The 110,054-nt window shown below is 40.0% G+C and overlaps 8 protein-coding genes and 4 non-coding genes across 20 annotated transcripts; 2 read left to right on the top strand and 10 right to left on the bottom strand.

Moving 5' to 3' along the window:
• Nucleotides 1–1,173: 1,173 nt before the first annotated feature.
• baz2a (bromodomain adjacent to zinc finger domain, 2A) lies at nucleotides 1,174–19,120 on the bottom strand. The gene is given in 31 exon segments (XM_034126415.1): nucleotides 1,174–3,000; nucleotides 5,305–5,448; nucleotides 5,603–5,838; nucleotides 6,202–6,366; nucleotides 6,494–6,629; nucleotides 6,891–7,174; nucleotides 7,288–7,353; nucleotides 7,767–7,927; nucleotides 8,055–8,210; nucleotides 8,732–9,065; nucleotides 9,479–10,083; nucleotides 10,170–10,314; nucleotides 10,400–10,462; nucleotides 10,541–10,715; nucleotides 10,791–10,865; nucleotides 10,971–11,185; nucleotides 11,287–11,541; nucleotides 11,629–12,012; nucleotides 12,113–12,178; nucleotides 13,050–13,111; nucleotides 13,265–13,487; nucleotides 13,627–13,728; nucleotides 13,821–13,929; nucleotides 14,044–14,104; nucleotides 14,217–14,567; nucleotides 14,661–14,936; nucleotides 15,349–17,328; nucleotides 18,049–18,439; nucleotides 18,442–18,734; nucleotides 18,737–18,907; nucleotides 18,997–19,120. Coding segments are annotated over 31 exon segments (7,968 nt in total). The 3' UTR covers nucleotides 1,174–2,840.
• Nucleotides 19,121–24,183: 5,063 nt separating this feature from the next.
• Nucleotides 24,184–29,177, bottom strand: ptges3b (prostaglandin E synthase 3b (cytosolic)). Its single transcript, XM_034126592.1, has 8 exons — nucleotides 28,877–29,177; nucleotides 27,470–27,583; nucleotides 26,729–26,798; nucleotides 26,508–26,606; nucleotides 26,309–26,398; nucleotides 25,803–25,862; nucleotides 25,327–25,354; nucleotides 24,184–25,227 (listed from the first exon to the last, which is right to left on the bottom strand). Coding segments are annotated over exons 1-8 (483 nt in total). The 5' UTR covers nucleotides 28,879–29,177; the 3' UTR covers nucleotides 24,184–25,207.
• On the bottom strand, nucleotides 25,577–25,651 carry LOC117479618. Its single transcript, XR_004555584.1, has one exon. It is a non-coding gene; the product is annotated as a small nucleolar RNA SNORD59 (small nucleolar RNA).
• LOC117479619 lies at nucleotides 27,012–27,086 on the bottom strand. Its single transcript, XR_004555585.1, has one exon. It is a non-coding gene; the product is annotated as a small nucleolar RNA SNORD59 (small nucleolar RNA).
• A 2,038-nt stretch (nucleotides 29,178–31,215) lies between the features above and the next one.
• On the bottom strand, nucleotides 31,216–39,649 carry LOC117479543 (nascent polypeptide-associated complex subunit alpha). 2 transcript variants are annotated; one of them, XM_034126590.1, is made up of 9 exons: nucleotides 39,554–39,649; nucleotides 38,436–38,510; nucleotides 35,773–36,591; nucleotides 32,629–32,714; nucleotides 32,284–32,361; nucleotides 32,036–32,182; nucleotides 31,797–31,925; nucleotides 31,585–31,707; nucleotides 31,216–31,333 (listed from the first exon to the last, which is right to left on the bottom strand). In XM_034126590.1, the coding sequence occupies exons 2-9, from the start codon at nucleotides 38,503–38,505 to the stop codon at nucleotides 31,319–31,321; spliced, it is 1,467 nt and encodes a 488-aa protein (XP_033982481.1). In that variant the 5' UTR covers nucleotides 38,506–38,510; nucleotides 39,554–39,649; the 3' UTR covers nucleotides 31,216–31,318. The 2 variants fall into 2 exon arrangements, with proteins under 2 accessions (XP_033982481.1, XP_033982482.1); XM_034126591.1 differs by lacking the exon at nucleotides 35,773–36,591 and having other exon boundaries at nucleotides 39,554–39,635.
• Nucleotides 31,407–31,480, bottom strand: LOC117479616. The gene has a single exon (XR_004555582.1). It is a non-coding gene; the product is annotated as a small nucleolar RNA SNORD59 (small nucleolar RNA).
• On the bottom strand, nucleotides 32,471–32,545 carry LOC117479617. Its single transcript, XR_004555583.1, has one exon. It is a non-coding gene; the product is annotated as a small nucleolar RNA SNORD59 (small nucleolar RNA).
• LOC117479542 (skin secretory protein xP2-like) lies at nucleotides 32,721–35,766 on the bottom strand. Of its 7 annotated transcripts, none has more exons than XM_034126589.1 (2): nucleotides 34,218–35,766; nucleotides 32,721–33,863 (listed from the first exon to the last, which is right to left on the bottom strand). In XM_034126589.1, the coding sequence occupies exons 1-2, from the start codon at nucleotides 35,110–35,112 to the stop codon at nucleotides 33,214–33,216; spliced, it is 1,545 nt and encodes a 514-aa protein (XP_033982480.1). In that variant the 5' UTR covers nucleotides 35,113–35,766; the 3' UTR covers nucleotides 32,721–33,213. The 7 variants fall into 7 exon arrangements, with proteins under 7 accessions (XP_033982480.1, XP_033982475.1, XP_033982477.1 ...); XM_034126584.1 differs by having other exon boundaries at nucleotides 32,721–34,071; nucleotides 34,135–35,766; XM_034126586.1 differs by having other exon boundaries at nucleotides 32,721–33,879; nucleotides 34,033–35,766.
• A 1,177-nt stretch (nucleotides 39,650–40,826) lies between the features above and the next one.
• On the bottom strand, nucleotides 40,827–45,910 carry prim1 (DNA primase subunit 1). Its single transcript, XM_034126539.1, is given in 14 exon segments — nucleotides 40,827–41,114; nucleotides 41,202–41,300; nucleotides 41,932–42,044; nucleotides 42,130–42,199; nucleotides 42,291–42,366; nucleotides 42,368–42,424; nucleotides 42,789–42,880; nucleotides 43,038–43,147; nucleotides 43,309–43,367; nucleotides 43,547–43,683; nucleotides 43,770–43,843; nucleotides 44,397–44,503; nucleotides 44,594–44,751; nucleotides 45,663–45,910. Coding segments are annotated over 14 exon segments (1,281 nt in total). The 5' UTR covers nucleotides 45,772–45,910; the 3' UTR covers nucleotides 40,827–41,094.
• A 5,418-nt stretch (nucleotides 45,911–51,328) lies between these two features.
• Nucleotides 51,329–60,259, top strand: LOC117479596 (rho-related GTP-binding protein Rho6-like). The gene is made up of 5 exons (XM_034126693.1): nucleotides 51,329–51,572; nucleotides 52,583–52,670; nucleotides 57,233–57,342; nucleotides 57,614–57,748; nucleotides 57,892–60,259. The coding sequence occupies exons 1-5, from the start codon at nucleotides 51,453–51,455 to the stop codon at nucleotides 58,135–58,137; spliced, it is 699 nt and encodes a 232-aa protein (XP_033982584.1). The 5' UTR covers nucleotides 51,329–51,452; the 3' UTR covers nucleotides 58,138–60,259.
• An 11,822-nt stretch (nucleotides 60,260–72,081) lies between these two features.
• ddx23 (DEAD (Asp-Glu-Ala-Asp) box polypeptide 23) lies at nucleotides 72,082–84,075 on the top strand. The gene is made up of 17 exons (XM_034126540.1): nucleotides 72,082–72,174; nucleotides 73,208–73,422; nucleotides 73,595–73,756; nucleotides 73,896–73,989; nucleotides 75,284–75,349; nucleotides 75,444–75,582; nucleotides 75,671–75,804; nucleotides 77,118–77,230; nucleotides 77,350–77,493; nucleotides 78,704–78,929; nucleotides 79,279–79,424; nucleotides 79,521–79,698; nucleotides 80,950–81,192; nucleotides 81,632–81,783; nucleotides 81,877–81,985; nucleotides 82,669–82,843; nucleotides 83,364–84,075. The coding sequence occupies exons 2-17, from the start codon at nucleotides 73,208–73,210 to the stop codon at nucleotides 83,585–83,587; spliced, it is 2,520 nt and encodes an 839-aa protein (XP_033982431.1). The 5' UTR covers nucleotides 72,082–72,174; the 3' UTR covers nucleotides 83,588–84,075.
• Nucleotides 84,076–85,097: 1,022 nt separating this feature from the next.
• On the bottom strand, nucleotides 85,098–104,791 carry cacnb3a (calcium channel, voltage-dependent, beta 3a). Of its 2 annotated transcripts, XM_034126647.1 has the most exons (15): nucleotides 104,487–104,567; nucleotides 103,637–103,729; nucleotides 95,696–95,815; nucleotides 94,535–94,657; nucleotides 94,322–94,437; nucleotides 94,174–94,244; nucleotides 94,041–94,060; nucleotides 93,556–93,633; nucleotides 92,239–92,297; nucleotides 92,023–92,123; nucleotides 91,790–91,941; nucleotides 91,610–91,705; nucleotides 89,806–89,976; nucleotides 89,565–89,610; nucleotides 88,040–88,247 (listed from the first exon to the last, which is right to left on the bottom strand). In XM_034126647.1, the coding sequence occupies exons 1-14, from the start codon at nucleotides 104,565–104,567 to the stop codon at nucleotides 89,581–89,583; spliced, it is 1,311 nt and encodes a 436-aa protein (XP_033982538.1). In that variant the 3' UTR covers nucleotides 88,040–88,247; nucleotides 89,565–89,580. The 2 variants fall into 2 exon arrangements, with proteins under 2 accessions (XP_033982537.1, XP_033982538.1); XM_034126646.1 differs by lacking the exon at nucleotides 89,565–89,610 and having other exon boundaries at nucleotides 85,098–88,247; nucleotides 104,487–104,791.
• Nucleotides 104,792–110,054: the final 5,263 nt, after the last annotated feature.

Consider the following 110,054-nt stretch of genomic DNA (forward strand, 5'->3'; position numbering starts at 1 on the left):
CTATGACTTTTTAGTCATGTACGATACCATGCCTTTGTTTCAGACATACTATACTATTCCTTTATTTGAACTATAGTATGAATTGTTTACCTGCTGTATTTAAATGTTTCCATTTGACCTTTTTCAACATATTATACAAGGACTTTTTACGACGTACATTCAACATACTATAATATTACTTTTTTTGACAGACTAATGTAAATCTCTTTTTAGACATGCTTGTCACAGCCTGACCCTGTATTGCCTCTCTTCCACCTGGTGTTTCCCTCGCTGATGATTACCTGCTTTGCCCTGGCTGGTTTCTCCTGTCCCTAATCATCCCTCCGCCCCTGGGTATAGTCTGTGCTGTTCCCTTGTTATTGCCAGTTCGTATTGTCTGTTGAATAATAAGCATCCCAGGTAGTATGTCGTAAAAAGTCTTAGTATAGAATGTTGAAGAAAATCGTAGTATGTCAAAAAGAAAAGTAATGGTATATTAAAAAAAAGTCATATGGAAACATTTTAAAAGAATATAACAGCAAGTCAAAAATTCATACTATAGTAGAGAATATTTCAAAGAATAGTATGTTGTAAAAATAAAAAAGTATAAATGTCGAAAAAAAGGTCATGGTATAGTAAGTTGAAAATAGTATTATATGTTTAAAATGTCTAAGTATAACATGTCAAAAATCATATGGAAACTTTATTTTAATTTGTATATCAGTGAGTAAAAAATTCATATGAAGTATGCAAGTCAAATAAGGACAGCAAACCAGCACCCCAAAAATGACTACATTTAAATAGAAACCCTCAAGATGTAATGAGAATCAAGACTCAAATTCTGCAAAATATAGATAAAATAGAGAAATCAAACATTGAAGAACTTTTTTACTTTAAGATAGTGTAAAAAAGCTTTATTTGTTAAGTCACATTTTTATTATTGAAGCGACGTATAACTGAATAGTATCCTAATCACTCAGAATATAAAGTGAATCAAAATGGCAGTCATATTTTCTGTTTTGGTAACCAAAGACCAACTCTAAATTGCTCATTATTGCCTGAATGCACTAATGAGCCATTTAGAGTTGCAATACTTCCTAACCTGCATGTTTTACTGACGGAAGAAACGCAAAAGCAAAGAGACACATGGAGAATGCAGAGAAAAAGATTCAGATATAAGGCACAAGAGAAAAATACTCTCTACTAGATGTGGTTTTTATTCAACTCACAGTACATTCTACAGATGCACACGTGTTACATCACCTTAATACAACAGAGTCTTGTAATACCTCCTCTTAAAAATGATGAATTGGTCCTAAAAATATAAAGGAACAAATTTAAAGTCACCAAAACTGTACATTATTAAAAATTCACTTGACACCACGTTTGGTTTTCGAGTCTTTTTTTTTTCTTTTTTGAAAAAACGTCTGTCCCTTTAAAGTGTAATAAGGAACGTTAAAAGTTGAATTTTCCTATCAATGGATTTAAACTCAGTGTATGAAACAAATTTAAATAAAACCCAGACTGTGGAGTCGTCCTGTCGCCTTCATAGCACACCATCCATGCCGCACAACATCGTACATTGGCCCTTGTACAGCAAGAAATAAAAACCAATAAAAATGAATGCAAGATTTTTTTTAAACAAGCAGGAATGTGCCCAGTCATTTGCATTTTAAGATCTAAAGGATTTTATCCTCGCACAGATCAAAACCGATCAGATTAAATACAGACAAACAGAAGAAAATGTTGAACATGGATCAGATGCTCAAATATGGGTTTGAAGTTGCAAACACCAACCTGTCTTGGTTCAGTTTTATACTCTAAAAGAACAAAATTGCATCCTTTAGATGTATAGTCTTTCAAACACATCTTGTGATAAATTACTTTTAAGAAGAGGGACAGTGAAATATAAGCATAGCATGACTAACCAACACTAATAAAAATCCCCGTTTTAGAAACCAGTGTCTTTCACACAGCAGCAGAAAGTGGGTATGTGTATGAAATTGTGTGCATGATATAGTGTGTTGTGAAACGTGTGAATGTGGGGCGTGCAAGACTTTAAGTGGAGGTTATACAACGTCTACTTGTGACAGTCCATTAACAGATTCCTTTTAGTTTAACTGGCCTTTTTCAGAAATCATCTAGACATTTCTATAAGGTAATCTGTACACATTCACTACACGCTATTGCTATTAAATAATCCCAGCTATTGTAATCTGTATATATATTTATATATAGAATATATAATAAAAATATATTGAGCAAAAACTTCTAGGCATAAAACCACGTTACATTACATTTCCATTGAACAGGTAATAAATGGCCCGAGCTCAGTGAAGTTTTGATCCATTTTGTCGTCGAGCGGTGCTTAGCAGGTCGGCTGCAATAGTGTGAGCAGTCCCTGACCCTGAGAAGAGCCTGAGGGCCAAAACACCTGGGGCCTGAGACCGTCACCACTGCACAAGCTGGGCCTGACCGAAGGCCTCGCTACGACATGGGGCTTGTGAATGGACGTGACAGGAGAACGCAAACAGGTGATGATGTGCTGAAGTGAAGATGGAGACAAGCGAGAGACATATTCTCACTCAGTGCGGGGGGGGGGGGGGGGGGGGGGGGGGGGGGGGAATGGATACAAGTTTAAGAGAGTTCAGCTGTGGGCCTGGGAAATGTTAGGCCGGTAGAGAAACCGATAACAGACAAATAGCCAAAATCTATACATATATACCTATACATGAGTACACATAGCTGGAAGAACCTCCAGACAGTCTTAATGGAGAGAGTGTGCCTGGAACGGTGACAGCACCAACAGTTTAACAGCCCATCATCGGGGGGGGGGGGGGGGGGGGGGGGGGGGGGGGTTTCTATTTGTCCTTATTTGAGTAGAACTCCGCCCAGCGGCTCTCAAAGAATCGCCTCGTGGCATGTCCAGCCGTCCCCACCTCCGACGAGTCCTCGTTGAACAACTCACAGTTGTTGAAGACAAGATGAGCGTCCGCCGCAAACTCCTCACAACTGCAGTACCTGAGGCAGAGACAGAGGGGGGGAGGAAGGATGAGCATGTTTCAGTAGAGCGGACACCTTTTAGTTCACACGTTTGTTTTTATTCTTGCCGACGGACTTTTCCCCCCACCCCCCCTTATGTGCCCATCCCCCCCCATGTGAATCACACCTGGCACACACAAACACACGCAGAACAATTTGACACACTTCCCGCTCTTATGTGCCCATCCCCCCCACATGGATCACACCTGGCACACGCAATACATGTTCAGTGTCTATTCTTTGTATATTTACTGCAGTTGTTCATGTATACCAGTAGTCTGATACAATACTTACAGTTTGAAAAGGTGTTAAATGAAATTTGGTGATGATTAATGGTTTTTGTGTTAATGTAATAGCAGTTAAAACGGGACCGGTCAAATTTGACCCGCGAACACCAAAGTAAGGGGGGGGGAACGAAGACAATAGGAGGGTTAACTTACCCAATAAAACTTAAAGACAATTATAAGTGGACAGTAGGAAACATAGGACAAAACAGTAAATATACTTGCCAATTCAGATAACGCTGGTTACCCTTTTTGCTTTTTTTTTTGCTTTTTTAAATTGTTCTAAGATTAAAATCCTTTGTTCAATCCATAGCCTTTTTTTAGAATAAAAGACTTCAAGTATAATATATTACAGTTTTTTGTATTTATGATTTTTCTTCTATTTAACTTGCAGTTGTATAGCCATTATTAAACTATTTTCTGTGGACGTATTATTGTTATGAGCAAGTGAACTTATTTAAAAGTTTAGCAAAAGCTAAGCAGAATGCGCCATGATGAGTCAACCTTTAAACATTGAGCTTGAGAGCCAATAGAGAGGCGAAGTCGCTCCCTTTCCGGTGGACCTCCATGGGACCTTATTTCGGAAATATTATGTATTGAAGTCAATGGGGAGAGAAAGATTATCTTTCGATCCCGTTTGAATTGTGCCACGAATTACACATATGATGTTTATCAATTTAAAAGATAATTTTGCAAGTCAAGAAAGTGTGTCTTAAAACTGTGAAGTAACACTTTTCTTGGTGTGAAACCGCTCAATTACCTACATCTCCCGTCTCGCACCACACACCAAGACGGCCGTCACGTTGGTACATTTCACTTCTTTCTTTCAGAATGAGGCGGAAAGTATTAAAAGAGGTGAAAATCACTACAAGTCTGGGCATGTTGAGAGCTGTACATACACACAAGGGGAGTAATGCCGCAGTTCCACTACACGGTCGGCCACGCTCTGTACGGCTCGGTACGGCTTGGCCGCGTTGGGCCGACTCACTTCATGCTGCGCTTCCATTACAGTTTAGGAACTGGGGTAGTTACTATAGTAACGCAGTGTAGGCGGAGCCGTGACGTCATCTTCAATGAGAACTCCAGAAACACAACACAGCCGTTAGCTGTTAGCACTCAGAGCTCACAGCTCCTTATATATGTTCAGAAACTCGACAAAAGTTAAACAAGTACACACCACAGACTGCCTGTGTCATGGCGAATACAGTCGCTGCTTTATTTATGTCTGTATAGGCCGTTGTTGTGAGTGTGGACGGTCGGAGCATATACTGCGTTAGCTTAGCCAATCTCCATCTAGGAAAACACGAATTTTAAAAGGTTTTTCCCCTGCCGTCTGTCTGCAAACTTGACAAAGCATTAATTCATGGTTTTTACTAACCGGTATCAGTATGTTGTTACTTCGGCATCATTTTGAAACGTGTATTACAATTAAATCACGGTCAAATATGTTCATCTTGTTGTAGTTGTAGCCTCCTTGCCAGCGCTCCTCTCTAGTTTAGCATACTCAGCCCGACTCAGCCCTGTTTGTTGGCCCCGATAGAACCACAATTTTGTCGGGCCAGAAAAGAGGTGAAAAAGTGGCCCCGGGCCGGGCCGGGCCGGGCCGTAACTAGGCCTAACCAAAAACGGGTACGGCACGACACGGCACGCTTAAAGCGAGCTCCGCGCTGTAGTGGAACTGCGCCATTAGTCGGTTCCGTAAGAGCCAGCATGCGGGACCGGGATTCTGGGATTTGTAGTCTTTCTAGTTGCGTATTTTTCATAGTCTTATATTTCAACAGTTTTACGACAAACTGTGACTTTTTTTACATGGAAATTATTTTTTAAGATTGACAAACATCATATGTGTAATTCATGGCACAATTCAAACGGGATCGAAAGATACGTTTTCTCTCCCCATTGACTTCAATACATCATTTTTCCGAAATAAGGTCCCATGGGTCGGAAGTAGATGGGCGGGACTTCGCCTCTCTATAAACAACGTAGTGGGGAAACTTACATTCCCTGTAGCAGTTTCTCTCTCATGGTGAAGAAGTCCATGGGGGTCTTGACGATGCGGCGGTATCCTGGCACCAGACGAGGGTTGACGGGTTCAAGGAACGGCCAGGCATCAGCGTGAGCCTCCATCTCCATTAGAATGATCCTGGCAGGAAATACAGATAATTAACACAAATCCATCACAATATAACTGTCAGAACGAATGTCATCCTGCAGACTTAAAAATAATGACTTTAAAAACCCGGATGTGTAAGATGAATAAAGATCATTGTGCATGCAGGAAGCTCCACAGCACTCACTCGCAGAAGGTGAGGTCGGGCTGGTTTCGGGTCGTCATGCGGCGACGTTTAGCGGCGCTTCCTTCCCCGGACGGGCGGGAAGACGAGGAGGGGGGGGTCACGGTCTCCTTGAATCGTGTCGCCATGCCGTCCCTGGAACGCCGTGTTGTTCTCTCATCTTCAGAGCTATCGTCTTCATATCTCCTCTTCTTCAGCCTCAATCTCTTTTTGGACGAGCGCGGTGACTCACTCTCCTCCTGAGAGACAGAGCGGATAATGGATCAGATTGAGCTGGCAACGAATTGAGCAGCACTTTTAGTTTTAAAAACTGATATATCTCACAATGTTCTGGCCTGTTTTCATATATTTTGATCTTATATTTCAGCTTTGTGACTCTGTAGCACCAGACAAACACTAAGATACCAAGGGAAATGTCTTATAAGTCAAAACCTTATATAATAAACTAATTTCTGGTTAGTAACCCTAACCCTATGCAGCACAAAACAAATTACCTGGAAGGACACAATTGCTACAAAATACTTTTAGATTTTTCATAAAGCCTAATTAGTGCTGCAAGTTATTTTATTATTTTCATATAAGTATCACAGGATGGTTCTGACCTGGGCAACGCAGTGAGGACAAAACCAGTCTCCCTCGGGCACCTGGGTGATTTTGGGCTTCAGGCAGTACATGTGGCAGCCTCGATCACAGCCGTCACACAGCAACAGGCAATCATCGTTGTCTCCCTTCCTGCAGACCTGGCAATTCTGGATAACAAGCATGTGCTTATTAGGATGACAACAAATGTCAGTTTGGTTATTTCTGGTGTCATTTTGTGCCGTGTGCTCCCTAAAAAAAAGCAAGCCACCAAAAGTCCAAGTACTAAATATCTTGGGAGGAAATGTTTCTTACCACTTTAGTCACAGATCTCTCCCAAGCAATGGCCTTCTCCAGCTGAAGTATACACAGACAGACCTGGGGGGCGCTGCGGCAGCGATCCAGAGCCTGTCGCCATGTTCGTAGTCGAGACGTGATCTCACTTTCCAAACTGAAGCAGAAGAGAATCAGAAACAGGTTTATTACCAGGTAGGTTGACACGTACGAGGAATTTGGCTTGGTGTTGTGGTGCATACATAAAAGTAAAACTAAAAAGTCAAATAAAGTTAGAAAACTATTTTAAGAAAACTATGACAACATTAAAAAATATTAAAAAATATAGCAGTATTTACATTGAATCAAAATCAGAACATATGTTAAAAACCAACCAAACTTCTCCCCTGAACCGTAAATATAAGCCTGTTCTTCTCACCTGAAGACGTCCATGGGATGCTCTTCTCCCGGGGTCGGGGTGAGAGGAGCGAGGCGCATCACCTCGGCGATGTTCCACAGCGGCTCCTTCAGGTAGCGCCGCTCAATGTTTCGCTCCAGGTTGGCCAACCGCAGCACGGCCAAGTCCACGGGATGTGTGCCGAAACGAGGAAGGCCGGACCACTCCTTCTTAGTTCGAATAATCCAGTCATCACGTGGGTCGGCTTCGTGTTCAAAGTACTGGAGATCATCACGTGTGGAGTCTGGATCTGGGATTGTGTAAGGCTTAAAAAGAAACCAGCGAGAGTTTGAGTAGTAGTCAAAGTTAAATAAACATCATTTCTGTTTAATGTAGAGAGTTTGTAGGATTTATTTTTATCAAGTATTTTAATATTTACCTCAAATTCTGCCAATTTTGTCTCTGTGTTGGGTTCAGCTTCGGTCACTGCACCTTCAGGTAGAGCCTTGAAGAACAACAAAAGCAGATATGAGCTTTCACTGCCACTCAGATGTAGTACTGTTGTAAATGAGACCCTCTATCCTCTTAGCACATATCGGTTTATACAAATTGTCACTTCATGGGTGGAAAATGGGTCAACACGCCATCTAGTGTTTAAAATCAGCCATGAAGCTTCCAAGGCAAATGCTGACAAGAGCAGTTGGTACCTATCCATGTCAGGATATGTATATAAAAAAAATTATGCAAACGCCTCTGCCTCTTTTTCGTATTTTTCAGAGGTGCCATAAACTTTTGCAACCATTCCCTGCTAGTTTCAATTAATTAAAAAGTGTGCTATATGCCAGTCCCAGTAGTGTCTCAGCTGTTGCATCACTAGCTGATCCCAGTAGACACACAAAAAAAAGAGGTGGTTCTCACCTTCAGTAGGAGGTCAGCTGCAATGACCCGCTGCTCCAGGTCCTCCACCCACTGTAGGGCATTGATGTCGGTGTCCATTGCTTTCTCCTGAACTTGCCAGGGCTGCTGCAGAGTCTCCAATAGAACATCCTTCTCATCTACCTTCGACTCAAATATAGGGTCTGGACGAAAGGAACACAGCAACAGTTTTAAGGAGATCCCAGGGACACATGGGAAACATGGGGAGGGGAAAAGGATAAAGCCTAGATGAAGTCATGTATTAAATTATAACCCATTTACCACACTCACCGTTGATTGGTTTGGTGCATAGCTCGGCTAAGTGCTCCATTTGTTTGGCCAAATGCTTGTGGAGCACCTTCTCCCTGACGCCTCTCGGATGGAGAGCCTGTAAGATGCTCTGCAGTTCCTCTGGATCCTTAATCCACCACCAGCCACGCACCATCGCTAAACAAAAACAAATATATATCCACACATTACAAACAAGACAGACAGACAATAACTATCATTTGTTTGTTTCCTGTACATATTTGTACACTAAAAGTCATCTCTGAACAGCTGTATTGTTTAGGAAATGTTAAATGTAGCAGTCGGTAGTATTTTAATTACTGATATACAGCTATATTATAAATTAATCATTTGACGTATATTATGTTAGAAAACATTGCAATATGTCAACCAAGCTGCTCAAAGTTCAAGCTAATGTCTTTAAATGTCTTGTCATTCTAAAACCCAAGATAATCAGTTTAATATGAAATAAAACAGAAAAGCAGGAAAACTCCATTATGAGAGGCTGAAAGAGCATTTAGTGCAAATTTCGTATCAAAAATATAAATAAAGATCATGTTATCGATTAATAAATTACCAAAATAGACAATTATTTTAGCATGCTCATCATTTAAACTCACGTTAAAAGAGTTTAATGGAAAAATAACATCGGTAAGACTTTATATTCAGATGCTACTTACATGCTGGTATGGGCTTGGCCACCAGTTGTGTGAAGTACTGCTGCTCGATCTCCTGGAACACGGAGTTAGAGGGACGGCCGCGGCGTTTGGCTGCAGCCCCCCTCGGCCCCCTGCGGGCAGGACTGCTGCCTCTGCTCCCTCTCCTCCGCCTGCGACCGGGCCTGGGGGGGGTCGTTGGACCGGGCTTGGCAGGAGGGATGGGAGCTGAAAGAGGCTGAGAGAGGGGGGGTGCTGCAGCAGGAACATCAGAAGCAGGTAGTGTGGGGGCAGCGTCCTGTGGTGTTGCCGGGGTGACGGGGTCAGCAGGGGTCAGGCCAGGCAGGAGAGGGTCCGGCTGAGGAGTTTTTATATATATATATTTATTTAAAGACCACATAAAAAGAAACAAATCCCTCTACCTCATTGTATTTAAATATTTAAAAACAGGACCGCTACTACTATGCATACTTGTCCTATGTATATAGTATCAGACGTTTATATATTTGTTGTTAGTCTATTATAGTGTATTCTAACTTATGACTTTATATAATCTATAGATACTGTAATAATATACATCTTGCTATTGTTTCTATGTATATAATTACTGTTTATTTATTACTTTTTACTCGTGTGCAATGCCTGCTGCTGCTGTCATAAAATAATTTCCCAAGTTGAATTTAATAAAGTACATCGAACCATCTATCTATTCATCTATGCATTCTTAAAGCATAATTAAATGCATTTATAGTTATGAATGTGAAAGCAAACCTTCAGGAGTGGAGCAGTGAGTTGTGGCAGAGCACTCAGGATCTGAGGGAGGGGTTTAGGCGGTGAGCTGGGGGTCTGCGGCTCGGTCAGAGAGTTTTCGTCGCACGGTTGTTTGGGAAGCAGGTTGAACCACTGTCCCTGTTTCTCCGCCATCTCCTTCACCGTCTCCTCCGGTCGATTACCCTCCGGAGCGTCTCCTGATGCGGAGCATGCGCCGTTGGTCACTCCGTCCTGAGATAGGTTGAGCCAGCTCTTGAAAGCCACCTGTGTGAGGTCGTGTGTGCCACTGTTTGGTGATCCCGGTCCTTCTTCCCCCCCCGACCTGGCGCTGCTTCGACGCCGCCGGCGGATCTTCGCTGTGCGGAGGTGAAGCTCCACTTCTGGTTTGATTTTGCGTGGGCGTCCTCGTCCTCTTGGCATGCTCATGAGGGACGCCGTGCCAGGGAGCGCGTCCTCCTCTGGAGACGAGGTCTGGGCGTGGGCAGCGGAGGAAGGAGAAGAAGGAAGAGTAGGAGGGGGAGATGTAGGCATGGAGGTCTCCTCAACTTTGAGCTCCTTTTTGAGGAAGTTGACAGGAACCTCGGCCACAAGGACATCTCCAGAAGCTAAATGATAGAAATATAAGTTCAGTTTAGAAGAAGTTTTCAAATGCAAGTCATAAGATCTCTTTTAGATTTATTCTGAGACTCACTCAACAGCTCCTCTGGCCCCTCGACCAGAACTCCTCCGAGGTGAGGTAGCGCCAAGTATCTACGCTGGTAACGGTCCTGGCCCAGCAGTACGGCCCGCATGGAATGAGATGACTGCAGCAGCTTCTTACGGAAAAATGCTTGGCGCTGTGGAGATCCAAAAGCAGAGGAATGTTTAATATAAAGCGGCACGAATGTTTAAAGAACTGCGTCTCTGTTGCGTCAGGCTTACCTTGGCTAGCTTATCGATCTGCCTTTCAAGCTCTGGAATGCTGGCAGTGGTAGGGCTCTCACTCTGTAATAGAATAGATAAACATTTAATATAGGAAAGACTAAACTCTCATACTGAGCAATCACAACAGCAGATACTTACATCACTGATTTTGGGCTCTTCTTTGCGTGCGCGGCGGTTGATTCTCTCCGAGGCTGGGCCACCCTCCTCCAGACTGAGGGTCTCTTCCTCGGCCACTCTGGCACTGCGCCTCCTCTCCTCAAAACACAGCTCTTCCTCCGAGCGTCCTGTCCGACGAGCTAGTGCTGCCTTCAGTCTGCAAGGGAGAAAACAATCAGGATCAACATGTCCTTCAACTACAGAAAATATCTGAGTAATCTGATGAACTTACTTCCGCAACTTCCCCTCAATGATCCACTTGTTCTTCCTGTATGTTGCCATGTTTTCTAATGTGTTGTCAATGTCACTGAAATATAAAATGCAGACATTAATGAAGCAACAGAAATGTGGCATTAACAGATTTGTATCTACAGTAAATCCTACAGCACTTGTAATAAGTGTTTGTTCTGACCTTATCACAATGTTGCTGCTGTTGAGCTCGTCCACCAGGAACCCCAGGATGGACGCCTTGGTGTCAGGGGACAGGGCGTGAAAGGTTTTGGTCCTCAGTGTGTCGCACACTTCTGTCTCATAACCATGAGCTTCCAAAAAGACGCGAAGCACTTCTGAGACTGTGCTGCGGGTCAGCTTCAAATCAACCAGCTTTTCCCCGAGGATCTTTACCGACTAAAAGTTGGGATTAAAAAATAAACTGTTGATTAAAAAAGGTCCACCACTCTTCATGTGATGTAATGAATAAAAAAAAGGAGAAAATACTCATCACTCACCTGATAAAATGACGGCAGGCCTGGATCATGGAGCGCAGCCTCCATCAGCTTTATGACTAGGTCCTGGAACTCTCCGTGGCTGTCGCCCAGGCCTAAGAGGCCCTCCTGCAGGGTAGCAAGGCTGGGGATGTCCTTGGGTATATTGAGACCGATCAACTTCCCATAGCCATGTAGGAACTCAACCACAGCCAGGCAGTGTGCAAAAGCTTTTCCAGAAAGAACCAAACCCGGGATACGGGACAGCTCTGGCATCAGCTGATGGAGACAAAGTTCAAAGTTCATAAGTACAATCTTTTCAATCACATTGCTAATAAAGTAGAATAAGGTAAACACAAAACTTACTTTGTGGTCAGTGAGACACATGTCTTCTGTGGGCTTCTTCAGTTCGTCTGCGATTATCTGCTGCCTCTTCCTCTCCTCCAGACGTCTCTGGACCTGCACCCTCCTCTCGGCTGCCCTCTTCACTGCCTGCACCTTCTGAGCCGTCGCCTCAGCCTCTGCCTGGGCTTTAGCCAGAGCCTTGGCTTTACTCCGAGCGCCCAGCACTCTCTTACCCTGCGCTATCCGCTCCTCGTCGGTCTGCTGCACTCGTGGAGGAGCCTCCACTTTGGCTGACCTCCTGCGGCCGGGCTTCTTGGGCGCTGCAGCAGACCCTGGGGCTGGCAGAGGGGCTGTGGGGTCTGATGAGTCAGCCTTCAGCTCCAAGTCCTTGGCTGCTTGCTCAAGCTGAACCCACAAATTAAAAGGGAGAACAGGTTGAGGTGAGGAAGAGATGGTGCAGAGGAAAATGCTGATAGTTCATTTTGTGTTGAACCTTTGTCTGTACCTTGGCTTTCCTTTTTTCCACTTTCATCTTCTTAATCTTTGTATCCTCCCTCTTCCTCAATCGTGCCTAATAAAATAAACAGCAACACATTTAGGGTAAAATGTCAACAACATAATAGTTAACCCTTAGATGCATAAGTGGGTCTTTTTTGACCCGGTGAGGTGGTTTTCTTGAAGTATCTTTGTAATTAAAAAATGTTATCATTTCATATTCCAGCTATTCCTCAAAAAACATGTTTTGGATATCATGCCATTCAAATGTTTAATTTACATTTTAAGAAATTAGTAATGTCGTTTTTGTATTATTACCCCAAGCTTCCATAAGTGAGTCAAAAATGTGGGTTCTCTGGGAACCTTTGATTCTCATCACCTGTTGCTGTCAGGAATACATTCACTGTAGACCACACAGACTACATCACAAGTGACACCTCTCAGGAAGATTATTTTACACAGCAAGCTCTGATACCTGTCAGTATAATAATAATAATACATTATATGTTTATAGGGCTTTTCAAGGACTTAAAATCGCTTTACAATATAAGGGAAGGTTAGGATGGGGGGTATAGGACTATCAAACTTGATCAACCGGCATGGATTGATGGGGGGTGGGCTATGAGTAGACAAGAGGAGAAGAGATGAGTTTTGAAAAGGGACTGGAATACTGTGAGGGTCTCAGAATAGCGGAGATCTTTGCATAATATGTTCAAAGCGTTTTTTTTTTCAAAATGTAAAACAAATGTCTAAAATTATAAATAGTGAAAAATTAAATATGGTGTGAACCAAAAAGTGATTTTTCTTAACCAAGATGACAAAAATGGCATAAAAACACATATTATTCTAATACGGGTCCTTTTTGACCCACTTATGGAAGAGTGTAGGGTCCAGTCACTCGTGCATCTAAGGGTTAAACAAACAACTTCATATACTAAATGAAATACCTTTTTCTTCATTTTCTTTTTGATTTTTGCAATTTTCTCCTTTTCCTCCTCCGTGAGAGCTTCTAGAAAACACAAACACAAACAGTCAGCTACAGTACAAACAAATTACAGAGGTAAATGTGATAGGTATTAATAAATAAATGATAAATATTTAACTAACCAGCTATAACCATATCCCTGTACACTAATGCTTCTTCCCGTTTACATTCACTCACCCTTGGCCTCAAGTCGATTCAAAAGCTTGGCGTCAACTTTGCTGAGGAGGTCGATCATCTTGGGTTTGGGGGGTCGACCCGGGCGACGGGCCAGCCCCCCCTTTATGACCCGGACCCTGCGAGGCGTCTCCTTGTCAGGGTTTGGAGGTCGACCCCGGCGGCCAGTGATGGCCATGATCATCGAGGGAACCTCCTCATTCGCCAAGACGACCCACTTTTTACCCTGTAACATATTAGAGAGCATGATGAGTCCCCCTCTACCCATTTTATAATTTATGATACAAGGTATTTTTGAAGTGTGAATGATTTGACTTTTGTCTTTAAAAAAAAAGAGTATTTTTAGGGAAAAAAAATATACAGACCTCAGAAGTTTCTCTTTCTTCATAAAAATCTCCAACAGGCATGCGCGGGCTGAAGCTGAAATGTTCTCTAGTGACGATGCTGTCTGTGTGTTTATTCAAGTACTGGAAGAAACAATTAGGAAACAGGTATGAGAGAAATGTCAGTGTTTTGACATTATCAATACATCATGTTTTATATTGAATTGAAGCTTCACCTTGATTATTTCGGGGAACTGCTTCATCCTCCTTCCACAAGGTGTGTAGTACCAGGTTTCACCTTTCATGCGGTCCTCCATTTTCTTCACTCGAATCTCTCTCTTCCAACTACAGTTGACAGGGTTCATGATTACAACAGAACAATATGTTAACACTGTACACACTGAGACCAAAATGTGTTGTATCAATAGGATGAAGACAAATCCACGAAGGGAACGTTACCCATGCTGCATTGGGAACTGCACTTGCTCTTCAGTTGCAACCCTTCTCTGTCGAGATTCACCTGTTGAATAAAATGGACACAATCAGGTTTAGAATAACCTTATTATTGTATATCATCTCTTTACAATTGCCATTACATAATGTGGATCCCCATTTACAAAACAAGTAATGACCTGCAGTGGAGCTGTCATCATCATTTTCCTCAACATCATCAGCAGTCGTTTCGGCATCTTTCCGTATTTTTGCCACATTTCCTTCTTGGTCTTGTTTCTTGACCCTTTTTGCCTTCTTGGGTTTCTCGAACATTGTAGTAATAGCTGAAGCGTTTGCTAGAACAGCTTCAATAGTGGCTGTGACGGTATCGACCTCTCTAGTAACATCTGATGTTTCCTGAACATCCAACTTGAGAGACTTCTTCCTCTTCCTCCCCTTGGCTACCTCCTGTTTATTGCCTTCCTCTTCAGTCTTCATCTTCTCTGCCTTCGGGGTTCGACCCCGAGGCTTCCGCTGGGCCCCCTCTGGCGCTTAAAATAATAAGGAAAAGAAACGTTTTAAATAAAATGTAATATTTAAACGTTTAAGTTTACAATTTTGTTCAAAAACATAATCTCTAATACCTGGGGTTTTAATCCATAATGCCTTTGGAGTTCGAGGTTTCCGTTGTTTCCCTGGGGTTTTCACATGTCCTCCAGCGGGGGACACATTTGGATCAGGTACTGGTTGGAGTGGGTGTACAGCAGGGCTCTCTGCTGGGGTACTGAAGGCGATAAAGTTCTCGTCTCTCATCTTGAAACTCGGGAGAGTCATTGTCTCATCAACACTGGTCTTAATGCTAATGCGTCCAGCTGAGTCTGGTGTATCATGTCCTCTGGGCCCCCCTTCTGCTTCAGGTCCTGAGATGAAAAAACAAGAAGATTTAATATGTGCTAGCATAATTAAGAAGATTTTTCTTCTTTTCTTTTTTACTGAAAAAAGAATACACACAATGACATAGAAAACTAAAACAAGATTCTTCTGAATTAATAAATACATTTGTATTTGTTGACAATGGAAGAAATGTCTAAGGACAGAGGGTGTCGTTTTTTCTCATACTGATATTTTGAACAAACTGTGCTGTTGTATTAGCTGTAAAGTGTCTTTACTGTAGGGTATTTTTATTATATGTACAGCACTTTGGCTCGACCAAAAATCGTTTAAAAAAATGTGCTATATAAATAAAACTTGATTTGATTTGATTTGAAAAATAAAAAAGTTTTATTCAGGGTGAGATTCTTATTTCCATGATCATGAACTTTATAAATGTACCTTGGCGATCTGGCTGAGATGCCACAAATGAGCGCGAGTAGGAAACGTCACTGGAGTCGACAGAGGTATCTTCCATCTGAGAGGTGTTGTTCAGAGAAGACTCCAGCATGGATCCTCCTGTGATTTGGCAGCTGTCCTGAGTCTCTTCGGCCTCAGACGTTTCCCCTCCCCTGGTGGAGTCCAGCGTGTCATCTCTGGAGTCTTCAGCAGAACAGCTGCTATCTCTAGTGGTGTCAAACGCAGTGGATGGTTCCTCATCTGCATGGAAAGAGCTGTCAAACTGAGAGGTATCCTTTCTCAGATGGAAGCTACTGTCAAACTGGAAGGAGTCGTCCACACCTGAGCTATCCTCATCCACATCAGAAGTCTTTTCAAAGGCAGAGCTGACATCAATTCTAGAGGGGCTGTCAAAGGTGGAATCGCCTTCAAATTTCGAAGCCGTTCGTGAAGAGTCATCAAAACTTTCTTCATCAGTCAAGTGTTTTATCCGTGTGCTGTGCAGATGAGAAGACTTCCTGAGTGGAGTCTGCTCCAGCATGGAGTCCTCTGTGTCACAGAAACTGCTTTGCATGGGCTGACTTTCAGAAGCTGTCTGTTTCTTTATGGGCCTTTGATCAGAAGCGACTGTGGTCTGCGAGGGTTTCCCAGGAAGATCAGTGAGATATTTGGGTGAGCGGATATCAGATTTATCAGTTTCAGTAGCTTCCCCCTGCTGTGATGCTCTTATGTTGCCCAAATCACGTCGAGGGGGGAGTTCCTCTGGTCTTCCATTTTTTTTGTAAGGCATCAATTTCCTATCCTCACTATGAGCGTGGTGCTCTGGCTTGAGAGACGAATGCTTCAGTGCATGAGGAGGACGCTGCTCAGAGTCGGGGCTTTGAACCACTCCAGAAGAAAGACCCTTTGCTGAGGGCACAGACACCAAGGCAGGAGGGGCGGACACAGGTGCAGTCCTGGAGGCTTGAGTGGTTAGAAGAGGTAGGGTAGACAGAGGTCGCACTGTAAGACTTTCGTGGGCTACTGGGGAGGATAAGTTCACCACTCCTGGTGGTGAAGATGCTGCAGAAGCAGTGGAAAGACCAGAGTCAGCAGCTGGAGGAGTGTAGGTCTGAAGCCGGGATGTGGGAGGTCTACTGATTACTGAAGGAGTTTTTGACACAGACATGGGGGGTACTGATAAACGAGAGCCAGGAGGTGTTGAGGTTGAAGATCCTGATGCTGACAGTAGAGGTGGAGCAACACCAGCCGATAAGGATTTTGCACCAACTGACGGAACTGAAGATATTAACTTTGGGGGTCCAGGCATCAGAGATGGCTTGGACCCTTGAACCATATGTTGAAGAGATGAGATGGGTGAAGCTGTGGGAGGCCCAGAAGATAAACGAGGCCAAGAAGACTTTGTTTGATGAGCAACAGAGTCTGATGAAGGAGGAGAGGCAGAGGAAACTACTGCTTGTTTAGACACGCCATCAGTCGAAGCAAGTTGTTTGGACCATTTTTGAGGTGATGCCGGCAGGGAGGAGGGGGAAGAACCCGCTGACAGTGGCTTGGAACCAGCAGGGGATGTCTCGCTCGCAGCAGAAGAGGAGGGCCTGGGGCATTGCTTCAAAGGAGGAGGTGAAGAAAGTCTGGGGGGAGCAGCTGAAGATGGAGCAGAGGACACCTTGGGGGATGACACTATAGGGGGTTCAGGGGATGATGCGGGAGACTCTGAGGCAGCAGGAGCTGCAGGGACCCGAGGGGGTGTCGAGGCCTTGGTAGATTCAGAGAGCTGAGATGACACAGAGTAAGGAGGCGTATCAGTGGCTGTCTCCCTGACAGGGGAGGCCATTTCTCGACGCCGAGCTGCTGGCTGTTGTTCAGAAGGTTGACGAACATCAGGTCCCACGTGAGCCGCACCTTTGGGCCTCTGAGCAACAGGTGACCTTTCCATGCCGTTATAGCTTGTGTCTACCTCCTTGGCAGGTTCTCTTGTATTGCCTGAAAGTGAAGAGAATAAATAAAATAATTAAAACATAAGCTTGTTAAGTGTTATTATATGATGACGGCTGTTGAGTGAATTATGTATTAAAGCATTGGATGGTCACGGTCAAGTATCCAACAGTGGCACCTGCTGGTTGATTTTTGGCACCATCCCCCACAGCTGAGCGCAGCATTCATGTGCAAGATACACCAGTAGTGACGAAACCTAACATTACTTGTATTTTCAATCATTTCCTTACACGTCTTTAGAATAATAGTTTTGTCTATAAGTCCACAAAAATGAGTGTGACGTTATAATATTAACAGAAGCTTGGATAGATAGGCCAAGTATGCAAAAAAGAGGAAGAAGACCATATGACTACAAGTAGCATTCAATTGGTAGCGTTAAATGAGGAAATGTAAAGTAAAGGACAGTTTAATTAATGAGGAAATAAAAGTCTGATAAATACCAGTTGTGTCAAAATTTAACTTTTTTTAGATTTTTAAGTGTGTTTGCTAGTTTATTCAGGTTAGTAGTACTAGGTGAGAGTTTATCAAAACTAGTTATGTTTGAGTTTGTTTTGGTTAGGGGCAGGTTTTTTGTTTATTTTACCCATTACATTTTTCCTTATTTTAGCTTTTCTTAATGGATAGTGTGTTAATTTTGTTCATGTTTACAAACAAAAGCAGATAAAATGTATAACATGTTGATATGAAAGATAAGTGTAAAATGGTCACCTTGCATGACAGTAGATTTTCCCACATTGCTAGCATGTGGGCTCCGTTCCCTGCTGTGGCTCTTGGGTGATTCACACTCCTGCACTGTAGACGGTGACGCTAGTGGTGAGGAGGACATCCCCATGTGGAGGGGGCTGCCGCTGCCACTGCCACTTCCTAAACTGTGGTGCTGTGGGCTATCACGTGGAGGAGTAAAATTCTGGGCCGCTGGGGGAATCATCTGATCTTGGCCTTGGGGCAGAGACTGCTGTGAAGACAGGTGCTGTGGTGGATGCTGGTAGAAGGGCATCCCATTAGGCAACAGGCCATAATGCTGTGGTTGCTGGTGCTGCTGGTGGTGGTGGTGTGGGTTTCGAATGGGACTGGAGATGCTGCTGTGACGTTTGGATGTGAGGGCGGCTGTTGCTGGTGGTGTTGTGACGGTGTAATTCCAGGATGTGCCGGACTCTGGTAGGTCCCATACATACTCTGGGAATTATAACTTATCTGCTGTGGGCCAGGGTTACTCCTGTTCCAGTACTGACTCCCAGGAAGAGGGATGTTTGGTGGTCCTGCTCCAGAGGGCTGGTGGGAGCTTTCAATACCCCCGTTGAGCTGGTACTGTCCATGACCCTGGAAGTGGTGCTGTGACTGAGGCTGCCCCATCCCAGGGGCAGGCTGCTTCTGGGGCATCCCGTGCCCAGGAGAGGCCCCATGGCTGGACCATACTGAGGGTGTCCTGCCCACAAGTAGTCATAGCCCATGCTGCTCTGGTGGTGGTTGCTCATGTGTGGGTAAGGAGCTGTTGGGGGGTGGGAACCAGGCGCACCGGACCCGTGTACAGTAGTGACGCCATTCACATTCATTTCGCCATTCATGTCTGTTTAGAATACAAACATTCGCATGGTTAGAGGGTGAAAGAGAAAGTGACTATTAAGTACATAAAGTGCAAAAGGCTTAAATACTCACTCTTCCCCTGCTGAGAAAAACTCATGGAGGACCCGTTAGAATAAAGAGAATCCCCTGAGGAGAGTTTCAGTCCTGAGTTTGCTGAGGAGTTGGTACTATAGTTTAAATGATTATTTGAGTCCATCTGAAAATCATAAAGAAAATAAAAAACTAAATACAAAAATACACTCCAACATCCATTCAGTAAAATGCATAGAAGAGGAAGCAGTTGATTCACGGGGCTAAGTGCACAATAAACATCACCATGTGAACTACAAATGTATCCTTTAAATTATTCCCATGAAGCCTGGCAGACGCTACGTAATGTGTACGATTTTTTTTGTAATCCTAAATGATTTTGGCAACCAAAGCTTGAGACAGCACAATTTCGTTCCAACAACAACAACCGTCAAAATGTCGCAGCCAGGCAGAAACAGCAGATGCCAGGCCCGAGCAGTGAGCCGTAATGGACAACCGGAATATTGCGAGAGAAGCTCATCAATGCCGCTGATGAGGCTCCGCTAATATGAGCACATCCTCCTCGATCTGCCATTATAAATGTACGGCCCAAACACAGAAAGGCATAACCACACACATACTGTATCCGAGACCCGGTGGCATCGGCCAAGTAACAATGGAGGGATTAGCGATCATATTTTACAGTCACGCAAAGGCCTCAAGCACTGTTACACCACCACTCACTGTTAAATAGCTACGTACACTCGTAGTACAAAAGTAACCCTCTGTACATATTTCCTAATTCATCGAGGCCCTTGCAGAAGCCGCGTTAGCTAAGTCGCGCTAGCTGCGATCTCAGATGAACATTTCACTTTAAAGCTATGCTAGTCAGCTAACAACTAACAGTTCAAACGTTATATATATTTCATTTATTAAAAAGGTTGGACAGTACTGATAACTTTACCGTAAAATGTTCCTTGCTCCTGCTCCAAGGTTATATAGCTAAATCATCACAAAAGAACCTAGCTAACAAACGATAGCGTGTAGCTAAACTGATAGCATCATCAACCGGAGTAAGTACGTTCCTTAAAACTGCGATGCTAGGTAGTAGCTAACTAATAGCACCATCAACCAGAGTAAGTACGTTACTTAAACTGCGATGCTAGCTAGCAGCCAGGTAGAAGGTACCGCAACCACGCTGGTGGGGAACCATGATGCCCATTGTCGATAGAGAGAACACCGCGGAGGAAAATAAATATCATCCGGTATTTTGATAGCCACCAACGTTATCCCTCTCACGCTCGCTTGATAACAGATGGGAGGCGTGCTTCCCTTTTGTTCACGGGCTAACGTTAGCTAGCAGCCAGATGAAGTTACATTGTTTACGCTGCACGCACACAGAGTACAATTTTACAGAGCATCATCCACCCACACCACCACCATCAAAAGTTTCTCTCATATTTACACTTAAAGCTATCCAACCTTTTTCAGTCCCGGGATACCGAAAGCGCAGACGCATCTAAACCTTCGTCTAAACTGATTTCGGGTGAAGATGGCACATCGGTCAATAATAAACAACTATTTGCCTAACCTTTGGGTTTTAAATTAGCAAACATGGCTGGTGTGGTCCAGTGCAGCCATGATCACAGAACAGCGCGAGCAGCAGCAGCAGTGAGAAATGTCCCAACAACAACCGCGTGCACTTCCGGTTACAGTTCCACACCAACTTCACAAGAAAGTACATAATCATATAACAAAACAATAAAAACAATATTTTGTAAAGTGAAGAGTATTTAGTGAGGTGAGCACATAATAATAATTAAACATTTCAAGAACAAAAAGTTAAGTAGCAGCATTATAAAAAGTGAACAAGTAGAAAGTAATAAAGTAGCCGGAGAATGACAGTAGTAAATACTATATTTCCTAGTATATAAGTATAAGTTGCACAGTTGTATGTGACAATATTGTTGTTACAGCAGTAACATTTAAATATAGTATTGAACAATATTGTTGTTATAGTCCGAGTTGTTGTGTGTGGTGGTCTACAAGGGGCAGTGGTGGCTGTTTAGTCTGACCGCTGGGAAGGAAAGACCTTAGTATGAGTAGTAGTAGAAGTATTAGTAATAATTGTAGTAGAAGTAGTAGTAGTACTAGTGATGGCGAGATGAAGCCTTATGAAGCTTTCCAGCCAATTGGTTCTCAAAAGGGTTCATCTCATGAGGCTTCATCTGAACCCCCCTGTAGGTCAAAGTGTGTTAAACAGGCAGAAATCCCCATTATTAATTAACCGATGCTTTCTACTGATCTGTGAAGGTTTTCTTTGTCATTACCATGGGCATCACTTTGTAAAAAACTGTGGCAGGGACAATTTCTCCATATCATCAGCATAGGAGGAGACAAGATGCCCCCTCCCCTTGGGTGTTGAACCTCAAGCACCTGCATGAAGAACCAATGCATAGACCTCTGGACCACCAGTGTGTTTTTAAAAACCACGAAAGCACAAATAAAGGTCTTGCTGTGATTGTGAGTGAATTATAATAATATGCCTTTATGCACTCAACGAGCAGCCAGGTATTGAGGACAGAACATTACATAAGTAACACATAAATACATGCATATTTAATACAGAATAAATACAGGAATAAATAAATGTGAAAAAAACTGAAATAAATACATTTAGAAATAAATACAGGAATAAATAAACACTAAATAAATAAATGTATAACTACAAAAATATAAGTTGAGAATAAAACAGAACACACATATATTTGATGTATTTCTACATTTATTTTTACGAACATTAATATGTTTATTCATTTCTGTGTCTGTGCGTGTTTCACACAGTGTTGTTCTGCTTGGTCGCCTATTCTGTGGATACGACCACATTTATAACTATTGTACTTTCAATTGCTCTGCAAGTTGTGCACGTGTCTTCAACAATATCTTTGATTTCGCACGGAGTAAATGGATACCTACCAATGTGGGGGTCAGCGGTTCAAATCCCCAATATGTGAGAGGCAAAATGGCAAACTCCATTGCATATCTTATGGAAATAAAGAGGCTGTGGTAATTGAAGTGAAATAAATAGAAAAGAAAAAACTGAAGTTAGGTAAAGTTTAGAGGCTTAAATCCACTTTTCACTAATGACATGTTCAGGAAACCCGGCTCCACACGTCCTGGTATCCTGGTTTTTCTGGAACAGATGTGAAAGATTGATGGTTACTTCTGGCGATAAGTTCAAACAAATGTTCTTTAACAATATCTTTGTGTCGCCTTGTAACCCTAATAAACGTAGAAGCCAATCGTGTGGAATTTGACTGGAATATGTGGGTGTCTTAGGCTGAAGGGGTAAATGGATGCCTAACAACCAAGGGTTGGTGGTTTGCCACCCAGCATGGCATGCGTGTGTGGGTCAAGGGCAGTCAAGGTTGCTCAAGGGTGAACAGAGTACAGTAGATGCCCCCCCCCCCCCCCCCCCCCCCACACTAAAAATAATAATATATGTTTTCAATAAAATAAAACAAATACAATTAAATAATTGTACAAATACACGGAAATAAAAAAGTGGTAAAAAATAAAATAAAATACAATAAAATATTAATAAGATTACAAATAATAATAATTCAGTGGGTTAGTGCGGTGACCTTCGGATCAGGGGAGGACTGGCTCAATCCCCACTGCAGTCAGCATATCGCTGTGTCCCCAAAATTGCTCCTGTGGGGACTTCCCACAGTATTGCGTAACATGTAATGTACTGTATATTAAAAACATACATAATATAATATACAAATAATAATAATAATAATAATAATAACATATTTTAATTAAAACAATACAATAAATAATTTAATTAAAAAAGTCAAACATAATAAAAAGAAAGAATAATAATTATGAAAAATAAAATAATAATAAAATTACATTTGAAAAAATCTATAAACTGAGTCATAGTCCTCCGGGGGACCGGAAAAAAACATAGGGGTAAACAAACTTAAATACAAATAATTATACCAAATAAAAGCAATAATAAAATACTAATAATAAATACAATAACAATTATAACAACAAATAATATTAAATTAAATAATAATAAATTAAATAATTATAATTTTTAAAAGGTTATATGAATTCATAAAAAATTATGACAATAAAGAAATGACAAGTAAAAATACAATGAATACATAAATCAAATTAAAAAATGATATCAATACATAAATGATATACAATTATTCTTCATGCAAGGGGAATTGCCAACGACAGTTTTTATTTTAAATAATTGCATCATTAGTACTTAAGCAGTAATATGCAACTTTAAGGTTGCACCGGTTTTATTTTATTATTTGAACATATGACAACATGATACATACAACTTATAATTATGTAGCTATGCAACGTTATATAATGCTAAATATATTTTAACAGTAACAACTGATAAATGTAGTGGAGTTTAAATCTGAAATGTAAAGGAGTAGAAGTATTTAATATAGTATACATTAACCATTAAATAAAAATGATCTTGTAAAGTAGACCATGATACCTCCGAACTGTAGCCTACTTAAGTGGAGAAGTTAGTACTTAGTTACAAAGTAATTATTATTGCCCAATGATTATACTGATGTGACGTGTGTATATGTAGTCAAACCAATTCAAGTCTGCTATCCTCTGAACAAAAAAGTAATTCCCTTGCAGGTAGATGACCGTGCTTTTATTTTAATGTGCTTCAGGGTGAAAACAGGAACCGGTATTGCACATTACAGTCCCCTTCTCGGAAAAGACAGTAAGGAAATCAGGCCCAAGGAGGAAGTATGTTAATATTCTGGGCCCCCAAATAGGAGTGACATTAACACAAAATCATACTGAAGATATAATGTATATGTAAGATTTATTCTATTAAATACAAGGTTAAAAGTGTTTTAGTTAATATTCTTGTTGAACATCATAATAATTTATTTCATTATCACCATGCCAAACCAAACTATCCCAACACAATCCAGTGATGCTCTCTGACGGTGATCACCAAAACAGGTCTCAATTATTACAAGGTTCAAATTTAAGAGATATTACGACATGACTGTCGGCTACTGTGGTTGCCTTTAATAGTTCAAATACCTTATCCATAATATATTTCAGCTAAAATAAATGTAATAACATTAGGATTTTCATAAGCTATTCTTTCTCCAAATAATTTTGTATGAAAATGAATGGTAAACCAAAACACAAGTCAAATGTCATATAAGAAAAAAGGCATTAAAATGATTCTTAAACAGTTTATTAGAAAGATGTAGACAATAAAAAAAGAATTTCCACTGTAATTCAACATTTGTCTCCCCTTACATTTTATTGACAGTGCAAATATAATTTGGTCATTACACGTTGGTATCGTTCGGACACGCCCCCACTGAGAAGGGAGGATCATACTTGATGAACAAACGGAAAGAACCTGGAGAACAGCAACACACCAAATGATGCTTAGGCCCGACAAAGCTTCAAAGCCTCGTTATCAGTTGCAAAACATTTAGCCTTGCTTCTGCAGTCCAACAAAGGTATGCATGTTAGGTGGGTATGGAGAGAGGAACAGTTAAGATACTAAATATGTGGAATCCATTCAGATAACCAAAGTAGGTGATAAACTGGGAAGATGCCGAGCATGATTTCAGAATATTCCAATTTTACAAACATTAAACGAGAAGTAAAGGGAAACATGTAAGCTGGAAGGTTAAGCCACAAAAATAAAATACTGGCTTCCTTGATATCTAATTCACGGCACATGGAAGGCTTTAGAGGAACCCAATCAGTAAATGCATCTAATTGTAATGATGTACATAGCTAGTGTCTTTTGAATCAAGAGATAAACTACACTGGTCGACTTACTTATAACCACAACATTGGGAATGGGTGGGCCTAATCATTTTTTTAAACCACAATTAAATTTGAAAACAAATTGTAACTCCGTTAAACACATATTGCTCAGTTTAGGACAACTACACAGCTTTTCGAACAAATAGTGTGTGCTTACTTATTTTAACAGTAAAACAAGATACCCAAAAGGTGCAGTACAGCAAATGGAAGTGGAGATAGCTGCTCTGTACAATACCATGCATATCAACCTTCAGTGTACTGATCGGTCAAGAGTTTGGAGCTGAGGCTATGGATTTAAATATGGCTACTGACTCATATGTACAGTTGTTTGTCACTGCCTTCGGTTTCAAGATATACATTTGTTATGATTCCTCTTGCCTTCTGTTCTTTCATTTGCTTTCTAGAGTCTTACAGTCTTCTATTCCAAGTCTGGCATTTCTAAAAGAAAAGTGGAGCAGAAATGAATGAAACATTTCATCACAACAAATGATCAACAATGTAAGCCACGATGTGCCAATGTAGTGCATAAATACTTACTCTCATCATCGCTATCTGCGGACTCATCCTGAAAAGACAGAAAAGATGCAGTTCAAACGTGCTGCATAATAAACCCGATTAAATGGTTCACAACCATAAGATGACAGCCAATATATTTCATATTTCATATGATATCAAACCGAATAAGTGAGGAAGTAAATTGCCTTATTTTGTATAAAACTAAATAGATTTCTATGTTGATAAATAAATATGAATTCTATTGAATCCTAGTTATTGTGCAAACACCATCTCTTCTCAGGACAGAAAGGTTGGCTTCAGGAGGCTCAGAAGAACGAAAGTCACTGTATTACATCATCACTGAAGAGTAAAGGACAAATAACATCCCTTGGAAGTGTTTGACATGGTTGTAGTATTACAAGTTGATTATTTGTTGCAGCTCTACTGATTAATATATCATTATATTTCTCAATATAAGCATAAAAATTAAGTAAAAAGGGTGGAAAACGGATACTTACATCCTCTGCACCACCGTCTAGATCAGGGATGTCCTCCTCACCTCCCATGGTGTTCATCATCTGTAATATAAACCAAAATATTAATCATTCAAATGTTTTTAAACAAGTGCTGCTTCCACAATCATCAGAAGACTCAAAGTAGGACAAGGGCGGAACATATTTTCTCACTTTAACTTTGGTTTACAAGTCAAACTAGCACAGAGTGATTAAATAGCAGAGCTGTAGAGTTGACTTTTCCTATAGCACTAATTGAGTATAAATGGCCAACACTTGGATTGTAAGGATGCAACAATCTCCTTTTTTGTTTCCTACTAAAGATTACGGTATCTAAATGATTGGACAATATCAAATACCATATCAACACTGATGCAATACCTTATTCAATTTTTGTTTCTCTGATATTAAAAGCTAATGTTACACATTTTGAAAGCTCTTTCGTGTGTCAAACATTGACTTCATTAAGGCATTTATAAATGACTTCACTCATTCTGATCGACAGTGCTTACATCTGAGAATTGATCAAAGTTGCCCATCTCCTCATCTGAGTCGTCCTCCCAGTCTTTCCAGTTGTTGAAGTCGACACTGAGCCAAGTCAGCTGTAAAAACACAAAATAGTGGTTTTTCATTCATCACTTTCAAATATTGTGCATATATTTAAGTACATTGTGTCGTTAACTATTAGCATTTCAAATGAATGATACACACCTTAGCCTTCTCTTTTGTTAGCCTCGGCCATGGCTTCCCTGGTTGTGCCTTTTTTAGATATAACAACACTGAGCGATCTGTGCGTTTATGTTTGGATTCCTGCATTGGGGTGGACAGAAAACATAGAAATATTTGGTCAGTTTCATTTTGTACATTTCAATCGGCACAAGCTACATTTTCCAAAGCCATATTTATCAAAGCATTGATTCAGAGTAACTTACATTTTCATCGATAGCTTCAAAAAGGTCCATTTCGTTCTCATGTCTGACATCGTCGGTTCCTGCAAGACAACTGAGGGGGAGAAGACAAGACGTCATTATGGGGGAAATAAAAACAGGTATGGCATCAAATATAGGCATTAAAAGCAGAACCAACAGCAAAACATCCAACAAGGAACTCATGGTTAAATACAAATTGCCTTATTTTGTATAAAACTAAATAGATTTCTATGTTGATAAATAAATATGAATTCTATTGAATCCTAGTTATTGTGCAAACACCATCTCTTCTCAGGACAGAAAGGTTGGCTTCAGGAGGCTCAGAAGAACGAAAGTCACTGTATTACATCATCACTGAAGAGTAAAGGACAAATAACATCCCTTGGAAGTGTTTGACATGGTTGTAGTTTTTTGTGTAGCAATATCTTTAAATTAAATTCCTATATTGATTTATAAAATATTAAAAGTTACGATAAGTACTAGGTGGACAACCTTACCCGTTTTCCTCTAACAAAACCACACAGCCAGATATTTGTGTGGACAGATATGAAATGCCAAAGTGTATGTTACCAAGAAGTTATTATACTTGGAACATAGTAATAATTGTCATCACATTGCATTCTTGATGTGGAAATTTTGTTTTTTATTCATTTATTTGAGTTTATTAGATTGTTGTGTACTGCAGTCATGTGTGTGAGCAGAAAATACAAATATATACTGAAAACACACATGGGACAAACTTACCTAAAACCACACTTTGTTTTATCAAAATCGATTTTAAGGTCTTTGCTGTCTGCAACGCAGAACTCTATAAAAACGCAGTCCCTCCTATCGTACCACTTGGCAGTTGCTGGATGCCTGTGGAGAAAAGAAGGATATCAAAACATGCAACAAGTATTGATAATCTACACAAATTAAGCAACCACTTGTAAATCAACAGAAACAGAGCGCCTTTAGAGGGAGCTTTAAACAAGTTGATGGGCTCCGGAAAAAAACTAAAAACCTCTTTTTTGTTATATATATATATAAAAAGGTACAGCTCATCCGACCCACAACTTGCATAAAATATACATTATACAGGTCACATGTGCTGCTGACAGGTGGGTCATTCTTCAGGCACCAAAAAGCCTTTGCATCAGGTTGCCATGCAGCATCCAGTTACAGTGTGCTCCTGTGTCAAGAAGCCTCAACATCTCTGCAAGCTCAAATGTGAAAAGTCAAAGAATTAAACGTTTGAAAGTGTTTAGCATAACCTTTCCTACACATTGTGAAGATTAATGCAAACATCTTCACCTTGTAGCTACAAAAACTATAATAATGCAAAATGCATTTAATGAAGTCCTAACTGTAATAATTAGTTAAACTCAAATGAATTACATTCCGAGATCTTTCTTACTTATAAACGCCTTTCTACACTGAGAGAACGCATTGCGAGATGTGTGATTGTTCCCCCACTATTAAATGAGATGTAATGCTACAGGGCAGTGGTTAGAACATTGATCAACGACGTAGTTTGTTTATTAGTGATTTATTTATTTATTTAACTACAGGAGTGATAGGGATTTCCTCTATTGCACGTTTGCCCATGCAATTGTACTATAGGAATTAAACGGAATGATAAGCTAAATCCTCCAACACATTAACGCGGACCAACCATTTCAGTGCGTGGAAGCTAGCCTTAAACACAAATGTTGATTAAACGTTGCTCAATCCTTTCAGAACTTTGCAATTAGGCCGATATCTCTCCACATGGTCAACTTTGATTTTCACATGCAGATCCCAGATATTATTTGTAATGCTTTAATCATGAAAAAAACCTGATGCTAATCTAATGATAGCAAGGCTAACAAGGCTGACGTTAGCCACTACGCTGGTTAAGCCATGCGGTGCACCTTGCCTAAGTAGCTGCATTTTTTTTCAGCTAATGCTGGGTCTGCAATAATAACTGCTACGGTACATTGTGTTAATTTACTTAGTCCACGAGGTTCAAGCTAGGTAGCGAGTTACCGTTAGCTTACAATTCATTGTGGCAAGGCCAACCTCCCGCCTTTGCACAAGCATGTTGTCAGGCGGCTAATATTAGCTACCTAGCTAGCTCAGCAGGTTGTACTATCGCACTTAGCATCCTCGTGTTAACTCTCCACAACTTACATGTCTCGACGTGAAGTGCGCTTCTTGTTCGTAGATAAAACAGTCACGGGAAAAGAAGGGCAATGCCTGCAAATGAAGGGGAATGTATGCTGCCCACTAACAAGTAATGCAAACGCCTCTCGTATGATGTGGACTCTACTCCGGATCTTGTTGCGTATCCCGGGATAAGAATGGCCGCACTGACGCAGTTAGAACGTACTAGACGTTTCTAGAGTGTTCAGCTGCGGCTGATGGGAGGCCGCGTGTGATCGGGTGTGGAGCAAATCTAATGTGATTTACTATGGGTTCAGTTAGTACCACCCAGTAGGATCGCCTCGAATAAACTGAATGAGAGAGGAACTCACAGATGATATAGAGGATTTCTGGTTAGAGGAAATATAGACGATATTGCTTTTACGACATTTGAGTAGTCGTGTGAACGTCATCTCTGATACTATACTCCTATTACTAGAGCTACTACTATTCGTACTAATACTACTACTTATAATAATAGTGACGAGCTTATTAAAATGATAGGGCTGTCTCTTTTCCTAAGGTTACTTATCGTAAAAAGTCAGATTTGCATTCCTTTTTTTATTAAAGTATGCACAAATACTATTTAACTACCGAGTGCATTTAAACATTTTTAATTAAATGAAACGTTTCTATTAATTTATTCTGCCGATTCTTTTATTAGGTCTAATCAATTCATGAACAATTGGGATCATTCTAATCAGCATATTCAAATATCTTGATTTGTGATTACATTAACATCAAATATTAATAAAATAGGTGCAAATGTACTACATTAATCGAAACAACTCTTGCCCCTGTGTAGCAGTTATTGTAAAAAATAAATAAATTAAACAATAGGAATATCAATGAAGAGGGACTTTAAACCTCGCCCTTTTTTGCCAGATGTATGCTGTTAACCCATCTCAGTTCACACCATGGCACCACACTTGCATATCTCTCTTTATCATGTTAGTGTTTTGGCTCTATGATCCATTGGTTTAAAAATGTGAGGAATGCCACCTCACTTAACTATCTTATAATGAGGGCAGAATGAAAGATAGCATACCTGTTTCACATCCTAAGAGGGCAAGTATTGTGAGGGTGTGGCAGGAGAAAGCTACCAGCTCCCTCCACACCCAGGCAGGTTTATAGGCTTTCTTTCAGATTGAGTAACAATTTTATAATGGCATGCTGGGAGTTTGGTATTAAACTCAATATACCTGCATTTATAACAAGCTATCATATCCTAACGAGTGCAACAAATTATACACAAAGAGAGCACGTTGTTTGCAGATAGTCCTGAGTAATCAGCTTGTCTTCTGTAGTTTAAGATAAATATTCTTGGTAATTTGGATGACACATTTATACTGAAAGAAACCCTGACATAAGGGTGAGTGGATGTTTAAAGATGCATGAGGCCCCTATAAACAAAAGGATCTATGAAGTCGGGGTATTTTTGGCCTTGGTGCACCAATGGTGGACATTGTCTCACCAAGTGTCTCTTCACCACAGAATGATACAAAATGGAGTCCTGAGCATCAGTTTTTATTTTAGAGTATGCTTACAATGCAGCCGACATTATGGCTGTCCAAGATTACGCCTTCAATAATAACCGAGGGAATTTATTCGTTATTCATGCCATGATTTGAGTTTTTAACAAGCCGTTTTATGGTGATGAGAAGTAAATATTGACATTTTGTTAAACACTTAGTAATACCATTCGTTTTCTTGTAAACACATTTTATTTGTTGGTAGTGTATGTTAAATCCAGCTGTTTACCAGCGTGCCGCATTCCTTTTGTCTTTTCTGGCTCATTGCTGAACATCATTGGACGTTACAGACCCCTGTTGATCAATTTAATAGCATGACAACTTTGCAAGTCATCTGCATACATGAGATAAAGAACACAGGGACTTATTCTGGGAAACATTGTAATTGTCACTCCACTTGAGTCTGAAGTTGACGCTGTAGTTCCCAATTGTCAGATTTAGATTTGAATGAGAAAAACCAAACAACATATGACACATTAAGAACCTGTGGTGTCCCTCTGTGAACTCTGAAAAAGTAATGTGAAGTTGCTGTTTGCTGAACACGCCTCACCTAGTACTATTTTAGAGGTCAAATAATATTTCACACAAAATATTAGAAAACAGTCCAAAGGATAACAATATAGAACCTTTTTTCTTTCATATCCCATGACTCAAGGAACTATACATTTAAATAATAAGTCTCTTGTTCATTCATGATTTCTGCCCTTCTCTGGCCTCAACTAAATTAAGAAGCATTCCTGCAACCCAGCTACAACAAAATGCCCCGATTCCCAATGAAGAACAAAAACATCAAAATTACATTTTATCAAGCCACAACTTTATTTCCATCTTGGGTATAAATTGTATAAACGAGCTCAAATCAGCAACCTTTCTTTAACCCTTTTGTGCCAGGGTCCCATTACATTGTCAACTCCTGCAAGAAAGGAACAAAGATGGTTCATTAACATGTGTTGATTTATGTTTTAACACAATTGTAAGAATATTTCTCTTCTCAGGACAGAAATGTGTCTTCAGTAAACTCAGAAGAACGAAAGTCACTGTATTAAATCATCACTGAAGAGTTTTCTATACACGTTTATCTACAGAAGTATGAGCAAACCATTTAGAATGGCCTGATGAATCAAATTGTTTTACAACTATTAGATACAATTTTATAAATCTTACCATAATAGCATTGACGATGTCATTGTTGTTGTTTTTCAGAGCGCGTACAGCCTTCGCTCGCGACACGTTGGCTTGTGACATAACGAGTTCGATGTCCTTGACCTCAACTCCGGTCTCATCCACCTTGAAAAATAAGGGCAATGTTTTGTTACATGATAACAAAAAAGGGTTTGTTTCCTCCGAGAGTTCCCTTGAATAAAACTGTATCTCACCTCTTCTTCTTCGCTCTCCTCCTGTACTGTTGGCGTCTGTGTGTTTTCCTGGATGTTTGAAACTGCTTCTCCCTGTACCTTGAACTTTTCTGCGGCAGCCAGCTGGGCCTGCTGGGAAAGATCTTCGATCTAGGGAACAAAGAGTAAAATGAAACATTATTTCAGAACATCTTCACTTGAGAACCTTTTTGTAACATTTTGACCCCACCCAGTGGTACGCATTCATCTTGGTTACATACCTTAGCTTCACCGAAGACGATGTATGTGTCTGATGCAGGGCTCTTGTAGACGTCTGGCTTGGTGATGACAAACAAGATGTTCTTTGACTTGCGAATAGTGACCCTGGTGACGCCCGTTACCTGCCTGAGACCAAGCTTTGACATTGCCTGCAAGAAATACAAGTCATATTACAAATTTGTCCAATTCTGAGCTTCAAGGTAAGTAGAACAGTGCAAATGATGTAAATGAAACCGTGTAAGATAATTACCTTTCGTGCTTTCTTTTCACTGCGGCTCTGTTTGGCTTTGCTGACAGGTTCCTCGTCTATTTCAGCTGCTGCTGCAAGCTGTAAGAGATGACATTCATCCACATTTTAGAATGGTTTAAAATAGGTTTATGTAGATCAGGAAATCTGGGGAATTTAATTGAATCCTAGTTATTGTGCAAACACCATCTCTTCTCAGGACAGAAAGGTTGGCTTCAGGAGGCTCAGAAGAACGAAAGTCACTGTATTAAATCATCACTGAAGAGTAAAGGACAAATAACATCCCTTGGAAGTGTTTGACATGGTTGTAGTATTCTTTCAGGATATTTAAGACCACACTGAACTCACCTGAGCCTGCTGTGTCTGTGTCTGTGCAGAGTCCTGTTCCTCCAGATCAGGGACTGAGTCATCGCTGTCAGACTCGGTACCGGATCCTACAGGAACCACCAACAACAAACAATTGTAAGTCACAACAAACAAACCATTACATATGTTTACTAGCAAGAAAATATGCTGCATCAATCCTGGAGAAGGGAAATGGGCATGTTAAAAATTGTTCAAAATACACTATAAATATGTTTATTGGTACCCCAGAGAAACTCACACCTACCTAGAATGTGGAACATTTTCAATAAAAATTAAACTCAAATAACCAATAAATATGCAAAAGGGTCACCATGATCACAGCAAATAAACAAATGTGTACTCCGTTTAAAACAATACCATCTTCATATCACATTCACCAGACATCTCCACAAACTAAATATAAACTATTAGACCACACCATTGAACTACACAACATCGTTGAAAGTATGCAAGAGAAATAACGGTTTTCCAATAAAATGATCCATGTAGGAAGCTTCTTAAATTAACTCATTAAAATCTAAAGCAAAGCTAACATTTACTTCACAACCTTGACTTTAGTAGAATTACCTATCTAAGCATCAGTAGAGTTCTCAAAACAGTGACAGGAAAAACAGCAGGCATAAAAAGAGAGAAGAAAATACCCTTGTTGTTCTTGATCACAGGTTCCACCTTGACTGGGGTTTTAGCAGTTTTGGGTGGCGAGATGGGCTCAGAAGGTGTGACTACCTCAACCACAGGTTTAACAGGGGCAGGTTTTGCAACTGCCTCAGCAAATGAAAGTTTATGGGGAGCTGGGGAAGGAACAGCTGGCTGAACTGGAGCAGGTTTTAAGGGAGCAGATGAGGCATCAGCTTGTGGTGTGGAAGGCATGGCAACCTCAGCAGGCACCGCCTTAACCTCAACCATTGCTGGCTTTTCACACATAACAGGGGCTGGCTTGGTAACCTCAACATGGGCAGGTTTAGGTTCTGCAGCTGGTTTAGCAACCTCAACATGGGCAGGTTTAGGTTCTGCAGCTGGTTTAGCAACCTCAACAGGAGCAGGTTTAAGCTCAACGGGAACAGGTTTGGGCACGTCAACATGAGCAGGTATGGGCACGTCAACCTCAACATGAGCAGGTTTGGGCACGTCAACCTCAACATGAGCAGGTTTGGACACGTCAACCTCAACATGAGCAGGTTTAAACTCAGCTGCTGGCTTAACCTCAACATGAGCAGGTTTGGGCATGTCAACCTCAACAGGTTTGGGCACGTCAACCTCAACATGAACAGGTTTGGGCACGTCAACCTCAACATGAACAAGTTTGGGCACGTCAACCTCAACATGAGCAGGTTTAAACTCAGCTGCTGGCTTAACCTCAACATGAGCAGGTTTGGGCATGTCAACCTCAACATGAGCAGGTTTAAGCTCAGCCGCTGGCTTAACCTCAACATGAGCAGGTCTGGGCACGTCAACATGAGCAGGTTTAAGCTCAGCTGCTGGCTTAACCTCAACATGAGCAGGTCTGGGCACGTCAACCTCAACATGAGCAGGTTTAAGCTCAGCTGCTGGCTTAACCTCAACATGTGCAGGTTTGGGCACGTCAACCTCAACATGAGCAGGTTTAAGCTCAGCTGCTGGCTTAACCTCAATGGGAGCAGGTTTAGGCATGTCAACCTCAACGGGAGCCTCTACTGGAGCAGGTGTGGGTTCAGCAGTTGGCTTAACCTCAACAGGAGCAGGTTTGCTTGGAGATACCTCTTTAGCAACCTCTTCAACAATTTTCACCGGGGCTGTTATAGGCACAGTCATTGGCTTCACAGGTGGGATAAGTGGAGGGAGATCATCAGTTAATGCAAAATCAGGGACAGGGCTTGGTAAAGCTTTCTTAACCTCAACAGCTGCAGGAGGGCTAGAGGCAAGAGCTTCTGAAAATGAAACTGGGGGTGCCACAGCAGGCTTTGAGGTAACTTTGAAAGCAGCTGGGCATACAACAGGCTTTGCAGCAGCTGCTGGGGCAGGTTCGGCTTCAACTATAATTTGCTTGGGGCTAGCCTCTACTGGTTTTTCAAGAACTGGGGTGACTTTGCACTCTACAGGGGCCGGAGCAGGCACAAATGCCTCTCCCTTCATAGCTCTTCCTTGTTTGCCAGCCTTGACAACTTTTGGGGTAAAGCGGTTAGCCTGATTAGCAGAGGGGCCCCCAGGAGAGCCAGCTAGGGGCGATGGCACGGGCGACAGGGGAGTAGTGGAGGAAGTAGATTTTGGTGAGGTGGGAGAGGAGGAAGAGGCAGACAGAGAGGAGCGTTTTCTTCTGCCAGGGACAGCCTTTGGGGCAGAGGAACCCTGCGGATTCTTGGCATCTTTGCCTTTGGGCTTTACATGGCCAGTAGCAGCCTGAGGTTTCAGGGTCGCAGCTTGGGCAGGAGGTGTAGCTGAATAGAAAAGTAATTCTTTAAAAAATATTGCTGGTAAAGACTTACTCATGCGGATTAACTCATCAAACCAAAACGCAATCTCCTTGCTTAGGGTTAGGAAAGGGACACACCTGCCTAACAGACTGATGCAAAACCACAACTCAAAATGCACAGTACTTAGCACCACACATGAGAGCACATTATATATTTAGTCAGGATGCAAAAAGGGAAAACCATACTTTCAATGCATATCACACTACCACATCACAATAGCACTTACTCATAGAAAATGCATAAACGCACCAAAGAATGGACCAATGAACAAGTTCTTTAAGGTAGGACTGACCGACACCTGGCCGAATTGTAAGATTTTAATTTTAAACTTAAGTAGATTTTATAATTTCCTCTCAACCTATTTAACAAACTGTATAAGGAAAAAAATACTTAAGTCCAACTAAGGAGTACCTAGTCATTTGTTATAAGAGTGAAATAAAAACTACCGCATTAGCAACAATTTCAGATGAGGCAAAAAAGATGCAACTTTAAATAAAGGACCCAGAGAAAATCCACTGTAAAAGAGGACGCAGGAGCATTATACCTTTGTACCTGCCACATTCATGTTACCATCTGTGAAAGAATAAGCCCACCCTGATCAGAAAGATTCATAAAAAAAAAAAAAAAAACTGACAAAAAGAGGGGAGGGCCTGTTTTTTTTTAAGGATAAACCAACCTGAATGGTGGCGAGTGGAAAGAGATGGGATGTGGTCACATTTGGAGGGCTGATTTGACTGAATGGCCTTGGTGAGAAGAGTAATAGCATCTTGCTTGTCCAGATCTTCATTTACGGTAGGCGGGTCGACAGTCACTTCAGCAGGCAACACTTCATCATCAGCTGCATCCAGGCAAAGATTCCTCAAGTTTTTAATCTCCGTCTGTGGAGAATCTTCACTGCTGGCACCGATATCTTCAGTAACAGATGGTTTCGGTACATCAGGAATTTCTTCTGCCATTGCACTGGGCTCCTCTTCAGTGGTCTTTGCTTCAGTAGTAGATGGTTTCGGTACATCAGGAATTTCTTCTGCCGCTGCACTGGGCTCCTCTTCAGTGGTCTTTGCTTCAACAGAAATCTTTTCAACCTCCTCGATGGCAGTTTCTTCAGTAGCAACAGCAGACTCTTGACTTTGTACCTCTTTAGCTGGAACTGCTTCTTCAAGAGCTGGTGGCTCTTCTGCGGAAACAATGGGCGCTTCGACAGCAGGCAAAGATTCTTCTGGAACTGGCATGTCAGCTGAAGCCCCTGCTGGTTCAGCAGTCACCTCTTCCTGTGTGACAGGTGTGGCCACCAACCCAGTCTCTTCAGTTTGCTCAGTGATGTCTTGAGTCGCAGCTACACCATTTGCTTTATCATCATTGGTCTGAATGCTAGCTTCTTCTGTGAAGGCTATCGCTTGAGCAGGATCAGAAGTTTCTGTAGGATTCTCCAGTGGGATTGTTTTGCTCACAGGAATGGTCATCTCAGGGGGAGCGGAGAAATCCAATGCTCCTTCAGCTGATTAAGGAGTATCAACAGGAGTAACAGGGGGGGGGCAATCACAGTCATTGTTTGGTGAGTAATTCAACGTCAACGCAAATTTTGAGAGCTTCAAGAATACACCGTGAAGTGAAAAAGAAATTGTGCTCCAAACTAGGGCTGAACGATTCGGGAAAATGAGCGGATTTTGTTTTAAAACCAATGTTTCGATCAATCACAGCAGGAAATTACTGTAAGCCATGGTAACAAGTAATCTTATCATGAAGTACTTTTAAAATCTGGCAGAATAATCAATAAGTCAAAATCTTATTAACATGTAAACTGTTTGATTCAGTTTCCACATCCAATTCTGAGGTGCAGCGTTTCTATAAAATAAAAATGGACGTTTTCAAATTTGCGTTTGATTACTTTGCGACGCCGGTTGAAATTCGGTTTATCGTTCAGCCCTATCCCAAACGTGAACAGAACGACGAGTTTGTAAGAAGTTAATCTACGTGTTATTGGCACTTGGTATGCCAAAGTATAACAAAGAAAGGGGTGTTAGGTGCAGTAAGTAAAAGACAAAAATAGGCCCAGGTCCCAAACTCCATGCAGTGTGCATTTGTGAGATAAACAGAGAATATTTAGACAAGTATGCATGAAAACAAGTGATTAATCCATTTACTAACATAAATGCTTGAATTAGACAGCTCACCATGTGTGATTTATTTTACTGATGAAAGGCTTTGTGGAAGTGTTACTTAAAGTCTAGAAATCACTTTGCAAGCCAATACACAGCCCTTTTATCCAAAAATGAGAGCATTTCGGTCAGCAGAAAAGGAGGGCTATGTGTTATAATGTACACACAATCCTTATAAAAGAATAACCCAAAACAAGTGCGGGCCTTTTAATTTTAAGTGTCTAGTGCTGACTCACTTGGGGGTGAAGTTACATCAGTATTAGCTGTTACCATTGAGGCAAACACAAGTATTGAAATATGGCGCCATTCCTTTTCAAACATCACCTGAACTGCTCTTTAGTGTTGTTGGTCATCTTTACAAAATAAAATGGGATGTTGCACCAAAAAAGTGCACAATTAACTACATTGGCACAAACATGTAATTAAAAAAAAAATGTGAAATGTGTATTTAAGAATTGTCAGTATTTTCTTGCTCCTACCTGATATAAAACTAACTCAAACACATCCACGATAAGAGTCTTCTCTAATATGGATACAGACAAATCTATACATTTTATTAACCAGTAATTGCCCCATTTTTGGTCAAAAGAAAAGCGTTGCCAACTGCTGACTTTCAAAAGATGTCCATATTACCATGAAAAAAACAATACAATTTGTTCAAAAATGAGCAGCTGGAAAACGTAAATAATTATCCTAGATTATTTCTTGGTCTGTCAAAAAAAATACAAATCCCAGATAAACACAAAATGTTTTTTAAGGCATTTATCGTGCAAAGGGAAAACCACACTAAACACCATGCATTGTGTGCTAAATCCAGTTGTAAGTGCAAGTCACCGCACACCATTGTGAGTCTGTAAATAAAAAGAGGGGTCCTGGATTACCATTTTCAAGCCAAGCTGAGCAATATCACCACTGCAGATTCCTCAATGGGCAATCCTCCCTTACAAATGTCCCAACAAATGGCTGGTGAAAATAACCATCACCTGTTACATCAACTCAGCGTCCAGCCAGCTGAGTAAACTCACTGAACCAAATTATCCTAAAAATGCAATATTGCTCTTTTACTCAACAAATTGCCTTCCGTAGAGGGCCATTTGTTGAGCAATTTGACCCTTTCAGGAGACCCAGGACCCCGTTGTTTAATATGCATTATGGCATGCCTGTTAAGTTAAAATATACGAACCGGTCTCCACTTGAGGCTGCTGCATCTCCTGCTCGGTGACTGGGACCGTTTCTGTTGCTTCACCAGGCATGGTTGCTGTATGGGGAAATAAAAATACATTTAGATTAACTCAAAAGGGAACTCTTAATACATGCCAGTATTGGATCATTACTATTAGCAAGGATAGTAGCCAGAATATTTTTCTTTTTCAATCAGCTATTCAGAGTCCTGCTGTACACCAGTATGGTCAGCCTCTGTTAAGCTTATAGTTAAATATGGAAAGCAATCATATCCAAAGGTGTATGAAGATAATGATGTTTATATTATTTTGGTAAACTCTTATAAAAGGTAGACTTGTTAACGGCATCTCTTCAGACTTGTATAATGTTGTTAACAGAGAATACCAGCTGCTGCCCTCCACTAGGTTTATTTACAGCCCCTCCAGTTAAACCCAGATATTCATTTAATACAACAGCTCTCTTTCTGAATAAAAAACACACCCCAAGTTGACTGCTAACTGAGAATTGTATTCAGAGCATAAGTGATATTTTAAATGGTCATGAGCTTTGTACGTCTATGAAAAGTGTCTAACTGTGATCAACCTGTGTACCCTTCTTGAACAAAACTATCTAAAGAAATACATTGAAGTAAAAACGGACAACAAAGTTGGAGCGTAGTTAGCCATTTAGAGAGTGACTTGCAGCTGAACAGGTGACCGAGCCCATGCTTTAGCTTCGTCTGTACTCTTGTTGAAGCAACATTAGCTGACGTTAGCTTCGGTTAGCTGACAGCTGGTGGCAGCCTCAACAGGAGAAAATCTTACGGCGAATAACAAAGACTACTATTTCCTTTTAAACCCACATCTGAAGGTGACACAAATAAACCTAACAGCACCAGACAATCTGCTCACTGCGGCCCTGACAGGCTGCTGGTAAACTGGAAGTCATAATGTCCCCCCATTTTGAGCCTCTGATCGGCGTCACAACGGCTCATTTATCGCTTTACAGAGGAACGAAAAAAGACAAATATCTACCTCAGCCTGATACTGCTACTTCACTTTAACGCACAATACCACTAATACACACGATAATAAGTGACAAACTGCTGGATGATGTTGGATTATGAACGGAGACACTCACCGATTCGGGATGCTATATCCAAGATGGCTGTGAGAGAGAACTTCTGACCTCAGCTCCGCGGTAATATCCGGTACAGAGCAGGGAGTTCTACTTCCGGGGCACTTTAAGGCACAGGAAGTCATTTTTTTGACTGTCGAAAAGATAATACCGTAATTTCGACATAATAGTAAATCATTAACATAATAATTGAGAACCTGAACTTCTACAAAAAATATATATTTATAAATCCTACCACATGTAAAATAAAAATGTGATTGAAAAATACTGTAAACCACTAGATACTCTCAAATATCCTCTGAGAAAGTTTCTCAATATTTTGAGAAATAACTCATATTTTGAGAACGTTTCTTATTATCTTGTGATAGTACCTCATATATTTTGAGGTTTGTCATTATTTTGAGATACTAACTTTCATTTTGAGGTTTCTCATAATTTAGAGAATGTACAATAGGCTACTTGTACTTTTGATTATTTGTAAAACAGTGTTATTAGGTTATCATTACTCCATTGCATATCAGATGGAAATCATTTTCACTCAACTACATTTATCTGTTACAGCAGTATTTTACTTTACAGATACAGACTTTACAAACAACGATTTGTTGGTTATTTGTCTATTATAAACTAAAAACCCATAAGTATACAAAGTTAAAACTGGCTCTACTATCCCAGTAAAATACTGCTTATAAACCAGTTGTAAAATAATCAAATGATATGAATGATTGCTTAATTATTTGTTATCTTTGCCAATAGTATCTCTGATATTTCAGTACTACATAGAAACGTTTCTGAGTGATTTATGTATTCTGTTATACTATGATCTGATAATCCAGGATGCTTTAGTTGATTTTCTAAAAATAATGGGTTTATTGTATTCTTGCTTGAATTTATGGTATCTGGTTAACTCATGCAGACTGGGCATAATTATCTTGATGATACTATGATTAAAAAAAACGTCATTCATGTGTGTATATAATTATTCTTAGTACATATTTTTGATTGTAATATTTCTGCGCTTTTGTAAACTTCTGAATGCAAGACCTTTATTTGTAATGGAGTATTTTTACTCTATCATATTGTTAATCATTTATTCATGCTGTACTTACAGATATCACTGATGTAAACAAAGATCTGACAACATCTAAAATCAACATAACCTTTACAGAACGGTTGGATAGTTGAATCTATAACAATAAATACAAATATGTATAGGTGAAAATTGTAAGCAACAATATTGCAAACCGTTCTCATTTAAAGTAAGTAAAATACAAGATTTTGAAAAAGTTGAAATACCAAATTTATTTTCACAAATGACTGTACAATAGAAGAACATAGAAAAAAGCAGACAAACAGCATAGCATTGGTAATGTAGTAGACAAAACCTGCAGTAAGGAGATGTTCTTATGTGGAGGAAATTATTGTACATCAAAAAATAGAAACTTCCCACCCCAACACAGGACCGTTTGTATCGTCTCCCATATTAGTGATCAGGAAATATTAACAATGTTTTGTCTGTATCACTTTCTGATCGTTGATCCAGTTCAGAAGTCTTTCTGAAGATCTAAAAGAACAGAAGAAGAAAATAATTACATGAAAGAACACACTTCATATAGAGACGCTTATTTAATCCAGGAAAAATAAAACTTACCACTCTTTTTAAGAAGTTCTCCTTTCCATGAGCGAGCCATCACATCCAGAAACTGGTCAAAGCATTTCACATATTTCGCCAGGCTTGTTCTCTTGTAATCTGTCAAGAAAAGAAATCAGTGAGCTGCTAGTGAGGTTTTCAAAAGGAGCTTTGAATGTCTCTTATTATACCTTATCACATTTCTGTTTTTTTTTTTTTTTTAAATCAACTTTCTTAAATCAAAAGTCCTCAGTCGCCTCCCTCTGTGTGCGAGTGCTGGGAGAGCAAACTGTTTCTGATTACAGGGCAAATGTGTTTCTTTCTGTTTTTATTTGAATTAGTTTTCACTTTTGGACTTTTCAATGATCTGTGGTTATTTCACACACGTTGAAAACAATGCTTTGCAGCCACCACTGGCTTCTAATTCTAGAAAAGTATTATACTAATAATATTTGTGTGGCCTAATATTTATCTGCATCTGTGCGGGAATAACACATTTGAACATAACTAATAGATATGCAAACATTTAAAAAAGCATTTAAATGTTGATTTTAAACATTATATATATTAAGCTGCGTTCTATTTGGTACAGTCCTAATGATAATCATTATAAAAAACAGGTCATGGTTGATTTGACCCTTAAGCCTTATTTTGAGCCAGGAAAAGCGAGCAAAATGACCTTGTGTTAGCCTGTAACTTAAAAAGGGATGGTCATTTGTGAAATTTACGATGAGTTATTTGAGAATCTCACCTCTGATCTTTCGACTCTCTGCTGCGTCCTTCTCGTTTTCCTTGTCATTTGTCTCCTCTGACTTCTCCTCCTCTTCGACTGTCCTGGGACGATCCAGCTCCTCACAGATCATACTAAAAAATAAAAAGTTATGATATAAGCTCTGACGATTTTCAATCACTGCAACAACAAAGCATGGGACAGTTCACTATCACTAACCTGATGGTGGGCACAGCAAAAGGATCAAAGGTGTCCAACTCTTTGAGGTCGATGGGAACAGAAATGCGGCCTGGCCAGAGTTCAAAAGGGAAAAATTACATTAAGACTGTGTCATTAATAAACACGCCATCTACATTAAATCACATTAGATCTAGGCTTACCTGTTTTGGGATGGACACTGAAGGGGCTCTTCAGCAAATGGTTCACTCCTTTACTGACGTTCACATCGAGCCGGGGGGTAACAATACTGCAGCATGATCTCTTTCTCAAAGTGTTGGCCCTTTTTGGAAGTGCCCTTTAGAAAGAAAGATTACATTGTTGTGACTTTTTATAACAACCTCTATGGTGGTCATATTTGAAAAAACTAATCAAAGTCACGTTGTAATATGAAGAGACTGTATGTAATAAAAACTTAGGATAAGAAATATAATGTGTACATTTATTTCCCCACCTTAATGACTTTAGGGTTTATCAAACATAAAATAAGCTACTCCATTTGCATAGTCTTCTCCTTGTAGAACACTGATCAAAACATTTTAAATCATTGTGCTTTCGTGTGTAATTAATTCTAAGAAATGTGTCGTCTTCAATATGGCCCCTGAGTCCCATTGATTTTAGATTGATAGATTATTAGTTTAGTGACTAGTGAGCAGTATTACCTGTTTCCGTTTGGCTTGGTCCTTCAACAGATTCCAACGGTTCTCCGGTTTCTTCTCGTTCTGAAAGTCCTGCTGTAACTGTTTTCTTACATGTAAATGCTTGAGTTAAGGTCAGGTAAAGTTATTTTCATAATGTGTTGAACAAGAAAAGATTATACTCTCATGTTTGAATCACATTCGATTTGAGAGAAATAAAATGCGGTGTTTTCCATCAGCTATTGGCTCTACTGCATGTTGTGAAAAGGATATCTTCAGGTGTGAGTGCCAGCACTTTGTCCACAGATTCCTTACGACCCAGTATGTCCTGGTCCTGTAGTGCGTACAGGGGGAAGTATCGCTCCACCACCACCAAAGACTCTCTGCGGAAATCACAGGTAGAGACTTTCAAACAGCTGAAGCAACAACATCAGTAAGAGGCAACAACCTCAATAACAGTCGGTGTAATTATACACAAAAAACGCAACAGAAAAACTGTTACAGCCTCAAATTCACTTTACTGACAAAAGGATTGGCTTCTTACTTGATAAAGGGATGAATTGGATCTGAGAGCACTACTTTCTTCATCGTCTCATCACCTCCCTATAAAGACAGCAGTGAATAGAGCACAAGATATTGTGTTATTGACCCCCATGCCGATGCGAATATTTCAGAGATATGATGGCCTGAAAGAGACAGACAGATACACTAAACCCAACACCCTGCTGCTCATAAATAAATCTGTCTTATTTATCTTATTAAAAGCCTAAAAATACTGTTACCTTAATCAGGCTGAGGTATTCTGCCACTGCGGAGCGTGCTGCTACCGAGAGCTTCCTGGCCGCTTCATCACACACCCAGCAATGCACTCCTCTTCTGCCAGAATAAACCCACAGCAGGTGCTGGAAACCAAAGTCATCTAGAAGATCACATAAATCAAAAAGTGTTAGACACCTGTTCTGCAGAAAATAGAAAATGACAAGACAAAATGATTGACAAACAAACCTCGAAGAGCTCTATCCAGGACGCGAATGGCGATGGTCATCAGGGTCCAACACTTGGGGCAAATCTCTGCAGCACTAAAAGGAGAGTTTGTGTTATCTCAGTTAGGGCTGTAATCATATTTTAATCACAATTACGATTTTGGCCTGCCACAATTACGAAAACAACATAATCGAAAAAAACGATTATTTTGCTTTGCTAGGTTGTGACAGTGCACTGCAACATATTTGATCTAATTTATTTGGATTTATCATATTAGTATATGTTTAGTAACTTGTGGAAGTGCGCTCCAAAATATTTGTTGATCTTGTTTATTGGTATTTATTATTTAATTAAATTTAAATATAAATGTATCATTTTATTTTATTTATTTTTGTATTGGTTTTTCAGTTGAATTATACGTTCAGGGTAATCAACAGTTAAAAAGATACTGTTCAAATTATTATTTGTATTTGTTTTAAAGTTCAAGAAATGGATGTTTTCAAAGTCAATGAATAATCGTATTTAATAATCGTTATTGACCAACATAATCGTGATTATGATTTTTGCCATAATCGAGCAGCCCTAATCTCAGTTATGTAACAGTCAAGATTTAATAATTTTAACAAATTAACCACAAAATCAATTTACCTGCAACAGCTTCTGACATCATCATAATCAGTCATATCGATATCAAACACCAGCTCCTTCTCCAGGGCCTGGAAGGTTCCCGACTTCACCGTGTTGTGCTGATTGGGCTGTGGGCAAAACATAATCAACTTTATCCATAACATATCTGCAGGGGCACAAAAAACTAAGAATGCAAAAGAAGATGCATGCATTCTCACCCTGTGACTGTATATGGCCCCAATGTCGATCTTGTAAGGGTTAATCTTCTGCATCTCCTTCTCCAGCTCGTTCTGCGTGGTGAAGGACTGGTAGCGGACGTAGATGTCATCTTTGAGCGTGAAGGAGAACTCTCGATTCTGAAAGTAGTTCTTCTGCACTGAAGTTGTAGAAGAAAAAATATATATTAGTCCTCTATAGTCGGTGGTTCCCAACCTTTTTTGTCAGACATACGTAGATCAGGTGAACTCATGTGTCAAACTACCTGGGAAATTCCAAATATGTTCATTTAAATCAACTTAAAACCAGATGTAATTTAACTATAAAAAGATAGAAAGTGGAAATACAGTAACAGTGTTTACCATGTAACAAAAACACTCTCATACAACTATAATTTATTTGTACTTTGGAAAAGCACATGCTGGTAGTGTAATACCTGTTTATCCATTACTTTTAGGTATTATTTTTGAACCATTTATCCATTTCCTTTAGCTAACTAATTCAATTGTTTGCACACTTGGAAACATTTTGTATTATGTGCCACTTTCAGTCACATATTGTTCAGTTGTTATAGTAGCTGATTTAAGTATTTTTGAAATAAAATGTATTTTTCCGATGAGATGAGCTTCTACACTGTGTTTGTGTATGTACCCATAGAAAACTGCAGAAGCACACATTTGAGCACGCCATGTTGGGAATCATTGCCTCTTTTTCATATTTCAATTGCATCTGTTCTGATCTATAATTATCTTCTTGACTTTGCCTGTATTTGTATTTCCTCTTACTGTGTTTATTGTAGCAGTCAAAAAAATGTTTAGTTATTGAAATACTACTTTGCAATAAATATTATTTGCTGATTGTTGTGTTGTTTGTTCCTTGACTTTGCAATAGGAAGGAATAAGCACACCATGTTGAACAAACAATATGCTTCATAATGTCATCAAAACTTGCCACTGAGCTCTCTAATTTAGACAATAACAAAACATTGGTTAACAACTTAATGAATTTATCTTGTTAAAGTTATTCTTGGCTAGCTTTCACGGGCCTATCTAATCATGTCATGACACTCACCTCCTCCATAGTTCAGCCAGCGGTAATACTGTGAGAAGGGGAACAGCCGTCGGTAGTACAGCGGCAATATGTCCGGCAGACAGGCCGAGTCATAATCTGAGGCCGGCATTACCTGACAGTGCAGTAACAGAATCGTTACAGTTGTAAAAATATGTTAAATTGTCAGAAATAAGCTAGCTTGCGGCCACTACAGACTGACAGTTCGGTGTGTTGTTTTACACTGAGAGTAGCGCGGGAAAAGACTCAAGGAAGGGAGAGAGCCAATGAGAAAATGATTACACAATGACGTCATCAAAAGCGGAAATAGTTTTAAAATGTTTTTTTTAATTGCAGCATCAAATATGCTACCAAGGGAATGTAATGTCAAATGGATATGAGTAAATTGTATGTAAATACTTGCCGTGCTATAAAAGATTATATCTGACTTTTGCAAAGCTTTATTTAACCTTGTAATGTTTGTCCTACAACGGAAGTGAAGGCGGAAGTGTCAACGTTCTGAGAGAGCATCATGGGATGGGTAGGCATTTGATTTGACTCTACTGCAAGACCTTTTTTATTTTGTTTTATTTTACCCATCAACCAATAAAAACGTAATTTCAGTATTTGTATTTGTGTATATATGTGTGTCACAAATAATATCCCTTGCAATGTAGTAATTTATATACTACACCTCTAGAGGGCAGTACCGTTTAAGGACAAATATTTAAATAACCCCATTCAAGGGATTGTGGGGGTCCTTTTCCTCATGGCAGAAAAATTATCAGTTGCTCTTTGGACTGTAGGATGTGCATTAGATATGATTTACTATCTAATTGTATTCATTCTGTCTCATCTATAGCTTTACTCTGTTGTCATTAAACCTCTCTATAATTTCCATGCCTCTGGCTCTGTCATTTTGCCTTTATTGCACACAACATGGATATTTGACAGAATGTAAATGGCAAGACCTTTTACACACACACACACACACACACACACACACACACACACACACACACACACACACACACACACACACACACACACACACACACACACACACACACACACACACACACACACACACACACACACACCACACACACACAAACAGCCTCACTTACAACTTAACTTGCAGTATGTGAAATGTAACTATGAAAACTTTAAGAAACAAAATAAATGTATTCACTTTTGCACATCAATATTTTTTGTGCACACCTTTCCAACCAAGACCCGTCCATTCCTCTGCACTCCATTGAATCCAGTTGTTTCAGAAAGGTTGACGTTGACAGTGAGTATTACCTTTCACCGTTGCAATTATCCAACTGTTATCATAATAGGCTACGGTATGGGAAAAACCTGTGCAGTTGATTTATAGTAATGAACTTCTCTCTCTTTGCAGCATCACTGAACTGTGCCACATTCAGGAGAAATTTATAGACAAGCATGCCAATACATTTCCACTTGATGATTGCACTTGTGTTTATGGTAATATTCTTTAATCATATCCTGATTTACATAATGAAAAAGCTCTCAACCGCATCTTACTTGAATTATGCTAATTATTTTGCTGAAGGCCACAGGGGATGTGGTTAGTCCTTTCTTAGACATGATTTGAAATGGATTTGGGATTAACAATGTCTGTTTCTACTGACGCTACAGCTGTATGTCAACAAGTTTGGTGCAAATAAATGCACATTACATAAAGTAGCTGCTAACCTAAAGTATAAGTGGTCTCGCTCTAACTTTACTTCAGCTTTTCTGTGGCTGATCATGCAAGTAGGTATGTAAGCGGACATCTCATAATGAGAACTTATTGCAGTGGTGAAGGAATTGATCAGATTTTGGAACACTGTTAAAAAAAAGTCGTGCATTTAAATGTTTTTTTGTAAAGTTTAAGTATAAACAACATTACATTACATTGCATTTAGCTGACGCTTTTATCCAAAGCGACTTACAATAAGTGCATTCGACCAAGAAGATACAAACTTGAAGAAAACAGAATCATATAAGTACATCAGGTTTCATAGAGCTAAAACATTTCAAGTGCTACTCAACTGGCTTTAGATAAGCCAGTCCTTTATTAGTATAGAAGTGCTTTGTTAGAAATGTTATTGCTCGAAGTGGAGTCGATTTAAAAAAATAGTATATTATTTGCCATATAATGGCACATGGGATTTCTTATCATTTGAATATTATTTCTGAATTAATGTAAAAGCATGTTTTTATTATTGATGTTGTTTGAGGTGGTGCTCATTTTTACTTTATTGATTATTATTTGTATTTGTTTTACTATTTTTGTTTGATTTATTAAACTGTAATTTATGACAATATTGATTATGGATTATCTGCTATGGACTATCTGTTATATTCTCCATTAAAGAGATCTTAATCTTAGTGTGTATTGAAAGCTGATAAATACAGGTATTGGAGTTAAAAGAACCGTATTTCCCTCTAGACAAAAACAGTACGCAATAAATGTCAGTGGGTAGAGTTAGCTAAGGTGAAACTGATGGTGAAAATGTAATTTTCCGCAGAGTCTATAATAAATCTAGGTCAGCCTGTCTTCAGGTTGTCATAAAGCACATTGGGCAGAATGAATGGGTCATCTCACTGTTCACGAGGAGTCAAAGTTTGGGGAGGAAAAGGTCAACACATCTTCAGATGACCAAAGTGCGCCACCATCTGTCTCCTTTCATCAAGAAAACAATGTGGACACATAGGTCAGGACAAATCATCTCAACTACAGTCTGAAGTGATCATGTGACCAATCATGGTGATCAACATTACTGATTTCTAAACAATACAAGTGCCATCGTCAGCAATAGCCCTACGGTATTGGTCTATATTTGATGGAAAGTTGGACAGTTTTCCAATGTTCTTGCTTTCCAAGAGTAGGATGGGAAGATTGATACCTGATACTGATACTTGATACTTCACTGGTTGTGAACTTCCTATTTTTATTTACATGTATTTTTGCCTTTCTAAAATGTTTGCACTTTCTCTATGATTCTAATAATTATGACTAAACTCAAAATGAAGCCAAGACTGATAGGATTTTCACCGGTTTTAAAGATAGTTGGGCATGATTTAACATTTCACTCGATACATGAAAAGTGATTAACACGTTTTTACAAATCATCCTGAAGGACACATGAACACTCAAAGCAAATGTCATGTCACTTTCTGCATCCGACCCTTCTTAAGATGTTTCTCTCAAATCTATAAATGTGAACATGAGTGCTAAAGAAAAAGTCAGAGTATCACCAAAGCCAGTAAGATCCAGTCACTGGGGACTATGCATATCTTTATCTTTACACTGCAGAGCCACAGAAGATCCATAGCTCTCTGCAAGGAAGTAAATATTTACCAAATGTGGAACTTTAAAGGTCCCATGTCATGGCCATTTCTACTGATCATAATTCCATTGTTGAGGTATACTAGAATAGATTTATATTGTGCAATTTTCCAAACTCACATTGGTTTCTCATACAGCATCTCTGTATAGTATGTGTATTCACTCTCTGTCCTAAACGGCTTGTCGGAGCTCCTGCCCCCCCCTCCCTATGAGCCCAGTGGCCGTCTGCGAGAACGCGAGACACAGCGAAACCCAGCCCGAAACCAGCCCGAACACACACACACACACCCGCAGCCTGGCTGGGAGTTTGTGTGTTTGCTCACACACCGACTCAAAGCCTCGCCGCGTCCCGCCGTCTCAGGGAGGAGAAATCGGCGGAGCTGCAGCTGAGAAAAGATTGAGTGTGTGTGTGTGAGGACTGGAGGCACGTCACCATACCCAGGAAGAAAACAATGGAAAAAGAGAAATCTCCAACGAGGCGTTTTGGGGCAGCATAGACAGGTCTTTTCTGTGTTAGAGTTTTACTCCCTACAGGGTGTACTTTGAGGGTTTGTGACTCTGCAGACCGTTTACATGCATAAAAACCTTCATAACACACAAGGGGATGGGTAATAACCGAAAAAGCCCCTCTCGCCTCTCTTGAAAATAGTAAAATAGAGATTTAATGTCATAGGTCAGATTGAAATCAATAATGGACAACCAATGGGGTGTTTCTGCAAACAGTTCAATATGTAAGTTTCAAATAGGTTAACAAATACACTATTTAAAGAAAAGTAAAGGATATCTGATAAAGGGACGTGTGCACATTTAGAGGTTGTTTGAGTCAAAGAGACACAGTAAGACCACCAAAAGGGAGAAATGGAGCATGAGGGGGTAAAGCATTTAAATAGGTGTTAGCATGTGTGTGATGTACATGTGTGTAAGAGCACAAAGATATACATTTTTGAAGCAAGACAGTGAGGGACTATTCTCTTCAAACTAGGCAGCAGGTGCAATGCATATCCCCGTCCACAGTTTCACGCTGTACATGGCATCAAAGAGCCCTCTGTTGTTTCCATTTATGTTTTGTACGACCAGCCACGCTCCACTTCATCTCCAAATGGCTCACACTCTTGAATCTCTGTTATACTTCAGATTGATGAAGCCATCTGTTATCTGTTGTAGGTTGGTAGGCCCTGTACACCACACGTTGTTATATAAACATATGTACACAAACTGTCATATGTTTCATGTAAAACAATGGCATGGCTGTATCCAACAGTTGTCTATGGGATAACATACAATACAATTTAAATAAACATTAGAGAGATTACCATTAACCCATTAATCAAAATGACATTTCACTGAAGCTTTCACCTCTGAACTGAGATTATGAGGTCAGGAAACTCCAAACACTTTTTTAAATCTACAGTTGATACTATGAGTATGAGCACACCCTGTGACACAAGAAAGATAACAGATGACACACTTTCTGGAGACGTCTGGCCTTGTGACTATATATACTGCACACAGACTAAACAAGCATACATGGATATTTTAGACATTTAACCAGAGACAGGTTTTTACAAGAAGAGGGCATGAGAGGAACAAAATCCTTCTTAATCCCCTTCACACTGTCATCCGTCCCTTAATGTTATCTTTAGAGAGCAAAGGGTACAATGTTGTCCTCTGAAATAAAGTGGAGTAGAAGTATACAATGGAAATATTAAAGTGCAAGCACCTTGACATTTAGTTAGTTTAGTTACTTTAAAAAAAACAAATGCTAAAAGGACTGATTGAATTACAAGTGACTCTCCTTTTTCATTTTTTATTTTTGAGCTACCCAACAGTAGCCTATACAATTATTAAAGCTGTTCCACCTTCAGCTGCAAGTACCTTATTGCACATAATGATAATCCCTATATGATTCTGAAATGAGCATGATCCTACCCAATGAGTGCTTTTAATTTGAGTAGTTTGAGTATATTTTAATGCTGATACTGCACTTTTACCACAGTAAAATGTTGAATTCAGGGATTTATTTTTAACTGAGTATTTCTACACTGTGGTAAAACTAATATAACTTAAATATCTGAGTACTTCTCTCACGTCCTGATAGTATGACATAAGAGTTGTATGCTGGTTTAGGTGATGCATTGAGGGAACATCAGTATTTCTTACATCCCTGCCATGGCTCTGCAGCCCACCATCCACCATTACAACCAGATAATAAGAAGAGAGACCTCGTGCACTGCTCCCCCCCCCCTCCCTCCACCTCATCGGCTCGCGCACTGCGCTCATTGGTTGGCGCGACAATATAAAGTTCCGCAGTGTTTCCCTCACTGACTGATTTACTGCCTGAGGAAGAAGAGGAGAAGAGCTGCCTGTAACTGATAGGATTTACCAAACTTCACCGGTGTTATTATTACCTGTGTGACTTTTGTTTGAGTCTGCTCGTGTTATTGTTCTGCACCATGAAGGAAAGAAGACTCACGCAGCCGTGTGTCGCGAGGTGTAAGCTCGTGCTGGTCGGGGACGTCCAATGCGGTAAAACAGCGATGTTGCAAGTGCTGGCCAAGGACTGCTACCCAGAGGTATGGAGAGACAGCCTTTTTAGACAGAACAAAGTTATTTTCTGATATTATTTTAAATCACACTACAGCCACTGGTGCTTTAGTATTTTTTACAGTGCTAAATAAAAACCTTTCATGTTGGGAATGACACTATTGTTAGGGACTTCAGGTATATGTTTAAACACTGATATTTTAATTATTTAAAAATGATATACCTCTGTATTATTATTGTTCTCTATGCTGCAACAACCATATGTTCCATCTGGTGATTAATGAAGGCTTCTTTTATCTAACCTGTCATATTATATTTGGGACACAGCTCTTATAAAAACCGTCCAAAGTTATTTTATGTATTTATCCTGATATTATTTTTAGATCGCACTACTGTCCCTTTACCATGCATTTTTGTCTTAATTTAATGCAAACTTGGATATTTTAATTATTTAAAAAATAATTACATTGTTTTTGTATACATCTGTATTGTTAACTTCCTCTATTCTGTGACATATTTTCCATTTGGCCATCAATATAGGCTTATGATATCTTATCTTATTTTATTTTATCATATTATATTTAGAAATCCCCCAAGGGGCAACATAACCCATATAGTAGGCTATAATAGGATTAACAGTCATTGTGTAGTAAAGGATATTTGACTGATTTTGACAATGCTACATTAAAAGCTTTCGTCGTGGTAATGGTATTACTAAGAGACTTCAGGTCCTACATTTAAACACTGCGTAGTCTATCAATTGAATTAACAGAAATGTTAATAACTGCTCATTAACCCAAACTATTGTTTTTAGACAATAATACAAGCTTCACACATGAAGATCTTGCCTTTTTTATTTTAAATAAATATATATTTCATAAATGTTTCTGCTGGTCCAACTCAGAAAATGGACAACTGATAACCTTGACATCTTCATTTTTTTGGCCTTTTATACTCTAAATAAATAATAATTTTGTTAGATTTTTATGTGAATTTGTGGTAATCCTTAAACCTATTTCTCTTTATTATCAATTTCTAGACCTACGTCCCCACTGTGTTTGAGAACTACACCTCCTGTCTGGATATTGAAGATCAGCGTGTTGAGCTCAGCCTCTGGGACACATCAGGTGAGGATTACGCCCTGATTCCTGATCCCTGATTCACTTCCTGATAACCCTAGTTTAATAAAACTAGCAAAGAACAAGGCCATGTTCCCCTCTCCCCACTATCTTTGATTCACTGTCAAGTCAACATTCTTACCAATGTTTAGTGTTTGTTGAGCAACACTGAGAAGTTTCACTGTATTCATGGGATCATTTGTGAAACTTGTTTATCCTCCTAACATCAACACAGTCAGCATGGAGTCGGGTAACGACTGTAAATTAAGCTCGGTCTCCATACAACGTGTTTTCTGTTTACCCAGACATCACTATCTGACAATCCTGTTTTGATGCAGTTAAGCAGCTTTTCACTCATGTGAAATCTATTGAGATCTTTCTTGGTGGATTGCTGCAGCCAATGAACAACAGGCCTGTTTGAGAAGCTGGGGCCCAAAATCCACAGCATTGAATGAAAAAACATACATTAAAATAACATTAAAATAAAAATCCCCTTCAATCAAACACACATGGTGCACACGTTTAAGAAATATAACAAAGCTATTAACACTAATGTAAATCTCTAAGGCTACCAAGTTAACTACAGTTTACTGGACTGCACTAAGGATCAAAGACCAACACATATATTGAGCTTACAATGATATCAAACAGAGAAAATGATCAGATCCTCATAATTAAAAACATGGGACCAGCATTTCGGGTTGAAAAGTAAATCAAACAATCATTCAATTAACCATCTCTCGATCATCTTATTGATTAATCAGCTAATTTTAGCAGCTCTAGTTAGGGCTGCTCAATTAATCGTATTTTAATCACAATTACGATTTTGGCTTGCGACGATTATGAATTTTTTTAAATATTTTTTTGTATTGGTTTTTCAATTGAATTATACTTAAAGTTCAGGGTAATCAACTGTTAAAAACATACTACACGTTTTTTTTTTACAATAAATTGATGTTTCCAAAGTAAATGGATCATCGTTTTTAATAATCGTGATATCAATTATTGACCCAAATAATTGAGATTATGATTTTTGCCATAATCGAGCAGCCCTAGCTCTAGTTTGTATTCATGGTAATAAAAATGTGTCTAACACTATTCATCTGCTCTTGTTTAACCTATATATAATACGTTTGAGTTTTAAAACTCAGGCGTAGCGGCGTGTGGTGCAGTGGATAGAGCGTTGGTGTTCGGATCAAGGGAGCACAGGTTCAAACCCCACTGCAGTCCGCATGTCGTTGTGTCCCTGGGCGAGACACTTCACCCCAAATTGCTCCTGTGGGGATTGCCCACAGTATTGAGTATGTAAGTCGCTTTGGATAAAAAGCGTCTAACAAGTGACATGTAATGTAAAACCAACTTTCTCAGGCAGAACATGAACTGAACATTGTCCCTTGACCAAAAGAATTATCAGCAACAATCATTCAAGTCTTTTGTTAAGTAAACACATGCTAATGTTTTCTAATGGGAGGATTTGCTGCTTTTCTCTGCTTTTGTTCATTTGTGAACTTAAGGACTTGACAAATGATTAACGAGATGTATGGAACAAGGTATTGAAATGACAGTGTGCATTTCTTCCCAATTTCCAAACTGTTTATGTTAAAAAGATCACTCCAATCTGCTATAATCTTAGTTACAGCCTTAATGCTTACAGTTGAGAGAACCATTACTGTCCTACTGATATAATGATCTTACACATACAGAGAGAGATTATGTAATTAAGTTCAATAAGAAATCCACTCCAGTATAGATTCATTTCATAACACATTGGCTGAGGCATTGTGCTCAGAGGAAGTGAGGCGCTGCCAGTTGGCCCGCAGAGGGGTTGTTGCACAGGGGAGAGGGGGATGCCTCGTGCATGCAGGGGGTGGAAGTGTGTGCGTGTGCGTGTGCATGTGTCCTGTCTTACTATGTGTGTGTGTGGTGCACAGTCAGTGTGAACAGAAGGCACAAGTGAGGGGGACTGAGAGAAAAGATATGCATGACCTCCTCGCTGCCTTATGGTGTGTGCCGCCTAAAAAAAGGTCTTATGTAACTGAAACCAGCTCTGATCTAATGTGGGATTGTTTGTTTATCTCCCACGGAGTAAAAACATTCTGGACAGTCACCCTTTCCAGACAAATCATTGCATAAGACCTATTTACTTTTTCAACACGCACAAACACACATCCAGGCTCTCTTTATGTATTTTTCGTTCTATTCTCTGTCTTTATTATCTTTATCTATTCATTTGCTAACAACACAGTCCAAGTACAGTCCAAAACACACACATATATTCACTTTACAATCGCATGAAAGAGAAAAGCAGCAAATCCTAATTCCCAAAACTGTTCAATTTTACACATTTGTATAGGATTCTTTAATAGATAATTTGTTGTTGATTACGTTGTCAGTTCAGCTCTTTGCCTGAATTTAAATATCTTTTAATATATTTATTTTATACACCAAACACAAGGTCAAATGAATTGTAAATAGAAACCTAAAAGGGTCAAATAGATCTTATAGAAGCGAAAGGTAGAGCATTCTTTGGCATTTTTGTTTAAAAAGTTGCATTATACTTTTTGGGGTTTTTCCTTTCCTGTAGAGTTTTTAGTTTCATCATTATGTAACACTTCTATTGGCTACCGCTCCATCACGTTGTGCGTGGTGGGCTAAGGGGCGGGACATCGCAAAGAGTCATCTTAAAAAGTCAATTAATGTCCTGCTAATTGACTTGTTTTCTAAGCAACAACACCTATGTTCAAGTTGTCTCATTTTGATCAAATATGATCGTTCATATACAAAATATATGTGAGAAGAGATGTTTCTCCTCAATTCTACGAGTACCAGCACACACTTTCTCACAGTAAAAAAAAACGTCTCAAAAGAACATTTGTCCACTTCACGTTGCATCTTTTATCAAAAGGAACAGTCTTTTGAGTCCAACTGCTTCCATTCGCTTTCTTTGAGAGCAGAGAGGGCAGTTTCATTGCATCAACTAATGTTTGCTGAACTGAAAGGCTTGTGTGTGTGTGTGTGTGTGTGTGTGTGTGTGTGTGTGTGTGTGTGTGTGTGTGTGTGTTTGTGTGTGCTGGCAGGGGGCTGCTAATGTGTGGGAGGTGGACAGTGGAGTTGTGTCCTCTTTAGATCTCTGCCTCCTCTTTCTCAAGCCTTACATCACTCTGGATAGTTATGAGACGGGTGCTTTGATTCCCCTTAAAACGAGTTATTGATAGATTGTAGTCGTAGAAGTCATCCTACTTTGCAGATTGAAGTCAAATATTCCCACAGACTGAGCAGACCTGAAGGGCTTTTTGAATTAAAGTGCTTTGTGTTCTTAAAATATTTTCATTAATGTCTCAGCAGAGGTTTTATCAACGCAACATGAGAGTTACTTAGTTCCGGTAGAAGCTTATCTATTCCTGGTGTAATTATATCCTGCTTTTATTTGCAAGGGAAGCTTCGGTTGCACATCTAGCCCCTGAGGACAGGAGTAGGAAATTAAATCTTAGCGTTGGTGTGTGGGGAGTGATTAGGTGGCAGAGGGAAGACAATAGAGAGCGGACATCCTGTCGGTCTGTTTTTAGAACAAGAGCCTTCCTGAGAGTTAAAGGAAGGCTCTACATATAGCTCTGCCGGTTTTGGGAAGGTGAGGGAAATGTGTTTCCTGCACAGCATATTTCAGATTCTCGTAACTGAGGTGTTGTGTGTGTGTGTGTGTGTGTGTGTGTGTAAATATGAGTCAGCAATCGGGGAAAACGATATGTTGGAGGTGATTAACACTTAATGATATCATTTTGTACACACACACACACACACACACACACACACGTACACACAATGGTTATGGTCTTAATTAACCGTTAGAGAAGTAGATTAATATCTTGAGTTATACGTGACATTGCTTTCTGAATTTTTCCTTGACATTTTCTTTACTGTTAAACAGTTGTTTCCTTCTGTTTCTTGTCTTTGTGCAACGCTAAGCTAACCAGCTGTTGGCTGTGGCTTCACATTTAACCCTACTCTAAGTAGCAAATAAGCACGTTTCTCATAATATACTTGCTTTGAATACTTTTCAATCTGTCTTTTATTAACAATACCTGAAGGGGACTTCTTTTGACAGACATAGATGAACATAGTCTGTATTTTGGAACTTTATCTGATACTGTGTATGTAAGCCAAAATCTTGGAAAGTGTATCCTAAAAGTGTGGTGATCATTTTGTTCCATGAGACATCGGGTGTTTGCTTTGACTCAAACAAAGGTTTTGTAGATAAGGTTTTTGGTATTGACCAATAATGGAAAGATGTGATTGGTACTGAGTTTCACTGACCGTGAGTAATTTGACTTCACTGGAAAAAGCTGGTCAGTGGGAAGGCGTCAAGTCAAAGTGTTTGCTCTTTTATCAGTTTGGCAGGCTGGTATGTTATTTCATTATATTATTTGTACTGTGTGAAAGTGAGGAGGATGATTGTGATAAAACATTATGAAAGTCTCAAAGTACATTTTCAAAGTGCTAACTGCCCAGCTCCTAAATCACATGGTAATAAACTTGTATGTGAGGACATTGCTAAGTGTGTGTTGTCTCTGCAGGTTCTCCTTACTACGACAACGTCAGACCACTCTGCTACAGCGACTCCGATGCAGTGCTCTTATGCTTCGACATCAGCAGACCAGACACAGTAGACAGTGGGCTAAAGAAGGTATTAATCTTATATTATAAACTGTTATGAACTAAAGTAAAGGTTTCAAGATAGTAAACATCAATCACATAAACATATATCCATCTTCAAAAGGACCAAGGAATACTTGAATGTTGGACACTTTATCATATCAGATTTATTTAAAAAATATTTAAATCCAGTTTTTCCTGTTGGCTCCAGTCTTTATAAGTCCTATGTGTATTTTCCCGAAGTATATTTAAAAAACATTCCAGTGACAGTGTTTTGACACCTGTTCCTCTTCTCCTCGCAGTGGAAAGCAGAGATCCAGGACTTCTGTCCGAGCACACGGATCCTCCTAATAGGCTGTAAGACAGACCTGCGCACAGACGTGTGCACACGCATGGAGCTGTCCAATCAGAAACAATCTCCCGTCTCACATGAACAGGTTTGTCCCATGACTTCTGTTTCTTCCTCTCTGTGTCTTATTTAGGATTCTGTCTCGTGTCTAGACTGGGTAGTCGTGGCGAAATCCCCCTTTGTGTTACATTTCCAGAGTTTAAATGTTGTTGTTATTTTTTTACATCATAGGGTTCGTCTTTAGCTAAGCAGCTTGGAGCAGAGACGTACCTGGAGTGCTCCGCCTTCACATCGGAGAAGAGCATCCACAGTGTTTTCCGTACAGCGGCTCTGGCCTGCATGAACAAACTGCAGCCGGCCAACAAACCCAGCCCCATCCGCCGCCTCTCCAAGAGACTCCTCCACCTGCCCAGCAAGGCAGAGCTGCTCTCCTCCACCTTCAGCAAGGACAAGTCCAAGAGCTGCTGCATCATGTGAGACCTGCTGAGATCATACTGGGGGAGAAAAGACAGAAAGAGAAGGTGGTGTGCAGGGAAAAGAGAGCAATGATTTCTACACAGCAGCTCTCCCGTCAACCACTCCAAAAAAAAAGTTTGCTCCACTCTCTCTGTTCAACTCCGACACTGGACTCTGATCATGACATATCACCGGCTCACAGTGCAGGGAGGGTTAAAAATGTTTGATATTGAAAATAATTCTGATCTATTAAATGCACCTGTACAAAGGATAGCAGTAGCAGGCACTTCAAGACCTCTCAAATTCCTCTCCTGAGAGCTTAAATTAGGTCAGTGCCTGCTCTTTCCAAAGTGCTTGTAAGCACTGCATTTTATTGCATTACTCTGATGAGAGCCATTTTAAATTCTGGTAGCGGTGCCCTTTTCCATCCATTTAATTGTCTGAATGTCTTTTAAGGTCAGGATGTTAGCTGGTTGAAGAGATAAAATGTTAAATCTGACAGTGACAGGAAGTGGTATCTACAGAAATGCGGCTCTGGGATTTCAAAACGGGAAATATTCCCTCACTGGCTGACCCCTCAGTATTTCGTTTGGAAATGAAAGCTGACAGTGAAGGTAAAAGGGGGAGAGAAGGGAGGGATTTGGCAAAGCAGAGTGTTCATCAGTAAAGGCAGTCAGAGGACGAACTGAGAGCACGTCTGAAGGAGCGCAGTGTGACTCGGCACTCGCATGAGAGTCGAGGGGTGGACATGATGTGACAGAACAGAAACAAATCATGGGCCATGTAAAGAGCATGCTTTCTCAGTCAATATACACGTGGCTCATTTTGTCCATTTAAGTGCTGCTTAATGGATACCAGCTTTTGTTCCAGCAAAAAGTGTTTACTGGACTTTAAAAGATGAAGCATAAAAGATTTCTGTTTTACACATGCCAAACTGTTTTTGTACCAAAAGGAGTATTAGACATCTTGTTTTTGTAATCCTTTGCCTCATAGATTATTTAGAAAATGTCCTCAACAGCTTTGAACAGCTAAATGTTCATCCAAAATTTCCTCGTCATAAATAAACCATTAGGATTATTCTATTAAAAACGGATTATTAAAGTAAAAGCTTTGAGATGAACTTCAATGGAGTTTTTACTGATAATTATGTCAAATAAAAAAAGTTTGACAATATCCCAAGCTTGTGCCACAGACCCTATTTCAGGCATCTAACCAAAATCCAATTGACTTTGAGATGAAGGAACTGGAAGTGCAACAATGCTAATTTAATCCTGTGCTAGCTATAGCTGCATCAACAATAAATGTCCCCGAGATGACATGGAGAAGGTTAACTTGAATCACACAAACAGGCTGGTCCTGGTTTCTTCCCTTCCTTTTTTATGCTATAACATTTTATTTCTAACTTCCCCTAAAAAGTATTCCTGACATTTTCCATGTTGAAAAGCTTTTTTTCTGGATGTTTCTACTTGCTTCTGGCTGTCTTTGTTGTTTTTTTTGTAGCAGTTGATGTTGTATTTACTGGAGTCTCCTGGCATTAGCGGGCTGTTGACAGCTCGGCTAATGGAGGGCTTGATGATTTGTTGGTCCTTTCTCTTTATACATCCATGGTCCGCACCGAGGAACCCCCAACACTGGAGCTTTACGTGTTGCCTGGCAACAGTGTGAGCAAGGGGCAGGCGTTTGTGTCACGCTGAGACACGGGGAGGGAGGGATGCTCTCCCACAGGGCGCCTCACCTTTTTATTTGTAGCATTAGACAGAAGCCACTGCAAAAGAGGCGGATGGACATTTCACAGAGTGGGTGGCCTGCTCCAGATCTCCACGTGGTTTTAAAGACCCCATGCTGGTGCATTGTGGGAAACATGTAGTCTGAAACATGTCTCTGTAGCTTCAGTTGTTATCGAATATAAAGTCGTAATTTCAGTGTTTCTCTCTTGCTAATTTTCTGAAGGAAAGACTTGTTTTGTTGTACATGTCCTTCCTAATAAAACTGTTTATTATGAATCCCTAAAATGAATGTTACTGAAGCAAAACAACGTGTGTGTCAAGTTGCCTTTTATGGCTTTAAATTATTGGCTGAATTCTGTATTTGTTATTGTCATACTTCTTTAAATCTTTATTTAAATAAATATGTCCAAAGTTCATTTACCAGTCAGTGTTTGTTTATTTCTGCTTTAAACCCGTTAGTAAGACATAAGAACGTTGATGGATGTACTGGTCACTGTTTTTGATTAAATACACACTTAGTAGTGTTGCACCTTTTTAGATTTTAAGAAATATTCTCAGACATAATAATCTGTAGTAAATAGACACAAATTCAACCTCCAAAAATACCAGTAGTTTTCAACAAACCAAAGGGAAAACCGCCTTTTTGGTAAAGGTTATTCATTTTATGTTAAAGGTCCCATGTCATGCTTTTCCAGTTATTACCCGTCCCCTTGTGTGTTATGGAGCTTTTTATGCATGTAAACGGTCTGCAAAGTCACAAACCCTCAAAGTACACCCTGTCCAAATGGACCAATCCGTGGAGCCGTTACGTTACGTCCGCGGAGCTGTTACGTTAAGACTTCCTCACACACACACTCAATCTTTTCTCAGCTGCTGCTCCGCCGATTTCTCCTCCCTGAGACGGCGGGACGCAGCGAGGCTGTGAGTCGGTGTGTGAGCAAACACACAAACTCCCAGCCAGGCTGCGGGTGTCGGGCTGGTTTCGGGCTGGGTCTCGCTGTCTCGCAGACGGCCGCTGGGCTCATAGGGAGGGGGGGGCAGGAGCTCCAACAAGCCGTTTAAGACAGAGAGTGAATACACATACTATACAGAGATGCTGTATGAGAAACCAATGTGAGTTTGGAAAATTGCCCAATATACATTTATTTTAGTATACCTCAACAATGGAATTATGATCAGTAGAAATGGCCATGACATGGGACCTTTAACTTACATATCAGTGTTTATTGCTGCAATAAATCCATTAGAAATGTTTTCTATATTCAGAAATATACATTATGGGGAAATAGTATAAGAACAAATATATGTATCTACACATTCTTTTCACTTCATGCAAGATATCCAACATTTGAAAGGGCAGCTTTGTCTGTACCCTTTCTGTCCGTTTAAAGCAGTTTCATTTCTTTATTGCCCTAACGAAATGTTCCAAGCAGCTCTTTTCATGCAGATGAAGTAAAGGACCTGTATAAGAACTTGGGATTATTAAAGTAGGGCCCATGTCATGGCCATTTCCACTGATCATAATTACATTGTTGAGGTATACTAAAATAGATTTATACTGTGCAATTTTCCAAACTCACATTGGTTTCGCATACAGCATCTCTGTCAAGCATGTGTATTCAGCAGTATTCACTTTCTCCACTAAACGACTCGTTGGAGCTCTTGCCCCCCCCTCCCTGTGAGCCTAGTGTGCTCCGATTGGTCAGCTCGGCCACTCGTTCTGATTAGTCAACCACCAGAGAGGCTGCGCCCATGTCAGTGCTTTTCCCGGCTGCTCTCAGCGTAACATCAGTCTTATCATGGCGTCGGTACAGCGGTATATTTTATATACATATATATTTTTAACTGTTGTTATAGAAGAGTGTGACGGCCCCAGGGCCTTTGTCTTACGATGGGGTGGAGCTGAAGAGGCTAATCAGCACGATCATGGACACCTCCGGACACTACGGCCCCAGTCTCTCTCCAAAGCGGCTGCAGGAAGACTAACTCTGCGATCCTCTCAACCACCTATCTTTGCATTTACCACAATAAATGTGCCGTGGTTTTGTAAACTCGTGTATGTCTCCTTGTCTTTCCGTTGTGGCCTACGAGCTACTCTCATAACAAAGAGTAAGTTATTTTTACCCGTTATAAACTACTACTGTTTGATGAGAAATCAAATCATGGTTTGCTATATATGAATTCAGGGAAGAAAGGATAGGCCTACTAAGTATTTCCATTAAACTTTATTTTTAGAAATGTACAAAATGAACATAAATATACATATATACACGGTATATCATCCATTCCTCCTCCTCTTGCCTGCGCACAGCCGGTGCGGTGCGGTGCCTTTTAGCACGAGGCCTCAGTAGTAGTAGAATCCCTTCCCCGTCATGGATTGTCCGCCAGGATCTGGCTGGACGAAATCAAATGCAAATCACAAAATATTAGAGAAACTTAGTTGTTTTAGATTCGTTAGTAGTAGTTGTGTAATGAACAGCTTGCCTGCTAATATGCTAACCTAGCTTTGTTTACCTTGGTAGCTAACACGATATGAACGTTAGCTTGGAGGAAAGGCAACTATAATGCAGTGTAATAAACTACTATGAACAAAAGCTAGTGGTTCATATTAGGCTAGCAATAACGTGTTTATAATTGCAATCGTATACGGGTATTCTGCTACCATACAATGTAACTTGCATGAATACATTGTTTTGCGCTAGCATACAGCTAGCCTCGTTAGCTACATGCAGTATATGTACGGTCACAATGTACGGTAAACCGGAGTATACTGTATGAGTATTCCGTGTGTGTGACTGCAGACATTCTCCTGCCATGACAAACATGTAAGGCCATCTGCTGACATTGTAGTTGATATATTTAAACGCTAGCAACGTAGCATCACAAAAATGTTTTTCTGACCAAAACTAGCTCAAGCTCCGTGTGTTAGATCGCTACGCCAGCTATAATGTAATTACGTTTCGCGACTGACCGGCAAATCACCCGCAGTATATTGTCAATAGGTATTTTGTGTGTGAATGCAGACATTCTCCTGCTATGAGATACATGTATGCAAGGCCATCTGCTGATATTAGAGTTGATATATAGAAACTCTAGCAACTTAGTTAGCACAGTTAGCACTGTGTCAATGGCTTAGCAGTCCAACACAGTTTACACATTTAAACAGTCTTGTTTGATAAATACACAAATAACAATGCAAACTTACAGGTTGTATACCCAGATCTTCCCCTGCTCCAAACGGTCCAAACAAGCTGTGCATATCCGGCCTCAAACTGGGCAATGTTTTTGGAAGCTTTCGTCTGTGAAATGCCGGTTCTTCGAACCTCTGGAGGAGGAACACGCCGCTGCTGGTGTGGCCATAGCTCTTCGGGATTGGTCCATTTCGTTCCGGGTACCGCATGACATCAGGCGGTACCCGGAACTAAATGGAAGACTCAAATGGGCAGTGACGTATCTCCAACGAGGCGTTTTGGGGAGGTATTTTCTGTGTTAGAGTTTTACTCGCTACAGGGTGTACTTTGAGGGTTTTGACTCTGCACACCGTTTACATGCATAAAAACCTTCATAACACACAAGGGGACGGGTAATAACCGGAAAAGCATGACATGGGAGCTTAACAAATTCAAGGCTTCATGAGTGAGACTGATAGCTTGGCAGCACATTGTCTATTTTGTCTTAATAAAGAATGATAACATAAACATATTTCTCAGGTCAGGGTCACAGTAGATCACTTCACCCTAATAATACAGATAACATATATGTTTTGTTCCCAGATAACTTAGGACTTAAGAATGTCTGCATATTTGTTTTAAAATGAAATGCAGTCGGGAGACATCAAAGTGAACTTTTTTGTTCAGTCCCTGTGGTCCGTGTGGCCTACAATAAGATGATGACGGCAGCTACACACAGTGTGGTGCCAAAACAAGCCCATGGATGTTATACCACTGAAGCATGAACGCAGCCTTAAGGGATCCACCCTCCCCCCAACACACACACACACACACACACACACACACACACACACACACACACACACACACACACACACACACACACACACACACACACACACACACACACACACACACCACTGCCAAATGTATGCAATATGTGACATACATGATTAGTTTTGAAAACTTGCCACTTTGTATTATTCTGTTTGGAAAAAAGAGAGTGACTTGTTGAATTACTAAATAGTCGTAAATAATTCATTAAGTTTGTGGGAAAAGTCTAATAACTTACTGAATTGTGTTGTCTGAGCTTAAGCATCTCCCAATATGGGTTATGTATGAAACATCCAGCTGGCAGAAGTCACTTCAATTAACTCAACAAATATATTTTTAAAGATTCAGAGCTAAAAGTTAAAGAAAGTAGAAGTAAATTGAGTGCTACACTTAGCAGAAACAATAGGAAACAAGCCATCTAAACTTGGATTTGCGATTGCCATTTTGCATCCAATGGAACACTGGTTTATTGGCAAGTTTTAAGGATACCTTTCATCTAAGTGCTTTTATTTTTAAACAGATAATTGGCTTGGATTTGCAGTTTCCATGCGGACCGCAGGCATGTTGCAGGATGTTGTTTTGCCACTCAGTCCAACAGAGATGGGTGTGTTTTAGTAGGAAAGTGACATCAGTGCATACCACAGATTAACTCAAACACATTTCATTCCATTTAATCGTTTATTTGGCAGGGACAATGCACAGTAATGAACACTTAAAACATTCAAATGTGTCAAGCGTAACAGTGCCAGATTTAGCTTTGAGCTCATTTCCATCCGCAGTCCCTCACATAAAACATTTAAGAAAATTACATTTTACAAACATAGCAAAAACAAAATACATGATATGCAAAAAGTGCAAAAGAGCAAGAGCAGCATACACAAGTATTTACCACATGGCAGTACAATATAGCAGCTACGCAGCACGTCTGTTTGTTTCTCAACACAAAAGCAAGGTTGATGTTTGTTAACAGAACATGTGGAACATAGATATGCTACTGTTTGTTTGTTTGTTTATTTCCCTTTATTGTGTCACCAGCCATCCTCCATGATCTCCATCACTGTATTTGTTGAGTCTTTCCCCCGACTGATATCGGCTCTTATCGGGGTCTCCGTGGCTGCGTCCTGCTGTCACCCCGATGATAGGACATGGATGAAGTAGCTGAATGTTTGCCATTCCTGAACTATCACACACAGGATGCAGCAGTGCCTGATGACCTCCATATCAATTTCTTTTGTACAATAGAATAAATTGTGAGACTATATTCTGCATCTCAGATTTATTCCATCTGTTGTCTGCTCCAACTTAGATTTTCTGGAAATGTACCAGAGGTTTAATCGTCTTTTGGATAAATGCAGCTGCCAGCCTGTCTGTCTACAACGCTCCTCTCTGTCATCTTGTTCTCCAGTTTCTATCACGCAGAATACATGCACACAATTATCAAAAGTCATCACTATGTACATGACATTTCGCAGTAAATCTGATTAATGTCATATTGATCCTGTCATTCACAGCATGTTGCTCCAAGGGGTGATTTTAAAGCACGATTATAGCATTGCTATGGTTCTTTGGTAAAAAAAAACGCACCATTTTGTTAAAAGATATACACTGTTACATTTTATTATATTACTGGTTTGGAGTAACTTTACTGTACTGATGTTTTACAGTATCACTGCCCTGCTGTAATCATATTCTTAGCTAACCAGCTACTGGCTGTATTTCCATATTTGCGAGAAAGACAGTAAATGTGTGAAACTTGCTCTTTTATTACTTACACTACTATATTGTTTTTATTTTGGTGATTACATGTTAAAGGATTGTGTATTTGTTTGGGTGTACTGTATATTTGCTCTTTTATTTTAAAGTGTTCATAAAGAAAATACAAAATCGAAAAGAACCAGGTGACTGCACTGCTGATTTATTGATAGAATTGCCTCCATGTCCAGGTGCATTTCTAGAAAACTACCCATGCTTGAAAATAGATTTGTACAGGCCAACAAAGACATATATATGACACTGACATAGTTGATGTAAAGTAATGAACAGGTCAGCAGCAAGTGATCTGTGCAGGGTTGACATTTGTGCCTTCCTCTCCTGATGGATATAGGTGCCTGCAGATGAGACGGTGAGACGGCTGAGGATCAGGATCAGGAGGGAGGAAGATTTAGGGAAGAGCGCTGCCATCTGAAACCCTCTCAGGGAGTCAGAGAAAATGGTTGCAGTGCAGCGTGGCTCATTACCACATAAGCACATCATCTATCAGACATGGCAGCACAGACACACACACACACACACACACACACACACACACACACACACAATCACACACACATGATGCAAGCTCACACACACTTGCACAATCCACCTATCAGACATCTCCAGCAGCACCGCAGCGGCAGGGAAAGGAAGCAAAGAGCTGAGGAGAGGATGGGGGTTTGCAGAGCTACGCTGCCTGGTTACTGATGAGCTATCTGCAGACTGACATATAGGTTACATTCCCTTATATGCCCGAGCACACAGAGCACACACACACACACACACATACACACACACACATATATACTGTAGGGATCTCTGCCACAGCTGCTTTGACAGTGTCATAACACCTGTCTCTGGATAGAAAATGGGGTTGTATGTCATATGGCTCAGCTGGGTGAGGAGTGACATTCTTCAGTGTCCTATATGAGCATCTGCCTCTCTGTACAGCAGGCGTTTCCCCACATAGTGTTTCTGTATCATTTCTCAACCTACTGTATAATGTGTGTACTGTGTGGAATTGTTTGAATAATATGTGAATTATGTGTATTTGGCTTCTTGCAGACAATTAGAAGAGGAGATTGATACCACTCTCATGTTTGTACGGTTTATTTAAAGCTACAGCCAGCAGTTGGTTGGCTTTGAATAAAGATTGGAAAACCAGGGAAAAAGATTGCAAGATTCTGTCGAAAGGAGATAAAATAAACCTACCAGCACCTTTAAAGCTCACAAATAAACAATTGATATGTTTTTTTTTTTATTCAATAGAAGAGGTGACAAGTTGTGGTTTAACAGGGAGTTATGTGCCGTACTATTTCTCGGCTTACTGAGCTTCAGAGGTGCTGGTCGGTGGATTTTATGATGACATTTTTGTATTGTATTCACATATTAATGCATTCTTACAGGTCTCATCTTTAGTGCTAGCCTTTGTTACATCTCTCTAAATGCTATGTGATGACACTTAGCTTTTTGGAGTATTTTTGATGCATTGATGCAAACGACAACCCAATATCAAATGCAATGTGTCTATCCTATGTTTAACTATACGTTTAAATAGTTACATGGAGATAGTGTCCGTGCAGCCTAGCTTTTTGCTTTTGATGAAATTGATTTTCAGGTGAATCTGCACCTCTTACAATATGTCAAAGTAATCTAGGGCAGTCCAACTCATGATTGAGCACACATGTGTCATCACCTTGTTTCAGTAACTGTTTTGTCCCTCGATACCCTGAAGAAGATTGTCATATTTGTGCTTCATGTGGCTACAAGTGGGCAACTGTTTTGAGGTGTTTTTTACCCCTTTGACAAGCATGCTGTTTCCCTCCTTTTTCCAATATGTGTGCTAAGTGAACCAGCTGCCGAAGCTTTAGATACAAGAGTGGTATTGATCTCCTTAGCTTACTCTTTGTAAAACATTTAAACATATTTCTCAATATTTCAAACTAAACCTCAAGAGGTCCTCAGCAAATAAAAGCTGTCTTGGAATATTCACATACCATTTCTTTGCATGTGTCTGAATTTTGCATCTGTCTTCTTTGTTCATACAAAGAGATACAGCATCGAGAACAGCCACAAAAATCCCAGCTGCATGTATCTGATTGTCCCGGACTTACTGAAGTTCCTTTCAATCAATCTGTCCCTCTCGGTCTGATTGCTCATATCAAAGCTGTTATGATGGGGTTGGTTCAGGCAGCAGTATGTGAGCTCTGGGCAACTCACTGAGGCTCACAGACATCAGCAGACAGCAGACGCCACAGCCTTTCTGTAGCCCTGAGCCCCGAGGACCGACTTACATTAATATTAACCATGTTAAGCTGTATTAACATTTGCATACTGTGCATAATGTCCTGAAAATCAAATACAAAATTAAATAAGTATAGGGGTTCATGTTTTTTTTTTTTTATTAAATCTATTTATCACTGCTGTACACACAACCAGGTTTTTCTCTCGCAATTGTACGAATGCAGTCTTATTATCTGTTCATGTGTGTGTCTGTGAGTACTGTATTTGCAGCTAAGGGCATCCATGCGTGACCATGAACATGTGTATTGGTGTATGAATGTGTGTCAGTGTGTGCTGCTGTGTATACTAAGCAGTTTATCTTGTCTGCTCTGCATATTTTCCCGTTCCCCAAGTGCAGCAAGGTGAGCCAGGTTCAACACACACTGCAGGAATGATAAGACCCCTTCTGTCCCTGCTTAAGGTAAATAGACTCCCTTGGTACATCTACTCTCCTCCCTCCCCCCTTACCGCCATATTATGACACACCCCAGACACACTTATTTACCCACACATGTTCACCTTCACCAGATCTACCCCCCCTCTCCATGCCGACGTGCCCCGTGTGGCACACCCTGAGGGCATGTCAGAAGTAAGCGCTCTGCAAGCGGTTTAATTAGGCAACCCCGCCTGGCATTGGGGGAAATCGGGGGGAAGGGAGGAAAAAGCATGGGCACATGAGGTGCTTGGGATGGGGGTCGACTGTAGGAGTTGGAGGAAGAGGGTTATAGTTGGAGATGTGATGTGCACATCTGGATAACAGCTAAACACAGTCATATGTGTGCCATCCAATCATAAGACCCCTGAGGAAGTGTGTTTATAGTGTTGAAAGCTATTAAATATTTGCTGTTCAGCACAGACGTTTCCTTGTTTTATCTTAAAATTGAAAACATTTTGGTACAATATTCGACCTTAAACAAGAGGATGTGTCAGTCCTCCATTATTGATCTATAAAGACTTACTTGAACTGTTATCAATAGTCAGCTGTTAGTGATCAGAATTAGGTAATCACTATCATTACACAACGCAGCAGCTTCCTGAACCAAGAATCGTTAACTGACTGTGATACAAAACATGTAGAGTCATACAATGTAAAGGCATGTTGATGGTGAAACTGCATTCAAAAGTTTGCATTGCATCTTTAATTTCTTCCCTTGTAAATTGTTGTTTTTACTTTCACTTAAATTACACTTTATAATCTGCTGTCTTTTTATTATCTCATTTCATTTTCTATTTTAAACTGTATTTTTGTAGAGCTCGTTCAGCTACATCGATTGTATAAAAAGGCTCAATACATAAAGTTATTGTTACTATTATAGGATATTTAAACCATTAAATGTCTTCTCAAGAACATTAAACATGCATAATTAATTTGAAGATGAATAACAAAGCAGTTAAATGGACTTCTGTGCTGAAAAATCTTCAATCGAATAAGCCTGCATGAGTTGGTCAAATGATGAGATGATGAGTTATGCTAATAAGTATACTGGTTAGATTCAATAGTTATCCCTCTATGCATAGCTATAGCTAGGGGCAACAGTAGACATATTGTATAAGACAAGCTCCTCATGGCAAACGTAGAGTAGTCATGGCAACGGTGAAGCACATTTTTTCAAGACAGTATTTGTGCATGTATAACTGACTTATGTCTGCCAAAAGTCATGGGCGTTGAATAATACAATGATATTTTGGAGTGCAATTTCTCTTTAAAATAAATAAACATGATTAGTCAGTGAAAAAGTGTCATGTTTCATCCTATCATCTACATCTGATTCTGTTTAGAAAAATCTCTCCATAGCTCCCAATCTGCACCTGAACACATGTTGTCTGCAGAGCTCACCCATCTACTTATCAGGTGACTTACTGTAAAGGGGCGCTATTATGCTTATGGAGTTTTCTGTTTCCTGTAGTGTGTTATATAGATTTTTTATGCATGCAAAGGATCCAATCCCAAAGTTCCCTCCAGATGGAGTTTTTATACACTCTTTTTATGACTGATATTGTAACTTGAAATAGCAAACCGAGGAAAGGAAGAAGGTGACGGAAGAGGAGAGGAAGAAGAGAAGGATGTTCCAGGACATGGGGAGAAAAATTATGGGTGTGTATTATCAGCCACTGGTTCATTCGGTTGTCTGCATTATGTTTGTGTAAGCATATTGATAGTAACTGATAGTGTGGGTGCACATGTGTAACAAATAACTTTAATCATGGCTGCCTGCATGACATTTAGGTATTCGAGTTTCAGGGCCATGGTATTCTGCATGTTATGCTTGTTCACTGAAAGGCTTACTTTGATGACTAAATACAAAATAACTATTGTTTAAGTGATCATTAGTTACACCTTTGATGAGGAATTTCCCTAAAATATATTGCTTGCATTGAGGAACACAATAGCTCTTTGCACATTAGTATTTATTGTATGAGGCAGAGGGAATCCATTATTCATTTTATGTGCAGCCTTCATCCTCACTCTTTTATCCAAACGTGTTAATCAGGGAAAACAGGAAAGAACCACGGCTCAGCATACAAACTACAAATCTGAATTTTACAGTCTAACCAGTCTATTGTTTCCTTCCCCTTGTGTCTTCTCCCTTTGTGTTTTATTTGTATCTTTCATACCATCAACTTTGATCTGTTCTACTGAAACTGTTTCACCTTCAGAAGGGCTTCATAAATCTCTCTTGATCTCCCTGTGGATGAAAACGTCTGGTCCAGAATATAAATCAGCATCGGGCCAATCTGGACTGCAGTCAGGCATAGCAGCATCTTCAAAATGTTTTTTATCTTTCTGCAGAAACATGTGCACCCATGGGCGTTACTTTGTTAGAAAAATGGTGGGGACAATTTTGCAGATTTAACATCAGCATAGCAGAAGACAAAAGATGTCCCTCCCCTGGGTGTTGAACGTGGAGTACCTGCATTAAAAACCAATGCATAGAACTCTAGGCACCAATGTGTTTATAGAACATTGAACACCCAGGGAATTTGTACCTTTACGCACACAACGAGCAAACAGGTATGGAGGACAGAACATGACAGTAGTAAGAAATACATGAATGCATAAATATAGGAATAAATACAGGAATAAATAAACACAAGAAAAAATAAATAAATATTGAAATAAATAAATGAATGTATAAATACAAACATGTAAGTTGAGAATAAAACATAACACACATTATTATATATCTTAAATGTATATCTACATATATTTTCACTTACATTTATTAATTTCTGTGTCTGTGCGTGTTTCACACAATGTTGTTTTGCTTGGTAGACTTGTATTCTGTGGATACGACAACATTTATATCAAATGCACTTTCAATTGCTCTGAAAGTGCACGTGTCTTTAACAATATCTTTCAGTTGCTTTCATATTTTATTTCACTTCCTCTGACCAGTCCCCCTTTTATTTGGAACTTTGCATCAAGTTGTACACAGTGAAGGAGAAACACAGTGACTCTTCTCTCTTCAATAATTATTTTAACAAATTACAGCACTGGGAACTTCAGGGCAGGCGTATTCATGTTTTGTATAAACTGTAAAGCCCCCTGAGACAAAAGCACAATTTGTGATATTGGGCTAAATAAATAAACTCTGATTGACGGTTCGAATCCAGAGCCTGATAGAACATTTCAGGCTGTATATTAAATTATATATATTTTTTCTTTTAACATGTAAACTACGCATTCTGGTACTCTCTGACAAGAAAATAAAGCAAAAAGGCCAAACAAAGGAGACTAAGGAGGAATACTTTTTTAAATTTACATTCCTTTTTAAATTACATGTTCTATTGAAAGTTTACTAACATGTCCAAGTTGCACATCTTGACACTAAACCAGTGATGTTGTTTATTACATTTCTTTGTGCACACTATTTTTCTGAACATTTATAAGTTAAACTTTTAAAAAGTGGTGGGGACAAAATTAGCCATTTCAAAAAGTGGTGGGGACATGTCAAATGACGCCTATGATACCTAATCATATAGTATCAAACTCTAATCTAAACCTCAGTATTGTGCTAACTTGTAACACGGTTGCCACCTTGTGCCTGAAATAAATCTAAAATGTTTTACGCTCAGGCACGACATGTGTTGCTGTGCCAAACAATTAGGGACCTGCGAAAATCCTATCCATTTGTTGGGAAGTGTAGTTTAAACAGTCGAGCGGCTGCTTTCTGTGTGGAGCGCTCAGAACTACGACTCCCACAATCCCTTGCTAGCGTTTGCTCGTGTCCAAAATGGCGTCTTCTTGAAGCGTACATACATCGCAAGTGTGTTGTTGACAAGTGATTACGGTAAGTTTTAAATGTTTTTAACCACACATTTCACTGTGATGTTGTATAAAATATAAACATCTGACTCGCGTGATGTTTTAGCGTTGAATTTTTTGGCAGTTTAGTGGAGAAAATTAGCCTCTTTGCTAAGTTGTTAGCTAGGGTAAGGAGCTAGCTTGTTCACTTTATCTGCATTCATTTGTAACTCACATTTAACATACTTGATTGTGTTTTAAGTCCCTATGACACGTTAAGTGTTCTTACTGTGGATGTTCAAGTTTTATGTGAAACTAGATCAGGCCTGAAACTTTTATCGTCAGACTTAAAATGCATGTTACCTTCAGACACTCGCTGCAGAAACGTATAAATGAATGCTAAATAATAAAGCGGTCATCATCCCTATGTTCCCTTGGTCTTGACTTAGGGTTCGTTTCGTCTTGTTTAGAAGAAGGAAACGCTTTGTTTTAATAGTCATGTTGCCAAAGTTAGTACTATGCTTCACTCAGGCTTACATGTGATTTGTTGTTTAACATTGATGCTTTCCGTTTTTTACACTCTTATCAATGTTGAGATAAATCCTTTGTTGATTCCTTACTCGAGAAATGAACAAGCACCAATTACTCATCATAAAACAAACAATTGTAATATAAACAGCTTGTTAAATAAACAAAGCGACAATATATGTACTGATTGATGTGGGTATAAACTCAAAATGTAAAAAAATGTTTGCAACTTCATTTGTAGTAACTGAACATTTGGAGACATACTTTTAAGGGAGTTATAAGTTGTTGAGTGTTTCCAAAACAACTGACCCCGGAAACATTGAACATTTGAGGGGAAAAACAGTATCCAGTGTCTTCTCGGAAAAATAAGATTTACTGACCCTGTGAAGAAAAACTGTAAAAGTAAATTGCAAGTGCCATAGCAGCTTGACTGTAGGCTGTTCATTAATGTATGTCCTGAAATGTAATAGAGCACCTTTTCTTATCAAAAAACGTAACTAAGTGAATGTGAAATGACTGCACATTTGTCACTAACAACATGCTCCTTACAGATGGCGGCCGACCCAGAGAAGAAGGAGGAGAAGAAGGAGGAGAAAAAGGAGGAGAAAAAGGAGGAGAAAAAGGAGGAGAAGAAGGAGGAGAAGAAGGAGGAGAAGAAGGAGGCTGACTCCTCAGTGTCCAAAGACAGGGAGAGGAAACGCAGCCGTTCACGAGAACGTAAACGCAATGTTCCTCGAGAAAGGAATCGCTCTAAATCTGCAGAGAGGTAACTCAAATGCAGCACATATCTGTCTTTAATGCTAGACTAAATGAGTAATGTTTAAAAACTGCATTATAGCATTTGTCCTAGTTTTGTTTCATTTCGTTTTTGCATAACCAAGCCCTATTTTGAATGATGATGAAATCATACTGAACATTATTTTTGTTTTTAATGACAGAGAACGACGAATGAAAGACAGAGAGAAGGAGCGTGACAAAGATAAGGACAGAGATTTGGGCAGAGATTTGGGCAGAGATTTGGGCAGGGATTTGGGCAGAGAAAGGGGTCGCAAGGAAAGAGACGTCCATCGACGTGATAAAGATCGCGGCCGGAGGTCCAGGTATGTAAATGCTGAAATACACTTAGTGAAATAGAAATGCATCACACATGTCGATTTACTTTCATTGCGCAAAGACCAAATAGATGTTTTCCTCATAACTATTTATTAACATCTGTTTTAAATTCATGCTCCTTCGTAGAAGTCTCTCACCCAAGTCCAAGGAAGCCAAATCAAAGAGAGACAAGCAAATAAAAACAGAAGAGGAGGAAGATGGAAAAAAGAAGAAGGAAAAGGTAAAATGGGTTTTACTGAGTCTATCATCAGAATCAGAATTACCTTTATTAGTCCCACGGAGGGGACATGTACGTAGTTACAGCAGGAAAAAGAGCCACAGACAGCTTAATGTTACATATGTTAAATATGTGACATGCATTTAAAAAAAAGTACTAAGTTATGACAAAATACAAAATAAAAAGTTACCTAATTTAAAGAAATACACATCCTGTAACAGTACTTAGGATTTAGCAGCCAGGTATATATTACAGTTATTAACGGCATCTATATATATTGGCGGTGTGTGGCGCAGTGGGTTGTGCGTCGGTGTTCGGACCAGGGGGTCACAGGTTCAAACCCCACTGCAGTCAGCATGTCGTTGTGTCCCTGGGCAAGACACTTCACCCAAATTGCTCCTGTGGGGATTGTCCACAGTATTGAGTATGTAAGTCGCTTTGGATAAAAGCATCTAACAAGTGACATGTCATGTAATGTAATATTGCACATCTAGCACATATTGCACATAGGGGGTTGGTATTTAACAGCAGCAAGTTACACAATTTACAAAATACACACCTTGTAACAGTTCTAAGGATTTAGCAGCCAGGTATATATTACAGTTATTAACGGCATTTATATATTGCACATATTGCACATTGTTTGTTGGTATTTAGTCGGGCTGCACGATTTGGGGAAATAATCTAATTGCGATTTTTCTGACAGATATTGCGATTCGATTTGCGATATGTTTTTTTTTAAGCGACCCAACGGAAGTTTATTGTAAAATGCGGTCATATCTCCGGCTAGGAAGGTCGTATCAACATGCTCCCGTCTCTAGCACCCCCGCAGCCCGAGCTACGAGTGAAAGAACTAAACTTACATGAAACTTCCGTTGGGTTGCTTTAAAGTCAAGCTTCAGTTTCAGATTCACCCTGTAATAGATGTGAAACATGTGATGGAGCATTACTAACCTGACTCAGATGGTTTGTTTCACCAAACCATCTAGGAAAGCTCCATTGGAAGCCATTTGGAAAAGTATTTCAAAAATACTTGGCAGGTGATTGGATCAATCTGTCTATCACCTTCTATCATGGGCCACTTCTGATTGGTTAACAATGACTGGTACATGTGGAGCACAGCACTTCTGATTGGTGTGGATGACTGACACACAAGAAGACTTGTTGAACATTTATTTTGCATAATTTAAAATCGATTAATCGTTCAGCCCTAGTATTTAGCAGCAAGGGCATAACTGTGGTTGTTATATTCTGAAGTTGTTATTTCAAATGTTTGACCCATCTCGCCTCTCTTCAGGTCCAACCTTTATCTTTGGAAGAGCTTCTCGCCAAGAAGAAGGCAGAAGAGGAAGCGGAGGCAAAGGTGGGAAGTCTCTTGAGTTCACATTTGTCTTATTTTTAAATCTTTAGGATTATATTTTCCTCGCTTCATATTTGATTGTTTTTGCCCTTTTCAGCCCAAATTCCTCTCGAAAGCAGAGCGAGAAGCCGAGGCTCTGAAGAGGAGGGAGCAACAAACCGAGGAAAGGAAGAAGGTGACGGAAGAGGAGAGGAAGAAGAGAAGGATGTTCCAGGACATGGGGAGAAAAATGATGGGTGTGTATTATCAGCCACTGGTTCATTCGGTTGTCTGCATTATGTTTGTGTAAGCATATTGATAGTAACTGATAGTGTGGGTTAACAGAGGATCCCCAGGAAAGAGAGAGGCGAGAGCGAAGAGAACGAATGGACCGAGATAACAACGGGAATGAAAACGATGATGGACGACAAAAGCTCAGAGAGGAGAAAGATAAAAGCAAAGAACTCCACGCCATCAAGGTCAGTCTCAGGAGAAACTGCACAGAGCAGATCAAATGGTGGCTGTTGGTAGCAAACGTAAACCTTATATAGATTTGCATTAGCCTGAATCTTAAACCCCATGATGACTGGATTTATGTCTCTAGCGGTGCGGGGTTTTGTTTAAACATCACCTGTACTGGTCAGTGATTTTGAATCCCTTCCAGAGATTATTGTCTTCTAACCCTAACCCATATCATTGGTCCTCCTGTAATTTATGTGTTTCAAAGTGGATCTGTGAGTTTGTTTCCCTGGAAAATAGAAACCTCGCTACATATTTATTGTTGGAAATTTGACATCTGTGAAAAAGAAGGGAAGGCAAAATAGTTTTCACTAATCTGATAGATGGAAACTTTTTGGGTCCGGAAAAGAAAGCTAAGAACGTGGCACAAAAACGGAATCCAATCAGATTTATGTAATGAAATGGCGGCAAGGTTAAAAACAGAGATATAAATAGTCTATTTTGACTTTTCTTTTTAGAGTAATTATGTTTTTATGTCATTTGTAGTTCACTTTTGTATTCCATCATCACAAACTTTAAAGGTCTCATGTCATGGCTATTTCTACTGATCATAATTCCATTGTTGAGGTATACTAAAATAAATGTATATTGTGCAATTTTCCAAACTCACATTGGTGTCTCATACAGCATCTCTGTATAGTATGTGTATTCACTCTCTGTCCTAAACGGCTTGTTGGAGCTCCTGCCCCCCCCTCCCTGTGAGCCCAGTGGCCGTCTGCGAGACAGCGAGACACAGCGAAACCCAGCCCGATCTCACACACACACACACACACACACACACCCGCAGCCTGGCTGGGAGTTTGTGTGTGTGCTCAGGCTGAGTTCCGCGGTGTCTCGCTGTCTCGCTGACCCCACACCAGTGAGCCAGCTCACAGTGTCCCGCTCCTCGCAGCAGCGAGCCTCACAACGTCCCGCCGAGTGTGTGTGTGTGTGAGGAAGTCAGCGGATTGGTCCAAACGTAACGGCTCCGCGGACGTAACGTCACTATACCCGAAATACTTCACTATACCCAAGAAGTAAACAATGGAAAAAGAGAAATCTCCAACGAGGCGTTCTGGGGCAGCATAGACAGGTCTTTTCTGTGTTAGAGTTTTACTCGCTACAGGGTGCACTTTGAGGGTTTGTGACTCTGCAGACCGTTTACATGCAGAAAAACCTTCATAACACACAAGGGGACGGGTAATAACCAGAAAAGCATGACATGGGCCCTTTAACATAACATTTAAGAAAACCTGCTGTGGATTCCTAAACATGACATATCTGATCCTTACAGGAGCGTTACCTGGGCGGGACCAAGAAACGCCGGAGAACTCGTCACCTGAACGACAGGAAGTTTGTGTTTGAGTGGGACGCTTCTGAAGACACCTCAGTCGACTACAACCCGATGTGAGGAAACATGAACACAGTGTTCACTGAAACCTGTCTCTCTTTAATTGAAGCGCATCTTTTGCCTTGTTTTGAATGTGTGTGTCTGAACAACTCGATGTTCCCACTCTGTCTCCCAGTTACAAAGAGAAGCACAGCGTGCAGCTGTACGGACGAGGCTTCATCGCCGGCATCGACCTGAAGCAGCAGAAAAGAGATCAGTCCAATTTCTATGGTGACATGATGGAGAACAGACGAACGCTGGAAGAGAAGGAGCAGGAAGAGTGAGTAAAAAGACATCCACATGATCAACTCTGGCTTTGAGGAGTTCACTGAGGTTTGCTTTCAAGAGCAACTTGAAGTTTTGAATGTAGTATCATCAGTGTAATGACATATAGAGTGCCACAGTGACGCATCCTAAAACCCGGAAGTAAGTTAGCATTTTCCACTTCCAGTTCCTTCGATTAAATACATCAGCGGTGACCCCACTGGTGATTTCTGAAGAGTTTACGTGTCTGAAAAGCGATGGTTGTTAACAAGTGGCTGAATAGGACTACAGAAGTTGTCGAGCCCGTTGTACGTCATTACGCCGAACACGTGAACACTCCCACTAAGTTTGTTTGCCCCTGTTCTGCTTGAAAGCAAGTACCTGCCTCCTGCAAACTGTTAAAACAAACGCTTCAACTTGTACAATTTTGAATCTGTAGTTTTGAGTATGGCGTGATGTTGAAGCAGCGACCCTGTTGTAGTTAGTTTATAGCATAACGTTAGCATTTAGCTTCTGGCGGCTAGATTTATGATTCGAAAATTATAAAAGTAGGGTAGACATGTGGATATTATCCGGCTGAACAAAACGTGATCCGTCTCTTAAATGTGTGTCAACCACAGACCTTATTTCCAGCTATTTTCCAAAATCCTATGGAGAGATTGCATTGCGTTTTTGTCGAAGGAACCGGAAGGAGTTTACTTCCGGGTTTTAGGACGCGTCACTGTGGCACTCTATAGTACATGAATAAAGCAGACTGGAAGATAGAAAGTATTTTTAAATAGGGTTTAAATAAAAAATGGTCGGAAATAGGGCTGGGCAATATATCTATAATATATCTATCGTGATATAAGACTTCAAATCGTCTTGGATTTAAATGTGTGTATGTTAGTGTAGTTCTTGGTTCAGATGAATACATTACAGTAAAATGATAGACTTGGTATCTTTTCTATTATCTGCCTTTACCCTCTTATCCAATGAATCAACATTACTGATGATTCTGGTCCAGAATATTGTGATAATTGATTTTCTTCCAAAGTATGAAAATGACTGTAAGACGCACATTAGACACAAATCTAATAGTGTTGTAAAAAATATAGATTTATCATATTAACAGTCCACGCGGATATGTGAGATGACTACATTTGTGTCATGAGGATAAAAGCAAGGAATGTAGAACGTAATAATTGATCTTTACTGATGCGATCTTTACTCTCTCCTCCTCTCAGGGTGAGACTGAAGAAGATGCGTAAGAAGGAGGCGAAGCAGCGCTGGGACGACAGACACTGGGGTCAGAAGAAGCTGGAGGAGATGACGGACAGAGACTGGAGAATCTTCAGAGAGGACTACAGCATCACCACCAAGGGAGGAAAGATCCCCAACCCCATCAGGAACTGGAAGGAGTACTCCATGCCGGATCACATCAACGAGGTCATCGACGCCTGTGGCTACAAGGTCGGTGCAATGAGACTCCATGTCAACGTTCTTATGAATAGGTTATTCTTTATTATGTCAAACAACAAAGAGTCTTGTTTGCTGTACAGATTGTCAAGCCCTTGTGGCATTTTTTTTAAATGTGTGAGCTTTTAGAAAAAACTTGATAAAAGGATTATTAGTCTGAAAAGCAAATAAGGCTCTTATTTGAGTTGTAAATGAGCACAAGATGAAGTAAAATGCTCATTAGTTAAAATACATGTTTTGGTCCTTTTTGTATTTTCTTTAAACAGACATACAAACTGATATATCCACTGTTCTTGACTGATTCAAGTTGATCTAAAAATGACTCTCCTCTCTTAAAATCCAGGATCCGACACCTATCCAGAGGCAGGCCATTCCTATTGGCTTACAGAACCGTGACATCATCGGTGTGGCTGAGACCGGTAGCGGTAAAACGGCTGCTTTCCTCATTCCTCTGCTCGTCTGGATCACTACCCTGCCAAAGATCGACAGGTAACAAAGCAGATTCTCAAATCATCTCATGTACACCCACTCATACCTGCATGTGTCTGTTTACTGATGTCTGTTACACTCCTGTTCTCTGTGCAGGATTGAAGACTCAGATCAGGGTCCTTATGCTGTGATCCTGGCTCCGACTCGTGAGCTGGCGCAGCAGATCGAAGAGGAGACCATAAAGTTCGGTAAACCCCTCGGCATCCGCACAGTGGCTGTGATCGGAGGAATCTCCAGGGAGGACCAGGGCTTCCGTCTCAGGATGGGCTGCGAGGTAAGACACGGGGACATTTATGGCGCATTTCCACTACAGCACGGTTTAAGCGTGCCGTTTTTGGTTGCGTTTCCACAAGGCGTAGTTCCGCCTAGCGGGTACTTTTTCACAGTTTTCTGGCTCTCCAAAATCGAGGTTCTTTCCGGGCCAACAACCGGGCTGAGTATGCTAAACTAGTGAGAGAATCGCTGGCAACTACAACAAAATTAACATATTTGACCGTGATTTAATTGTGTAATACACGTTTCAAAATGATGCCGAAGTAACGACATACTGATACCGGTTAGTAAAACCATGAATTAATGCTTTGACAAGTCTGCAGACAGACGGCAGGTGAAACACCTTTTTAAAATGCTTGTTTTCTAAATGGCTAAGCTAACGTTGTATATGCTCCGACCGTCCACACTCACAACGGCCTATACAGACATAAATAAACCAGCCACTAAGTGCAAATATTCAACATATTTATATATATTATTATACAGTTAGTTTGATGTTCAGTTCCAGATGTATTTATTAATTTAGTTATCTTTTAATTTGACTTAGATGTTCAGCTCAACAGTTTTCCAGGTTGTAATAAAGTCAAAGTGTCTAAAGTTAGGATCCAGTAGACACCTAAAGTCTGCTCCATTACTCTCTGTGAATCATTACAGTCTTGATTAGTATTAGTAAAAGGATTTTCATTCTCTAACACTAAACCCCTAATATCATACACATATACATGGTTTCAGCAAGATTTATACTCTTCTGGGATATCTATTTTCTCTTTTTTGTGTCCTGGATATACGTCTATGAATCTGACTAGAAACAGTATGAAAATGCACCCCCTTTAGCTTCAGATCTGGCCTGATAATCAGAACAAACAGGGCTTAATGAGTGATGTCATTACTAAGTCAATGTAGTAAGGCATGGTATCTGACTATCTCTCTTATAGACTTAACAGTTATCAATACATTCAAAAAGATATCTGCAGCTGCATAAAAAGTTGAGAATAATCTGTATTTACACCCCAAGATGACACAAATGAATAGAAAATGCAATAATAATAGTGATTCAAAGCAGTACATAAGGTTTACCAGACCTTATACACATCATTTTGATAACTGTAAACACACAGACTGTTTTATAATAAAGCTTTGTCGTGACAGGAAGCCCACCGTGCACTTAAATCTGCTCGGTAATGTGCTTCATACACAACACACACTCATCCCCCCCCCCCCCCCCCCCCGCCTGTGTTTCCTTCTCTGACAGATTGTGATCGCCACCCCCGGCCGTCTGATCGACGTTCTGGAGAACCGGTACCTGGTGCTCGGCCGCTGCACGTACGTCGTCCTGGATGAGGCCGATCGTATGATTGACATGGGCTTCGAGCCCGACGTCCAGAAGATCCTGGAGTACATCCCGGTGACCAATCAGAAACCAGACACCGACGAGGCAGAAGACCCAGAGAAAATGTTAAAGAACTTTGAATCTGGAAAACATAAATACAGACAAGTATGTTCATCCCTCAAACATCATTTACAATCTTAACTATTGTGTAAGGTAACTTTATATAGCACATTTAAACGACGAGGCAATTCAAAGTGCTTTTTAAAAAAAAACGAATAAAAGCATTCAGACATGGTGCAAGATACAGTTTTTGATTTATGCTCGATACAGAGGCACTGATTACTTCATAATGAATGAACTGCAGGTGATGGATGACAGAAGGCTACACACTCTGGAGGGTTGTTAGTCTGGACAGGAGAAAAGGCACATGCATTATTGTTTTCTTTGTGATCTCAGAGAAGAAAGACTGCCTTTAATTTCCCAGTTCAAGATTATAAAAGCAAAGTCCCTTTTTATAGATGCCATAATGAATCTGGAGATTAGTTTTGTAAGTGCTGGGTGCTCTCTTTGTGTATTTAAGTTGTGTTTGTGTCCCCCCTTACAGACGGTCATGTTCACGGCCACCATGCCTCCAGCGGTGGAGAGGCTGGCCCGAAGCTACCTGAGGCGTCCGGCCGTGGTTTACATCGGCTCTGCTGGCAAACCTCACGAGAGAGTGGAGCAGAAGGTGATGCTCATGGGCGAGGGAGAGAAGAGGTAAGCGCACACAAACACGTGAACATCATACATATTGTTTATTTCTCTGTTGAAGTCTCTTACTGAGGGGTTTTTGTTTTTTTTGTTGTGCAGGAAGAAGCTGCTGGAGGTGTTGGCGCGCGGCTTCGAGCCTCCCATCATCATCTTCGTCAACCAGAAGAAGGGTGTCGACGTGCTGGCCAAGTCTCTGGAGAAGATGGGGGTAAGTCAAAGTCAACTTTATTGTCAATCTTTCAGTTTGTGTGTACAGACGGAGAGATTGAAATGCCATTTCCCACAATCCCGATTACAAAAATACAAATGTGTATATAAATATGTATATCCTTTATATACACAATCAACAGACACATTTATACATATGCACACATTAAGACATAAATAAAAGCACAGCAATCAATATATACAAAATAACAGTCACTTGAGAAAGTCACTGGACTCTTTAAAATTCTGAAAAACATTCTTAGTTATCTTTTGTTATTAGAATGGGATTGCAACATTCCCACATTGTTTGAGAAATTAAACGATTCCTTTAAATAGATATTAGAGAAACTAAAAATCAATTCATTATTCCAACATCAAACTCTTAGATATACTTTTTTTATTATGATATTTATTTGACTTGGCATGACATCTGGTACAAGCATGCGTGCTGTGTTTACTGCTAATAAGCTAATGTTGCTAACCCTACCCAACAACACCGTTAGCATTAATTGTCATTGTGAGCATTTCAGCGTCCGAATTTGTATGTAGTACAAATGGTTCCAAAACATTTAGTAAAAGTACGAACTGAACCCACTGGACATTTGTGTTAGACGCCTGACGGTAAACTGGATTTTCTCCTTAAAAACTGGAAATATAAAATGAAATTTCTTCTTCTTCTCGCAGTACAATGCTTGCACGCTGCACGGCGGCAAAGGCCAGGAGCAGCGAGAGTTTGCTCTCTCCAACCTCAAAGCCGGAGCCAAAGACATCCTGGTGGCCACAGACGTGGCGGGTCGAGGTATCGACATCCATGACGTCTCCATGGTGCTCAACTACGACATGGCCAAGAACATCGAGGGTAGGATGCTCCCCCTCAGTATATATTTCTTTATTGGGTGTATCATTTTTCTCAATGTTTACACATCAATCATGTTCTTTAAAATGTTATTAGTGGATTTATTGGTCTGGGTTAGTCTAATATTTATCGGGTAATGCATTTTTCCTCAAATAAGTTTGTTATAATAAGCGTTTGTTACTAACTTTAGGAATTTGAACATTATCTGAAAGGTTTTAGTCGAACATCAAAGTGCAACTTAAACCATTCCTGTGATTTTAGTAGATATTGAACAGTCAGTATTATAACTATAGCTAAAGGCTTTATATTCAACACATTTATATATATTTCATATTATACAGTATCCATTTTGTAATAAAGTCAAAGTGTTAATTTCTTTTTTTTCACTAGTTTTTTTCACTGATCCAGATTATCGACATTAGATATTTATTTTGTGATGTCAAGACTGTTGCTCGGGGCTCATAACATAGGATGCACATAAAGAATAAGAAGTGTTAACTAAGCCCTCCTCCTCCTCCTGCAGATTACATCCATCGTATCGGTCGTACTGGTCGTGCGGGTAAGAGCGGTATGGCGTTGACGTTCCTCACCAAAGAGGACTGTGCCGTGTTCTACGACCTGAAGCAGGCCTTCATGGAGAGCCCGGTCTCCACCTGCCCCCCGGAGCTGACCAACCATCCCGACGCGCAGCACAAACCTGGAACCATCCTGACCAAGAAGAGGCGAGAGGAGACCATCTTCGCCTGATCCATCACGCTGTTATCGTTGGACTTAATAAGCTGAACACACATCAGGGTCTCAAACTGTTTTATCGTGTTGCATCTGGACATCATTTCTCTGTTTTGCATTCAGGACTTGGTCTCTAGTTAATTTACGCCCATTTATTTTTCCTTTACCTCCCTTGTTTTCGGTCTGTTTTTGTCTTTTCTACCACACTGCTTTTAGGATTTAAAGACTGCTCATTCAAAGGTGTGTAAATGTGGACTCCTTGGTAGTTGTTTTGTTTTGCTTCTACAAGCAAGAAGTGATGGTGTAACCGATCTGCACTGTATAAATGCTTCTCCTTGCTTATCGAACGTGATAAATACCATCCAGGATGTGAGGCCAAGTGCTGTTAAACCTTGTTTTGTTAAAGAGACTAATGCCAGAAGTGACAGCCATTTTCTTTTACTTCAAGCATCCTCTGACTAAACTGTAATTCATCATTTTTCATATAAACAATGGTATGAAGTGAATACAGCGCATTTGAGTGACATCTGTTCTAAAAAATATATGAGAAAAACATCTTTCGACAAGTTTTTAAATCTTGCGCAAACTTCAAGCGCTCGAAGTAAGAGGCTCAGGAGTAATATGGAGTTTTGATAATAAAATGGCCCGTCCACAAACCAATTACAAAATCGGACTTCAAAAGTAGATCAACAGACTTTTAGTGTGGATCAAACTTAATGAATAGTAGGACTAAGACTTCTGTTCCAAATTTTAGAAACCAGGATTTCAGCAGTTGGTAAACATTGCTTGTGGCCACATATGTATACGATGTGCCGACACATGAAAAGTCAGGACCACTGAAGTTATTGTGATTATCCTAAAGGGAACATAAGTATTTCAATCAGGAGACTTCATTTTGTTTAAAGAACATTTATTGACACATGCCATATGATAAATGACAATGTTAAGTCTTTGGCGATTAGACCCCGATCCTGAAATTGTATATCTAAAGGGGGAAATGCAGCCGTGAGCATATAGGGAACCCCCCCCGGGGTCTAGACACTGGTGATGATGCTGAAGATCTGGATTTGATGAGGAGATGTGATGAGGTCTTTGGATTAGCTCTCCTGTCACTGGATGTGATGTAAGGAGGTGGATGGGGAGGAGGTGGTCGGCAGCATGAACACCTGAAATCACAGCTGACTGCAGGAGAGAGGAGAACCATTTTAAAGTTTGGCTGCAGCACGATGATTGGCTGCTGAGATTGAGGTGAATGTAATAGGTTAGCGGAAAGCCCGTGATGAGCTGATTATATGCAGCTGCGGAGTGAATGTATACCAGTATTCCTGAAAGAACTTACGCTGAGCTTCATATGTTCACCAAATTGTGTGAATCTGTCCAATGCTGTTAACTAAGAACCACAAATGTCCACCTCAAGTTAGTTTATGTAATACAAAAGTCTGTACAAAGGTTCTCGGCACTGCTCAGAAGTGGATTTACAACCGAGTGTATTATAGTGAAACAAAAAAAGGACCCAAACAATTAAAAGTACATAAAATGTCATGTTTTTATTTTCTTTTTAGTCATATTTTTACTTAGCATTGTAAATCTATTTTCAAATAGAAAGCATTCTATACAGCATCAGGCAGGAAATGTCTCACTTTTTACACATTTGCTGTCTCTTTTGATAAATAGAGGGAAGAGGCGTGTTGGGTCACGCTAGCACGCTGTGGTAGTCTGGTGGATACACGGTTATATTTAGTGCAGTTATTGCATCACAAAGCAACCATCCCAAAAAAAAGTAGTGCAATTTTTTTCTTTAAATCTACTCACACAGAAAGAGGAAGTCCAGATGGTCTAAGGCGTTTAAAGTTGTTCAATGTTAGCTTAGTATTGCATACAGAATAAGACAGAGGAAACTAAATGATAACCCTTGTAAAAATTGTGCTTCATAAATTGAAAAACTTCAACTGCTTTTATCAGTCGCTAAATTGGTCCGCTTTGAAAAACATACTCTGCCAAAATATAATGAAAATAGCTAATTGGTGAACTAAAGCATGCAGGGCTTTAATAATAATTCACTCATTCATTTTTAATCATCAAAAATAAATCCTGGGCCTGATCTGGGACAATTTTTTAAGTGAGTGACTTTTAAAAGTGCGTCAACCAGTGTCCACCCAAATAATGTCTGTGGATAAATAAAGTGATGCGTTCTGATTATTATTTTTTAGTCATAGTGTTGTTAGTGGTGTGAGGAGTGAGTAGCCCCAAATACAAGACTATCACTACAAGACAACGAGGAGAATCAGAATCAATGCATTACTGAAATACTTAACTGTAAAAAGAAACAATCAGATTTCATGCAACACTTGCATAGATTTTTTTTTTTTTTTCAATCATGCTGATTTTTTTTGTCTTCAAAATATACAGAACACTAGATAGAGATACCTGTGAGACATGGAAGCAGTAAACCAGTAACTCTTAAAGCCGGCTGTTAACACTTCATCGGCTGGTGGACTCAATAATAATATTAATAATGCAGGAACGGAATGACATCGTGTCACGTGTGCTACGAGTCCTTCACGAGCACGACACATTCGTGGATTTGAGCGCGATGAGTGTGTAGGACTTACACCTGAGGATCTGCTTTGATAAAAACCCGAATAAAACTGCAGTACGTAACGCAATGAGTGGCAAAGACACACGGGGGGGGGGTGAGATTAAGTGTAGAAACTGTGGATGCTACAATCAATAACGTGCTACAATCGAATTACAGGGCGATCGGTTGGGTTTTGGAGACACCGGGTGGTGCTGGAGGTGCAAAAAAGGCATGCAAGCTTACATTCTCTGGAGATCTGAAGCTGCAGCGTGTGTGCAGCGTGTGCTTAATAATATGTGAATGATTCCATGTAAACAAGCGAGTTTGGTAATTCACCCTTTAAAAAGATAACATTCCCTTTTTCTTAGTTGTGTTTACATTCTCTGTGCTCGTTTTTATATATTTTTTGTCTTCCTTAAGAGGTGTAAAGAGTGATTGTGCAACAGCAAAAGACGAGTGATGCCCAGAAAGAAGCACTGTAATGTACTGCAGCTTCATACCGTGTGTGTGTGTCTCCATCACCATCTTCAGAGTAAAAACACATGGGTGGCAACATTTCTCCAAAAACAACAAACAAGTCCATATAAACAAAATCCAACAAATATAGTAGCAATGAAACAAAACCAGGTGCCCATACAGTATATACATTGTAATCAAATGCATTACTATTTCCCATAAGAAGACATTCCTACATTAGTTTATCCGTAAAGATCATTCAGTTCCTGTTCTGACGTCAATGTGCAAATAGTCTTAAAATAATTATACTCAAAACATGCAATAGTAAAGATAGTTAAAAGTCTTAGGAATTTTAAGGCCAGTATATGAGACATCCTACAATAGAGAAACTTTAGGCGGAGCAGCTAAAGTTTGAGTTAGCGTACAGCTGGTAGCCTGAAACCTTTCCATTGCAGAGGGAGTAGCCCTGTTGACTTTAAGGGGAAACCGACCACCTTTTGTGGACATCCAACCAGTTTTGATGGTAAATGTAGTCGATTGAAGCGATATATTCCTCAGTGCATGCTATATTGATAGAAAACTGAGTTCTCCTGCGAACAAATCTGTTCTTCCTGCATCAAGCAGTCATTTTAAGGTGACTGATGTATTTTGATGCAAGGAAGAACTACAGGCAACCTTATCTTAGATTAGTAGTATCCCCCCCTGGTGGCCAGGGGGGCTTGCATGCTCTAAAGCTGCTCTAAAAAATATTTAACCAGTCTATACAACCAGAGGATGGCAAGGGCAAAGATACATTTGACAGAGTTTCATCTCACTCCTAGGAGGAGCTGGAGGAAACCCTGCGTCTGCAGACACAATGCCTCCTGGTAAATGTAGGCAGGAGGAACCAGCTTCCTCGATCAATAAAGCATGCACAGAGGGATTACTTTTTTCAATTGATTAAATTAACCATAAAAACTGATTGGACATCCACTTAAAAGGTGGGGAATTGTCCCTTTAATCTGAAAGACTTGACCCTGAAGAGGTCAGTGCGACCCCTAAAAATAATTAAATCTGGGAATCTGGAAGAGAGTGACTGTCAATTCTTAAAAAATCAACCTAAAGTTGTGTACTTTATAAACGGGGCATCTGTTTCTGATTTGGAGACGATTTTGGGGCAGGTTTTTTCATCTCTAAGTTGTGTGTTTGGGACAGTTGGAGGGCTGATCTGGAGGCCGGGGGGGGGGTTCCTCAGTAGGTGTCTCGGGGCCAGGGGCGGCTGCGCTGGCGGTTGTTCCTCTGGTTGTGGCCCTGCTGGGCCTCGCGCTGCAGCAGCCGGTCCTCTGACTCGTGCCCGTTGGCACTGTGGGCGCTGCTGCTGCTGTGCCCGCGTTGGGGGGGGTACACGTCCCTGTAAGTGCGAGCATGGCAGGGGGAGGCAAACTCATCCTCCTCCTCCTCCTCCTCCTCCTCTTCTTCTTCCTCCTCTTCGTCCTCCACAGCCACCCTTTGGCCCGGGCTCCCCCTCCGGCCGCGGGACAGGGAGTCGCTGGCCTCGTCAGACGGCATGAGACTGTCCTGCTCCAGGGGGGAGGGGGCCTCCTCACCCGCCTCCTCCTCACCCTCCAATCCCCCTGCCTCACGAGGCTGCGGCTGGTTCTTGTTCTGGAGGATCATACCGTCATGGAGGGGAAGGAAAGAAAGAAAGAGAGTCAACAGGAAGCTCTGAGAACAGGGTGGATTTTTAAGCAACTCAAACTTTTTATGGTAACAGAAGACAGCAAACAGAGGGAAGAGGGTCGATAACATAAAACACTACATCCTGAAGGACTTTGAAGGAAATCTATCTTGTAACAACATGACAGTGCATATTTATATTAAAAAATGTAATGCTTGGTGCATTGTTCCTCTAGTCCTCACTGACTGCAAACACACGCCTTAGTTTGTTTAACGCAGTCTAAAAAACGTTTTCTTATCAAATCCCAAAGGCCTCATGATTATTTTATTATTTTACTTTTTATGTATTAATTTATAAATATTTCTTTATTTCTTAATTTTATTTTTTAATGTATCTTTTATTTGAGTGTTTTAAACTGTGTTGTTCTAACTGCTCTGTACAGTACCTTGAACCTACCTCTGTGTATAAACCATGCTTTACAGATAAAACTGCCTAGCCTTCCTAAAGTTCAGCTGAAGTTAAAATGATGCTTCAAAATGTAAATCAATTAATTCCATAACCTCAATAGAAGCTTCAAATGTAAAAGAAAACATGACGTTCTGTACTGAATGTAATACAAAATCTGCAAGTAACAGAATAAAACAGACTATGTTAATATTTGGCATGCAGCAGTTTTGGTAAAGTCTCTTCAAAGTCCTCTTTAGTTTCCAGTGTTTTGTCTGCTTGAGCACAGATTAATACAACCAAAACAAAAATGCCAGTGAAACGTTTGTATGGATGGTCAGGAGGTTAATCCAGAACATAACAGTGCTGATGTTATGCTCTCCGTTTATTGTTGTGTAAATGATGCATTTAGTTCTGTTGAATACATTATTTAAGCATAAATCTTTAATGTCATTCAATATAGCACCATGTGTTACAGTGAGTTGGGGCACCATTCACAAAGCATGCTGGGAAAAGGACGAGCGGCGAATGAAAAATAGAGAATAAGCGTTCAGATTTCTACATTTCATTCAAACGTTTTATCATTTCACAAAGGTGACAATCTCAGTTACGGTTTAAATTGACACTGCTTTGTGAATTTTTCTCCCGAAAAGCGTGTGGAGCAGTGATTCACCCGAGACCATCGAGTAAAGGAAGGGATGCAATGAAGAAAAAAACAACACGTCCTATTTTCTGTGGTGAGATCTGAATGAATAAAATGCTGTTCATTCACTTTTTCAGCCGCTGCGTAGTGTACAAGGGCATTGCTGGGGTTGAGAGTGCAAATATAAATAAATATACATATAAACCCTACTACTCACCCCATTTTGTAAGCGTTCATTCAATTAATTCCTGTGTTTCAGAAAACTGCAAAAATGTTAAGCATGGATGAGTGAGAGGACACACAAGACAACTGGAGACAATCAAAACCAAACGAAGGAGTGAGAATCTGAGATGAGAGCTGGTAGAGACAGTGACAACAAACAACGTGTTCAAAACAGGATTTCTAGACTTACATCAGTATTTAAACAGTGCTTTCTACACAGGTAAAGACACACTCACCTGGAGGCTGGAGATGGCAGAAGGCGGGGTCATCAGAGTTTGCTCCAGCAGCGGGTTGAGAGGCGTGTTGCCCGGGAGGTGAGTCGCACGCCAGTAAATCTCCAGGTACTCAGCCAAGTGCTCACATGCGTCCTCCAGCTGGTTCTCATCCAAAATGACATCAAACATATCCTTCAAGTGAACGAAAACAAAAAAGAGCAATTACATCATCTTGTATTCAGTGGAAAAAAGACTTAATTTTGCAGGCTGAAAGGAGCACTGTTTCACTTCAAGTCGGTCAAAATATAAAATATAACCTGCATGCAAGTAAGCCCAAAATCCAGGAGCTATAGGGACTTTAAATAAATACTTTTGATGATTTGAGATGTAAAAGACTTGGAAGTTTAAACCTAGAAACTACGTTACACCTCTGGGTAAGTATAGTCTCCTCTTTCAGTAATAGGATTATAACCATAGGTATAGTTCTCTTCAAATAAGGTGTATTGGTTGATGTTTGTCTATCTACTCAAAAAGTATTACAATTGGGTAGAGCTATGGTGACTGTGAAGGCTAATCAATTTTTTATAATCCAAGAATTAAGTGACCCTTTCTTCAGTTATTTTACTTTTTCCGTTAATGTTTCACATGTCAAATGGTCAAAATGCTCATAATGCTAATATGTTGATGTTCCACAAGTATAACTTTAACCATGTACACCAGGGGTGTCAAACTCAATTTCCTCGCGGGCCACATTAGCATTATGGTTGCACTCAAAGGGCCGGTTGTAACTTTAAGACGATATAAATATATAAAATAATGTATTATATTACATTATTGCCTCTGCATTGGATTATTATCGGATAGGGTAATAACTTCATAATTAACTACGTCTGAAAGCAGAAGTCTAGGGCAAATAATTGCAAGTCTCTTCAGTGCGCATGTCACAAAATGAGATGCATTGTGGGACATGTTGTTTATTGGCAATGTGCTTCTGTAAACCGGCATGTAACCGTATAATAAACATATTATATTCTTTGCAAGCTCTTGCGGGCCACATAAAATGAAGTCGCGGGCCGGATTTGGCCCCCGGGCCTTGAGTTTGACACCCCTGATGTACACTGTCTTAATTTGGGGTGTGAGCATGATAACATTTGAAAATAAGCACAACACAAAGTACAGTTAATGGGTGTCATTGTTTTCTTTTCCATATATATGATCTTTAACCAAATAAAAGTCACATATTCAACACATTTAAATATCCAGCTGTTCATTGTTATTCTCTACCTGTCCACCAGATGCCCTCAGTCTTATCCAACTCTCTTTATTTGACCTGCAGTAACCTCTTTCCATCCAGTCAACTGAGCTCCTCCGCCCACCTGATCACCTGTTTCCACTTCCCTAATCAGCCCTGTGCGATTTAACCGGCCGTTACCGCTCATTCCCTCTGGTACGTGTATCATTGTTTTTCTAACTTTCTGTTACATAGACCGGCCTGCACTTTTCCATGGACTCAATACTGCTTCTATTTGGATTTGTCTACACATGCCAGTAAGCGCATATACTTTCATGTTTGCAATAAAACCTAAATGTGGGCCCTTCCCTTGCTGCTTCACTTAACCCCCATGCCAATATGTGAACCAAATGTCCATCCAGTAGTTGTTGATATATTTCAAAAAGACGAACAATGTGAACCGGTTGAAGACAAAGTCAGGGGAACACCAAAGTCAACAGGTTTTATCCTCTGGGCCCCAGTAATGTCTTTTGTCTGCATCGAACAGTTAATGAGATATCAGATAAAGAACTAGAAAAGGAAGCCTCCACTCACAGGAGGGCACTGAGAGAGTTTGTCGGCAGCCATCATCTGCACATTCAGGTGTTTGCTCTGAGACTTCCCTCTGGATTTGACTAGCCTCTGGAGCACCTGAGAGACGAAATGGGACAATAAAATGTCAAAAATGGGAAAGTTGAGGCAGTCTGAGTTCATGAGTGAAGTAACTTACTGTACCTTTGGTGAGGAAACTTTGACGTAGACAATGATGGGAGCGAGGGAGGTTTTGGCGAGCTGTGCGGGATGGTTGATGGTGTCAGCGTCCAGAATCACCAGCTGCAGGGTTTTGGCGAGTTCAAATATCCTCTCGATCTCACTCTGAACCTCGGCTGCACGTATACAAAAGATTCTAGTTACGACTTGTTGCTTCTTTATACTAAAAGGTTTCATAATGACAATGTTACGCTCACCTAGGCTGGAGCGAGTGTTGGATCTCTCCATGATGGGTCTTTTGTTGAGGACAGATCTCTTGGCTAAAGACAGGTCGGCAGTTACACGTGTGATTGAGATTCTGCCGCAAATATAAAGAGGAAAAATATGCTATGAGACTTTTACATTTGATTTGCTTTAACTATTGACCCAACATATCTACAGAGACTATTCTGTTATGTCTTCATAATACTGACCTTCCATCAAATCTGTGTTTCAGGAAGTCAAAGAGAGCTTTCTGCATCATATCTGTTACCTAGGTGGGAAGATAAAAGGTAAGAAACATATATTTTCTAAAGACAAATCTCCACAAGAATGCTTTTCCGGTTATTACCCGTCCCCTTGTGTGTTATGAAGGTTTTTCTGCATGTAAACGGTCAAAAACCCTCAAAGTGCACCCTGTAGCGAGTAAAACTCTAACACAGAAAAGACCTGTCTATGCTGCCCCAAAACGCCTCGTTGGGATTTCTCTTTTTCCATTGTTTACTTCTTGGGTATAGTGACGTATTTCGGGTATAGTGACGTAACGTTACGTCACGTCCGCGGAGCCGTTACATTTGGACCAATCCGCGGACTTCCTCACACACACACACACACACGGCGGGACGTTGCGAGGCTCGCTGCTGCGAGGAGCGGGACACTGAGCTGGCTCACTGGTGTGGGGTCGGCGAGACAGCGAGACACCGCGGAAGTCAGCCTGGGCACACACACAAACTCCCAGCCAGGCTGCGGGTGTGTGTGTGTTTCGTGCTGGGTTTCGCTGGGTTTCGCTGTGTTTCGTTGTCTCGCAGACGGCCACTGGGCTCACAGGGAGGGGGGGGGGGGGGCAGGAGCTCCAACAAGCCGTTTAGGACAGAGAGTGAATAAACATACTATACAGAGATGCTGTATGAGAAAACAATGTGAGTTTGGAAAATTGCACAATATACATTTATTTTAGTATACCTCAACAATGGAATTATGATCAGTAGAAATGGCCATGGCATGGGACCTTTAAAGTCTAGAGTAGCCAAAACGAGGCCTCAAGTAAAAGTATTTTTACTTTATATGAAAACATTGATCCTTTTCTAACTAGTTGCATATTTTACAAGACATAATATCTCGTTTTAATCTCTTGAGGGTGCCTGTAGATTTGAGCCAACATCACTTTGTAAAAAAACGTTTTGGTACATGGAGGCACTGCCAGCACTACCCCAAAAACAAGAGGAATCAGCTTTCTTGATCAATACAGAACGCACTGAGGAACATATTGCTTCTTTGGACTACATTTGCTGTCAACACATATTTGACCTCCACAAAAACAAATGACTACATCTAAAATAAAACATCAAGCAAAATGTCCGTTGGCTTCTTAAAGATTATTGGACAATATATTAAACAGATTTCAGAAATGAAAATCCCAGCCTTACTATAGATTCCTTAATTCTCATTTGAACAAAAAGCAGCAGTGCAGGAACATTTGAACAGAGGACAGAGTGAAGCAGCTGCTGGAGGTGAAACGTAGAGAGACTGACCTCATAGCCCTTCAGCGAGGGTCCCACGAGGACCACCGGCCTCATAGAGGGCACCACATCGTAGGGAGGGACGTGTTCCTGCCAGAAATAGGGGATGACGAGGGAAGGGGGATGAAGAACAGAGACAGCAGGGGTAAGATAAAGGGGGGATGAGTTTGCGTTTGTGAAAAGCATAAACATCAGGTTTTCTGCAGAGTTGAGGAATCGAGGACTTTTTGTTCCACTGAAAAAAACAACTGACTACACATAATGTCAAAAAACAATAATCCTCTGTAGCACTTTCAGTTAAAAAAGGTATGTAGTTTGTTAAAGTAATCGTAAAGGTATAACCTTTCCTGCTAGCTGGTTCATACAATATATAATTTATGACTATTATTAGACTCTCAAAGACCTACAGATAACCTAGTAAAGTCCTTTGAAGATAAACGATAAAAGACATGTATTCTTCACAAATGCTGTTTCATCATAGAAAAAACAAAACCTACCTGTTTTTGCTTCTGTTTGGCTTGTGAAAACAAGAAAATAGCAATCAATGAAAGTAAAATGAAGGAAGAAGAAGACAGCAAAGGGGAAACTTGTTTTTGTTCTAGCATAAATAAGAAGACCTGTGGTACTTACATTCACCTGCAGATGGCGGTGTTGTCCTCCAGTTCCCTGTCACCAAGCTAGAGGAGTTACCCCCTGTTTTCCTGCAACAGCAACACTCAAAATTATTCAACTAATATTGAGGAAATGGCACATGAGAGGTTTGATAGTGTTAACTTACCTTTGTTTCTGCTCCTGCTTGAGTCTCATGGCCTCCAGTCGTAGAGGGCTGGGGATGAAGGTGATGTCTGCTCCCTCCTTCACCAGCCGGCCGATCCACCAGTCATTGTTATACTTCTGTAAAGTTCAGAAGAACAACAGCACCGCGTCACATATCATCTTTTAGTGTAGTAGGGGAGCTCATCATCACTAGCCACAGATATTATTTACTCACTTCTTTGATGTGCAGGAAGTCTTTGGCATCGAAGTTGACTGCAGCTCCTTGGACAGGACAGTCCTCGTCCAGAGCCCCGCAGTAACTCACATTCGTCTTTACTGCAAACGCTACAGGTTTGGACTGTACAAACAATAAGATTATCACTTGTTAGTGGTGTAGACACAAACATTTGACACTGTTTGGACTCCAGTCATGAATCTTGTGACATTACATTTGACTCTGACAGCAGCCAATGACCACACATAAGACAATTGACAAAGAATGTACTCTTTTTATGAGGCTCAACACTCAATAAAATGTGTTTATGTGAACAAAATACGTTTAAGTTCAGGTAAGCCTGATTTTTTTTTTGGCAAAGCTACACAACTAGTGTACATAACGTAACACGTGTAGCGACTTTTTTTGCGTTGAAGATTTGAAGTCGCATTGTTGTCTTTTACAATCAATAAGTAAACTGCAGAGTTTGTCTTTTCTTGATGTCCTGATTTCCTGAGGACTTTTTCAGGACTAATGAAAGTTTAGGACCTAGACTTGACTTCGGACCTGTTGATCTAGACTTGAGGTTTGCCTTGAGATTTTATAGCCAAGAATTGAATGACTTGCAGAACAATTTGTTAGCACTGAAGACAGCAGTTTGGCTGTAGATGTGCTGTGGATTTAAAAGCATATGAATGCTAAAGTATATCTTATGGATATCATTATTTACACAAAGTAAGGTTATAGTAGTGGTCAGTTCACAGCAACAGTTTGGTGACCAATAAAGTACACAGCCTGTCATAAAAGGCACCGTTTTTAATCAGCCTTGAGTGTGTTACAGTTACAAACACCCGACCAGATGTAAACATTAAGAGCAGTAACAGGTTGATACATAACATGATTCAGAGACGCCGTGCTTAGTCTTGAATAGACTTAAATTCTACTTCTGTGAACATGCAAGTGTCGAGTTGAACATAAACAGTAAGAAGGATTTGACTGTACGTCCAGATCCTTCACATTTTATATCAATTTGTTTTCTTTGTGTTTTTGGATGATATTATGTTCATCAGGGTATAAATTAAAGTTATTCTGGATCATTGGAGCACCCACATGCATCCCCCCGCTTATAAAACAGTTGAAATACTGAAGTTGGTATCAGTGTATATCGGTGTATAAAGGTACCTTGGCTCTGTCGAGCTGCAGCTGTGCCTGGCGCTCGGCTTCACGCCGATACGCCTCGCGGTCCTCCTCTGCTGACAGGTCTGAATCCGACGGTCTACTGTTGTACGAATCAGCCGACCCCTGTTAGGAGAGAGACATCTGTAATTAATATTTTTTTTTATTTAGACCATCTAGTAATGCGAAGATTACAGAGGGATATTACTATGAGTTTGCACAGATCTACTGCTTCTGTTCACGCTTTCATCTGTCTTTCTGTTCTGCAGTCCGTGTGCAGGTGTGCATGCAAATATGTGTCTGCATTCATGAACACATTCATGTATCTACAACACAATGCGTTGCTCTCCCACACCAGCCATCCTCTGGTAGACCAAATATAGCACAAAGGAGGCAACTGCTTCCTCTTCTCTCCTGCTTGGCCCCAATCCACTCCATCATCCCCCACAGTGCAGCACATATATACATCCTCTGTTCCCCATGTTTATTCTCCAAGGACATCTCCTCATTAGCTAAATATATGCTGGTTATCATTTTTATTGTAAGAGGTTTAAGGACAAATCCCAGTGATGGCTCGCACACTAAGCTGAAAGCGACAGATAAAGCCCACAAAGACACATTTTACACAAAGTAAAAAATGGCTTGAAAAGTGCTGTTGGCTTTTATTCAAAACCTGAAAAGCGGTTTCCTGTTCATATTTTCTTAAATGTCTGTGTCATAACCTGTAGAGCTAAATCGATTACTTATTTACATTTCTTCTGCTAATCATTTAAATGGACAAAAAACGACATTGCAATTATTCCTTAAAATGTGAGGTTTATATGAAAGTAACTTCAATATGTTTGGGTTTTTGACTGAAAAAAGACATTTGAAAACAACTCCATGGACTCTTACAACAAATGATAATGGGCAGTTTTCTTCAATGTTACAGATATTTTTTTAGCCAAAACAAATAATGGTTAATGTAGAAAATAGATGGTAACCATGATGTTTAGGTCCTAAGATTAAAACGAAGAATATGAAGAGGTGATGCAGTTTGTGTGTGCTCTCCTATATTTGGCATCTATTTAGATTCTCTGAAGGAACTCAGTCCTGAATCTGTCAGTAAAGAGAACCGCTGCAGCAAAAACAAATCCAAGTCGGGCAACAGAGAGAAAAAGGGAGAGAGAGGAAGAGTGGGGGGGGGGGAGAGACAGGAAGCGAAGAAAAACACAAAAAGAATAAAAGAAGTGATGAATGAGGCAGACCAAGTTAAACCTCTCACAGGTTACTCCATTATGCACACTAACATTCACATATGTAGAGACTATCCAAGCATAATCCTGCAAAGATTTAAATAAACTAGAAAAAGCACACATCACAGTTTCCTCTCTGGGTTTCTTCTGCTCCAGAGTGCAGCGACTTAGTCCTGGTCATCCATCTTGCCCAACATATACAAACGAATCCTCTGGAGGACCAATTAGCAGCAGCACAACAAAAGGAAAATCAGGCATAAAATGCACAAAAAAAAGTGCCAAGACATGAAGAACAACCACCACCTTTCTGCACTTCAGACTGCATATATATATATATATAATCCAAAATAATGTTTTACCACCTCAAGCCCCAGAGAAACGGCGAGCGGACACCTCTCCTTGTTTATCTTTTAGGTTGTGTGTCTATGTTAGATAACTAGATCTGATTTCTAGCACTCACAAGCTCTGCAAAGCAACACTGCACCAGTGCCAGAGCAGCACCGAGAGAGAGAAACGGAGGGTGAGGAGGAAGAACGGGATAGAAAGAGAGATGGGGAGGAGGGGGGGGTTGAAGAGAAGAATGTTTACGAGGACGGAGAGTGACTGAAGGATGGTTGTAGAAACGAGAGAGTGTATAAACGATTTATACGACACGATAAAGCAAGGCTATCTCGAGGGGAAGATGAGATTAGAACATAATAAAATGCTATGAAGGAGTGGAGTGAGACCTAGATATCTATCCTCATCACATATAGAAGAAAAGAGGGGAAACAGCAGGGGGGGGGGGGGGGGGAGGCAGAAAAAAGACCATGAGAAGACAGAGACACACAGATAGTGGCGGTCACAGAGAGTTTCATACCTGGCTCTGAATCTTTCTCACTGTAACAGCGTCCCTGCCTTCACTCGCTCAAACACACACAGACATTAAAGTGGAATAAATATGGTGGTGGGCGCAAGGGAAAGGCGTTATGTCAGAGAGCTGTTTAATGATGTTGGAGCACACAGAGCTGCCTGGGCTGTGATTGCTGTTCATTATTAATGTTTGGACATGAGGCTGTGGACCTCTGCTGCACACAGGCTACCTGTCAAACCCTCAAACAAAGCAGCCAATGTGAGTGAACAGAAACTGTGTGTTTTTGCAGGTGAAACTGAGCTGCAATGCAGAGTGTAATGATGTGAGTGCATCTTTTATCGTCTGGTCTAGAGGATGTCTTGTTTCTTCTGTTTTTTTTTTAATTTACTGCTAATGTCCCCGTCTGGAGGCTAAATTTAACTCTGTTCCTTCCTATTCTGCTTCTGTGATTATTCTTCACACTGCAACACTGATGGCCTCAGCTCCACAGGGAGGGGCCGACAAGGAAGTGTGTCATCCAGATAGTCGAGTCCCCGAGAGGGCCAAGTCATCCTACAAGCTAGGGACAGAGCAGCAGGGGACTTCTACAGTCATTTGAAACATTATAATACTGATACATCAGTACATCAGATTAACACTTTGCTTTCAATTTCTATTTGCATAGTATGAAGGAATAGTAGGTTAACTAACTATCCTTAATAAAGTATGTCAAGTATATTTGGTCTCCACCAATTCCTGAACTAAGTATCTGGTTTTAAAGTTGCCTAGTGCTGCACTATGTTCACCAAGTACAGTAGTTGCTAACTTTGTCTGTCTGCTGTTTGGAGTAGGTAGTGTTCAGTTGGTTTATCAGGGCTTTTTGGATGTTGTTTTATTAGATACTGCATGTTGTAGTGTTTTTTTCCATGTTGAGATCTGAGTGAACCCTTATGAGGCGGAGGAGACCAAACATTGAGCTAAAATTGGTTTTAACGCTGTAGACTCAGTTGATAATTCTCTGTAGGTTCATCATAGAGTGACTTCCTTTTCATAACACATAGTAATTTAATCCATAGTGAACATGTTTTTTTTAAGTTCTTTGAAGTTACTTATAAGTTTATATCAATAATGTTTAATCCCTGCTTGTTAATGATTTAAACTCATACTGTTATGTATGCAAGTACCTCCAATTGTTATAGTCACATAGTGCTCAAAGGAAGGCTTACTGAACCAAAACCAGCTGATACTGACAGGTTTTGGTTGCTGACTTTGGTTTGATGTCACTGGAAAACCTCAGAAAGGCTATATGCGTTTCATGGAAATTCATGTTTTACTTTTTTACTTTCAATACTCCGACTTCAAGATAAGCTTCTTCCAAAAGTCACTCTCTAAATGAATTTATGCTGACTTACTCCCGCTGGCAATGCTAACATTCTGATGTTCATGTTAATCTTCATAGTTGAAGATGGGAATGTGTGGTTTTTTGCACATTTGGTTAGATAATTATAGAAATGTTGACCTACAGATTATGGCACTCAATAAACAGTTACTATACCACCAAAAATACTACAATTCAACCTCTAGGAGTCATGATGTCTAGACAAACTTTAATGGCAATCCATCAAATAGTTGTTGAGATATTTCAGCCTGAACCAAGGGATGGACTGACACACAGATCTATTTTGTCATCCCTAGATCCACAACGCTAGCATCACCAGAAGGAACAAGCCTTAAAGATGAAATGTTGAAAATATATGATTTTAAATAAATGTATTTAAAATGCCCAACGCAGTATGTTATTTAAATACAAAAACAATAGGCAGGAAGTGCATGCTATTACTAAAATCAAATTCCTCAGGCTTTTTGGGCAGGAAAGAGAATCTGCACAACAGCAGAATATAATATTCAGGAGTCTGAAACACCACGAAAAACTGCAAGCTCCAGTGATTTGGAAATCCAGTAGCCAAATATCCAATTTCAGAAAGTGTTCGATTAACTGTGCGGTCGTACTTCAATGTCAGCAAGTTACACATGCACAGAGCTCTCTGACACACAACGCAATAAATCACTCAGTGGTTACATCAATATCAAAGTCAACATCAGGCATACTGTATGTCAAATTGATCAATCACAAGGAACTGTGAAGAGCGCAAACACGGGGATGATGGCAATCAAAAAGTAGAGCAGGGGAAGAAAATGAGAGAAACAAAGCATTGCTGAAGAAGGGGAGGCGAAGAAGGAAGACAAAGGAACACAGAAAGAGAGGAGCAGCAACAATGTAAAGGCTACAAAGAGATGAAGAAGGAGATGAGGAGAAGAAGAGTGTGTCGAGAGTCATTTGTACTTACTCAGTTAATGTGCTGCTGCTGCCGGTCCCTCCCTCTCTCTCTACACACTACATGCTGTAAAATGCAGACTGTCCTGTGTCCCGTCCCCTAACCAGGGACGACCTGCACTGGAGCCGGCAACACCTTCTTTTCTATTCTTACCCCACCTCGTCCCATCCAAACACACGCACACACACACGCACAACAACGTGAAGAACCAACGCAGCTTTTTGCGTCACTCGATCGAACCACGTCTCCAAATTTACATCCCCATTCTTGGTTATTAAAGTCCACTTCAACACGCAGAGGAAGAGGGGAAACGGAGAGGCTGCAGCTCAAAATCTCTCCTTCTGTCTCAAACCCCTCATGTCCTACATATGTAACACATATATATCCACACTTATGGCAGCATACTGCTTATTGTATCCTGCTGCAGAAATGAGTCATACTCCACTGCTCCTCCATAGACACCCCACCCCTATCACAGACAAGAAACTATCTGCCTTGTTTAGGAAATCTACTCGCTCTGCATGAAACACTTTATCACATCACCTTTGGGTTTGGTGGTGTTGGTTGGGGGAGGGGTGGGGGGGTGCCTGTTGTGCGTGCAGAGAGAGAAGGTATAATGATTGAAAAGAAACTAAAAGGTGCTCGTGTGAACAATGAACCCACACATCACATCGCCTGAGGCCTTCAAAATGAGCATCATGAATATTTTAAGCTGTGCAATATTCTCAGGGAATCTGGAGATTGTCATTAAGCCCCCCGATCAGGATAACTAATGCCCCCGCCTGCAGAAGATGTCTGCTCAGCCCTTTTTCTTTCCTTTTTCTCACTAACGTCTCCCAGTTAGACTGCTGCACATTCCCTCATGCTAATGGTGCTGTGCATGAATCTTTTTTCATTACGTTTGCCATGAATCGTTCTGGTGAGAAAGACGGGTGAATTTCAGGGTGGAATTTTTTATTTAATTAAGTCTTCAAACTACTTCCTTTTCAGCTACTTTTTAGTTATAGCTGCAAGGAACAGTCAAATAAAGGATATTAATTGACATATGATGGATAATAAATCCATTGTTTTGGTAATTTATTATCATCAAAATTAATTAACTATCCTTAAAATGGCTACAATTGTTATACTCTCATACTGCAATTTTCCTTTATCGTTAGTTTTTATTTTGTCTCGATGTTTGACACGGGGTGCTGCATTGTCATGTTTACACTACCTGTCGTACTCTTTTCAAGTAAGAATGCCAAATATGTGCTTCTTCTAGCTCCATGTGATGAACATTTGCTGCTTCTTTGATAGAAAATGATATATTATTTTGAGTTGGTCACATAAATCCAAATCACTTTGGAAAGTTGTGATGGCTGCTTTATATTCACTACACAATACTTCATTGACTACGTATCTAACTGGAATAACCATGGCTTAAAAGAAAAAGCTTAATCGATTAAAATAACAAAGAATTTAAGTTGGAACTGGCAACATGTTATTTCCCTTTTGCTTGAATTCACTAGAGATGCTTTACTTTATTTTGTATATGAGTTGACATATCCAATAAGAGAACAACAGATGATAATAAGGACCAAGTCATTATCGTTATTGATAAATATGCTGGAAATAACTTCGTTCATGTAATTAAATGACGATAAAGGGTTTAGTTTAAAAAAAAAGTTAGAAAACATTGGAAGACATCCATCGCAATTCTTCACTAACAGGTTGACATTGTTTAATTAATTATTTTGTAAAAGCAACAGTCCTGAACTCAAATACTCGTGTATACGGTCAATGTTTTTGTTAACAATGCCATTTATGCGATTATATTTCTATGTACTCTAATTATTTCAGCTCTAGATTAGTTAATCAGGACTAAACTGATACTTAAGACTGGGTTAAAGCCTACAGAATTAGTCTTGAAGTTTCTATCATTGGTACATCAGTCTCCTTTTGAGGAAGGATATTTGAATCCTTCCTAACTTCCTATTATTATATCAGTATATTAACTCAAGTACTGTACTTATGTACACATTTGAGGCAAATATTGCACTATTTACTTCACTACATGTTTTGATTAACTTTAGTTATATAAAGATTCATATTGGTAATACAAAATATAATCAACAAATAATTTAACATGTATTATATTAGGTTAAGATAATCTTTTTGGATCCCTTGGGGAAATGCACAGGCAGAAAATAATGTATAGTTAAAAAAAAACAAAAAAAACTCCTTTATCAGTGGCAACATTTAAATGATGAACTGCAAATTGAGTACTTTCAATAGTATGTTTTCATACTTAAACTTTGTTTTACTTTAACATTAATTACATTTTGAATGCAGGACTTTTACCTGTGACGCAGCGTCCACACGGCAGCGTGTGTTGAAGCTTGCCAGCGGGCGTGTCTGAAACTCGACCAACAACCAATCACATGAATCTCCCGCCCCGGACACACAAGCACGCGGTTTGATTGGCTAGAGCTTGTACTGGCATATGATTTGATTGGCTGACGCTTCCGTCGAAGCTTCAAAAGTTGAACTTTTCTCAACTTTTGAAGCGAGCAACGCGAGCAAAGCGAAGCGACGGAACCACAATGCAGTTCGGCAAAGCGTGACGTCACCCCATTCAAAGTGAATGGGAAGAAGCTTTGAAGCTTCAACGCACGCCGCCGTGTGGACGGGCCGTCAATCCATTCTGTAGTATTACTATAGTTAAGTAAAAGATCTGATTTCTTTGTTCACCACTGCTCTGGCATATAGCTGCATTTTTGGGATGATCTCTGAATGCACATGCCAACCTCTTGACTCCTCACAGCCTGAATTGTACAGGAACATCTGAACTACTGTACAGCTCTGACACCCACATCAAATACATTATTCATAAAGCATCACTTGGAGGTTAATTAAAACTGTCCTGATCAAATCAACTGATATACATGAGATGTTATGATTTACAGCAGCCCTGCAGTAACATCAAGTGCCTCAGAAATCAGTTAGAGTTTTGTATTAAATAACACAAAATCTCTGCCTGAGTGTGCCACATGTGCTTGACCTCAAAACATTAATTAAAAAGACTTGGCTGTGATGGGATTTTGATATGTAACTCACAGCCGGAGTGAGATGCTTTCAAGTATTTTGCTGCTCTCTACTGGGCAAAACAACAACTGAAGCTGAGGAGGCTGCTCTAAGGATGAAGATGCAGAACAGAAACATTTATGTATTTGGTTCAAGGATGGTAAATGCAGAGCTACAAATCTCTTTTTGTAGCTACCGAGAGTCCAAAAAAGGAACTCGATTCCCCTTTGATAGCTTAAACCTTGGAAATACTGGCGTGACAGCAATACCAACAAAACAATGCAGAGACACCTGTTCAGTGGAAAAAACAACATGGCCTACATTTTCCATAGAAGCTGCCGCTCTTCCCTCCCACTGACAATCAGTGTGATAATCGGCCTGTGACTGTGATGTACCCGGGAATGATGTTGTCTAAAATGCATGCATGAACAAGGAAAAAGGAAGCAAACAAATGGCTCGGGGAGTTGTTGTTTTTTACCTGTCGTTTGATGAAGCTGGATGTTGTGTCAGAAGACGTGCTGCCATCTGAGCGTTTGAAGCGGCTCTTGCGTTTAGGCAACTTCCTGGGCAGCTGTGATGAAAGAGAGACACACACAGGTGAAGGAATAAATATAGATGCATAGACAGATAGCATCAAACCTTTCAGCTTGCACTATGCTGATTTGTGAAGCTTTTTCGTGTTACATAAAGGTCTAAATTAAGAGAAAACTGGTGCAAAAGAACTGCTTTGTACCACAGCAGTGTCTATAATAGGCTGTAGCTTTGTCAATATCACATATTTTTCAGGGCTGAATTATCCAGCTGCACATACTGTTCTGTCTCATATTTTCCCCAGGCCTCTTGTAACACATAATAAGAAAGCGTGGATGTTGCAGTGAGCATGCTGACAGCAGGCCCTGTAGATTCAGGCTACAGGTGAGTCAGAAACATGCATGGTCTGCCTGGTCCTTTAGCTAATACATTCAAGCAAATATTACTGATATGTGCTTGTTTTCCTTCTGTATTCTAAGGGAATGCAAAATAAAAATCCATTAAAATCAGACTCAAGCGTGAACATTTAGGGAGATCGTATCCTTTGAGTGTGTACCATATGTGAGCCGTCTTAATGATCGCACCCACTGGCTTTTCACAGATCAAACATCAATCTGCAGATTTAGTAAAGGCGGAGGAGGTGACATTTTTAAATAAATATATAAAAGTAGCTCGCTGCCTAATCGCGACGCCTCAATTTCAACAACAAGTAGCAACACATTAGAGCTAACCATTTTCTCTCTCACTTAACTCGTTAGATGCTTCAATACAGGATTATAAAAAGTGTGGTTATTTACCTGAAAATAGTGCGATTGAGAGCCTGTTTCCACAGCAGACAGAGGGTCTACGGGCGATTTGGACATTTTGACTTGCACCATCTATTGAGAGCGCAGGGAGGCGGGATGCACACAGACATGGGTTAACGTTACTGGAGGAAACAAGGGGCACAAAATACATTGAAAATGCAGTAAAGAGAGCGGGGGAAGCGGCATGTAGGAGCGGAAAATTGGGCAGGAAAAAAGGCGATTAATATCCGAGTAAAGCTGATAGAAAAAGCTAACAAAAATGGGTGTTATTATAGGCTACATCGGGGGTAAAAATGTTAAGCGAGCAGCAAAAATGCCGGAGCTAAAATAAACCGTTACTGGAGCGTCATCGAGGCGAGTAACCGTTCAGGTCCGTACTAAGTGTGAGGCTCTGCCGGGGGTGTCAAGGGTGGCTTTCAGGGCACAAATAACAATAAAAAAGAGCATACAGGTGTACAATTATAATCTTTTTTTGTTTTTAGAGGTGTGTTAGTCAATATAAACACTATGGTCTCTCTCGTTTGTGTGTAATATGGAAGAGTCATACAATAAACAACAGTAGAATGTATGTGGAATCTTCAAAGAATGGATCTCTGAATTCATAATATAAGGGAGATGTTTTTGATAGCAGATACACAGATACAATTTTTTTTTTGTAACCAGTAGATTAAATATCCTGGTAATTACTTGTATCAAAGTAAGCGTGTAATATTCAGGGATACTCAAGTACTGTATAACTACAATTTTGATAATACTTTACTTGAGTATTTTCATGATGCTACTTCAGTGGAGAAAGTAGTATTTGGATCTGTTACTTAAAGTAATAGTAGTATTTTTTTGTAATAGCACAATGTAGAAATACAGTATGCATGTCCTGCCTGCACCCAAGAGTAACAATACTAAAGTATAAGCATCAAAATATAATCAAAGTCCTAAAAGCAATATGCATAATTATTAGAGATGGAGGAAGTACTCAGATCTTGTACTTAAGTAAACGTAGCAGTACTACAGTGTAGGAATACTCTGTTATAAGTAAAAGTCCTGCATTCAAAATGTTACTCAAGTAATTGTAAAAGTACAGGAGTATTAGCATCAAAATATTCTTAAAGTACCAAAGGTAAAAGTATGTTTATTATGCAAATTAGTGCATTCAGAATAATATATATTATAAGTACAGTACTTGAGTAAATGTACTTAGTTACTTTACGACACTGAGAATTATGCCTATTTCAGAGAATGTATACTTGTATATTATATTACTTGATTCTTACAAATGCTGCATACATCAACTTGGCTATTTAGGAGAAATGTAGAGAAAAGGAAGGAGCTTTGAACTAATGGTGATGATGTTTAGTCTTTAACAGGCAGTGGTGTAATGGAACTAATTACATTTACTCAAGTAAAAATGTTTAGGTATTTGTACTTTACCTAAACATTTTTACATTATGCTGCTTCATACCTTTACTCCACTACATTTTGTAGGCAATTGTTGTACTTGATACTCCACTACTTTATTTTACATATTTATTTTTCTGGTTACTCAGATGTAGGTTATTAATACAAAATGTTAATCGACATTGTAATATATTATTATAGGTTAAGCTACCCAGTCGTATATAAAGCAATTCAAATAGACCCCCAATTTAACCAGTGAACTGGGCAAATGAATAATTTCAATACAATCTGAGTACTTCATCCACCTCTGGTAGCAGGTGCAACTAAAGTGACAGCCATGGTGACAGCAGAGTGAGGGAGCTGTCAATCAAGCTGCACACTGCTTCACTGTCAGTCAACATACAAACACCTGTAAGAGCTTTTTAGAAACTTGTTTATCCTGCATTGAGTCTTATTTTTACAGAAGGACAGCAACAAAATAGCTTAAATAATATGACAATTGGCCATAACAACATTCACCAGGTGCCCAGAAACAGCGTGGAAATGAAGCTACATGGACGTAAGTAACAATTGAGCTAACATGTTAGCATAACAACTTTTAAGGCTATAATATGACCATTAACTTGTTGCCTTTAGCGACCAAAATGTATTGATTAATCTTGAGCCCATTATAACAGCAGACTGTAAGTTAGGCTGTATATCAAGTGGAAAAAACAACTTTAAAATTGTGTTATTTATTTGTCTGTTAGCTAGGAAACACAACCCCAAATGATACCGTGTAAGCTAAGTAACGGCTCTTTAAACTACATATCTGGTTTTAATTTCTAAACCTAGAAAATAAACGTCAACTAGAATTGTTGTTGCTTTTTGTTGTAGTTTTGACAATGCTAGCTGGCTTTCCGTATATGTTAGCTAGGCTGAACACAGTCTTTACTTCAAAAGTATTTAAGTTCCAACTTCTTAAATCTTAAAGGTAGGGTAGGTAAGTTTGAGAAACCGGCTCGAGATCGCTAGAATTTGAAAATACACAACCGGAGAAAATCTGCCACTTCATCATAGAGCCCCTCCTCCAACACACACGAACGCGCACATGACCAATGAGGGCACGAGATAAGTTTGTGCACAGATGGAAGGCTGACAGGCAGGTAGGCCATCCAGTTATTTTAGCCGGGCCGGCTAAAATGATTGGTCGTGCTTTTAGTTTTTACAGTATTACGGCTTCCACAGATGACATTTTTTTATGGATTTTTTGTCAAAGCACTTAAGATATTCATTGCTATCGGGATGTTAAGAGCATTCCATGGAATATAACAAAAAGTGTATCTCGAGCCGGTTTCTCAAACTTACCTACCCTACCTTTAAGTGCTATCCTTGATGCAGTACTTTTAATTGACATTGAGTATTTTTACAGTGTGGTATTAGTATTACTATTTTTCCTAAATAAAGAATCTGAATATTTCGTCCACCACTTATCGTCACTGAGTTTACCTTCATACCCATTTGCATTTGCATTTACATCCAGGTTGTTTTTGACACTTCGCTGCCAAAGCATGTACAACATTTGTCTTTCTCTTTCAAGCATACCTGTTGCTGATGTTCCTTCTGCTGGCAGTTTTATGAGTAGTTTGCCTGATCTTGCCTGTCCAGTTGGACAAAGCATTTAACTACACCTGTGTTGAGTTATTAGACTCAGGCAGTATTACTCTACAAGGCACAACCAGATACAACTGGTGTAGAACATAGTTAAGGTCATCTAGCTACCACCATGTGAAACCAGCAGATTGTGAGTCTATACATGTAGTGAACTAACTAGAGTCTCAGCATTACTGCCATGCTGGTACTTCTCTCTGTTATCTATAGGAGAACCTCATACAACCCACATCAAAACATCTGAACTATCCCTTTAGTGGCAGAAAGGTTCTCTCCTATGTAATCAGACCGAATTGCTGTTTTGTTAATTCAGTCTCGCATTATACATGTTAGCTGATTTCTTCTTTTTCTGAATTGCTTAACAAATTGAAGATGTGGGGAGTGATTTAGACTAGTGGTTACCTTTGTGCCATCTTCTAGAATTGCCCCACCTGTTGCACCTGTTTTTCAGACCCGTCAATGGTCCAGCCCAGAGCCGTCAGTGGAGGCTGTCTCACCATGCCCCTCTCAAATTCACACATTTGTGATATTTCTCAACCCAATAGTTAACTGATTACAATACTATCTATTTTTGCAAGTTTTGCTTTCGAGTTTATTTGTGTTAGTTTAAAAACATTAAGTGCACCTTTTAGTAAATATAGCCATTTTATGATTTTATATCCTTATCTGTTTATCTATAACCAGGTATTCTCTTAAATTCCACATTATTAATATTTTTTTTTTATCTCTTTTACCAAAAGTTGTACGTTGTACAGGGGGCAGGGCTTATGTGGGTTTCAGATTTGTATCATTTACATTTTTTAATGTTGTAAATATTTGAATCTGGAAAGCACTTCCAGCTAAACAAGAAAGTGCTACATAAATAAAACAAATAATAATATATGTTATTTATATGTATGTATTAACTTTGTATTTTACTAATATAATATAATAATATATTCATAATTTATTATTATTATTATTATTATTATTATTATTATTATTATTATTATTATTATTATTATTATTATTATTATTATTATTATTATTATTATTATAATACATGTATTTGTGACTTCTGGCTGTCATGTTGGAGCTCTCAGCTGTTGGTCGACTCGCTGCAGACACGGCTTCTCCTCTAGAGGGAGTGCCGAGTCACTTAAAGGACTGAGAGGAGTGAGAGCAGCCTGGGCTGAGGAGAGCTGCGTCAAACCAGTCGGAGTTAAACAGCACGACACCGGGACTGACTGCAATTTCAATTCAAAATAAAAGCTTAAAAATTAGGGCTGATTTTCGATGACTAGATCAACATGCATTGCACACTAAACGGGTTTATCCAAAGGGTTAATAACATACTGAGAGGAAGTCCTGCTTTCATAAGAATGAGTACATTTCTTAAAAGGATGAGGATTATTTTGACTATCAGAATCAGAAACGGGTTTACCAGGTAGGTTCACACGTAGGCTACGAGGAATTTGACTAGGTCACCAATCGTTCAATTTAGCTGGAAGCCAATTATGTATTTTGTATAGTATGAAGACAAAAACCAGAAGGTTCAATGGACTGTCAACTTATAATTTTTCCTGAGGAAATGTGTCATCCTTGAAACCATGTCCTCACGGTTTTTGGATTTAGGAGGTACTTTGTAAAAGAATTGTGCTCGTTTTACTAAACAGGATGTTTTAAAAGTAATTTCACTTAATTGCCTAGCTTTTTCTGTAAAGTAAAAGGTAGGGTAGGCACGTTTTGAGAAACCGGCTCGAGATACACTTTTTGTTATATTCCATGGAATGCTCTTAACATCCCGATAGCAATGAATATCTTAAGTGCTTTGACAAAAAATCCATACAAAAATGTCATCTGTGGAAGCCGTAATACTGTAAAAAGTACGACCAATCATTTTAGCCGGCCCGGCTAAAATAACTGGATGGCCTACCTGCCTGTCAGCCTTCCATCTGTGCACAAACTTATCTCGTGCCCTCATTGGTCATGTGCGCGTTCGTGTGTGTTGGAGGAGGGGCTCTATAGAGTGGCGAAGTCCCTCCCCTTCCGGTGGACCTCCATGGGACCTTATTTCGGAAAAATTATGTATTGAAGTCAATGGAGAGAGAAAGATTATCTTTCGATCCCGTTTGAATTGTGCCACGAATTACACATATGATGTTTGTCAATTTAAAAGATAATTTTGCAAGTCAAAAAAAAAAAAATGTGTCGTAACACATTTGTTTGTGTGAAACGCTCAATGAACTACATCTCTGGTCAACAACACACGTCACCAAGATGGCCGTCACTACTGTCTTGTCAACAAAACGATTGACTACCCTCACTATCACCACAATGAAACACGTCCTGAAGAATGTCATGCAAAGCTGCCTGCCTGCCTTCCTTTGATTCTCTCTGAACTGCCTGGTCGTTTTAATGTTTAATGTCAACCATTTGTGCAGATAGCATGAAGTAGAGAAGATCGCTAGTGTTAGCGTTAGCATTTCTCCCCCGGGCTTAAATGGTGTATTATAGAATGATCACACCGGTGAC

Source organism: Trematomus bernacchii, unplaced genomic scaffold (genome assembly GCF_902827165.1).
Source record: "Trematomus bernacchii unplaced genomic scaffold, fTreBer1.1, whole genome shotgun sequence".
NCBI lineage: Eukaryota > Metazoa > Chordata > Actinopteri > Perciformes > Nototheniidae > Trematomus > Trematomus bernacchii.

Coding starts and splice junctions, on each gene's coding strand:
- ptges3b (XM_034126592.1), bottom strand. Junction 26,607..26,728: donor TTGAAGCTATCGATGAAAAT/GTAAGTTACTCT, acceptor ACCCCAATGCAG/GAATCCAAACATAAACGCAC. Junction 25,863..26,308: donor ACTTTGATCAATTCTCAGAT/GTAAGCACTGTC, acceptor TTTATATTACAG/ATGATGAACACCATGGGAGG.
- LOC117479542 (XM_034126583.1), bottom strand. CDS start 35,112: ATGAGTAAGTCTTTACCAGCAATATTTTTTAAAGAATTACTTTTCTAT. Junction 33,934..33,963: donor TTAAACCTGCTCATGTTGAG/GTTGACGTGCCC, acceptor GTTCATGTTGAG/GTTGACGTGCCCAAACCTGT.
- LOC117479543 (XM_034126590.1), bottom strand. CDS start 38,505: ATGCCTGGTGAAGCAACAGAAACGGTCCCAGTCACCGAGCAGGAGATG. Junction 32,715..35,772: donor TTCCACTCGCCACCATTCAG/GTTGGTTTATCC, acceptor TGGTTCCTGTAG/GATCCGGTACCGAGTCTGAC. Junction 32,362..32,628: donor CACAGACACAGCAGGCTCAG/GTGAGTTCAGTG, acceptor CATCTCTTACAG/CTTGCAGCAGCAGCTGAAAT.
- LOC117479596 (XM_034126693.1), top strand. CDS start 51,453: ATGAAGGAAAGAAGACTCACGCAGCCGTGTGTCGCGAGGTGTAAGCTC. Junction 51,573..52,582: donor CCAAGGACTGCTACCCAGAG/GTATGGAGAGAC, acceptor ATCAATTTCTAG/ACCTACGTCCCCACTGTGTT. Junction 57,749..57,891: donor CTCCCGTCTCACATGAACAG/GTTTGTCCCATG, acceptor TTTACATCATAG/GGTTCGTCTTTAGCTAAGCA.
- ddx23 (XM_034126540.1), top strand. CDS start 73,208: ATGGCGGCCGACCCAGAGAAGAAGGAGGAGAAGAAGGAGGAGAAAAAG. Junction 75,583..75,670: donor CATGGGGAGAAAAATGATGG/GTGTGTATTATC, acceptor GTGGGTTAACAG/AGGATCCCCAGGAAAGAGAG. Junction 78,930..79,278: donor TCGACGCCTGTGGCTACAAG/GTCGGTGCAATG, acceptor CTTAAAATCCAG/GATCCGACACCTATCCAGAG.
- cacnb3a (XM_034126646.1), bottom strand. CDS start 104,567: ATGGTGCAAGTCAAAATGTCCAAATCGCCCGTAGACCCTCTGTCTGCT. Junction 92,298..93,555: donor CCTCGCTGAAGGGCTATGAG/GTCAGTCTCTCT, acceptor CTTCCCACCTAG/GTAACAGATATGATGCAGAA. Junction 91,706..91,789: donor TCAAAGTTTCCTCACCAAAG/GTACAGTAAGTT, acceptor TTCGTCTCTCAG/GTGCTCCAGAGGCTAGTCAA.